Genomic DNA, 144179 nt, shown 5'->3' on the forward strand with positions numbered 1-144179 from the left:
AATAATATCCAGGCTGTATCACAACCGGCCGTGATTGGGAGTCCCATAGGGCGGCGCACAATTGGTCAAGCGCCATCCGGGTTTGGTCGGGGTAGGCCGTCATTGTAAATAAGATGTTGTTCTTAACTGACCTGCCTAGAAAAAGAAAAATATCTCATCATATTAAACAAATATTGAAGATAATAACCCTAATGATGATGATGATAATTACGATGATCATTAGAAAAATCAGAAATAAGAAAATAAACCACAAAATAAGTTGGAAAGTTACTAATTGTTATTAGTCTGACTGCTAAATCCACAACACAGTTTAATACTGTAACTAGGTTAAAACAGTAGAGCCACTAGAGAGGTAGGTAGAGATATGTGGGAGGACTGACACTACTAAGATTTCTATATCAAATCATTTGCTATGACATAACCCAAAGCTCAAATCATATAAAATACTAAAAGTAAGCGTTGTAAAAGTGTTGAAAACAAAACTTTAAAATAATATATTATGATGAAATGATACATGTTTTTGGCCTTGTTAAGTGTGGTTGATGTGCTGATCCTGGACAGATCAGAATCATAAGTCTTTTAAGTAAAGCTTTTCTCTCCGTTTTTTTGGTTTCAGTTTTTGGTATTTCGGTTTTGGAGATTTTGGCATGTTTGTCATTTTTGTCTTTGTGTGTTTTTCCCCTGTAGGTTTTTTAAAAATGTGGTTTTCTTTCCATCCATCTGCTGAAGCTTGTTGAAAGTCTTTTCTTTCCTTCTTTTCCTGTCCTTGCCACCCATCTCTCTCTCAGTCTTAGTTCAGTTCTCATCCCTGCCCTCTTTTTCATCAGGTTTTTCAGCTCATTTGTTCTTTTCCAGAGAAAGGAGTAAATGAACATTAGCATTCACTGTGTTCCACAATGCCACCTCTCCAACTGTATAGATATATATATTTTTTGGTTTAAATCTCCACCGTTCTCCTGTTCTCTCCTCCTCTCCATTCTTTCTCGCTCTCTTCTTCCTCTTTCAATCTGTGTATTTTTTTTTGGCTTTGAAAGACTCCGGGAGAGTGAGAGGAGGCGACAAATGGAGGGAGAGAGAGATGGCTTTGGTTGAAAGGTGAGGTGTTTCTGTAAAGCTCCACTAAAACTCCTCCTCCTCCTTCTGATAGGATCCTTTGGGTTGTGTCGTCGTCACTCGGCCATGGCCCCGCCAAGCGGCGGCGGTGAGGCTTCGCTGAACGAGCCGAAGGAGGCGGGGCTGGAGCAGGGAGAGGCGGAGCAGGAGTCGACGTCCATGCCACTGGCGCCGGGGGGTGGAGAGGCTCCCCTGGGACCGCCGACCAAACCCACGCCGGCTTGGTGGGACGCCATAGGCAGGAGGGTGTGGCGGTTGAGGAATAGGGAGGGGCGAACCCCCGCCCCGCCCAGGATCATCTGACCTCCGGCCTCAAGACTGGAAATGGGCAGCTGCCCACCACTGGCAGCCAGAGCTGAACCATGATAGAGTTACAGGGGACGGGGTGAGAGAGGCAGGTGGAAGGATTGGTGGGGGAAGAGAAAGGTAGAGGAGAAAGAATAAGTGAATACACCTACCAGAGATACATCGGCATCGATTTGGGTGACACTGTAACTGATGACATGGTGAGATGAAGGATGGTGATGATGAAGGTGAGACATTGCAACAGATGAGAGAACGTGGTATGAGTAGAGCAAGGAGAGCTTAGCCAGTCAGAGCTTACAGTAAAACGCCTGGCACATACACACAGACACACACGACACTCCCATGATCTACTTGGTGGTGATATGGATGGAATGGGATGGTGTGAAGACATGCAATTTCAACTGATCTGAATTCGCATGTTGAAATGATGGCAAATGGAGGGACATCCTCTTTTCTGACTTGAGATCTGCACGCTTAACTCAAAATTGGATCCTATTGACACCAAGTCACGATTTACGCCAGGCAGTGTTGCGCGTGCTTATCAGAAGTCAGAATACAGTCCATAATCTGGATACACACCGATTTTGTCAGACAAACACACCTTGCATTGTGGCCAGGTGATTGCTGCTGACGAGAGCCTGGTTCATCCCTGTGCTTACTCCCATCATTGTGTTCCTGGAATATGTATGGATCCATATTCCCCCATGTGCACATACACACACATTCACACATGCAGAGATAGAGAAAAGGACCAAGAGGGTTAAGTGAAAGCTCATTAATCAAACACCCTCAGGTTTTTCTATTAAGGATACACAACATGTTTTCAATTCATGCATTGGCCTGGGTCTGACTCTGGGTTGACAAATATTAATGTTTCTTCATATGTGTGAGAACTTTCAGATTTGCTGCTAAACAGGTGGGGTGACATGACATTCCCCATGTAGCCCCATACCACAAATTCCCAGCAAGTCAGTAAATATCACCTCATCCAGTCTCAAAGTTGACTTTATTGGCTGCGGACACAGTTTAGCAGATATTGAGGATTCAGTGTTAGGAGTCAGTGTTCTATTGAGCAGTAGTCGTTGAGTGTGCAAGAGACAGAGAGGATAGAGTATAATTATATAATTAGGGGACACTAACCCAGCGAATATGAAAGTGTGTTTGTTGAGTATGAGGGATTGTTCAGTGTTAGATTGAGTAAGTGTAGAGTAGTAGATAGAGAGAGAGAGAGAGAGAGACAGACAAACAAGACACTCACCCAGCGTTCAGGCTGTGGGTACTGAGGGTGGAAGGAGCGGGGCTGGCTGTGCTGTGTGGAGGCGGAGTCCTAGAGGAGGGGGTGGAGCTGGTGGCTGCAGAGCCACAGTGGGTCAGAGGGCAGGTCACCGAGGGTAATGGACTGGTCACTGAGAAAGAGAGCGCGAACCATCAGTGGTAATATGAATGGTATACAGTACATTTGGTTACATTGCTAGGTTTTCCCAATGTCCATGGTACTGGGCATCTGCACTCGTCTCTATGTCTTAATCCACTAAAGGGAATTTAGACCTCTGGCACTTATGGCCTAGCTTCACAAAAACACAAATGTATCCAAAAATCTATTTCCTCACCTGTTGTGCTGAGGCTGGTGGCAGCCTGGTGCAGCCCCTGACTGGACACCTGGAGGGAGAGGAACAGAAAGAAAGAAAGAAAGAAAGAAAGAAAGAAAGAAAGAAAGAAAGAAAGAAAGAAAGAAAGAAAGAAAGAAAGAAAAGGAGCGGTGGATAGGCCGTGAGGAGGAGAGAGAGAAGAAACATGCTCTCATGGTGTAACTGTGATGACGTGTGGGTTGGTCTGTAACATTTGGCACCTCATACAACAGTGTAGTCATTTGCACGGTGCTGAGAGTGGAGCAGTGCCTTATGGGTTAGGCCACAGGGTCACACATGGGGTCATGCAGAGGGAGGGGGGCAAGTCCATAGATCCAGAGAGTCAAAGATCTATTCCTCTCATGATGCCTGACTTGTATTTAGACAGTTTGTTTCCAAACTAAGGAACAGGGAGGCAAAGGACCAAAGGCAAGCCAATGAGAGGCATGGTGGGGAGAGTGGGGATGGGGTGAGTGCGGGGTCATACCATGTGCGGGCTGTAGCAGGGGGTTTTGTGCGTCATGGATGGGGGCTGGCTGGGCAGGGGAGGGGTGGCACTGCAAGGGTTGATGCGCTTCTCTTTCTGGCGCCGGTTGCAGAACCAGACCCGAATCACCTCCTTCTCCATGTTGAGCTGCTGGCCCATCAGGAGAATCTCCTCTGAGTTAGGCTTCTGGTTCTGGAGGGAACACAGTCAAAAATCATGGTCAATCATGTTGTCACAAGCCACAAACATTTTATATCGCATAAAGCTGACATGTTGTCAATGTTACATTCAACAGTTTCAGCAATATTTAGAAAATACCAAGCAAGGGTAAATATTTATTTACGTTAAATGAAATGTTAATCAAAAAGTGAAATAAACTGTTGTGAACAGAGTCATTGTTTTATGTACTCCACTGTGAGTGCAGGGTAGGGAGTAGAATGTCATTTGAGTGTGTTCCTTAGGAGTCTGTTGTGGGACGTATCTCTTTCTCACCAAGATGAAATTGCGCTCTAAGGCCACGCGGACGTTGGTCTCGATGCTGGTGCGTTTCTTCCTGCGACGCCCCGGCATGCCCTCAAACCCCATCATGGGGGAGGAGAGAGAGTTCGGGCTGGGAAGCATGCTGTCTATCGCCATGGTCTCCGCATCGTTTAGCCACTTCTCAAGCAGAGGCTTGAGCTTGCACATGTTCTTAAAGCTCAGGTTTAGGGCCTCGAAGCGAGAGATGGTGGTCTGGCTGAAGTCATTCCCATACAGTTTCCCCATCGCCATGCCTACGTCACCCTGAGGGAAGAGAGAATTTGTGTTAAACAGTCATCTTCATTCTGGCCTCTAGCTCCTCCTGCCCCCCCTCACTGCAAACACACATACACACTCTGACCCACGCACACACACACCAACACACACTCTGACCCATATGTAGTCTAGCTTGATCAAATTGCTCATGGTTCTCTTGCCCTTTTATCACAACACACGCACACACCCACGCACGCATACAAACGTACCTGTGTGAAGCCCAGTTTGATGCGTCTCTGTTTGAAGGTGCGGGCGAACTGCTCCAGCTCCTCCAGGTCACTGGGCTCCTCGCCGTGAGGGCCAGAGGTCACTGAGGTCATGGGGGCTGCCGAGGCCCCGGAAGTCACCCCGCCGTCCCCGCTCTTGTCCCTCTGTAAAGATGAGAGGCCATCACCATGGCGACGCTACAGTACGGGAGACATAAACCCATATCATTCCTGCGGAATGGCGAGGGGTGGCTGGCACACTGACATTAGCAATGTTTAAACTGTGGATCAATTCAAACACACTCTGGGTTACGGGTTTGGTGTTTGATTAGATCAGCGTTTGGATCAATGCACCAGCACTGATTCCACAGAGCTCTTTGTTTTCTGCTTGTAGAGGCAGATCCCTACCCTACTTACAAGTATGTAGTACAGTATGTTATAAAGTCCAGTCTCAACACACACACACACATATGTGGTGTGGTGGTTTTCAATAATACTATACCTGTGCTTGCAGTCCCAGCCTGGGTGGAATAGTTAGAAGACTCCCCTGGCTTTGCTGATGTTGAGGTAGCGGAATTAAATTAGGTGTCGAGAGCAAACCTAAGGAACACAACGGAGAAGCCGTTAACACTATTAAAGTATTGTAATTCAATGAACACTACTTTATTGTTTTTTAACTGTATTGTTACAACTTTATTCTAACTTGTTTTAGAACTAAGCAGTTAGATCAGAACACCAAGCTATACATGATGTTTTGTGCCAAGAGGAAGTGACAGTGTTGATGATGGTGGTTCCCACTTACTTAGTAGGTCCCACTTACCCTGCTGCCCCTGTTGTCCCTGGGCCTGAGGCAGGAGGAACTGAGGAGACTGCAGGTGGTGGCCGGGCATCAGGACTAACTGCTGCAGCTGCAACAGCTGCTGGATATCCTACAGGAGGAAGCGAGAGAGAGAAAAGGGTCAACGAGTCATGTATGATTTCTGAACAGAGCAACATACACACAATACAATGCAAAGAAATTAGCAAAGAACCCAAATGTGCACAGCCCCAACCTTCAAAGTAACAACACCTAAGAGTATATAGAGAAACACTTCTGACAGAGAAGTGTTGGTTAGTGAGTTAGATTGGCTTAAAGCTGGTCATATCTGATTCGTGACTGGCCGCTCCTACCTGGGCGGTGAGCTGGATAGGCTGAGAGAGGGTGAGCTGGGGCGGGGCTTGCTCCTGTTTGGTCAGCTGTTGTTGCTGCTGCTGCTGATTGGCTTGGGCGGCTGCGTGAGCGGCATGAGCAGCATGAGCCGCGTTGGACTGCTGCACCGCAGCGGCCAGGAGCTGAGCCTGGGCCTGCTGAAGCAACAGCTGCTGCTGCGCAGGCAAGAGGGCAGCCAGCTGAGGAAGAGGCGGGAAGAAGAGGTGGTGGAGGAGAGGGTAGGGTTTGCCCAAAGAGAGGAGGGGAAAAAGCAGAAGAGATAGAGAAAAAGAATAGTGTCACCCAGCGTTTGAGCAGGCAGTAAGAGGCAGAAGGGATGAATTCCATTTTAATTCAGTCAATTCAGGAATGAGGAAGATTGGAATTTGAATTTCCATTTACTTTCTTAATTGACAGAATTGAATGAAAATGGAATTCACTCCAACCTTGGTGAGATGCAAGCAAGAGCATGAGCAAAGCAGAAAATGCTTACTGTCCATCACCCTAACCGCCTACACATTACATCTGTGCCAGTGCTTACCCCTGCCAGCTGACTCCCTGCCAACATGAGTTGTGTGTGAGGGTGAGGCGTCTGCTGCGGGGAAGGAGGCGGCACATGGGTGGAGATCATCTCAGGTACTGCCTCACTTTTACTCTGCAGGGTGAATAATATCAAAACATTGAATAAGGTTAAAGCTCAAAAGAATAATCATAAAAATGTTTTTGGGGATCTGGTACACAAGCCTCATTTTAGTTGCCAAAATGGGTCCCTTAAATAGACAGAAATACGGTCCAGAAATAACCTGATTGGAGCAAAAACATATATTTAGCCTAAATCTAAGGATTTGGGTGGTTTCATGAGATAAAACATGTATCTATATATGAACCACACAGCTAATATTCAAGCTCAAATTTGACCTATACAGTGCATTCAGAAAGTATTCAGGCCCCTAGAGTTTTTCCACATTTTGTTACGTTACAGCCTTATTCTAAAATTGATCAATCTACACACAATACCCCATAATGACAAAGCAAAAACAGTTTTTTAGAAATGGTTGCAAATGTATTAAAATAAAAAAAACTAAACATTTTACATTTACATAAGTATTCAGACCTTTTACTCAGTACTTTGATGAAGCACCTTTGGCAGCGATTACAGCCTCGAGTCTTGGGTATTGTCACGCCCTGAGCCCTCAGAGTTCTCTGTGGTGTTTTAGGTCAGGGTGTGATTAGGGGGGTTTTCTAGTATTTGTATGTTTGTTTTTGCGTATGGTTCCCAATGATTACCGTTGTCTCTAATTGGGGATCATACTTAAGTTGTCCTTTGTTCCCACCTGTTTTGTGGGATATTGTTTTGTGTGTGTGCATGTTGCACCACAAGGGGCAGTCGGCTGAGCAGCGGAGAGTGCCAGAGCCCGTCTGGGAGTCGGTGGAGGAGTTTAATGAGGGATCCCGGAGAGAGGTGTTGGCGAGGAGTATGCTGCAGCGCAGGCATGCTGAAGAGCGTGTCATCAGTCCGGTGCCATCTGTGCCGGCAACACGCACCAGGCCTCCAATGCGCCTTCCCAGCCCGGTACGTCCTGTGCCGGCTCCCCGCACTCGCCCTGAAGTGCGTCATCAGTCCGGTGAAACCTGTGCCGGCTCCACGCACTAGGCCTTCAGTGCGCCTCCCAGCCCGGTACGCCCTGTGCCGGCTCCACGCACTCGACCTGAGGAGTGTGTCATCAGTTCAGGCACGGTGTCCAGTACCGCTCCTAGGCTGAAGCCTTCCTCTGCGCCTATGCCCAGTCCAGGCACGGTGTCCAGTCCCGCTCCATGGCAGGAGCCTTCCTCTGCACCGATGTCACGCCCTGACCATAGAGAGCCCTCTGGGTTCTATATGGTGTTTTAGGTCAGGGCGTGATTAGGGGAGTTTTCTAGTATTTGTATTTGTACGTTTGTTTTTGTGTATGGTTCCCAGCTGATTATCGTTGTCTCTAATTGGGGATCATACTTAAGTTGTCCTTTGTTCCCACCTGTTTTGTGGGATATTGTTTTGTGTGTGTGCATGTTGCACCACGGCTTTTACGTTCGTTGTTTGAAGTTTAACTTTGTATTAAATATGTGGAACTCAACTCACGCTGTGCCTTGGTCCGCTCATTTCGACGATCGTGACAGGTATGACGCTACAAGCTTGGTACACCTGTATTTGGGGAGTTTCTCCCATTCTTCTCTGCAGATCCTCTCAAGCTCTGTCGGGTTGGATAGGTAGTGTTGCTGCACAGCTATTTTCAGGTCTCTCCAGAGGTGTTCAATCGGGTTCCAGTCCGGGCTCTGGCTGGGCCACTCAATTGATTGTGGCCTGTGAACTGTTGTCCCACTCCTGATTAAATGTTGTCCCACTCCTTTTCAATGGCTGTGCGAAGTTGCTGGATATTGGTGGGTACTTGAACACGTCAATCCAGAGTATTCCAAACATGCTCAATGGATGACATGTCTGGTGAGTATGCAGGCCGTGGAAGAACTGGGACATTTTCAGCTTCCAGGAATAGTGTACAGATCCTTGCGACATAGGGCCGTGCATTATCATGCTGAAACATTAGGTGATGGCGGTGGATGAATGACACGACAATGGGCTCAGGATCTCGTCACGGTATCTCTGTGCATTCAAATTGCCATCGATAAAATGCAATTTTGCTCAGTGTCCGTAGCTTATGCCTGCACATACCATAACCCCACCGCCACAATGGGGCACTCTGTTCATTGACATCAGCAAACCACTCGCCCACACGACGCCATACACGTGGTCTGCGGTTGTGAGGCCGGTTGGATGTATTGCCAAGTTCTCTAAAACAAGGTTGGAGGTGGCTTATGGAAGAGAAATGAAGATCAAATTTCCTGGCAACAGCTCTGGTGGCCATTCCTGCAATCAGCATTGCAATTCCACTCTCCCTCAACACTTGAGACATCTGTGGCATTGTGTTGTGTGACAAAACTGCACATTTTAGAGTGGACTTTTATTGTCCCCAGCACAAGGTGCACCTCTGTAATGAGGCTGCTTAACCAGCTTCTTGATAATGCACACCTGTCAGGTGGATGGATTATCTTGGCAAAGAAAAATGCTCACTAAAATTAACACCCGCCAAATGCGGGTAGATTTAGGTATTAGCGGGTAAGAATGGCTATTTCACCAGCCACGTTGGCAGGTGGTACATTTTCAGGGCTCTAGAGTGCGCGCATTACATTTGAATTTGTGAATACAAAATATAGTCAAAAGTCAAGTATTAGAATATGTGCAAAGCTGTTTTCAAAGTATTTCTGCTGTTTTGTTCCATATCTGCTAATCGCACAAAGAAATACAAATCCTAGATCCCACCTTGCGCAGCAACAGCTTTGCGCACTGTGAGTGAAGCGCTGATAGATACAAGGAGCTTGCACAAGCATAATAGTTGGTATAATTTACTCAAGTCAGCAAAGTCCTCCGGTTTCTTGGCTTAATACATTGTTTTGTTCACAAGCTTGGCTGTTTTCAAATGTTAGTTTGAATCTTCTGCTTCAACTGATAGCGAAGAGAAGCGTTCTATTACTAGTCACATCCCAAATCTTACCACGGTAACCTCCCTCCCTTAAATGGGCAGTTGAATTTTTTTAATCATCTGATATTTGGGGTAAAAGACACAGGTCACAAACATTATTTTTTTTTAGCAAAATACCACATTACTTCTTAATAATACATTTCTTGTTTTAGAAACATTACAAAGCATGGTCATCAGTTTTTTTAATGTAATTATAGCAAAAATATATTCGGGCTGGTAAAAAATCTGAGGGCCTGGCAGGTTTTTTTCCATCTACATGACACAGTGGCAGTGAATTTTAGGCCCTGATGTTGCATTTATATTTTTGTTTAGTGGATATGTGACTCGTTTCAGGAAACTAGGCGTAGGTCCCGCTTCATTACTTCACAGGAGAGGCATTTGAACATAAACATGAATTTGTTTGTTAAAAAAAGAAATCCCTTCTGGAACATGTGAACTTTTATTTGCCTTAACAAATGTGTATGTCATCTGGAAATACAAATAAAATTATTAAATGATGAGCCGAATTAGTTTAGCCACAGAAAAAGTCAGGAATCTTCCCGCTAGCCATGATTGGCTGAGACAATGGATGGGCTGAACATGTCAAGAGACGAGTTCGGATTGGTCTGCCATGTAGCATGCTTCGGTCTATAACATGAGCTGCTTAGTATGTGTAGGTAATCCTTTCTAACGCAGATTTTTTTTAAAGATATCACAAAGAACTGCAAAAGTGTTGCTAATGGACCGAGTTTTGAAATCAGTGGAATGTCCGGTGGAAGCAGAGTATGATAGCTAACGAGATGGAGAAAATTCTGGCGTTTGATTGCAAATATGCAGGCGGAGTCTCAAAGGTGGGGTTACAAGTTTATCAACTTACAAAGCATAATTACTAGGGATGCACGATATATCGGCAAGCATATCAGAATCAATATGTCTAGTTTAGTTTAACGCCAATGTTAAAAACCGATGTCAAAGTTACAGCGCATACCTATATAACTTATATAACGTAATAACGGCAAATAAAATTGTGCTACACATGCAACAGCATTCCTAACCTAGCCCACACAATGTCTGCTGTGTGGATCGAGCAGCCAACAAGTCATTTGAAAGAGTAAGAACATTTCAGCGAGACAACTCAAAGACGAAATCCATTAAAGCCAAGATAATGGAATTCGTTGCCCTTGACAATCAACCGTACTCTGTCGTGGGTAATGTTGGCTTCGCCGACTGGTCGAGCACCGGTACACACTACCAAGTGCGCTATTTTTCAGATGTTGCCCACCGGAGTTACACAGTAATAGTGTCACTGCTATTAGCTTCACGACATACATACTATGGAACGCCGTTCAGGTATTTGCGTGTCAAAAAAGATACAGTAGCACTGTCATAACTGTACAAAACAATGTCTTTACAATACTGAGTTGGTAATAAAGCATCATTTGTTCGACAGTAACTTCTGGGATAGCTAGCTTTAGCTTGGTACCTAGCTAGCACAAATACAACCAGCCTGCAAACAATGACCAGTAGAAACTGCAGTCATTTTCATTATTCTTAGCAACTGCAGTCATTTTCATTATTCTTAGCAATGATTTAAGAATCCTTGTGAGTAAGTGTAAGCTAGGTTAACCACTTGTTGTTCACCTACTGAAATGAACTTCAGTTCATGAAAATAAATAGCTTGCCAGCTATTTAACCCTGTTGCCCAAAGCTAAAGATATTAGCAGCCAGATAGCGTCATCTGTCTAGTGACGCTCGACCGGACCGGTTTATGTGTTGTGAAGCTAGCCACAATAAGGTTTAGGCACAATAGTGGAATTTGCGGTTTGCCTTCAAAATAAGCATATGTGATTGACAGTGATCCAAAAGAATATAAATAGTAGAATTATGCCATACTTTTATTTTGAAGGCTACCCGCAAAGTCCACTATTGTGGCTAATCCTTATTGTGGCCAGCTTCACGTAGATGGGTCCGACAACCATTAATCAAATAAGAACGGTCTTATAAATTTGGGTTATTTTAGATGAGGATACCTAGCTATCTAGTGTTATTTGACATGTATCTTTTTTGACACGCAAAGACCCAAACGGCATTCTACAGAAATCCTGGTTGAGAATGAAACGACTGAACAAATGAACAACAAAACGGCACAGCAAGTAAGTGAAAGAAATAGGTTTTAATTATGTTTGACTGGTAATGGGGACATACGTAAATGCCAACAAAATAACTTGTTGGTCAGTGTGATGTGTGTGTGTAACCTTGATTTACAGTAACTAGGCAAGTCAGTTAAGAACAAATTCTATTTACAATGACGGCCCGGACGACGCTGGGCCAATTGTGCGCCGCCCTATGGGACTCCCAATCACGGCCGGATGTGATACAGCCTGGATTAGAACCAGGGACTGTAGTGACGCCTCTTGCACTGAGATGCAGTGCCTTTAGACCGCTGCATTCATGTGGTGTGTTAGCTATTTAATTGTACTATAATTCTTAAAAGGCTGCACATTTTTTATATCGGTTATTTTTGGCAAGGAAAATGTTGGATATCACATCACTAATAATTACTTTCCCATTGTTCCTCAACTGTAGTGTATGATATACCATTGTCTAGCTCTTGAGTCTCTACTTTTATCCAATGTAAAAAACATAATTTCAAATTTTGATACATAAGACCGAATCAAGCCAGTGGGTCACATAAACAGTGCCTTCGGAAAGTATTAAGACCCCTTGACTTTTTCCACATTTTGTTAGGTTGCCTTATTGTAAAATATATATTTTTTTAGCAAAAACAGTTCAATTTAATTTTTTTGCTGATTTCTTCAAAATAAAAAACAGAAATATCACATTTACATTAGTATTCAAACCCTTTACTCAGTACTTTCTTGAAGCACCTTTGGCAGCGTTTATAGCCTTGAGTCTTCTTGGGTATGACACTACAAGCTTGGCACACCTGTATTTGGGGAGTTTCTCCCATTCTTCTCTGCAGATCCTCTCAAGTGCTGTCACATTGGATTGGGAGCGTTGCTGCAAATCTATTTTCAGGTTTCTCCAGAGATGTTCGATCGGGTTCAAGTACGGGCTCTGGCTGGGCCACTCAAGGATATTCAGAGACTTGTCCTGAAGCCACTCCTGCGTTGTCTTGGCTGTGTGCTTACGGACATTGTCCTGTTGGAAGGTGAACCTTCGCCCCCAGTCTGAGGTCCTGAGTGTTCTGATGCAGGTTTTCATCAAGGATCTCTCTGTACTTTGCTCAGTTCATCTTCCCCTCAATCCTGACTAGTCTCCCAGTCCCTGCCACTGAAAAACATCCCCACAGCATGATGCCGTCACCACCATGCTTCACCGTAGGGATGGTGCCAGGTTTCCTCTAGACGTGACACTTGGAATTCGGCCAAAGAGTTCAATCTTGGTTTCATCAGACCAGAGAATCTTGTTTATCACGGTCTGAGAGTCTTTAGGTGCCTTTTGGTAAACTCCAAGCGGGCTGAAATGTGCCTTTTACTGAGGGGCGGCAGGTATCCTAGTGGTTAGAGCATTGGGCCAGTAACCAAAAGGTGCTGGATCGAATCCCCAAGCTGACAAGGTAAAAATCTGTTGTTCTGCCCCTGAACAAGGCAGTTAAACCAAATTTCCCCAGTAGGCTTCTTCTTAACCTCTAATGACTCCCCATCCCGCATGAGAGAGCGTAAACTGACACTAATTAGCATAACGCAACGGACATAAATATTACTAGAAAATATTCCTATTCATGAAAATCACAAGTGAAATATATTGAGACACAGCTTAGCCTTTTCTTAATCACCCTGTCATCTCAGATTTTCAAAATATGCTTTACAGCCAAAGCTAGACAAGCATTTGTGTAAGTTTATCGATAGCCTAGCATAGCATTTTGTCCAGCTAGCAGCAGGTAACTTGGTCACGGAAATCAGAAAAGCAATCAAATTAAATAGTTTACCTTTGATGAGCTTCGGATGTTTTCACTCCCGAGACTCCCAGTTAGATAGCCAATGTTCCTTTTTTCCAAAAATATTATTTTTGTAGGCGAAATAGCTCTGTTTGTTCTTCACGTTTGGCTGAGAAATCGCCCGGAAATTGCAGTCACGAAAACGCCGAAAAATATTCCAAATTAGCTCCATAATATCGACAGAAACATGGCAAACGTTGTTTATAATCAATCCTCAAGGTGTTTTTCAAATATCTATTCGATAATATATCCACCGGGACAATTGTTTTTTCAGTAGGACCGATTGGAATAATGGCTACCTCTGTATTTTACCCGACATAAATGCGTAAAACTACGTCACAATGCTGTAGACACCTTGGGAAATACGGAGAAAAAGTAATCTGGTTGATAGCCCATTCACTGCTCAATAGGGACGCATTGGAACGCAGCGCTTTCAAAACATGAGGCACTTCCGGATTGGATTTTTCTCAGGCTTTCGCCTGCAATATCAGTTCTGTTATACTCACAGACAATATTGTTTACAGTTTTGGAAACTTTAGAGTGTTTTCTATCCTAAGCTGTTAATTATATGCATATTCTAGCATCTTGTCCTGACAAAATATCCTGTTTACTACGGGAACGTTATTTTTCCAAAAATGAAAATACTGCCCCCTGTCACAAAAGGTTTTAACTGACTTGCCTAGTTAAATAAAGGTTAAAACAAAAGGCCTGATTGGTGGAGTGCTACAGAGATGGTTGTTGTTCAGGAAGGTTCTCCTATTGTTGTGTTTATATTTTTGTTCAGTATTTATAAATTTGATCAGCATTTTAGCCCTAATGGCACAACACACAGTACAAAATATATTACCATGCATAAAATGTTGAGCTCTTTTGTCTAAATAATTTTAGAATATTCCAAGTTAGCTGAGGATTTCTGACCTGTCCTATCCATCCATCTGCCCATCACTCTTTTTTTCCTCGATCTCCCTCAATTTCTATACATCAATGTCCATAGTCTGTCTTTCTGAAGAGAAAGGAAAAGCTAATTTCCCCCCCTCTTCTGCAGCATGTCTTTATAAAGTGGGCTGTGCAAACACACACACACCGTCTCTCTCGCATGTGAGTGCACTAATTCACTCACCTTGATGCTGCTCAAGGTAGGAGAAAGACTGAAGGGACTCGTTTTCATTGGCTGAACCTGTGATGAGACGAATGGCAACAATATAATCCATTCAGACACAGAACTTTAAATCTATTCAACTGCAAAGCCATAAACACAGGTGCCATTCCAGATTGACAGAATATCAATTGAATCCATGTGTTTCCTAATCATTTTCACATTAATTCAAACCTATCCAAAAAAAGTACAGCAGTAGGACCTCAGGACAAATTTGGGAATCGAGGTGGTTCTGAACACTGAAATGTCTATAACACTTTGAAATTCACCTTAAAACAGCATCAAACCTTTATACAAAATTATGATTGCGTATGTTTAAAAAAATTATTTAGACAGATACTGTACATATCTGGTATGTTTTTACCAAATCTAAGCAACATTTATGTTTGTCTGTAGCCTAAGATGAGTTTTTTTGCATTTATGTCCCGGTTTAATATTGCCCGTTGGGTTGACTGGTTAGTCCTTAACTTTTTGGATCTTTGAGGTTCTACTATATGCACAGATAATCTTATTACAACCTTAGAGCTAACGACAGCAATAAATAAAAACACGAATAACAATAAATCAACAACAAACGTAATTTTACAATTAATTCAATTGAAATGACATACCTGATCATTGGCATCAGGACTGTTCTTCTCAGAGTCTGTAAGATAAAATAAAAAAAGAGGGTGAGAAAGAGAGAGGAGAAAAGTATAAGATGGAATTCTAATAACCCCGTCATGATCGACTGTAAATATCTCGGGCTGCAGCAAAACCTTAAACAGGTTACTTCAAATTGCAATTACTAACATTCCGCAGCCCAAGCTGTCTAGTTAAAACACATAGGTGTGTGACAACATGACTCTGAGCAGTGACTTATATGGTGGTATAGTGTCACGTGCATAAGTCATACAAACAAGTCTGACAAAAACATTCTCACTTTCTGTTTGGAAAATGTGAGAAACGTGACCAAAGAAGATTTCAGGTCTCTTATTGTGGATGTGTTGTGTCATAGAGCGGCAGGTAGCCTAGCAGTTAAGCGCGTTGGGCCAGTATCTGAAAGGTCGCTGGTTTGAATCCCTAACTGCGTGAAACATCTGTCAATGTGCCCTTGAGCAAGGCACTTAACCTTAATTGCTGCTGTAAGTCGCTCTGGATAAGAGCGCCTGCTAAATGACTAAAATGTAAATACATCCAAAAACAACACACCAGATTAGCCCACTCTCCCCAATCAATACGACAACATAAACAGATGTGGACACACACATCATCCTTTCATTCAAACATGAAACAGGCCTAATGATGGCACATGACGATAACTGATATCAAAGCAACACATAATGCAGTCTCAAAATGGTTACCTGTGCTCTCCCCTGGAAAGTCTGCCCCAGGCTTCTCATCCTCTGCTGGTTTTGACATCCTGATATCTGCAGGGGAGAGAAGGAAGCAGGTTAAATATAACATGTTTCCAACTGACAAACATCCCCATCCCGCCCAGCGTATATGGAGGGATGAGGATGAGAGATTCACAGGGAGAAAAGCTCCCTCACCCTTTCTTCCCCTGCCCTCCAACTCCAATCCTCCTTGGCTCGCACAGTGGCTTCCCCGCTTATGAGTGTCACAGGGACATGTTCAATGTTATGCCGTAACGCATGCTATGTACACAAGGATTGAGAGAGAGGCCACACACTATATTTCCATCAGGCTGGCTTAATGAACGCAAGTGAAATGGTTATGAAACCTGGCGGTACAGATCATGTCTTTTCAAATCTCCCCACCATAAATCCAACTAATCTATTTGTAATAAAGTCAGCGTTGGTAAAGGAATGTGATTTTCTGGAGGGGAAATTGCAGCATGAACAACGCTGTCATGTTTTTACAGAATCGTTGATAAAATAATTAACGTAAAACATAAATGTGAAAGTGGTATTCAAGATTTCCAAATACATTACACACTGTATAAATACATGCACAATACAAATTATAATAATACATATTTCACATAATTGGAGACTAACTCATTTTATATAGGGTAAGTCTATATTTTTGGGAACCTGTGTCAAATTTAATTGCAAAGGCCTAGACAAATGATTTACAACAGGTAATTTTTCTACAATAGATTAGAAGTTCAAATGCAAATGAATTTATTTCTGCACACACGTTTTTGACAGAAATGTATTATGCTCCAAATATAGCCTTTTTTAAATCAAAACTATTTTTCATAATCCGTCTTGAATAGTAATAAAAAACGGTTAATTAAGACACAAATAACGATGTATGATGGAGCGCATGCCATTTAACAAGCTAATAGGCTAAGCTATTTACATGCATGTCTTACAAAATCGTATAACAGTCTACAGTTGTTTTAATTGCAGTGTATTACCTGCAAAAATTACATTTCAAATAATAATACATTTTAGGCCTTGTGAACCTGAAATGAACGTCGTGTCATGAAAAACAACTCCGACATTTTCCATTCGTTGTGTTTACCTCTAAATATTCACATTTGAATGTATACACGTTTAGCCTAGCTGTTACGAAAGCCTAAAAACGTCACATTTTCAAACAATGATATCAGTTACCTGGGTTATCGACATTCGTGAGAAAATACAAATATCTATCGAAAGCTTTGGTTTTGGCGGTGTCCTTCCTACTATCAAGCTATGGTTGCATATTTGCGCGTGACTAATTGTGCATACCTGCAGATTTCCTCAAGAGCAATGATTATTTTCGCGCCATTTATTTTGGCCAATCAATTTGCCTAAATCGTTTGCGAAAGGATCAAGTGAACGCACGGTTTTATTACATTAGTGACCAACAAAATCTACTTGAAGACGAGATCAAATAGACTGTCTACAGTAATAAGTCTCTATGCACATAAGCGAAACTTTTGAGGATCTTCCACCCACCCTTTCAGCCTCTATAGGTCTACGGTTTCTATGAGCTATTCTTGGATGCCTAAATTCTTCCACCCTCAATACTGACATCACGGTGAGTCACTGGTTTAGCTTTGTTACAATTATAAATGGCTCTAATTATAGACTAATAGGCCTATAATTATATGCAGCAAATGTTGAGCCTGCTGCTCTGAGGGAAAACAACCAAACTGCAAAGAATTTCACATTTTCCAATAGCCTATCCTAAAACTGACGTCTGGTTCCTCTCCATTGATAACGTGAAAGACACGCAATTTATGGCAGGTGGGCAAATTGAGCCTGCTCTGAGATTTTTTTACTGACAACAACCAAAATCAATAAAATCCAGTAGCCTAGTTATCTTTGTTATTCCTCCCCTATGTGTAGGCAGGCATTTGGCCTACTGTATATGACTGCGTGTTAACAGCTCATTCACATTTTCAGGAAAGTGATGATAATCTTCGGGCAACCAAAACATAGTCCTAACTTGTGTCTTTCTGACCTTAATGTCAGTCCCTGCCTCTGTCCTGTGATTCATTTTTATGGAATAGCCTACTACTTTACACACTTGACTTTCCATCACTAGTCTTCATATTGCATTGCCTCCATCCCCAGAAAGAGAGGCGGTGTTATAGAGTAACACAAAGACATGCAAATACACACTGCCTAACAATGGTTATACACTAGAAGTAGCGGTAAAATGTTACCCTGGTAACTTGTACATGAGCCTATACTTTACGCGCACACACACACACACAGAGACGTTGGTCTTCTTCAGGAGAGATGACCTGACATTTCATTACAACTATCACGGACAGACCTCGTTTTGATGTACACTAATTAGCAACATTTGAATAGATAAACATTTACCCTAGCTGTTATAAAAACCTACAAACTTCACATTTTCAAACATTGACATAATTCAAGAGTTACCTGGGTTATCGACATTCATGAGAAAATACAAATATATATCGGAAGATTTGGTTTTGGCGGTGTCCTTCCTACTATCAAGTTCTGGTTGCATATTTGCGCGTGTCTAATTGTGCATACCTGCAGATTTCCTCAAGAGCAATGATTACCAATTACCAACAAAACCTACTTGAAGACAAGGTCAAATAGGTTGTCTACCGTAATAAGCCTCTGTGCTTATGAGCGAAACTCTGAGCATCTTACACCCAGCATCCATAGGCTTACCATTTCAGTTAGCTATTTTTGGATGCCTAAATTCTTCCACCTTCAACACTGACACCATGGTGAGTCACTGGTTTAAATTTGTTACAATTCGAATGGCTCTAATTATCCTTTAATTATATGCCGCGAAAGTTGAGCCTGCTGCTCTGAGTGAAAACAACCAAACTGCAAAGAATTCTAATCCCCCCATTGTTAACGTGAAAGGCAGGCAATTTTTGGGCCAATTATGGCAGGTGGGCAAATTAAGCCTGCTCTGAATTTTTTGTACTGACAACAACCAAAATCAATAAAAGTCAGTAGCCTAGTTATCTTTGTTATTCCTCCCCTATGTGTAGGCAGGCATTAGGCCTACTGTATATGACTGCGTTTTAACAGCTCATTCACATTTTCAGGAAAGTGATGATAATCTTCGGACAACCAAAACATAGTCCTAGCTTGTGTCTTTCTGACCTTAATGTCAGTCCCTGCCTCTGTCCTGTGATTCATTTTTATGGAATAGCCTACTACTTTACACACTTGACTTTCCATCACTAGTCTTCACATTGCATCACCTCCATCCCCAGAAAGAGAGGCGGTGTTATAGAGTAACACAAAGACATGCAAATACACACTGCCTAACAATGGTTATACACTAGAAGTAGCGGTAAAATGTTACCATGGTAGCCTGTACGTGAGCCTATACTTTACGCGCGCAAGCGCACACACACACACACACACACACACACACGTTGGTCCTTCTCGGGAGAGATGGCCTGACATTCCATTATGACCGGCAAAGCTCGTTTTGATGTTCACTAATTAGCAGTGCTTGTTACTGACGGCAACGCTAATTAACCCCCAAAGCCTCCACCCCATGAGAGACCATTAACCAGTAATTGGTACAAGACGAAGAGTGGAGTTCTTACCTGCGAATCAGACATTGTTCACCATAGCCACCATCTTAAGGGAAGAAAGTCTTTCTTCAGTACTGACCTTACTGCTTTTTTTCTATTTTTTGCCTTTCCTCTCTTTTTATTGTCTTTCTTTCCACATTCACCCTTTCACGCAAGGCCTAAAATGTAGTATATATGAAAATAGCTATTGCTGAGCCTGAACAGTACAATTAGAGCAATAATAAATCATAAATGTTAATATTAGGCCTCTTATGGTTCAGGGTTGAGCTCTGTTCTACATGCTAATATGTGAGTTTAAAGAGATGGTGATGATGAACACCACCTTATCACCTCACTCTTAATCCTTCCTCCTCCCACTACGACTCTTTCACCGTCCCCCTCTACACCCCCATCCTCCTCCCGCCACATCCTGTAAACATATGTAGTGCATGAGCGAAGGAAAAAAACACTAGAAAGAGGGGGATATTGGTATAAATAAGAGTGGGAGGAGTGGAGTGTGTGTGTGTGTGTGGGGGGGGGGGGGGCAATTTTATGACCGTTTTTTTTCAATCTCTTCGGCATATTTTTCTGATTGTAAGTGGTACATTTTTAAAACCCTAATTACAAAACACTGAACTGATAGCACTTGTAATACCCCTATCATATGTTCAGAACCATTGATCCTACATTCATTTGGGTTTAAGACCTCTTTCAGCCTGAGTCATTCATGCATAATACAAGTTTTTTTCTGTGAAATACAAATTGCTCATAGGCTCACCATTTAGTAATTTTAAATAGCATTTAATCCAATAGCAAAAAATACAATATACAACTCTCCTTTTTGAAGTGCTGAATGTAAAGAATAGTAGATGGTTAATATAATTTACATACAGTATTTGACTATAACTTGACATGCACCATTTTTTATCATTTGTATCCATTGGCAGGTTGTGAACATGTTGAGAAATATGCCAGTCTTACAGTTTCCTTATCCATTCAGAGACTTGTCCTGAAGCCACTCCTGCGTTGTCTTTGGCTATGTGCTTAGGATCATTGTCTTTTTGGAAGGTGAACCTTCGCCCCCAGTCTGAGGTCCTGAGCGCTCTGGTGCAGGTTTTCATCAAGGATCTCTCTGTACTTTGCTCCGTATGTTGGACAAAACATTTATTTATAATTTCATTTTTTGCAGATTTATTAAAAATACAAAACAGAAATATCACATTTACAGTGCCTTGCGAAAGTATTCGGCCCCCTTGAACTTTGCGACCTTTTGCCACATTTCAGGCTTCAAACATAAAGATATAAAACGGTATTTTTTTGTGAAGAATCAACAACAAGTGGGACACAATCATGAAGTGGAACGACATTTATTGGATATTTCAAACTTTTTTAACAAATCAAAAACTGAAAAATTGGGCGTGCAAAATTATTCAGCCCCCTTAAGTTAATACTTTGTAGCGCCACCTTTTGCTGTGATTACAGCTGTAAGTCGCTTGGGGTATGTCTATCAGTTTTGCACATCGAGAGACTGAAATTTTTTCCCATTCCTCCTTGCAAAACAGCTCGAGCTCAGTGAGGTTGGATGGAGAGCATTTGTGAACAGCAGTTTTCAGTTCTTTCCACAGATTCTCGATTGGATTCAGGTCTGGACTTTGACTTGGCCATTCTAACACCTGGATATGTTTATTTTTGAACCATTCCATTGTAGATTTTGCTTTATGTTTTGGATCATTGTCTTGTTGGAAGACAAATCTCCGTCCCAGTCTCAGGTCTTTTGCAGACTCCATCAGGTTTTCTTCCAGAATGGTCCTGTATTTGGCTCCATCCATCTTCCCATCAATTTTAACCATCTTCCCTGTCCCTGCTGAAGAAAAGCAGGCCCAAACCATGATGCTGCCACCACCATGTTTGACAGTGGGGATGGTGTGTTCAGCTGTGTTGCTTTTACGCCAAACATAACGTTTTGCATTGTTGCCAAAAAGTTCAATTTTGGTTTCATCTGACCAGAGCACCTTCTTCCAAATGTTTAGTGTGTCTCCCAGGTGGCTTGTGGCAAACTTTAAACGACACTTTTTATGGATATCTTTAAGAAATGGCTTTCTTCTTGCCACTCTTCCATAAAGGCCAGATTTGCGACTGATTGTCTCCCACCTCAGCTGTAGATCTCTGCAGTTCATCCAGAGTGATCATGGGCCTCTTGGCTGCATCTCTGATCAGTCTTCTCCTTGTATGAGCTGAAAGTTTAGAGGGACGGCCAGGTCTTGGTAGATTTGCAGTGGTCTGATACTCCTTCCATTTCAATATTATCGCTTGCACAGTGCTCCTTGGGATGTTTAAAGCTTGGGAAATCTTTTTGTATCCAAATCCGGCTTTAAACTTCTTCACAACAGTATCTCGGACCTGCCTGGTGTGTTCCTTGTTCTTCATGATGCTCTCTGCGCTTTTAACGGACCTCTGAGACTATCACAGTGCAGGTGCATTTATACGGAGACTTGATTACACACAGGTGGATTGTATTTATCATCATTAGTCATTTAGGTCAACATTGGATCATTCAGAGATCCTCACTGAACTTCTGGAGAGAGTTTGCTGCACTGAAAGTAAAGGGGCTGAATAATTTTGCACGCCCAATTCTTCAGTTTTTGATTTGTTAAAAAAGTTTGAAATATCCAATAAATGTCGTTCCACTTCATGATTGTGTCCCACTTGTTGTTGATTCTTCACAAAAAAATACAGTTTTATATCTTTATGTTTGAAGCCTGAAATGTGGCAAAAGGTCGCCAAGTTCAAGGGGGCCGAATACTTTCGCAAGGCACTGTACTTTAGTATTTACATTAGTTACTCAGTATTTTGTTGAAGCACCTTTGGCTGCGATTACAGCCTTGAGTCTTCTTGGGTATGACGCTACAAGCTTGGCACACCTGTATTTGGGGAGTTTCTCCCATTCTTCTCTGCAGATCCTCTCAAGTGTTGTCACGTTGGGGAGCGTTGCTAATTTCAGGTCTCTCCAGAGATGTTCGATCGGGTTCGAGTGGCTGGGCCACTCAAAGACATTCAGAGACTTGTCCTGAAGCCACTCCTGCGTTGTCTTTGGCTGTGTGCTTAGGATCATTGTCCTTTTGGAAGGTGAACCTTCACCCCCAGTCTGAGGTCCTGAGCGCTCTGGTGCAGGTTTTCATCAAGGATCTCTCTGTACTTTGCTCCGTTCATCTTTCCCTCAATCCTGACTAGTCTTCCAGTCCCTGCCACTGAAAAACATCCCCACAGCATTATGCTGCCACCACCATGCTTCACCATAGGGATGGTGACAGGCTTCCTCCAGACGTGACGCTTGGCATCCAGGCCAAAGAGTTCTTGTTTCTCATGGTCTGAGAGACTTTAGGAGCAAACTCCAAGCGGGCTGTCATGTGCCTTTTACTGAGGAGTGGCTTCCGTCTGGCCACTCTACCATAAACGCCTGATTGGTGGAGTGCTGCAGAGATGGTTGTCCTTCTGGAAGGTTATTCTATCTCCATAAAGGAACTCTGCAGCTCTGTCAGAGTGACCATCGGGTTCTTTGTCATCTCCCTGACCAAGGCCCTTCTCCCCCGATTGCTCGGTTTGGCTGGGTGGCCAGCTCTAGGAAGAGTTTTGGTGGTTCCAAACTTCTTCCATTTAAGAATGATAGATGCCACTGTGTTCTTGGGGACCCTCAATGCTGCAGACATTTTTTGACACCCTTCCCCAGATGTGTGCCTCGACACAATCCTGTCTCTGAGCTCTACGGGCAATTCCTTCGACCTCATGGCTTGGTTTTTGCTCTGACATTTACTGTCAACTGTGGGACCTTAGACAGGTGGGTGCCTTTCCAAGTCATGTCCAATCAATTGAATTTACCCCAGGTGGACTCCGTCAAGTTGTAGAAACATCTCAATGATGATCAATAGAAACAGGATACACCTGAGCTCAATTTAGAGTCTTATAGTAAAGGGTCATTATACTTGTGTAAATAATGTATTTCTGTTTTTTATTTTGAATACATTTGCAAATATTTCTAAAAACCTGTTTTCGCTTTGTCGTTATTGGGTATTGTGTGTAGATTGATGAGGGAAAACATGTATTTAATCCATTTTAGAATAAGGCTGTAACGTATCAAAATGTGGAAAAAGTCAAGGGGTCTGAATACTTTCCAAATGCACTGTATATATGATTTGGTTTTACCTTCCAACATAAATTGATGTCAAATTGATAGTGTTCAGCAGTTCTGGACTCCGAATGAAGGTGTGGGTTCCTATCCCACTTCTGACACATGTTTGTGGCTACTGAGTGGCGCAGCGGTCTAAGGCACTGCATCTCAGTGCTAGAGGTGTCACTACAGACCCTGGTTCGATTCCAGGCTGTATCACAACCGGCCGTGATTGGGAGTCCCACAGGGCGGCACACAATTGGCCCAGCATCATCCAGGTTAGGGTTTGGCCCGGGGTAGGCGGTCATTGTAAATAAGAATTTGTTCTTAACTGACTTGCCTGGTTAAATAAAAGTTAAATAAAATAACAAAATGACCAAACTATATACACTACCTGTCAAAAGTTTTAGAACACCTACTCATTCAAGGGTTTTTCTTTATTTGTACTATTTTCTACATTGTAGAATAATAGTGAAGACATCAAAACTATGAAATAACACATATGGAATCATGTAGTAACCAAAAAAGTGTTAAACAAATCAAAATGTATTTTATATTTGAGATTCTTCAAATAGCCACCCTTTGCCTTGATGACAGCATTCCACACTCTTCGCATTCTCTCAACCAGCTTCATGAGGTAGTCACATGGAATGCAGGTGTGCCTTCTTAAAAGTTAATTTGTGGAATTTCTTTCCTTAATGCATTTGAGCCAATCAGTTGTGTTGTGACAAGTTAGGGGGGTATACAGAAGATAGCCCTATTTGGTCAAATACCAAGTCCATATTATGGCAAGAACAGCTCAAATAACCATGGAGAAACGACAGTCCATCATTACTTTAAGACATGAAGGTCAGTCAGTACGGAAAAGTTCAAGAACTTTGATAGTTTCTTCAAGTGCAGTCGCAAAAACCATCAAGCACTATGATGAAATTGGCTCTCATGAGGACCGCCACAGGAATGGAAGACCCAGAGTCACCTCTGCTGCAGAGGATAAGTTCATTAAAGTTACCAGCCTCAGAAATTGCAGCCCAAATAAATGCTTCACGGAGTTCAAGTAACAGACACATCTCAACATCAATTGTTCAGAGGAGACTGTGTGAATCAGGCCTTCATGGTCGAATTGTGGCAAAGAAACCACTGCTAAAGGACACCAATAAGAAGAAGAGACTTGCTTGGGCCAAGAAACACGTGCAATGGACGTTAGACCGGTGGAAATCTGTCCTTTGGTCTGGAGTCCAAATTGGAGATTTTTGGTTCCAACCACCGTGTCTTTGTGAGACTCGGTGTGGGTGATCGGATGATCTCCGCATGTGTATTTCCCGCCGGAAAGCATGGAGGAAGAGGTGTTATGGGGTGAGGGTGCTTTGCTGGTGACACTGTCTGAATTCAAGGCACACTTAACCAACATGGTTACCACATCATTCAGCAGAGATGCACCATCCCATCTGGTTTGGGCTTAGTGGGACAATCATTTGTTTTTCAACAGAACAATGACCCAACATACCTCCAGGCTATGTAAGGGCTATTTTACCAAGAAGGAGAGTGATGGAATGCTGCGTCAGATGACCTGGCCTCCACAATCCCCACCTCAACCAAATTGAGATGGTTTGGGATCAGTCAGACCGCAGAGTGAAGGAAAAGCAGCCAACAAGTGCTAAGCATATGTGGGAACTCCTTCAAGACTGTTGGAAAAACATTGCAGATGAAGCTGGTTGAGATAATGCCGAGAGTGTGCACAGCTGTCATCAAGGCAAAGTGTGGCTATTTGAAGAATCTCAAATATATTTTGATTTGTTTAACACTTGTGCTATGTGTTATTTCATTGTCTTGATGTCTTCACTATTATTCTAAAATGTTGAAAATAGTAAAAAATAAAGAAAAACCCTTGAATGAGTAGGTGTTCTAAAACTTTTGACCTGTGGTGTACGTTAACTAGCACAACATACTTTTGCTTCAGTAGTTATGAGTTTTGAGCAGTATGATAGTTACTTGTATTGTAAACTAATTACAATAAAATCCAAAGTAAAGTGAATTTTGCATTTTGAAAAGCAGATACCTTTATTGAATATGTATACAAATTCAAAGAGTGATTTGGTGCAGTGAACAAGTTACTTTGTGAATTTGTTTCTTGTACTGTTTCTAGTCAATTGAAAATGTACTTCGAGTTTTGAAACATGAGACATTTTGATGATCTGTTTAGATTTTTGTGCTTAGAGTTGTGAAAAAGTACCACATACTTGTACAAATTGCAGCAAAGTAATTGAAAAAAATGGGTATTAGGGTCAGTATCAAGTTCAATGTCTGAGAAGGTGGAGGAGGAAGAAAGGAGAGGTGGTTTCGGAACGTACAGAGTGGGAGAAAGAACATGACAGGCTGGGCAGAAGAAGAGAAAACAGCAAGCCCAAAGACGAAAAGGAAAGAACGAGTGAACGACTGAAAGTGTCGCAGTTGGAAAGTGCTTGGGTGGCTGATGGAAACTACTGGTCATATGAGGAGAAATATCCTTCCGCTCACATTCACTCAGCCCATGCGGCTCTTCTTTTCCAATTTCTTACTCTCACTTCTTCACAGTCGCCTATGTAGGCAGATACAGTACTTTCTTATCATTACATATTGTGTGTAATAAAAATTTCGACCAGAAATTCCGTTTCGTTTGAGAATCAGTTGGATCAGATTAACAGGTAGAGGAAATTGCAGTAGCTAAATACCACCACATGGTGGCAGCACTAACCTGCTGATTCTGAGGGAGGTCACTGACTGCTGTAGGACACATCATATCACACTGTATTTTCTCATAACAGCAGCACATAAACGCTCACAATTCAACTACCTTAGATTATGTTTTATTACATAGACAGTATTGCCTGCTTCTGGCCTGGTAAGAGCTCGGACAGTCTGTAACTCTTTGAAAATCACAAAACCACCAAAACACTGCTCAAAGTGTATGCTGTCAAGTATATGGTTCAAGTCCATTGCATCTCCACAATATGTATTTAAAAAGAGGAGATGGAAATACTGGAAGATGAAAGTTATAAAACTGCTTTAACACACACACACACACTCACACAATCACCTCATCCACACAATACATGAAAATAGTCATGTAAAAAGTGTTTTTAACAGTCATACTGTTACCCCCCACTTCCCCCATCATCACCCCTCTGACCAGGGGTCCAATTTCCCCCTAGCCCATCCCAACCCCCCCAGCCCATCCCTATATACCTCGGCCAGCAGGCTGCGAGGGCCCCCAGTCTATCAGTGCTAATGGGAGTTGGGGGCCTCTCGGCAGATGATGTATCTGTCTTTGGGCGGCGCGGGACGCTGACTGGGGCCGAGAAGGGGGTTGGGAGGGATGCTCAGGGTCACTGACAGGGAATTAGGAGGAGAGGGGGAGTGGATAGGAGGGAGGATGGCTGAAGGGGTCTTGCTCCCCCTCGTTCACGCCTGTCTGGGGACCGTGACAGACGACGTGTTTGTTGTGTGTGGAGGGGGCAGTGTGAGGGGGTTCAGGGGGGCCTTTTTGGGGAGAGCGGAGGGTCCAGGCAGGCGTGTGGATGTCAAGAGGTCAGCCACATGGCCCCGACCAACAGCAAACAACCTATTCACCCCGCACCTCCTGCCTCATTCTGACCTGGCCCCAACCCCGCCATCTCTCGTTCTCTCTCGCGCACGCGCACACACACACACACACACACACACACACAGAGGAGTCATCTGGGGACCCTGTGGTCTATGGGGCTCACTTGTGCTCTGCCCCCACAGGATCCAATGTTACTGCTGACTGCTATTCCCCATGTATGCGCTATCATTGTCCTGAGGACCAACATATAGGATCTGTGTTCTAAGAATCCCAACAGTCAGAGAGATAGGTAAATCAGTGTAAAGGCTTGCTGAATTGCATCTGAGCAGGCCCACTGAGGAGATGGAGAAGAAGACGTGACCTTTTGCATGCGACCGACCGCACGGTCTTTCACGTTGAGTTGATCGTAAGCGGAGTTGTTAGGAGTCGATGACCACACGCGCACACATTCAGCAATTTCTACCACTGCTTTTCACAACTTCAGATGTAGACTGTTCTGGATGTTTTATATAAAAGAAAATACAAAAGTTACACATTTCTGTAAATAGATTAATCTCTGGAAAAATATATATGAAAAAACAGTGCATTTCTGAGGATATACTACTTGACAAGGATTGATGCAGCGTTAGGCCACTTCTTTGTAGACTTAATAAGATTCATCGGAAAAGCTTGGATTGTAAAGCAACATTGAAAGCTGCTCATCTATCACTTTTCCCTCTCTCATTCTGCACCTATCACTGCTCTCCTCTACTCCGCTCTCTCTTTCATTATCTCTCTATCCGTCTATCTTTCCCTATACCGCGTAACTTATCTCCTTTCCTATTTGTCCCCGGTTCACAGAGCTACATGGTGCAGCAGCACTGGTCAGCAGCGTTGGTCATGACATCACTGGTCAGCAGCGTTGCTCATGACATCACTGGTCAGCAGCATTGGTCATGACATCACTGGTCAGCAGCATTGGTCATGACATCACTGGTCAGCAGCGTTGGTCATGACATCACTGGTCAGCAGCGTTGCTGGTGACATCACTGGTCAGCAGCGTTGGTCGTGACATCACTGGTCAGCAGCGTTGGTCGTGACATCACTGGACAGCTCTGTGCTCCAACAGGACACATAGGCACGTTGCCAGGCAACAGCAGTGAAAGATCACTGTGTATGGCCTGTGTGTGTATGTGCCTGTGTGTGTGTGTAGAAGTGTGTGTTTCGGTGCGTGTTAATCATTAAGTATAAGTATGTTTTTCAATCCATTAGCCCAACTCATTGATAAGCTTGAATAGGAAGAAAACACAACTCTGAATGACGCAAAGGTTGTTTAGACATTCTGAAACTATTGCAAGGTGTCTTCACATATTTGGATGGCTTTGAAAAAAATCCTTAAGGACTGTGTCTTTCTTTTGCTTGTCTCTTACAGCAATGTTGAGTTTCTTTCAGAGTCTTTCAGTGGCTCTCAAGAGTGAGTGTGTGCAGGTAGGCAATTATTTGTGCAGATGTATGTGTCGTGTGTGTGTGTGTGTGTGTGTGTGTGTGTGTGTGTGTGTGTGTGTGCGAATGCATCTCTCTGGAGTGTTTATTATATCCGATACAGTACCTCTTTCTCGCACCACATATTTCTAGCCCGATCGATCCCTCTGACTCCCAACAAGACAATAATCGCACCTCCCTCCCTCACTCCGTCTCCAACATTATTACTGACCTCCCCAGGGAGCGGGACGGAGGGATGAAGATAAACAAAGAAATGGAAGGAGAGGGGGGAGGAGAAGGGGAAATAGCCTCTGCGTGTTACTTTCCTCCCTTCATCCTTTCCTCCGTTGGGGTGGACGCCTGGACGCAAAAAGATGGAGGAAGAGGTGGAGAGAGGGAGGGAGGAAAGCTGGTGTTAAGACAGTGGCAGAGAGAATGGAAAGAGGGATGACCAGAGTATTAGAGGGAGAGGGGGGGGGGAGATGGAGAAAGAGGAGGAGAGAGAGAGTGTAGGAGACTTGGGATAAAGGGATCAATTCACAAAGATGGAGGGAAAGGACAGTAGTGGCAGTAGTGTATTGGGCTTTTCCAATAAAAGGAGGACTGACAGAAGGAAGAGGGGGTGACAATGAGGGTAACAAAGACACAGTGCCTCTTCAGAATAGAGAGGGAACAGATAGGACTCAAGAGAATGAAATGACAAGACAGACAGGCCGACGGTCATACAGTCCAGAGAGAGAGAGAGAGAGGGAGAAAAAGAGATGTGGATGTGGCCAAAATGAAAGTGTAAAGGCTTTAGATATAATAATGTCGAGCGACACTCTTGTCTTGCACAACAAGGGGCGATAAACGTAGAAATAGAAGGACTTAAATGAATAGAATAGATTCTATTTCTATGGACATAAACAGGGCTAAACTGCTGTGAATATCCATCAGCATCAAAAGTGTGATGAAAGCGCAGACAGACAGTCATTCGACATGACAGCGCCTCCTAACCAACAAAACAATGTGATCTACGGTATGGGTTATGGTCTGCGTTAGATTGCTCGGTTTATAGGGGTATCGATTGTCCTAGACATAAATTGGCTCTGAATTAAAGAGAAAGGTTATTTGACCTCTTTATTATTTGACCTCTTCCAGTCTTTCTCTCTGTCCTGTTAAATTCTCTCTCGCTCTCTCTCTCTCTCTCTCAGGCCATCACCTCCCTTCAAACCTCTCACCCCCCCTCCCTCTTTCCCTTCAACCTTCCATTTTTTTCAGCGTTTCAGCTTTCCTTTGGACCCACACTTGTTCAGTTCAGTCTTCTGCTCTATCAATCTCTTTAAAATCACAGTGATGAATTATTGAGTCTATTTATTCAAACACCATTAATTATATAACACGTGATGTAAGTGGGCATGAAGAGCTGTGGAAAAACTGAGGGGAAAAGAAGGGTCTGAAAGAGAGAGCGAAAGAAAGAAGAAGGTGGTGGTTTGGGGTTGGGGATGGAGGGGGGATGTGGGGGGGGGTTAGGAAATTGGTCTGGCTAGCGGAACAGCTTTTCACCCCCCCCTTCTCCCTTCCTTCCCCATTCTGCTTTGTATTCTGCGGAGATGACAGGGAGAAAGCTTTATTGCTCTGAGTTTGTATCGATCGGGGCCCCTCACAGGGGTTGCAGCGACCCGCGGGCTTCGGAGGCACTTTCACAACGTCCACTGCCTCCACTCTGCACCCTCCTCCTCTTCCCCGCTCCCCCCTTTCTTTCCCTCACCCCTATCTCCTCGCTCTCTGGCTCGGTTCGCTGGGGGATTCAAATTTGCATCTCCCTGTTTTCAGAGGTTAAGAGGCAGACCGCCCAGCTTTTTATTTACCTAACCGCACTCCAAACACAATGCCCGAGTCACACACATAAATCCCAGAGGCCAGAGAATATAAATGTGAATGAAAACATGAGCATAAGTGTCCATATATTCACCCCCACTGGTCTTCCATATTCCTTCCTCCTTTGTCATTCCCTCCCCTCATATTTTTGTTATTCTAGCAATTGCCAGTAAAAATGACCCTCAGCAAAAGCACAATATATATATATATATATATATATATATATATATATATATATATATATATATATATATATATATATATATATATATATTTTATGTAGAAAAGTCTGTTCCAACACTGAATGAATATATTTTTTTACAAGTATGAAACAGATGCATTTATTTATTATGAAAGCTGCTGGATTCGGCCCAGAAATCCCTGAGTTTGAAGCGTGACCGCTCACGGTAGGACTAGGGATAAGAGGGGCCGATTCAGAATTTGGGGGATAACAGGGGAATCAAACGGGCGTACAACAAATTCCACGGCGAGTGCGATTGGACGAACGGTTCTCTTGCAACATCGCAGTGTGTCGCCCTTGGGCCTGTGATCCGCACCCACAATTCCCCCGAGGCAGACTCCAGCCCGAGTTACGCAGGCTACAGACAGAAGACTGCCTCGTCTTATAACACTGTCTCGTCGTTCAGTTAACAAACTCCATTTTGGGTTGGCGGGATGGCTGATTCCGAGGGCCATAGTTTCTTTTGTATTTGCGAATGTTGCTGGCCACAGCCCCCCCACCCCCCACCCCCCCAGTCAAAAGTGTCTCTTCTCTCTCTATTTTTACCTTCCCTCCATCGGCGGACCCTCTGACCATCTCACCACCACTTATTTCACTCACCAAATGGCACACACAACGGTCCTTCTCCTCTCTCAGATGGTGAACGTTGTGTTGCCATGCCCGCACTGTATGGTCGTCAAGCACGGCAATTGTCGCCAAGGACAAAAAAAACAACAGGTTTGAATGAGCGTGCGTGTGTGTTGGCAAGGATTGGAGTTGACCGAAAGTCCTATGGAAAATACATTCCTGTTGTTTGTCCTGCTCTGTTCCCTTTGGTAAAATGCTCAAACTGGCCAATTGTTTAGAGAGCAGGCTTGTATACTTCTTAAGTTCTGACTACATTCATAATCACACGAGTGTCTCAGACAAATAAAATCTGTTTGAATGATCAAACATAATACAAATTGATTAAATGATTTATGCAGATTCAGGTTTTTACAGAGTAACCTAAAAAAAAGCAGGATGTAGGAGCTTAATTTGATCCCCCTTGTTGCAGGAGAACTTTCCTGCAATGCAGGACATATAAAACATGTCGTGTATTTGAGGTTTAAAAAGCCTTCTGAAGTTTGAAAAATTCCACACTGAAATTTCAGACTTGATTTTCCCTTACAAAAAAAAAAAATGGATCAACCCCTACAAAAATGTCCCTTAATTATAATCCACATAATAATTAACATTTCCTGTTGCTGCAGGATTATATTCCTGCAGTAGAGAACTGGCTCAAATTAAAATCCTACATCTGTAATGACTAGCACAATAGGAGATGATGTTGGAACAATCTAGCTATCTATCAATCAGATGATCTAAACAATTACTACATATAGCTTGAAACAAAACAACAAATATTTTATAAGCATTATTATCAAGGCTTCAACACTTACCAGATGTAAACCATTATACCTGCAGGGTAAGTAAGGTACTGTAGGATAAGGTAAATCAAGTGTTCCCGTGGTTTTTCAAGCAAATCCATGTTTGTATTGTCATCCCTTCAGCTCATATCCCTGGAAATCCATTTTGTGAGGAACAGAAATTGTCAAAGTGGAACATAACTGTGTAAGAACATAGCAACTGCCCATTGGAGCAATCATACAATCATACAATTACTGATTGTACTGGTCAAAAATGTTTCCTTATATACTGGTAGTCTGTGTAATGCAGCAGCAATTGTGTGTGTAATTGTGTGTGTGTGTGTTCGTTTTTTGAATTAGTTGAAACTGCAGGGGAGACTATAACAATGATAACCTCGATGGGAAAAAGGAAAAATGATTCCATATATAGGACGGAGGATTGAACTTGTTACAAAACAACAGGGGCCACATACAATACAGGAGTATAGAGGTTTCGAGAGATCTGTGTGTGTGTGTGTGTCCTGTTCATGTGCCGCGGCTCTAGGCATGCTGGTAGGCTACATACTGGACCAGCACAGTGTCATGTTCATCTATGGGCAGTTAAACACAGCTGCAACGAGGCCCGAGTGGCTGGAGAGCCCTTCTTATCCCCGGCTGACCGCCATTTCACACCACTGACCAGTATAAATTGGATCAGGGCTCGTTCACATTGCAGGCGGCAAAACAAGAGAAACAAAATGGCCGCAATGTCTCTTCACTGTGTCTCTCTGTTTCACTCAAGTTGTTGAACGGAGTGAGAAGAAGCACAGATCATAACAGCTAGGGGACAGAGAACAGGATGTGCTTTAATTCAAGGGGCGAAGGACTATGGGAAAAATCTTAACGCATATACTGCATTTGTATTGTTTACAGGAGGTACAACCTGTAAAAATACATGCACTGTAAAAAATATTTGTACTGTAAAAAATACATATACTGTAAAACAATATATGTACTGTAAAATACATGTACTGTAAAAAATACATGTAAAAATACATTGAACTCTATAATGGTCCTTGAGGTAGTTATTTTTCTATTCATGCTTTTGTTGTAGTTTCATATGACATTTCTATAGACCTACTCTTGCTAAATATGCTGAAATGGTTGGCCTTGCGCATACATTTGTAAAATTTTCACTTTGCACGTCGTATGTTGTTTGCTCTAGTTCCTCTATGTTCTGTATACGTTGGCCTTGCATACAATGCCTTAATGTATGTCTGGAATGTTCATAGCCTTTCACCTTCTATTCATATGCCCGTTGCATGCTATTCACGCTCTCCATTCCAGAGTGTTGTATGTGGTGTGCCGGATCACATTGCAGCTCAGTGTGAAGTCTAGTTCTTTTGAGATGATTTCAGGGGCTTTGCGTATAGACCATGTCATTAAAGAGTGGCCTTGCCCGTATGAGGCTACCTAGGTAATAATTCTATTGCATGATCGAGCCCATGCTGTCAATGTATTAAGTGCATTTAGTTGGACTTATTGAAGTGTTTCCCAATCACAGTATCGGTTTTGTGTTTGTCAAGTTAGCAAAGAGCACATCAAGTCTATCATTTTGTGCAACTTTTTTTATGATCATAAAAGTGAACTTTGACCATCAAACTCGAATATAAATAGGACCGTTTCTGGACAATGTTGATTATTCAAGGTAAAAAAAAAAAAATAGGTGAATAAAACTAGAACACTTTCAGTGAATATGTGTGTACCTGACAGGCAAAAGTTGATTGGAGTGCACAATGTTGAGTGAAGCCCAACAGAAGTCTCAAAACACATGTTAATCACAGCAGAGTCCATTGGCACTTAGTAAAGTCACTTAACTGCCTAAACAGTCACGTAGCCTATTAACATGTACCAGGCTTGATGTACGTGCAAGAGTGAGGTATGATGGGGCCTGGGCCTAGCTGATATGAAGTGTGTGTGTGTGTGTGTGTGTACAAGTGTATGTTTGTACTCACAAACGCCACGTGTTCGCCGTGTTTACATTCGTAGACGGGGCACGAGGGGTGATATCTCACGCCGATCGATGAACGAGGGAGCAGGGGTGAAGGAGGGAGGGGGAGAAAAATCGGTAAGGAAAGCAGGTTATCTCCTGTCATTAATGGAGGGATTCCCGGGCGAGGGGAGTGGGGTGGGGTGCGAAGGGGAAAGACCTGGATTCATTGAGAAAAAACACAGACTGTTTGGCATCGGGAGAAAGCAGACAATTATCTGTATTGATTAAAGCCAGCCAGCCAGCACACTGAAGACGGAAAACTATGACTCGATCAATAGAGATAGAGAGAGGGAGGGAGAGAGAGAGAGGGAATGAGGGGGAGAGAGACAGGGCAGGGGAGTTGTAAACGGGAGGTTGAGAGTTTGAAAACAATTTGAAGTGCAACAGTTGTGGCGGCAGAGGTAGAACAATTAGAAATGGGAGCGAAAGAGGGGAGGGCCTGGGGGAAGCAGAGTGTCAGAGTTCATCAAACTGGCCTACTTCCACTCCTCGACTTTGTTGATGCTAAATATCTCAGACTACGAGACCCATCCCAGCACAGCGAATCAGAGAGCAGTGAACTTAACACATTGAGGTATTTTTCTCGGGTAGTAAGAGAAAAAAGAACATGGCAAAGGCCCAGGGTGAGGGGTCAAGCTGATCCCTTAAGACATGGGTAGTTACACATGTAGCGTGATGTACTACAGTACCCATAATGCTCTGACAACATATCCGGTTTTACCTTAGAAAAGATTAAGCTAAAATAATGGTGTCCCACCTGCTCAGAAGTAGGATCTTCTTACCAGTATGCAGTCACTGCCTACTGAGGACCCTAGAAACGAACCAAAAGGCAAAACTATCACAATAAAATACATATAAATAAACACATTGACAACGGAGTATGTGACCAAAATTAATCCTCTGCACACAAAATATTTAGCCCTCAGAAAGTAGTTCCTTTGAGCTGAGTTGATGTTCTATGGTTATATGAGATGGACTGCTGTAAGTGGGAAAGGAGGCTGAGCACCAAAGCGGAGGGATACGGGTAGGGAGGGATGAAGGGAAGGAGGAAGAAAGCAGTAGCAGCTACAGGTGTATCGTTAGGCATGCCTAACATCACAAGTCCCCTCCCCTGGCCCTGGGGAATGAGCACCTTGGAAACGGTCGCTAAGGGAACAGACGGGCCTAAGAGCAAGTTGTGAGTGTGTGTGTATGTGTGAGAGAGAGTGGGAGGGTTTGCTTTTGGAGGTGTTATCGAGGATGAAACTAAAAGACATAGACACCTCATAAGTGTATGGGGTGTGTGATGTGTTTGTGTGTACCCATAAACAATATGTTAACACGCAACATAACTACTATATGTTAACACGCAACATAACTACTATATGTTAACACGCAACATAACTACTATATGTTAACACGCAACATAACTACTATATGTTAACACGCAACATAACTACTATATGTTAACACGCAACATAACTACTATATGTTAACACGCAACATAACTACTATATGTTAACACGCAACATAACTACTATATGTTAACACGCAACATAACTACTATATGTTAACACGCAACATAACTACTATATGTTAACACGCAACATAACTACTATATGTTAACACGCAACATAACTACTATATGTTAACACGCAACATAACTACTATATGTTAACACGCAACATAACTACTATATGTTAACACGCAACATAACTACTATATGTTAACACGCAACATAACTACTATATGTTAACACGCAACATAACTACTATATGTTAACACGCAACATAACTACTATATGTTAACACGCAACATAACTACTATATGTTAACACGCAACATAACTACTATATGTTAACACGCAACATAACTACTATATGTTAACACGCAACATAACTACTATATGTTAACACGCAACATAACTACTATATGTTAACACGCAACATAACTACTATATGTTAACACGCAACATAACTACTATATGTTAACACGCAACATAACTACTATATGTTAACACGCAACATAACTACTATATGTTAACACGCAACATAACTACTATATGTTAACACGCAACATAACTACTATATGTTAACACGCAACATAACTACTATATGTTAACACGCAACATAACTACTATATGTTAACACGCAACATAACTACTATATGTTAACACGCAACATAACTACTATATGTTAACACGCAACATAACTACTATATGTTAACACGCAACATAACTACTATATGTTAACACAAACAATAACTACTATATGTTAACACAAACAGTAACTACTATATGTTAACACAAACAATAACTACTATATGTTAACACGCAACATAACTACTATATGTTAACACGCAACATAACTACTATATGTTAACACGCAACATAACTACTATATGTTAACACGCAACATAACTACTATATGTTAACACGCAACATAACTACTATATGTTAACACAAACAATAACTACTATATGTTAACACAAACAATAACTACTATATGTTAACACAAACAATAACTACTATATGTTAACACAAACAATAACTACTATATGTTAACACAAACAATAACTACTATATGATAACACAAACAATAACTACTATATGTTAACACGCAACATAACTACTATATGTTAACACGCAACATAACTACTATATGTTAACACGCAACATAACTACTATATGTTAACACGCAACATAACTACTATATGTTAACACGCAACATAACTACTATATGTTAACACGCAACATAACTACTATATGTTAACACGCAACATAACTACTATATGTTAACACAAACAATAACTACTATATGTTAACACAAACAATAACTACTATATGATAACACAAACAATAACTACTATATGTTAACACGCAACATAACTACTATATGTTAACACAAACAGTAACTACTATATGTTAACACGCAACATAACTACTATATGTTAACACGCAACATAACTACTATATGTTAACACGCAACATAACTACTATATGTTAACACGCAACATAACTACTATATGTTAACACGCAACATAACTACTATATGTTAACACGCAACATAACTACTATATGTTAACACAAACAATAACTACTATATGTTAACACGCAACATAACTACTATATGTTAAACTAACAATAACTACTATATGTTAACACGCAACATAACTACTATATGTTAACACAAACAATAACTACGATATGTTAACACGCAACATAACTACTATATGTTAACACGCAACATAACAACTATATTTTAACACGCACAATAACTACCATATGCTAACAAGCAACGTAACTACTATATATGTACACGCACAATAACTACAATATGTTTAAAAAAACAGTAACTACTATATGTTAACAGAAACAATAACTAATCTATGTTAATGCAAACAATAACTAATATATGTTACCACAAAACAATAACTAGTATGTTAATGCAAACAATAACTAATATATGTTACCACAAAACAATAACTAGTATGTTAATGCAAACAATAACTACAATATGTTAAAACAAACAATAACTACTATATTTTAACACATACAATAACTACAATATGTTAAAACAAACTATAACTACTATATGTTAACAGAAACAATAACTACTATATGTTAACAGAAACAATAACTAATCTATGGTAATGCAAACAATAACTACTATATGTTACCACAAAACAATAACTAGTATGTTAATGCAAACAATAACTACTATATTTTAACACATACAATAACTACAATATGTTAAAACAAACTATAACTACTATATGTTAACACGCACAATAACTACTATATGTTAACACGCACAATAACTACTATATGTTAACACGCACAATAACTACTATATGTTAACACGCACTATAACTACAATATATTACCAAGCAACGTAACTACTATATGTTAACACGCACAATAACTACTATATGTTAACACAAACAATAACTACGATATGTTAACATGCACAATAACTACAATATGTTAACGCAAACAATAACTACTATATGTTAATGCGAACAAAAGCTACTATATGTTAACAAAAACAATAACTAGTATATGTTAATGCAAACAACTACTATATGCTAATGCGAACAATAACTACTATATGTTAATGCAAACAATAACTACATTATGTTACCACAAACAATAACTACCATATGCCAACAAGCAACGTAACTACTATATATTTACAAGCACAATAACAACTATATTTTAACACGCACAATAACTACCATATGTTAAAACAAACAGTAACTACTATATGTTAAAACAAACAGTAACTACTATATGTTAACACGCAACATAACTACTATATGTTAAAACAAACAGTAACTACTATATGTTAACACGCAACATAACTACTATATGTTAAAACAAACAGTAACTACTATATGTTAACACGCAACATAACTACTATATGTTAAAACAAACAGTAACTACTATATGTTAACACGCAACATAACTACTATATGTTAAAACAAACAGTAACTACTATATGTTAACACGCAACATAACTACTATATGTAAATGCAAACAATAACTACTATATGTTAACGCAAACAATAACTACTATATGTTAACACAAACAATAAATACTATATGTTAATGCAAACAATAACTACTATATGTTAACGCAAACAATAACTACTATATGTTACCACAAACAATAACTAGTATATGTTACCACAAACAATAAATACTATATGTTAATGCAAACAATAACTACTATATGTTAACGCAAACAATAACTACTATATGTTACCACAAACAATAACTAGTATATGTTAACACAAACAATAACTACTATATGTTACCACAAACAATAACTAGTATGTTAATGCAAACAATAACTACTATATGTTAACGCAAACAATAACTACTATATGTTACCACAAACAATAACTAGTATATGTTAATGCAAACAATAGCTACTATATGGTAACACAAACAATAACTACTATATGTTACCACAAACAATAACTAGTATATGTTAACACAAACAATAACTACGATATGTTACCACAAACAATAACTAGTATGTTAATGCAAACAATAACTACTATATGTTACCACAAACAATAACTAGTATATGTTAATGCAAACAATAGCTACTATATGTTAACACAAACAATAACTACTATATGTTACCACAAACAATAACTACTATATGTTACCACAAACAATAACTAGTATATGTTACCACAAACAATAACTAGTATATGTTACCACAAACAATAACTACTATATGTTACCACAAACAATAACTACTATATGTTAACACTCACAATAACTACTATATGTTACCACAAACAATAACTAGTATATGTTAATGCAAACAATAGCTACTATATGTTAACACAAACAATAACTACTATATGTTACCACAAACAATAACTAGTATATGTTAACACAAACAATAACTACTATATGTTACCACAAACAATAACTAGTATGTTAATGCAAACAATAACTACTATATGTTAACACAAACAATAACTACTATATGTTACCACAAACAATAACTAGAATATGTTAACACAAACAATAACTACTATATGTTACCACAAACAATAACTAGTATGTTAATGCAAACAATAACTACTTTTTGTTACCACAAACAATAACTAGTATATGTTAATGCAAACAATAGCTACTATATGTTAACACAAACAATAACTACTATATGTTACCACAAACAATAACTACTATATGTTACCACAAACAATAACTAGTATATGTTACCACAAACAATAACTACTATATGTTACCACAAACAATAACTACTATATGTTAACACTCACAATAACTACTATATGTTACCACAAACAATAACTAGTATATGTTAATGCAAACAATAGCTACTATATGTTAACACAAACAATAACTACTATATGTTACCACAAACAATAACTACTATACGTTACCACAAACAATAACTACTATATGTTAACACAAACAATAACTACTATATGTTACCACAAACAATAACTAGTATATGTTAACACAAACAATAACTACTATATGTTACCACAAACAATAACTACTATATGTTAACAAACAATAACTACAATATGTTACCACAAACAATAACTAGTATATGTTAATGCAAACAATAGCTACTATATGTTAACACAAACAATAACTACTATATGTTAACACAAACAATAACTACTATATGTTAACACAAACAATAACTACTATATGTTAACACAAACAATAACTACTATATGTTACCACAAACAATAACTACTATATGTTACCACAAACAATAACTAGTATATGTTACCACAAACAATAGCTACTATATGTTACCACAAACAATAACTAGTATATGTTACCACAAACAATAGCTACTATATGTTACCACAAACAATAACTAGTATATGTTAATGCAAACAATAGCTACTATATGTTAACACAAACAATAACTACTATGTGTTACCACAAACAATAACTAGTATATGTTAATACAAACAATAGATACTATATGTTAACACAAACAATAACTACTATATGTTACGAAAAACCATAACTAGTATGTTAATGCAAACAATAACTACTATATGTTAATGCAAACAATAACTACTATATGTTAATGCAAACAATAACTACAACATGTTAACACAAACAATAACTACTATATGTTAATGCAAAAAATAACTACTATATATTACCACAAACAAGAACTAGTATATGTTAATACAAACAATAGATACTATATGTTACCACAAACAATAACTACTATATGTTAATGCAAACAATAACTACTATATGTTAACACAAACAATAACTACTATATGTTACCACAAACAATAACTAATATATGTTACCACAAACAATAACTACTATATGTTAATGCAAACAATAACTACTATATGTTAATGCAAACAATAACTACAATATGTTAATAATAAAATAACTACTATATGTTAATGCAAACAATATCTAATATATATGTTTCCACAAACTAAAACTACTATATGTTACCACAAACAATAACTAGTATATGTTAATGCAAACAAATACTACTATATGTTAATGCAAACAATAACTACATTATGTTACCACAAACAATAACTACCATATGCCAACAAGCAACGTAACTACTATATATTTACAAGCACAATAACAACTATATTTTAACACGCACAATAACTACCATATGTTAAAACAAACAGTAACTACTATATGTTAAAACAAACAGTAACTACTATATGTTAACACGCAACATAACTGCTATATGTTAAAACAAACAGTAACTACTATATGTTAACACGCAACATAACTACTATATGTTAACACGCAACATAACTACTATATGTTAAAACAAACAGTAACTACTATATGTTAACACGCAACATAACTACTATATGTTAAAACAAACAGTAACTACTATATGTTAACACGCAACATAACTACTATATGTTAAAACAAACAGTAACTACTATATGTTAACACGCAACATAACTACTATATGTTAAAACAAACAGTAACTACTATATGTTAACACGCAACATAACTACTATATGTTAAAACAAACAGTAACTACTATATGTTAACACGCAACATAACTACTATATGTTAATGCAAACAATAACTACTATATGTTAACGCAAACAATAACTACTATATGTTAACACAAACAATAAATACTATATGTTAATGAAAACAATAACTACTATATGTTAACGCAAACAATAACTACTATATGTTACCACAAACAATAACTAGTATATGTTAACACAAACAATAACTACTATATGTTACCACAAACAATAACTAGTATGTTAATGCAAACAATAACTACTATATGTTAACGCAAACAATAACTACTATATGTTACCACAAACAATAACTAGTATATGTTAATGCAAACAATAGCTACTATATGGTAACACAAACAATAACTACTATATGTTACCACAAACAATAACTAGTATATGTTAACACAAACAATAACTACGATATGTTACCACAAACAATAACTAGTATGTTAATGCAAACAATAACTACTATATGTTACCACAAACAATAACTAGTATATGTTAATGCAAACAATAGCTACTATATGTTAACACAAACAATAACTACTATATGTTACCACAAACAATAACTACTATATGTTACCACAAACAATAACTAGTATATGTTACCACAAACAATAACTAGTATATGTTACCACAAACAATAACTACTATATGTTACCACAAACAATAACTACTATATGTTAACACTCACAATAACTACTATATGTTACCACAAACAATAACTAGTATATGTTAATGCAAACAATAGCTACTATATGTTAACACAAACAATAACTACTATATGTTACCACAAACAATAACTAGTATATGTTAACACAAACAATAACTACTATATGTTACCACAAACAATAACTAGTATGTTAATGCAAACAATAACTACTATATGTTAACACAAACAATAACTACTATATGTTACCACAAACAATAACTAGAATATGTTAACACAAACAATAACTACTATATGTTACCACAAACAATAACTAGTATGTTAATGCAAACAATAACTACTTTTTGTTACCACAAACAATAACTAGTATATGTTAATGCAAAAAATAGCTACTATATGTTAACACAAACAATAACTACTATATGTTACCACAAACAATAACTACTATATGTTACCACAAACAATAACTACTATATGTTAACACTCACAATAACTACTATATGTTACCACAAACAATAACTAGTATATGTTAATGCAAACAATAGCTACTATATGTTAACACAAACAATAACTAGTATATGTTAACACAAACAATAACTACTATATGTTACCACAAACAATAACTAGTATATGTTAACACAAACAATAACTACTATATGTTACCACAAACAATAACTACTATATGTTAACAAACAATAACTACAATATGTTACCACAAACAATAACTACTATATGTTAATGCAAACAATAGCTACTATATGTTAACACAAACAATAACTACTATATGTTAACACAAACAATAACTACTATATGTTAACACAAACAATAACTACTATATGTTAACACAAACAATAACTACTATATGTTACCACAAACAATAACTACTATACGTTACCACAAACAATAACTACTATATGTTAACACAAACAATAACTACTATATGTTACCACAAACAATAACTAGTATATGTTAACACAAACAATAACTACTATATGTTACCACAAACAATAACTACTATATGTTAACAAACAATAACTACAATATGTTACCACAAACAATAACTACTATATGTTAATGCAAACAATAGCTACTATATGTTAACACAAACAATAACTACTATATGTTAACACAAACAATAACTACTATATGTTAACACAAACAATAACTACTATATGTTAACACAAACAATAACTACTATATGTTACCACAAACAATAACTACTATATGTTACCACAAACAATAACTAGTATATGTTACCACAAACAATAGCTACTATATGTTACCACAAACAATAACTAGTATATGTTACCACAAACAATAGCTACTATATGTTACCACAAACAATAACTAGTATATGTTAATGCAAACAATAGCTACTATATGTTAACACAAACAATAACTACTATGTGTTACCACAAACAATAACTAGTATATGTTAATACAAACAATAGATACTATATGTTAACACATACAATAACTACTATATGTTACGAAAAACCATAACTAGTATGTTAATGCAAACAATAACTACTATATGTTAATGCAAACAATAACTACTATATGTTAATGCAAACAATAACTACAACATGTTAATAAAAAAATAACTACTATATGTTAACACAAACAATAACTACTATATGTTACCACAAACAATAACTACTATATGTTAACACAAACAATAACTACTATATGTTAACACAAACAATAACTACTATATGTTACCACAAACAATAACTACTATATGTTAATGCAAACAATAACTACAATATGTTACCACAAACAATAACTACTATATGTTAATGCAAACAATAACTACAATATGTTAATAATAAAATAACTACTATATGTTAATGCAAACAATAACTAATATATATGTTTCCACAAACTAAAACTACTATATGTTACCACAAACAATAACTACTATATGTTAATGAAAACAATAACTACAACATGTTAATAAAAAAATAACTACAACATGTTAATAAAAAAATAACTACTATATGTTACCACAAACAATAACAACTATATGTTACCACAAACAATAACTAGTATATGTTAACACTCACAATAACTACTATATGTTAATGCAAACAATAACTACTATATGTTAATGCAAACAATAACTACAATATGTTAATAATAAAATAACTACTATATGTTAATGCAAACAATATCTAATATATATGTTTCCACAAACTAAAACTACTATATGTTACCACAAACAATAACTACTATATGTTAATGCAAACAACTACTATATGTTAATGCAAAAATAACTACTATATGTTAATGCAAACAATAACTAATATATGTTTCCACAAACTAAAACTACTATATGTTAATGCAAACAATAACTAATATATGTTTCCACAAACTAAAACTACTATATGTTACCACAAACAATAACTACTATATGTTACCACAAACAATAACTACTATATGTTACCACAAACAATAACTACTATATGTTACCACAAACAATAACTACTATATGTTAATGCAAAAAATAACTACTATATGTTCCCACAAACAATAACTACTATATGTTAATGCAAACAATAACTACTATATGTTAACACAATCTATAACTATTATATGTTAACACAAACAATAACTACAATATGTAAAAACAAAAAATAACTACTATACACGCAACATAACTACTATATGTAAACACAAACTATAACTACTATATGTAAACACGCACCATAACTACTATATGTTAAACTAACAATAACTACTATATATTTACGTGCATCATAACTACTATATGTTAACATGCACAATAACTACTATATGCTAACACTCACAACAACTACTATAATTTCACACAAACAATAACTACTACATGTTAACATGCACAATAACTACTATATGTTAACATGCACAATAACTACTATATGCTAACACTCACAACAACTACTAAATGTTAACACAAACAATAACTACTATATGTTGACAAAAACAATAACTACTATATTTTAACACGCACAAAAACTACTATATGGAAACACTCACAACAACTACTATATGTTACCACAAACTATAACTACTATATATTAACATGTACAACAGAGGGTGATTGACCGTCATCTGGAAATTCTTCCATTTTCTAATAATTGCATCAACAGTTGTTGCCTTCTCACCAAGCTGCTTGCCTATTGTCCTGTAGCCCATCCCAGCCTTGTGCAGGTCTACAATTTTATCCCTGATGTCCTTACACAGCGTTCTGGTCTTGGTCATTGTGGAGAAGTTGGAGTCTGTTTGATTGGGTGTGTGGACAGGTGTCTTTCATACAGGTGACGAGTTCAAACAGGTGCAGTTAATGTGCGTTTTACCATATACACTTCAACTGTGAGAGACGGAATCTAAAACAAAAATCCAGAAAATCACATTGTTTGATTTTTAAGTAATTAATTTGCATTTTATTGCATGACATAAGTATTTGTTCACCTACCAACCAGTAAGAATTCCGGCTCTCACAGACCTGTTAGTTTTTCTTTAAGAAGCACTCCTGTTCTCCACTCATTACCTGTATTAACTACTGTATGTTAACTAGCACAATAACTACTATATGTAAACACAAAAAATTACTACTATATGTTAACACAAAGAATAACTACTATATGTTAACACAAACAATAACTACTATATGTTAACACGCAACATAACTCCTATATGTTAACATGCACAATTACTACTAGATGTTAACATGCACAATAACTGCTATATGTTAACACAAACAATAACTATTGTATGTTAACACAAACAATACATACTATATGTTAACATGTAACATAACTACTAAATGTTAACAGAAACAAAAACTACTATATGTTAAAACAAACAATACATACTATATGTTAACATGTAACATAACTACTAAATGTTAAAACACAATAACTACTATATGTTAACACGCACAATAACAACATTTATGTTACCACGCACAATAACTACTATGTGCTAACAATCACAATAACTACTATATGTTAACACAAACAATTGCTACTATATGTTAACACTCACAAAAACTACTAATGTAAACACGCACAGAAACAAATGTATATTAACACGCACCATAACTACTATATGTTAACACATACAATAACTACTATAAGTTAACATGCATAACATACAACATAGCTTCATTGTGTAAATCAGCTAGAAAGATGTGTCGGCATCAAGTAATTGTCTCTGGCCCCCTCCCAGTTAGGGGGAGTGATGAGCTCTACAGCAGTCTCACAACTCAATCGCTGGTTGAAAACTGTTTTCTGCCCCTCCCAAAATATAGAATTTGTAGATAATTGGCCCTCTTTCTGGGACTCACCCACAAACAGGACCAAGCCTGACCTGCTGAGGAGTGACGGACTCCATCCTAGCTGGAGGGGTGCTCTCATCTTATCTACCAACATAGACAGGGCTCTAACTCCTCTAGCTCCACAATGAAATAGGGTGCAGGCCAGGCAGCAGGCTGTTAGCCAGCCTGCCAGCATAGTGGAGTCTGCCACTAGCACAGTCAGTGTAGTCAGCTCAGCTATTCCCATTGAGACCGTGTCTGTGCCTCGACCTAGGTTGGGCAAAACTAAACATGGCGGTGTTCGCCTTAGCAATCTCACTAGGATAAAGACCTCCTCCATTCCTGTCATCATTGAAAGAGATCATGATACCTCACATCTCAAAATAGGGCTACTTAATGTTAGATCCCTTACTTCAAAGGCAATTATAGTCAATTAACTAATCACTGATCATAATCTTGATGTGATTGGCCTGACTGAAACATGGCTTAAGCCTGATGAATTTAATGTGTTAAATGAGGCCTCACCTCCTGGCTACACTAGTGACCATATCCCCCGTGCATCCCGCAAAGGCGGAGGTGTTGCTAACATTTACGATAGCAAATTTCAATTTACAAAAAAAAAATGACGTTTTCGTCTTTTGAGCTTCCAGTCATGAAATCTATGCAGCCTACTCAATCACTTTTTATAGCTACTGTTTGCAGGCCTCCTGGGCCATTTACAGCGTTCCTCATTGAGTTCCCTGAATTCCTATCGGACCTTGTAGTCATAGCAGATAATATTCTAATCTTTGGTGACTTCTATATTCTCATGGAAAAGTCCACAGACCCACTCCAAAAGGCTCCAATCGACTCAGTGGGTTTTGTCCAACATGTCTCTGGATCCACTCACTGCCACAGTCATACTCTGGACCTAGTTTTGTCCCACGGAATAAATGTTGTGGATCTTAATGTTTTTCCTCATAATCCTGGACTATCGGACCACCATTTTATTACGTTTGCAATTGCAACAAATAATCTGCTCAGACCCCAACCAAGGAACATCAAAGGTTGTCCTATAAATTCACAGACAACACAAAGATTCCTTGATGTCCTTCCAGATTCCCTCTGTCTACCCAAGGACGCCAGAGGACAAAAATCAGTTAACCACCTAACTGAGGAACTCAATTTAACCTTGCGCAATACCCTAGATGCAGTTGTACCCCTAAAAACAGTTCTCATAAGAAACTAGCTCCCTGGTACACAGAAAATACCCGAGCTCTGAAGCAAGCTTCCAGAAAATTGGAACGGAAATGGCGCCACACCAAACTGGAAGTCTTCTGACTAGCTTGGAAAGACAGTACCGTGCAGTACCAAAGAGCCCTTACTGCTGCTCGATCATCCTATTTTTCTAACTTAATTGAGGAAAATAAGAACAATCCGAAATTCCTTTTTGATACTGTCGCAAAGCTAACTAAAAAGCAGCATTCCCCAAGAGAGGATGGCTTTCACTTCAGCAGTGATAAATTCATGAACTTCTTTGAGGAAAAGATCATGATTATTAGAAAGCAAATTACGGACTCCTCTTTAAATCTGCGTATTCCTTCAAAGCTCAGTTGTCCTGAGTCTGCACAACTCTGCCAGGACCTAGGATCAAGGGAGACGCTCAAGTGTTTTAGTACTATATCACTTGACACAATGATGAAAATAATCATGGCCTCTAAACCTTCAAGCTGCATACTGGACCCTATTCCAACTAAACTACTGAAAGAGCTGCTTCCTGTGCTTGGCCCTCCTATGTTTAACATAATAAACGGCTCTCTATGTGTACCAAACTCACTAAAAGTGGCAGTAATAAAGCCTCTCTTGAAAAAGCCAAACCTTGACCCAGAAAATATAAAAAACTATCGGCCTATATCGAATCTTCCATTCCTCTCAAAATTTTTATTATTTATGTATACGAAATGCTTCAGTCTGGTTTTAGACCCCATCATAGCACTGAGACTGCACTTGTGAAGGTGGTAAATGACCTTTTAATGGCATCAGACCGAGGCTCTGCATCTGTCCTCGTGCTCCTAGACCTTAGTGCTGCTTTTGATACCATCGATCACCACATTCTTTTGGAGAGATTGGAAACCCAAATTGGTCTACACGGACAAGTTCTGGCCTGGTTTAGATCTTATCTGTCGGAAAGATATCAGTTTGTCTCTGTGAATGGTTTGTCCTCTGACAAATCAACTGTAAATTTCGGTGTTCCTCAAGGTTCCGTTTTAGGACCACTATTGTTTTCACAATATATTTTACCTCTTGGGGATGTCATCCGAAAACATAATGTTAACTTTCACTGCTATGCGGATGACACACAGCTGTACGTTTCAATGAAACATGGTGAAGCCCCAAAATTGCCCTCGCTAGAAGCATGTGTTTCAGACGAGGAAGTGGATGGCTGCAAACTTTCTACTTTTAAACTCGGAGAAAACAGAGATGCTTGTTCTAGGTCCCAAGAAACAAAGAGATCTTCTGTTGAATCTGACAATTAATCTTAATGGTTGTACAGTCGTCTCAAATAAAACTGTGAAGGACCTCGGCGTTACTCTGGACCCTGATCTCTCTTTTGAAGAACATATCAAGACCATTTCAAGCATAGCTTTTAACCATCTACGTAACATTGCAAAAATCAGACACTTTCTGTCCAAAAATGATGCAGAAAAATTAATCCATGCTTTTGTCACTTCTAGGTTAGACTACTGCAACGCTCTACTTTCCGGCTACCTGGATAAAGCACTAAATAAACTTCAGTTAGTGCTAAATACGGCTGCTAGAATCCTGACTAGAACCAAAAAATTGGATCATATTACTCCAGTGCTAGCCTCCCTACACTGGCTTCCTGTCAAGGCAAGGGCTGATTTCAAGGTTTTACTGCTAACCTACAACGCATTAGATAGGCTTGCTCCTACCTATCTCTCTGATTTGGTCCTGCCGTACATACCTACACGTACGCTACGGTCACAAGACGCAGGCCTCCTAATTGTCCCTAGAATTTCTAAGCAAACAGCTGGAGGCAGGGCTTTCTCCTATAGAGCTCCATTTTTATGGAATGGTCTGCCTACCCATGTAAGAGACGCAAACTCGGTCTCAACCTTTAAGTCTTTACTGAAGACTCATCTCTTCAGTGGGTCATATGGTTGAGTGTAGTCTGGCCCAGGAGTGGGAGGGTGAACGGAAAGGCTCTGAAGCAACGAACCACCCTTGCTGTCTCTGTCTGGCCGGTTCCCCTCTTTCCACTGGGATTCTCTGCCTCTAACCCTATTACAGGGGCTGAGTCACTGGCTTACTGGGGCTCTTTCATACCGTCCCTGGGAGGGGTGCGTCACTTGAGTGGGTTGAGTCACTGATGTGATCTTCCTGTCTGGGTTGGCACCCCCCCCTTGGGTTGTGCCGTGGCAGAGATCTTTGTGGGCTATACTCGGCCTTGTCTCAGGATGGTAAGTTGGTGGTTGAAGATATCCCTCTAGTGGTGTGGGGGCTGTGCTTTGGCAAAGTGGGTGGGGTTATATCCTTCCTGTTTGGCCTTGTCCGGGGGTGTCCTCGGATGGGGCCACCGTGTCTCCTGACCCCTCCTGTTTCAGCCTCCAGTATTTATGCTGCAGTAGTTTATGTGTCGGGGGGCTAGGGTCAGTTTGTTATATATGGAGTACTTCTCCTGTCCTATTCGGTGTCCTGTGTGAATTTAAGTGTGCTCTCTCTGATTCTCTCTTTCTCTCTTTCTCTCTCTCGGAGGACCTGAGCCCTAGGACCATGCCTCAGGACTACCTGACATGATGACTCCTTGCTGTCCCCAGTCCACCTGGCCGTGCTGCTGCTCCAGTTTCAACTGTTCTGCCTTATTATTATTGGACCATGCTGGTCATTTATGAACATTTGAACATCTTGGCCATGCTCTGTTATAATCTCCACCCGGCACAGCCAGAAGAGGACTGGCCACCCCACATAGCCTGGTTCCTCTCTAGGTTTCTTCCTAGGTTTTGACCTTTCTAGGGAGTTTTTCCTAGCCACCGTGCTTGCTGTTTGGGGTTTTAGGCTGGGTTTCTGTACAGCACTTTGAGATATCAGCTGATGTACGAAGGGCTACACAAAATAAATTTGATTTGATTTGATAATAACAACTATATGTTAACACAAACAATAACTACTACATATTAAAACGCACAATAACTACTATATATTACCACAAACAATAACTACTAGATGTTACTATGCACAATAACTACTATATGTTAACACAAACAATAAATATTATATGTTAACACAAACAATAACTATTATACGTTAACACGCATAATAACTACTATATGATAACACAAACAATACATACTATATGTTAACATGTAACATAACTACTAAATGTTAACATAAACAATAACTATTATATGTTAACACTCACAAAAACTACTATACGTTAACACGCATAATAACTACTATATGTTAACATGTAACATAACTACTATATGTTAACACACACAATAAGTACTATATGTTAACACTCACAAAAACTACTATATGTAAACACGCACAGAAACAAATGTATATTAACACGCACAATAACTACTATATGTTAACACAAACAAAAACTACTATGTGTTAACGTGCACAATAACTACTATATGTTAACATGCACAATAACTACTATATGTTAACACAAACAATAACTACTATATGTAAACACAAACAATAACTACTATATGTAAACACAAACAATAACTACTATATGTTAACATGCACAATAACTACTATATGCTAAAGCGCACAATAACAACTACATGTTAACACAAACAATAACTACTATATGTTAACACAAACAATAACTACTATACATTAAAATGCAATATAACTACTATATGTTAACACGCACAATATCTACTATATGGTAAAACGCACAATAACAACTACATGTTAACACGCACAATAACTACTGTACGTTAACACAATAGATAATGTCTATATGTTAACACTCACAATAACTACTGTACGTTAACACAATAGATAATGTCTATATGTTAACACTCACAATAACTACTATATGTTACCACAAACAATAACTACTATATGTTACCACAAACAATAACTACTATATGTTACCACAAACAATAACTACTATATGTTACCACAAACAATAACTACTATATGTTACCACAAACAATAACTACTATATGTTAAAACAAACAATGACTACTATATGTTAAAACTTCTTATGGCTGCAATCCCGTTAACGGCAGCGATATGACAACAGCCAGTGAAAGTGCAGGGCGCCATTTTAAAAACATCAAAAATCTCATTATTAAAATTCCTTAAACATACATGTATCTCATACCATTTTAAAGCTAATCTTGTTGTTAATCCCACCACAGTGTCCGATTTCAAGTATGCCTTACAGCAAAAGCACCACAAACGATTATGTTAGGTAGCCACAGAAAAACACAGCCATTTTTCCAGCCAAATATTTTCCAGCCAGAGTCACAAAAAACACAAATAGTGATCAAATGAATCACTAACCTTTGATCATCTTCATCAGATGACACTCATAGGACTTCATGTTACAATACATGTATGTTTTGTTTGATAAAGTTCATATTTATCAAAATATGAGTTTACATTGGCGCGTCACATTCACTAGTTCCAAAAACATCCAGTGATTTTGCATAGCCACATCATTCAACAGAAATACTCATCATAAATGTAGATGATAATACAAGTTATACACATTTACAATTATAGACATACCTCTCCTTAATGCAGCCGGTGTCAGATTTTTTTAAAAACTTTACGGAAAAAGAAAACCATGCAATAATCTGAGACAGCGCTCAGAAGTAAAAGTCACTATAGCCGCAATGATGGCGTCAACATAAACAAGAAATTACATGATAAATATTCCCTTACCTTCGATAATCTACATCAGAAAGCACTCCAGGAATCCCAGGTACACAATAAATGTTTGTTTTGTTCGAAAATGTCTGTTATTTATGTCCAAATACCTTCTTTTGATAGCGCGTTTGGTATACATATCCAAACGCTCATTCTGGTCAGCGTTACGTCGGACAAAAACTTTCAAAAAGTTATATTACAGGTCGAAGAAACATTATTTTTATATCCAAAATACCTCCATTTGTTGGTCACGTTATGTTAAGAAATCCACCGGAAATAGCAGTCACAACAATGGCAAAAAAAATAATCTAAATGATATCCATAATATCGACAGAAACATGGCAAACGTTTTTTATAATCAATCCTCAAGGTGTTTTTCAAATGTCTATTCGATAATATATCAACCGGGACAATTGGCTTTTCAGTAGGAGCGAGAGGAAAAATGACTACCTCTGTCTTTTACGCAAGAATCACTCTGAGAGCCCTCAGCTGGCCACTTACGTAATGTAGTCGTTTACGCTCATTCTTCAACATGAAGGCGTGAAACTACGTCAAAATGCTGTAGACACCTTAGGGAATACGTAGAAAAAAGGAATCTGGTTGATATCCTTTTCAATGGCCAATAGGGGTGCATAGGAACACAACGGTTTCAAAATAAGAGGCACTTCCTGATTGGTTTTTCCTCAGGGTTTCGCCTGCAATATCAGTTCTGTTATACTCACAGACAATATTTTGACAGTTTTGGAAACTTTAGAGTGTTTTCTATCCTAAGCTGTCAATTATATGCATATTCTACCATCTGGTCCTGAGAAAAAGGCGGTTTACTTTGGGAACGTTATTTTTCCAAAAATATAAATAGTGCCTATAGACCATACCTATTGTATGATAACATGCACAATAACTACCATATGCTTAACACAAACCATACCTATTGTATGTTAACATGCAAAATAACTACTATATGTTAACAAACACAATAAGTACTATATGTTAACAAGCACAATAACTACTATATGTTAACACACACAATAACTACTATATGTTAACACACACAATAACTAGTATATGTTAACACGCACAATAACTACAATATGTTAACACACACAATAACTACTGTATGTTAACACACACAATAAGTACAATATGTTAACACGCACAATAACTACTATATGTTACCACACACAATAACTACTATATGTTAACACACACAATAACTACTATATGTTACCACACACAATAAGTACAATATGTTAACACGCACAATAACTACTATATGTTACCACACACAATAACTACTATATGTTAACACGCACAATAACTACTATATGTTAACACACACAATAACTACTATATGTTACCACACACAATAAGTACAATATGTTAACACGCACAATAACTACTATATGTTAACACGCACAATAACTACAATATGTTAACACACACAATAACTACAATATGTTAACACGCACAATAACTACTATATGTTAACACACACAATAACTACAATATGTTAACACGCACAATAACTACTATATGTTAACACACACAATAACTACTATATGTTAACACACACAATAACTACAATATGTTAACACACACAATAACTACTATATGGTAACACGCACAATAACTACTTCATGTAAACACACAATAACTACTGCATGTTAACACTCACAATAACTACTGTATGTTAACACTCACTATAACTACTATATGTTAACACTCACTATAACTACTATATGTTAACATGCACAATAGCTACTATATGTTAACATGCACAATAACTACTACATGTTAACATGAACAATAACTACAATATGTTAACACGCACAATAACTACTACATGTTAACATGCTCAATAACTACTACATGTTAACATGCTCAATAACTACTACATGTTTACACAAACAATTGATCCTATATGTTAACACAAACAATAACTACTATATATTAACATGCAACAAACTACTACATGTTAACACGCAAAAAAACTACTATATGTTAGCGTGCAAAATAACTACTATATGGTAACACAAACAATAACTACTATATGGTAACACAAACAATAACTACTATATTATAAACAATAACTACTATATATTAACACGCAACATAACTACTATATATTAACACGCAACATAACTACTATATGTTAGCGTGCAAAATAACTACTATATGGTAACACAAACAATAACTACTATATTATAAACAATAACTACTATATATTAACACGCAACATAACTACTATATGTTAGCGTGCAAAATAACTACTGTATGGTAACACAAACAATAACTACTATATTATAAACAATAACTACTATATATTAACACGCAACATAACTACTATATGTTAGCGTGCAAAATAACTACTGTATGGTAACACAAACAATAACTACTATATTATAAACAATAACTACTATATATTAACACGCAACATAACTACTATATGTTAGCGTGCAAAATAACTACTATATGTCAACACAAACAATGACTACTATATGGAAACACTCACAATAACTACTATATGTTAACACAAACAATAACTACTATATGTTAACATGTACAATAACTACTATATGTTAACACAAACAACAACTACTATTTTTTTTTACCTTTATTTAACTAGGCAAGTCAGTTAAGAACAAATTCTTATTTTCAATGACGGCCTAGGAACAGTGGGTTAACTGCCTGTTCAGGGGCAAAACGACAGATATGTACCTTGTCAGCTCGGGGTTTTGAACTTGCAACCTTTCATTAGGCTACCCTGCCGCCCCATATATGTTAACATACACAACAACTACTATAGGTTAACAAAAACAATAACTACTATATGTTAACACGCACAATAAGTACTATATGTTAACACGCACAATAACTATGGTACGTTAACCCAAAAACTGCTTTATGGTAACACGCAAAATAACTATTATATGTTAAAACGCACAATAACTACGATATGGCAACACAAACAATAACAACTACATGTTACCATGCACAATAACTACTACATGTTAACTCGCAACATAACTACTATATGTTAACTCGCAACATAACTACTATATGTTAACACGCACAATAAGTACTATATGTTAACACGCACAATAACTACTACATGGTAACACTCACAATGACTATTATAAGTTAACACAAACAATAACTACCATATGTTAAAACGCACATTAAAACCTGTTTGGGATAGGGGGCAGCATTTTCACATTCGGATGTGAATGTGAAAAAGCGTGCCCAGAGTAAACTTCCTACTCCTCAGGCCCAGAAGCTAATATATGCATATTATTAGTAGTATTGGATAGTGAAGTTTCTAAAACTGTGTGAATGATGTATGTGAGTATAACAGAACTCATATGGCAGGCAAAAACCTGAGAAAAATCCAACCAGGAAGTGGGAAATCTGAGATTTGTAGTTTTTCAACTCATTGCCTATCGAATATACAGAGTCTATGGGGTCATATAGCACTTCCTAAGGCTTCCACTAGATGTCAACAGTCTTTAAAACCTTGTTTGAGGCTTCTACTGTGAGGTGGGGGCGAATGAGAGCTGATTCAAACAGAGGCCTGCAAGAGTGCCATGGGCTGATCACGTACTATATGTTAACAATAACTACAATATATTAAAACGCAACATACCTACTATATCTTAACTAACACAATAACTACTATATGTTAAAACGCAACATACCTACTATATCTTAACTAACACAATAACTACTATATGTTAAAACGCAACATACCTACTATATCTTAACTAACACAATAACTACTATATGTTAAAACGCAACATACCTACTATATCTTAACTAACACAATAACTACTATATGTTAAAACGCAACATACCTACTATATCTTAACTAACACAATAACTACTATATGTTAAAACGCAACATACCTACTATATCTTAACTAACACAATAACTACTATATGTTAAAACGCAACATACCTACTATATCTTAACTAACACAATAACTACTATATGTTAAAACGCAACATACCTACTATATCTTAACTTGCACAATAACTACTATATGTTAAAACGCACAATAACTACTACATGGTAACACTCACAATGACTATTATAAGTTAACTAACACAATAACTACTATATGTTAAAACGCAACATACCTACTATATCTTAACTAACACAATAACTACTATATGTTAAAACGCAACATACCTACTATATCTTAACTAACACAATAACTACTATATGTTAAAACGCAACATACCTACTATATCTTAACTAACACAATAACTACTATATGTTAAAACGCAACATACCTACTATATCTTAACTAACACAATAACTACTATATGTTAAAACGCAACATACCTACTATATCTTAACTTGCACAATAACTACTATATGTTAAAACGCAACATACCTACTATATCTTAACTTGCACAATAACTACTATATGTTAAAACGTAACATACCTACTATATCTTAACTTGCACAATAACTACTATATGTTAAAACGCAACATAACTCCTGTATGTTAACACTCACAATAAATACCATATGTTAGAACAAACAATAACTACTATATGTTAAAACAAACAATAACTACTATATGTTAAAACAAACAATAACTACTATATGTTAAAACGCAACATAACTCCTGTATGTTAACACTCACAATAAATACCATATGTTAGAACAAACAATAACTACTATATGTTAAAACAAAAAATAAGTACTATAAGTTAATACAAACAATGGCTACTATATGGTAAAACTCACAATAACTAATACATGTTAAAACGCACAATAACTACTTTATGTTAACACGCACAACTACTGGATGTTAACACAAACAATATCTACTGTATGTTAACACAAACAATATCTACTGTATGTTAACACAAACAATATCTACTGTATGTTAACACAAACAATATCTACTGTATGTTAACACAAACAATTTCTACTGGATGTTAACACAAACAATATCTACTGTATGTTAACACAAACAATATCTACTGTATGTTAACACAAACAATTTCTACTGGATGTTAACATGAACAATATCTACTGGATGTTAACATGAACAATTTCTACTGTATGTTAACATGAACAATAACTACTGTATGTTAACACAAACAATATCTACTGTATGTTAACACAAACAATTTCTACTGGATGTTAACACAAACAATATCTACTGTATGTTAACACAAACAATATCTACTGTATGTTAACACAAACAATTTCTACTGGATGTTAACATGAACAATATCTACTGGATGTTAACATGAACAATTTCTACTGTATGTTAACATGAACAATAACTACTGTATGTTAACACAAACAATTTCTACTGGATGTTAACACAAACAATATCTACTGTATGTTAACACAAACAATATCTACTGTATGTTAACACAAACAATTTCTACTGGATGTTAACACAAACAATATCTACTGTATGTTAACACAAACAATTTCTACTGGATGTTAACACAAACAATATCTACTGGATGTTAACACAAACCATATCTACTGTATGTTAACACAAACAATTTCTACTGTATGTTAACACAAACAATATCTACTGTATGTTAACACAAACAATAACAACTATATGTTAAAATGCACAAAAACTAGTACGTGTTAACACAAACAATAACTTTTATATGTTAACATACACAATAACTACTATATGTTAACATACACAATAACTAGTATATGTTAACACAAACAATAACTATTATATGTTAACACAAACAATAAATAGTATATGTTACCCCGAACAATAACTACTATATGTTAACACACACAATAACTACTCTTTTTTAACACAAACAATAACTACTATATGATAACAAACTATGTCTACTATATGTTGACACAAACAAGAACTACTATTTTTTAAAACACACAATAACTACTCTTTGTTAACACAAACAATAACTACTATATGTTAACACGCACAATAACTGCTATGTTAACACAAACAATAACTACTAAGTTAACACAAACAATAACACACACACACACACACACACACACACACACACACACACACACACACAGAGCACCATCCCCTGCAGTATAGTGCTAATGAGGCTGTGCTATTCCACCACCGTGGTTCTAATTTGGGGTTGTGTCACTGCGGGGTCCAGGGGAGTGCTGTTGCGCCTGAGACAAATGGACCTTCAATGGCTCTCACTGGCTCTCAAACTCTAGTTGGCTTTATTGATGCCTTGGCCCACTGCCAACCAGACACATTGCCACTTCAAATGGTTCCTCCCATCCACGACATCCATCTTGCACCTGCCTAGACTGGACGCCTACTTATTAGCCTACTTATCAATACGCAGACGGAGTCCGAGACTCTGACTCTGTGCACTTTGCGTTCTCGGGGAGCTAAGTGGACCATACTCTGGTACATAGAGAAATAACCAATGCTATTGGCATTATCTAGCCGTGGATACTGTTCTCCTAATATAGTGCCCACACAGTTATGCACCACATGTAAGCATGCAGGCACATGCATTCACACCGCATACATCCTATATGACATTTCACTCACTCCAACTCCCAAGTGCCCTAAAAACTCATATATGTCCAACCTTCACTCAAATATTCTTATACTATGATGTTCAAAAAGTCTCCACACACCAACTCTCTCTCAGTCATATTGAGTTAGCTGCCTCATCCATATTCTGACTGAATATCCAGCTCATTTCTTCAGCTGACGTTGGCATGTTTCTCCTGAGGACACACCTGAGTATGAAGAACACACCACCGTATTGGCAAAATATATATATAAATAATGATCAATATTGATCAAAATGGATAAATAATGTTACTGTAAGTTCATCATTGCAGCCTCATTCTAAAATGTATTTGATATCTATTAATGGGATAAAGAGTCAGAATGCTGTGAGATTCAATATAATTACGTAAAGATGTAACAATTTATTTTCCAGCTTTTCACTTGGCATAAAACCTTCTAACTGCGGCAAAATCCATTCCATTTGGAAAATATTACGCACAAGACATTCTAGTTACTAGTTGTCACTTTGATATTGCTTTGGCACCCAATTGGTGAGTGACTGAATTTAATAAACCCTTATCTATTCTCGTTGACCTGTTGAGGACATTTCAAATGCAAACGAATGTAAATGGGAAAGCACACGTGTGCAGAGACGATCCTTATGAAAAATACATTTTCAAAAAGCCAATCTTACCCAACATGCCAGAGGTGCAACCTGTTGCATTTCAATGTGGATCCATTATTTATGACGGTTTACGCCTCAAAACCACCGGCCCTAGCGCACACCTATCGCCATAGTAACCACCGGTCCTCATGCTATATATATATATATATATGTGTGTGTGTGTGTGTGTGTGTGTGTGCAGCGGAGATCTTCCCTCTAGCTCACCACTACCACCACTATAGAACGGCAAGGAGTGTTGTTTCAAAGCATTCCGACTGACAGGTATATGTATGCACATGTACAATCCTATATGGTCCTCTGTCAGGGCTGGACTTTTCTGGTGTATGTGGGGGTGCTGTTTGGTGTGTCCTGATGCTCAGACAATAGGGCCTGTTGTGCAGCCAACACCGTTGGTCAGACTTAATGAACCCTTGGTTCCCCTCCCCCACCACTGTCCAGCCCTATTTTTATCTTGGCCTGCAGTGGCTGTGTCACTGGTAATATTGACGACCCCCCCCCCCCCCTCCTCTCCTCCACTCCTCCCTCCCTCCCTGGCCCCGCAACCACTTTTGTCCACTGTTCACCTCATCCATAGTAGACAGTATTGATTTTCAGCACAGAAAATAAAAAGCCCATGAATTTTAATGCCTTCTGTCTGTCCCCCTTCATCCGACCCATCCCTCCTACCTCTCTCTTCTCTTTCTCTCATTCTTTCCTGGGGGAAGGATCAAGGAGAGGAGTGTTGGAGGGGGTCATTTCTCATTTCCTAGCCTGCTATCCTACCTACAGCCCCTCTTAAGTACAGTAGTGCTCATTACATGAGCGAGAGAGTGTGCAAGAGAAATGAGAGATATGATGTGTGAAATAAAACTCCTGTCGTTTGATTGAGTTTATTGGGTGCTGCCCCAAAATTCAATGAAAAACAAAACTGTTAAAAAACAATTGGGTTCATTAGTAAAGGAACGTTTTCTTGTAAGGTGTGAGGCGGTGTATCCTAATATAAACATATACAACAGCTTGTACAGCGCATTCGGAAAGTATTCAGACCCCTTGACTTTTTCCAAATTTTGTTACCTTACAGCCTTATTCTAAAATGTATTAAATACATTTTTTTCCCTCAACAATTTACACACAACACCCCATTAAAAACACAGTGAAAACAGGTTTTTGGCCATTTTTACAAATTCATAAAATAACAAAACAGAAATACCTTATCTACATAAGTATTCAGAGCCAATAATAGCTTGTTCATGTATTACGTCTGTCTTCCAGATTTACTACCACAACAATTGTCTGCCCAATCATTTGATAACGTACGGTATATCAATTAAAACTCATTTACAAATTATGCTAATAATGATGTACATGCATGTGAAAAACATAATTCATCATATTCAATAAATATAGAGTGATAAGATGGAAGTGTAAAGGAAAACTGCACATCATTTGACACGGACCCCCCCCCCCCCCCCCCCCCCCCCCCCCCCGGTACTGCTGCTCATTCTGTTCACCAGTTCCGGAGGTCTACGTCGTTGGCTTTCTAGGCTTCACTGAACGGGATCCATTATCATCAACCCCGGACTGTCTTGTCTGATTACACACACCTGGTTCCCATTTCCCCTGATTAGTATGTTATATATGTGCCCTCTGTTCTCGCTGTCTTTGCCGGCTATTGTTCCCATGTCTGTTGGTGGTGTGAGTCCCTATGCGTTGATGCAGCTGTTATGCGGTGGGCTTTATATATTGTGTTTTACGGGTATCGTCCCGCGTCGTTCAACAAAGTTTACACTCGCTCTTTTGTTTGGGTACAGCCCAGTGTTTTGTATACGTGTTTGTTTTGGATGTATTAAAAACCACTAGTGTGTATTCCTGCGCCTGTCTCCAAAATCCTTTATACCAGCGTAACATCATTAGTCTTAGTGAAAGCTACCTAGTCTATTACAGTCATTTCAGCACCCTGTCTCTCTGGTCATTTCAGCACCCTGTCTCTTTAGTAATTCCTGTACCCTGTCTCTCTAGTCATTTCAGCACCCTGTCTCTTTAGTAATTCCAGCACCCTGTCTCTCTGGTCATTTCAGCACCATGTCTCTCTAGTCATTTCAGTACCCTGTCTCTCTGGTCATTTCAGCACCCTGTCTCTTTAGTAATTCCAGCACCCTGTCTCTCTGGTCATTTCAGCACCATGTCTCTCTAGTCATTCCAGCACCCTGTCTCTCTGGTCATTTCAGCACCCTGTCTCTCTGGTCATTTCAGCACCCTGTTTCTCTAGTAATTTCAGCACCATGTCTCTCTAGTCATTTCAGCACCCTGTCTCTTTAGTAATTCCAGCACCCTGTCTCTCTGGTCATTTCAGCACCATGTCACTCTGGTCATTTCAGCACCCTGTCTCTCTGGTCATTTCAGCACCCTGTCTCTCTGGTCATTTCAGCACCCTGTCTCTCTGGTCATTTCAGCACCATGTCTCTCTGGTCATTTCAGCACCCTGTCTCTCTGGTCATTTCAGCACCCTGTCTCTCTGGTCATTTCAGCACCATGTCTCTCTGGTCATTTCAGCACCCTGTCTCTCTGGTCATTTCAGCACCCTGTCTCTTTAGTAATTCCAGCACCATGTGACTAGTAATTTCAGCACAATGTCTCTCTTGTCCTTTCAACACCCTCTCTCTAGTCATTTCAGCACCATGTGACTAGTAATTTCAGCACCATGTCTCTCTAGTCATTTCAGCACCCTGTCCTCTCTAGTCATTTCAGCACCCTGTCCTCTCTAGTCATTTCAGCACCCTGTCCTCTCTAGTCATTTCAGCACCCTGTCCTCTCTAGTCATTTCAGCACCCTGTCCTCTCTAGTCATTTCAGCACCCTGTCCTCTCTGGTCATTTCAGCACCCTGTCTCTCGTCAATTCCGCACCCAATACCTGGAGGTGAGACTGTGACCCCCAGGCGTTCCATGAACGCCTTCCATACCCTGAGGTGAACTGAGGGCCACGATCTGACACAATATTCTTTGGGATCCCATAGTGCCAGAAGACATGCGTGAAAAGAGCCTGCACGGTTTGCATGGCCGATTGAAGCCCAGGCAGAGGACGGAGGCGACAAGCTTTGGAAAATTGGTCCACAATGACGAGAAAGGTGGTGTTCCCCTGGGAGGTGGGAATGTCAGTGACAATGTCCACGAGAGGTTAGACCAGGGTCGTTGTGGAACCGGCAGGGGAAGGAGCTTTCCATAAAGGAGGTGTCTGCGTGACTGAGCACTGATGGAGCAGGAAGAGACGTAAACCTGGACGTCCCTAGCCAGGTGGGCCACCAGTACTTCTCTGTCAGGCAGGCGATGGTACAGCCTATCCCAGGATGGCCCAACACAGGAAAGGAGGCGGTCCAGCACACCTGTGGGCACGTAGGCGCAGTTCTCCGGGCACTGTACAGGTGCGGGTTCTGTACGCAGGGCCTGCCGTATGTCGGCGTCCACATCCCATACCACTGGCGTGATGATGCGGAACGGAGGGATGATGGGGTTCTTCTCTCCCTGCCTCTCCTCTGCGTCATAGAGGCGAGACAGGGCGTCCTTCTTCACATTCTTCGAGACTGGCCTATAGAAAATCGTGAATTGGAACCTGGCGAAGAATAGTGCTCAACTGGCCTGTCTCGGGTTTAGCCTCTTCGCTGCCCTGATGTACTCCAGGTTGCGGTGGTCCGTCCACACCAGGAAGGGTGCTTGGACCCCTCCAGCCAGTGCCTCTACACCTTCAGAGCCTTCTTGACTGCCAAGAGTTCCCGGTCCCCTATGTCGTAGTTCCTCTGGGCGGGGCTCAGCTGTTACCAAGCCATGACATAAAGAAAGATTTGACAGGTTACCTAAAGAGTATCATATTCTCCTATGTGATGAAATACAGGGTAAACTACGGGGAAATACAGGGTCTTTGTGCCTGAAATACAGTCGTATAGTGCCGGGGGCTCGTATGGTATTAGTGCTGCCGACCCTGGACTGTATATGCCCCCCAGCCGGCGGGGGTTTGATCCCTGCTTACGCCTTCTTTCTCTACTGCTCTCGCTCACCCCCTTTAAATAGTTTACAACGAACCATAAAAAAAAGAGTAAAAAATTTGAAAAAGGAGCACCACCTGGAGTTCACCTTAATAATCATTCAATTATGCTGCTCTGCGCTCCATTATGACCAGGAATACCATGAGCACAGTCATTTGCTAACACTCGGAGGTGCCACAAATTGCTTCCCACAATGCATTCAGACGGGCATCCTTGGGAGATGTGTGGCCGCAATTTCCACAAAGAACGCAGAATGTGAGTTTTACCCAATGGCCATTTTCATTCATTGCGATCATTTGGCTTTTTCTTCCAGTGTGGGTCCACAATAGAGACATTTTCTCATAGTGGTTTTACATTTGGTCCTCATGTTATGTTCAATGTCAATGAGAACCATAGAAGTACTAGCATTGGCAATGGAGTGTGTGCATTTGCAAAAACGTTAGTGTGTGTGGGTGCACATGAGTTGATATTTTTGTCATTTAGCAAATGCTCTTTACGCAGAGTGAGAGCATATATCTTCCAACGTCTTTATTTCTTCATACTGGTCCCGCGTGGGAATCAAATCCACAACCCTTGGTGTTGCAAGCGCCATGCTCTACCAACTGAGCCACACGGGACTGGAAAGCCTGCACGTGAAACACTAGCAAATGTAACAAAGAAAATACCAAACTAACGATCTGACTAAGAATTGTATCACAAAACAAGATTAGTGGATATCCAACTAATCTGGATCCCATCTGCTCATTCTCTATCTGCTCAGAAAGCCTTTCCAACATCCGTTCCACTTATATTGCACTTTGAGTTCATAACAAAAATGTAACATCATTTCTTCATTTCAAGCCCCTTTATAAAAAGATAACTTCTAACCCCAATGTCTAAATATCTTCATCGGTGTCTTTAATGTAAAGAGTAGACAGCTAATTCACTCAATGTCATGGCCAGCATAGCCCAGCTACTGCGAAGCTCCGGGCCTTGAACTTGAGACGTGACACAACAGATAGGCGGAGGAGAATAGAATGGGGGTTGATGGGACGGCTGCATATGAATTAGCAGAAGGAGGGAGAACAGAGGGAGGGGCAGTGAGGAGGGAAAAAGGTCAGAGGTCAGCCCACCGGACCCCCCCTGCACCCCTCACAGCGAAACAAAAGAGGGCAGAGGGGTTAGGGCCACAGACTTTGCTCCAAGAGGGGGGCTGGTAAACACACACACACACTTAGCCCATTTCATCTAAAAGCATACTCACGCCTCAGCTCACGTGATTGAGGCACGTAACATCTGAGGATACTAGCATTAATATTTTAGCATAGCTAAATTCAAACGCTAATATTTGTGCATATCTAGCAGGGTGAAATGGGGATTGAAGCCTATTTAGGGGACGTCTGTACGGACAACACACGTTATTTCTCCATTCAATATTTAGCATGTTTGGCACAATAAAATATGAATTCGTAAATAGATAGACAGACTCATTATGCATTATATTGAGACATCTTCGAATTGACCCGTTTAGTCTAGCACAGATTCACCCATCTATTAAAGGTCAACCGGGAGTAGGCAATAACTCGAAGCTAATTCCAGTGGAAATGTTAAGAATGCAAATGATCTGTTTAAAATCATCAGTGCCTGACCACGGTCTGTACTGCCTTAGGGCAGCGGCTAAATGTACCTTGCTCCGGCTAGCTAGCTACACAGAGGCGTAGGGATGGGGAACGACGACTGCAAAAAGCCATGCGCGGACTGAAGAAGATAGCGATAGGGCTAGTGAGTGAACATTGGGTCTACAACAGCAGTTCTGGTCTGTGTGCGACACTGTGATAGTTGGATTGGGCAGCAGCTAGCTAGCCTTTTAAACCCCCCCCCCCAGAAAAAGGAGAAGGGAGAGCTAGCCTAAATAACAGAATCTTCTTAGGAAATCCCCCTTAGGAATACCGGTATACTAGGACCCATTTTCTATAGAGAATTATGCCACGAGCGGACGGGAGATTTACCATATTCATACGGTGGAGTAGTGATGGGGGTTTCAGCTTTGCCTATCCTACTTCAGCACTATGCATGCATGCTTTCACTCCCAAATCCCTGAGGGGTGCAATTAGGGAGAAGGGAGAAGTAGCTCTCTATCTTCTTTCTGTAATGCAGGCTCCTCCTCATTCAATACACTCCTCCTAATAAAGGGTAGCTTCAACCAAGGCCACAGCCCAAATAGGCTACAACAATATGCTGTGAGGAGAAGAAAGGCTGGAAAGAGGCCTCTAAATACCTATTGTCACACTAGGGGCCTTCAAAATGATGTAGCCTTTAAAAAGTGTTGCTGCTGCTGCATTGGTGAGGCACACAGATTTATAACCATGTGTTTGATTGAAGCCCCCCGGAGAAAAGGCCAGAGGATGGTTTGTCTACTGTGTGTGTGTGTGTGTGTGTGTGTGTGTGTGTGTGTGTGTGTGTGTGTGTGTGTGTGTGTGTGTGTGTGTGTGTGTGTGTGTGTGTGTGTGAACATGCAAGTGTAAATGTGTGTGTGGATTAGGGCTCTCGGAGTATTACTACGAGAGTGAGGCTGGCTAAAAGATTCATATCCAATATGGAGAGGTTAAAGTGACGACTTCAACCCTCCCCATACTGTAAAGAGAGAATGACATTGAGCTGGGGGTAGGGGGAAAGAGGGGGGGGGGGGGGGGGGGGGAGAGGGAGCTAGGGGGAGAGGAGGTGGCGGTGTACTACAACAGATTCATTTCATTTCAGGACGGAGCACTCCTCTCCTGGAGCAAAACGAGAGGATGAAAAAGAACAGAGGGGGACTGTGATAAGGCGGCGGGCACGGAACAGAGGAAAGGACTTTTTCCTTCCGATAAGCAAATGTGTGTCCGTATTAAAGGCCCTATTTACCCTTTGTGAGCACACTCAGTAGACACTAAAACTCCTCAATGGCCTATTGTTATCTGATTGTTCATACACGAGCATGAGTTTGGTGTGTCTGTAGCATCGGTGTATCTGTACTCTTGTCTACAGCCTCCAGGTACTCTGGTCCAACCAAGTGTTAATACATTCCTGTGTATGTACAGACATACATACTGTATGTGTGAGTGGAAACATGTGAGTGTGCCGTGTATCTAAAGTGCATCTGCATTTGAGAATGGGAGGGGCTGGGGTGGGGTTGGATGGGGGGGTGGGGGATGTGAAAGCCCACAGCAGAAGAGTTTGAAGCGCCCGACCACTCCGATTTATTAAAAGCTGGACGCAGAGCCTCCGCTCCATTGTTGTCACGTTACTTCTGTCTGCTGCACGCATACATTTGTGGGTGCATGATATTACATTTTTCACTCAAACCCCTGGCAGTCACCCCTTGCACTCGCAACGGCAGGAGGGAGGAAGGACAGAGTGTCCCTGAGGTAAATAAGGGAACCCCCCCCCCCCCCCTTCCATCCGTTCATTATCATAACTCCCATCCGCTAAATTAAATTGGGGGGGGGGGCCTAAATCTCTCCCAAAACGGCCCTAACCAGTGGAGGGGAATGGGGGAGGGGGTGGCATTCAATCAAACAGGACCAAGTCCCTTTTAATTACCTAAAAGTATCAACCGCCGCAACAATCTGCCCGCCAAGGTACACACAAACACATGAACCGGCCACACAAACACATGAACCGGCCACACAAACACATGAACCAGCCACACAAACACATGAACCGGCCACACAAACACATGAACCGGCCACACAAACACATGAACGGGCCACACAAACACATGAACCGGCCACACAAACACATGAACCGGCCACACAAACACATGAACCGGCCACACAAACACATGAACCGGCCACACAAACACATGAACCGGCCACACAAACACATGAACGGGCCACACAAACACATGAACCGGCCACACAAACACATGAACCGGCCACACAAACACATGAACGGGCCACACAAACACATGAACCGGCCACACAAACACATGAACCGGCCACACAAACACATGAACGGGCCACACAAACACATGAACGGGCCACACAAACACATGAACGGGCCACACAAACACATGAACCGGCCACACAAACACATGAACCGGCCACACAAACACATGAACCGGCCACACAAACACATTGAACCGGCCACACAAACACATGAACCGGCCACACAAACACATGAACGGGCCACACAAACACATGAACCGGCCACACAAAGGATACGTTTCTGGGGTCTATTCAATCCAACTATACGGCTTGTTGTTGCCAACATGTGTGCTACACCACACACACACACACACACACACACACACACACACACACACACACACACACACACACACACACACACACACACACACACACACACACACACACACACACACACACACACACACACACACTGTGCATCCTTCTCTTTTCCTTTTAATCTCACCCTAACTAAAGTTGAATTCATCAGCAAGGTGCTTTAGCCCCGGCGCTATTCGCTTCCTAAAACAGAAAAAAGTCCCACATTCTTCCTCGTTATGATAAGCCCCCGGGAATCAAAAGAGCAGGCCCTTTTTTCCTTCAGGGCACTTTTCCCTCTTTTCATTCCAGGCCTCATTGAGAAGCACACAAGAGGGGATGGGATAACAGCCTGGCGTGTGTCACAAAGGGCCAAAGCACCGCCCTCCTCTCTCCCAGTGTTATGTTGCTGTACAGTGTGAAACCAAATTATTCTGTTTAATTAAGAGGTGGCTAACCCTGACCCCAGATCAGCCGCTAATCAGCAGAAAAGCCTGCAGGTTTTTTACTATGGCGTAGTCGGCGGGCTAGCTCGCTAGTCTATTCATCTCCAGTACTATTGCAGGGCCAAGGCAATGTATTGTGGGACGGAGAGGGGAGTGTAGAATGAGATGTGGGCACAAACATTACTTGCTCCCCCTACAACGTGCCTGCTTGTACGCTATTTGTTTGTTTGAGAAAAGGGGGCCTGTGACCAAGTGCATTCGATTAAGGGTTGAGAATGAGTTCCATTCCACGGGCGTACAGACACTGACCATTGAACACTGAGAGGTTTATGCATTGAAAAAGGAGGCCCTGCTGTGCTTGCCGATCCTTTGGGTAATGTGCGATGGACACTGGCACTCACACACTCTCAAAAGATTCCACACACGCACGCAAAGATGCACAAAGACACTTGCATGGAGACACACATAGACACACACAAAGATGTACAAGGACGTGCACACACCGGTACACAAATTCACTCAGGCTAGTCAAATATAGCATTGTGTCCTGAATAAGGCCAATTTGGCTCCTAATGGTCTTTGTGACCATCAAGGCTCTGAAGGGAAGCTGAGTGGAGGAGGGAGAGAGAGAAGAGAGACAGTGTTCACCTTTATTACTATATGTATCTAATGGCCTATGAATGTATCCATGGTAACATGGGCAGTAGGAGCCAAGCTAGGGAGCCGAAATCTACCTCCCGTATCTAGAGCAGTGTTACCCCCACCCTGGTCCTCCAGTATCCCCAACAGCACACATTTGTATTGTAACCCTGGACAAGCACACCTGATTCAACTTGTCAACTAACCATCAAGCCCTCAATAGGGTGTTTGTCCAGGGCTACAACGAAGATGTGTAATGATGGAGATACTCTAGGACCAGGGTCGGGAAACACTGATCTAGAGGTCCGTTTATATTTCTCATCTCTACAGCTAGTCTACATCAGTGGTCTGCAGTGAGTTCATTATCGTCAGACCTAAAAAAAAATAAAAAAAATAAAGTGTGTGTGTGACTGTGTGTTTAAGAGAGAGGCAGCTAGAGACAAATAGAGTGGGTCGGTGTTAGGGGCAGAGATGGGAGAGGTGGCTTAATGCAATAAAGCATGTTGTATTGACATCTCTGTTGTGTTTATTGATTCCCCATTATGTCCCTAACAAACCCTGGTGGACATATTGTCATTCGCAATCATGTTAGCACTGGGACTCGCTGAAGTTCCGCTTAAATCCGATCTATACACACACACACACACACACACACACACACACACACACACACACACACACACACACACACACACACAGTGAGTAGTCACTGAAGCCTGATCAATAGCAGAGCAAGGTTAAAAAAAAACGGTGAATTCTTACTGGTTCAGATAAAACACAACTCTATAATTTCCCTCAATGTGAGGTTATCAAGTACACAACCTGTCCGTCCTCTCTCGCAGACCCGAGCTGTCACACACACACAAATACTAACCAGTTAATGCAGGCCTCCAAGCCTTCACCCATCCACCCCCCTCTCTCCCCTCGCCAAGCCCAGGTGCACAGCCTCCTCCTGGACAGAGAGAGGTGAGGAGTTGGGGTGTGGGCTGGAGGCAGTTCTATAGCAGCATGGAGGTAACAGTGTGTGGTGGAGTGGTCAGATAGCTGGAGCAGAAATGTGCCTGTTAGATATTATGCCTCTGCAACTGTGAACTCTTCAAATAAACTCTACCCACTGGGCGCACACTGGTTTAACCAACGTTGTTTCCACGTCATTTCGATGAAAATTTGCCTGGACAGTCAAAACATGGAGTTTACTCGATGACTGCAAGAATCACCACAGCTGCAAACATTCACAGTTTCTCACCAGACAGACAGACTCACTCTGAATTTGATGGCTTTTCATGGGCAAAAAGAACTCTGGAACTTTTAAAGCTAAATAAAACAGCATTTTGTTTTCTTTGTTCTGGCTTCGACCAACGTCAAAGCCTAAGGGACTAACGGGGTAATGGCAGGTCAAGTACCTGAGAAACGAGACGTTTGGTAGACTTATTTCTGCCAAAACCATCTATTGCAATTAGACTTCGGTAACATTTCCCTCATCTTTCTATGGATATAATAACATATGCTATTACTATTAATATGGTATTACTATGTTATTACTTCACATACTTCACATATACCTCTGATACTATAATTCAGCTTCTTCTAAACTTGGAAACTGACCCTTAAACCAATTCCAAATGCATTTCAAACCAAATCTGAATTCCAAATCTGAACTCCAAATCTGAACTCCAAATCTGAGCCAATCTCATTTTGCCTAATGCGGTGTTTTCTGACTGGACATGCAAATCCGAACAAAAACACCACGATAATTACAAACTGCCGTCGAAATGGTGTCCGGAAAAACCCTTTTATGGGGTTAGTGGGTTTGCCATAAATACAGCATTCAACGCAACCCATAAGCTCTTAGCTTAGATACACTTGGTAGCCCAATCTCTCTCCCTCTTTCTCCAGTTATTTCACTCCTTAACACCCCCACTTTGGCATCTCTCTCTCTCTCCCTAAGCATGCTGGGATTGAACCCCCAGCACCCCCCTCTCTCTCCATCATCTGATCCTTAGATCAGAAGGCCAGGCAACACGACCGAGAGCCAGAGAGAGCGAGAGAGAGATTGAGAGAGAGCGAGAGAGAGAGCGAGAGAGAGATTGAGAGAGAGCGAGAGAGTGTGTGAGAGAGAGAGCGAGAGAGAGAGAGAGAGAGTGTGTGAGAGAGAGAGCGAGAGCGAGAGAAAGAGAGAGAGAGAGAGAGAGAGAGATGCTCTTTACTAGCTGACCGACCATCTTTGTGTTATGTTTTTACCCATTTCCTCATGGGACTTGGAGGAATGAAAGAAGACAGAAGAAAAAGAGGGGGTATATTCACTTTTCTAGCCCTCATGTTTTAGATGAGTATTGACTTATACCCTTCTATTCAAGTATGCATATGGGAGTATGTTCACTTTATATGCTACTCACACCTCTATACTGGAATAAGCTATGAAACGTGTTACCCAGGGATGTGTGGGTCAACCTTGAACATTAGGGGTAAATACGTGGGTAAACCCATAAGCGGATACAATTATTATCTAGCATCATCAGTGGATAACCCCTTTTCACAAAATAAAAAGATGCAAACTCCCCTCAACTGCATCACTAATGTCACCATTTGTTTTATTCAATTTTAAACATCTTCCAAAATGTGTCCATTATTATTCCCTCCTAACCTATACCTTTTCCTTTCATTTAATAATGACCTATAATGGTTGTCCCCCTCTTCCCACCCCTCTCGGTCACAGCAAAAGCAATGGACATACAGGGCACCTGTCAAGCCATCCTCCACCACCAGCACTCATTAAAAATGTCAACCGTTTTTCTCCTGGTGACATGTAGTTAAGGAGATAGCCTGCATGATCATCACAACCCGGGAGAAGTGCATATAATCGGTCCCATCTGTCATTTGAAATTTCCACTTGGATGGAGACGGGGACAGCATCACCTTCCCGCCCCCCTTCCCTCGCTCTCGTCATTAGATAGAACCACCACCACCAAAAAGTGTCAAAGATGCTTCAAGACAAGATAGTTATTATACTCCACAGGTTGTTGCAACAACAAAACAGTCAACAACAACAAAACAATCCTAATTGTATTAATTGATAACATATATTGACTAGGACTATCAACTTCACGCAGAATATGAGAATTGAAGTAGAATGGCCTGTAATTCGTTCAATCTTTTCCACTCCCAGCCTTGTCGCAAGATTTCTCACCATCTGTCCCGCTTTTTTTCCGCGGGCCTGGGATCGATCTCCGCCAGATCGATAAATTAACATGAATAATCCCTTAACCGTCCAAGAGACGAAAACGGGAGAGACGGGTGCATAGACAGAGGCAGACGGAGTGGAGAAGACAGATGGGGATGGAAGTGGGGAGAGAAAATGGTCTTGGAACAGCGTGGGACACCTCACATAGGCAACTGTTTAAAGGATGTAAATAATGAACCACATTTCCTTGAAATTTTTTGGGGAATAATATGTTTTTTTGCACTTTGGATTTTTATACAAACATTCTAACGTCTTTTTTGTGGGGGAGTGCGGGTGATTCGACTCGGAGAGAATAAACAATTCAAGCCAAATGTTCTCATCCTTGTTGATTATTCAAGAGGTGATCTAAAGGACTTGCTAGTTCAGTGGACAGGTATTTCCTGACTCAGTTTTTTTCATGCATGTGGAATGTAGAGGAGCATGGCCAATGAAACAGCTATAGCGGGATAAGCAAAGGTCTTACCGGAGCTGGAGCGTAGAGCCAGCGGTGACTTGAGACGCCAGGCGCTGAAGTCGGAAGCAGTTCTCTGAAAGACGAACGGCACCGGCAAGGGAACAAACATGATCCGCTGTCGTCTTGGTTTTTATTTGCAGTTTTCTTCGAATTGCGCTTGTCTTCTGTTCTTCTTTGCTTTTCTTGGTATGCTTTCCAGGTAGACGTTTCAAAATATGTTTAGCGGTACGAATATTTGGTTGAGTTGGTATCTAGCCTAGGCTACATTCACATTTTTGGTTTTGTGCCTCTGTCATATCGATGTGGATGTATGGTCCCTTCATAGATCTGACAACGGTCATCACTTGAGAATAACACACAGACGGACAGTCGGGACACCAGGCCAGCTATATGTAAAATAGGCTTCTGTTGATAGTCATTGACAGAATACGTAGTGTGACTCTCTAACGCTGGTATTTTCTCATTGGTAAAAGTTCGGTCTGTATGTAGCTACAAAACATCCTAGATATCAACTGTATCGAATTTTATTTTCTTATATTCTTGAAGGTATTTCCATATGTTTTGCTTATCAAGACAGGTGTGCGGCCTCCTTTTCCTCGATCGGCTTTGCTTTGGTTTAAGCTTCTAAATAAATATCTCTCCAGTTTTACTTTCATTAAAAAACTATTTTTTTTACTTACTGTTATAGCAGGTGTATTGTCGGAATAGAAAGGCTTAACAACTGTTCAGTGTGAAGTTGTTATTTGGGGTTCTTTATATTTGGTTATTAGCAGTCTTGCTATCGGTCAGCTCACGAATACATGCACACAAAGCAGCATTATGATAAAATATAGCCTACAATTAAATTATTTGATACATTTAAATAATTAAATAATAAGTAAGGCTACACAGGGACCCCCATCTGGCTTTTGCTCCTCCCCCTCTCTCTTTCACAGGTCGGTAATTAAAACGCAATCAATCGATAAATAAAACATAAATACATAAACCTGCTTCTTCTTTTTGTTTACTAAACGAAAGCTGAACGAAAAACAAACACGGTACCCGTTATGCGGTATATTTTCTTTGGCTCTGTCCCGCCATCCGTCTGTGTGTCTGTCTCTATGTTCCCGTTATTTGGGAACCCCAGTTCGTTCGGTCCGACTCTCTCCAGTCTGAAAGCGCTCTGACACCGCTGCTCGCTACATTGAGGCGAGAGAGCACCCACCGTACAGCCTACACTCCCCCACCCCTCTTTCTCTCCCCCTCTCTCTTCTCCTCCCCCCGCTCCCTTCTACCCCTGCTCTCTCCCTTTTCTTAGTAACCCCATATACGACTTCTTATTCTCTGTATTGATCTCTTGATTACACTTCATCATAAGGACGGCGATAATCGTGGTGGTCACCTAATCGATTAGGTTACACAATAGACACGTATACTGAGTTGGTCTTTGATATATTTTTCAGCAGGTGATTTTTTTTCTCTCTCGCACTTCTCATACATGTACGTATGCTATATCTACGCAATGCAAGGTTACGGTCAGCATTGCCAGCATAGCAACACCGTGTTATGGTATGAGTAATTGAACTAGAGATATAGAGATGCTAAATTGGGGGGGGGGGGGGGGGGGGGGGGTGGCTGCATGTGTTTTGGTCAGTTTAATGGTGAACTTCTACAGCTGTAGCCCAGCGTGTACATCCGAGGATAGGCATCCATTCCCACAGCCACACCCCCTCCCATCCCTCCGCCGATACATTGTATGCTGTCATTTATAAAACCACAATCTGTGCCGCGCACTTACACTCAAGATTATTGCCGACATAGATTTTTTTAAATAGAAAAATCTATACGCTAAACATCGCAGTCAATACGGGAAAATCGAAAGCGCTGAGCCTGATCTCTCTTTCCCCCGCTCTCTCTCTCTCTCTCTCTCTCCCTCCCTCTCCCTCGCAGTGCTTCTGTGGTGGGAGCTGTTGTTAATGAGTTATCGATCAATTATGGGCCTATATCATAAAAAGCCTGAGGAATTGCCAATGCTAATAACCAAACTGGAGGGTGAAAAAGTCATAAAATGTATATCACCTCGGTTGTGGATAAAGCGTAATTACTATTTCCTAGTTTTATATATATCGTTATCAAGCCTAAGAATGGAGACGGGGATCTGTTCTGGACGTGCTTTTGATTTCATCTCCGCATAGACACCACAATGGTGCGGTGAGGTTTATTGTCCCCGTTCTCCCCCGTTTACGCCCCTCTCCATTTGACAGATGACATCCGCATGTCCAACGAACGAGGGAGAGGGAGAAAAAAAGAAGCGACTAGTTGTCCTTCACGAACCCCCCTTGCAGAGAGGGCACGCGCTGAGAACCCCGGTCCCCCAACCAAACTCCTTCCAGACAAAAGCAATTATTTCGGTAGAATATAGTATGTTTTGTGCGTCTGCGTAAGGAAGGAGTGCGGATTTGAAGGAGAGGAGAGGAACATTTTGGTAGACCTATCAAGGGATTCCTTTAATTTTCTGAAATGTTATAACCATTGTTTAACATGCATGTGGTTTGCCACCATCTTAGTCTCCTGGCCATAATCACCAATGAAACAATGGCCAAACATAGGCTACACAAACATTACCAAGGCAAACATTGGCGCACATAATACAGGACTAAGAAACTGGACGAAGATCGAATCATACTACACCGGCTCCGACGCTCGTCGGATGTGGCAAGGCTTGCAAACTATTACAGATTACAAAGGGAAGCACAGCCAGGAACTGCCCAGTTGAACAAGCCAACCAGACGAGCTAAATAACTTCTATGATCACTTCGAGCCAAGTAACACTGAAACATGCATGAGAGCATCAGCTGTTCCGGACGACTGTGTGATCACGCACTCCATAGCCACAAGGCCGCAGGGCCAGACGGATTACCAGGACGTGTACTCTGAGCATGCACTGACCAACTGGCAAGTGTCTTCACTGACATTTTCAACCTCTCCCTGTTTGAGTCTGTAATACCAACATGTTTCAAGCAGACCACCATAGTCCCTGTGCCCAAGAACACTAAGGTAACCTGCCTAAATGACCACCAACCCGTAGCACTCCCGTCTGTAGCCATGAAATGCTTTGAAAGGCTGGTCATGGTTCACATCAACACCATTATCCCAGAAACCCAAGACCTACTCCAATTTGCATACAGCCCCAAAAGATCCACAGATTATGCAATCTCTATGGACTAAAGGAACACCTATGTGAGAATGCTATTCATTGACTACAGCTGAGCGTTCAACACCATAGTGCCCTCAAAGCGCATCACTAAGCTAAGGACCCTGGGACTAAACACCTCCCTCTGCAACTGGATCCTGGACTTCCTGACGGGCCGCCCGCAGGTGGTAAGGGTAGGTAACAACACATCTGCCACACTGATCCTCAACACGGGGGCCCCCAGGGGTGCGTGAACAGTCCCAAACATGTGAACTCCCTCATGACTGCACGACCAAAGACAGCCTATAGGGAAGAGGTCGGAGAGCTGACCATGTGGTGCAAGGACAACAACCTCTCACTCAACATGATCAAGACAAAGGAGATGACTGTGGACTACAGGAAAAGGAGGACCGAGCACGCCCCCATTCTCATCGAAGGGGCTGTAGTGGAGCAGGATGAGAGCTTCAAGTTCCTTGGTGTCCACATCACTAAAAACTAACATGGTCCAAGCACCCCAAGACAGTCGTGAAGAGGGCACGACAAAACCTATTCCCCCTCAGGAGACTGAAAAGATTTGGCATGGGTCCTCAGATCCTCAAAATGTTTTTCAGCTGGTTGCATCACTGCCTGTTATGGCAACTGCTCGGGCTCCGACCGCAAGGCACTACAGAGGGTAGTGCGTACGGCCCAGTACATTACCGGGACCAAGCTTCCTGCCATCCAGGACCTCTATACCAGGCAGTGTCAGAGGAAGTCCCTAAAAATTGTCAAAGACTCCAGCCACCCCAGTCATAGTCTGTCCTCTCTGCTACCGAATGGCAAGCGGTACTGGAGCGCCAAGTCTAGGTCCAAGAGGCTTCTAAACAGCTTTTACTCCCAAGTCATAAGACTCCTGAACATCTAATCAAATGGCTACCCAGACTATTTGCATTGCCTCCCCTTCTACGCTACTGTTATCTATGCATAGTCACTTTAATAACTCTACGTATTACCTCTATTACCTCGACACTGGTGCCCCCGCACATTGACTCTGTACTGGTACCCCCTGTATATAGCCCCGCTATTGTTATTTATTGCTGCTCTTTAATGATTTGTTATTCTTAACTCTTACTTTTTCTATTTTTTAGGTGTGTTCTTAAAACGGCATTGTTGATGAAGGGCTTGTAAGTAAGCATTTCACTGTAAGGTCTAAACCTGTTGTATTCTGCACATGTGACAAATACAATTTGATTTGATTTGATAACAGAGAACATCCCCCACACACAGGCCTGAACAGACTGGTCTCAGACTAGACATAACATAGTTAACTTGAAACCGAAACACTCAAATGAGTATGATATGTCATGTTTGGAATGGTTACATAAGATAGGTTACTTTAGGAAAAAAACTAAAGAAGGGTGGATTGGTGGGCATATAACACGAAGTCTAGCAATCCAAAGGTTGCGTTTTTGAATCTCCTTGGACAACTTTAGCATTTTAGCTAATTGGCAACTACCTAGCATGTTAGCTAACCCTTCCCCTAAGCAGTGTTTCCCCAAACTCAGTCCTCGGGACCCCAAGTGGGGAATGTTTAGTTTTTTGCCCTAGTACTACACAGCTGATTCAAATAATCAACTAATCATCAAGCTTTGATGATTTGAATCAGCTATGTAGTGCTAGGGCAAAAAACAAAACGTGCACCTCGTTGGGTCCCGAGAACCGAGTTTGGGAAACCGTGGCCTAACCCTTCCCCTAACCCAAACCTTAAACCTTTAACCTAACTCCAAACCTTAACCCGAACATTAGCATTAGCCACCTAACTAGCATTAGCCACAAGAAATTGGAATTTGTAACATATCATACATTTAGAAAATTTGTAACATATTGTACATTTGACATATTCGTAAACATATTGTACAAAATGCAATTCGTACAGTACCTTCAGAAAGTATTCACACATCTTGACTTTTTCCACATTCACAGCCTGAATTTAAAATGGATGACATTGAGATGTATCACTGGCATACACAACACCCCATGATGTCAACGTGGAATTATGTTTTTATTTTTTATTTTTTAATATAAAAATGAAATGCTCAAACATCTTGAATCAATAAATATTCAACCCCTTTTTTTTAGTAAGTCTAAATAAGTCCAAGGGTAGAAATGTGCTTAACAAGTCACATAATAAGTTGCATGGAATCTCTCTGTATGCAATAATAGTGTTTAACATGATTTTTGAATTTTTAACTAGCTCATCTCTGTACCCAACACATAAAAATATCTGTAAGGTCCCTCAGTCGAGCAGTGAAATTCAAACACAGATTCGACCATGAAGACCAGGTAAGTTTTCCAATGCCTCGCAAAAAAGATCACCTACTGGTAAAAAAAAAAGCATACATTGAATATCCCTTTGAACATGATGAAGTTGTTAATTATACTTTGGATAGTGTATCAATACACCCAATCACTACAAAGATACAGGCGTCCTTCCTAACTCAGTTGCCGGAGAGGAAGGACACCGCTCGGGGATTTCACCATGAGGCCAATAGCGACTTCAAAACAGTTACAGAGTTGAATGGATGTGACGGGATGAATCTGAGGATAGATCAACAACATTGTAGTTACTCCACAACACTAACCTAAATGACATATTGAAAAGAAAGAAGCCAGTACAGATTATTTTTTTTTCTTCTTCAAAACGTGCCTCCTGTTTGCAATAAGGTACCAACGTAAAACTGCAAACAAAATTGGCAAAGAAATTAACTTTATGTCCAGAATACAAAACGTTATGTTTAGGGCAAATCCAAAACAACACATCACTGAGTACCAACCTTATCATTTTTAAGCATGGTGGTGGCAGCATCATGTTTTGATCATGCTAGGGAGTTTTTTTGTAGATAAAAAGAAACGTGATAGAGTTAAGCACACAAAAAAATCCTAGAGGGAAACCTGGTTTAGTCTACTTTCCAACGGACACTGGGAGACAATTCACCTTTCAGCAAGACAATAATCTAAAACAAAGGCCAAAAAGAGTTGCTTACCAAGACAACATTGAATGTTCCTGAGTGGCATAGTTACAATTTTGACTTAAATCGGCTTGAAAATCTATAACAAGACTTGAAAATGGCTGTCTAGCAATGATCTACAACCAACTTGAGAGATCATGAAGAATTTTAAGAAGAAGAATGTGCAAATATTTTACAATCCAGTTGTTCAAAGCTGTAATCGCTGCCAAAGGTGATTCTAGCAAGTATTGACTCAGGGGTGTGCAAAATTATGTAAATGAGATATTTCTGTATTTCATGCAATTTGTAAACATTTCTAAAAACATGTTTTCACTTTGTCATTATGGGGTAGACAAAAGTCAATTTAATCCATTTAGAATGTAACACAACAAAATGCGGAATAAGTCAAGGGGTATGAATCATTTCTGAAGGCACTGTATTGTACATATTGCCATTCGTAACATATCATACAAATTGTCATTTGTAACATGTCATACGAAATGGATGATGGATTAATACACAATACAATACATACCATATGAAACGTAACACACAATCCTGTCTACTGACGGTCTATCAATATCATACAAACTAAAGCAGGTTGAACTAGACACACACACACACACAGGCTACAGCAGAGTAGTAGACCACAGTATGTTGCCTGCCTTCAGCCTTCTCTTTCACACTCCCGGAGTCGGCTAGCTGGCCCAGGCTCAGTAAACGCTGGTTGCTCACAGGGGAAACCGTCTGCTTTTGTGCCAGATAATTTTCACATCATTGAAGAAAGAACTTGGGAAATGCAGACAATGCATGCTATTGTATAAGGTGAGTGAACATATAGGCATGTGTAGCCTATCATCATAATCATCATCTTCATCACCACCATGTGACTCTTCTTCTCCATAATCTATTTATTTGAAATCATATCAAGATGATATATGACACTGAATCCCAATATGCAATGATAAGTATTCTGGTTTAAATTATTAAAAAAATATATGTTTATTATAGGCGGCAGGTAGCCTAGCAGTTAGAGCGTTGGGCCAGTAACTGAAAGGTTGCTGGTTCGAATTCCAAGGCTCTGTCAATGTGCCTTTGAGCAAGGCACTCCCCCCTAATTGCTCCTGTAAGTCGCTCTGGATAAGAGCGTCTGCTAAATGACTAAAATGAAAAAAATATATACAAATCTGTGAATTAATATTTTGGCACATAGAAAAACTTGCTACTCTTTTTGCAGTTATTTTATATGCGTTAATTGTATATTTGTTAGTCTTGTGAGAATGTAATGACGATGTGTGTGTGTGTGTGTGTGTGGGTGTGTGTGTGTGTGTGTGTGCGCGCGCAAGGGAAGCCAAGCTTCCCCAAGAAAGAAAGAAAAACACTCCAATAATTTATCTTTCATCTCTCTGTGTTTTCATAGTTTTCCATCAATTTGCAAGAGGCTAAATGTATTTCACTGGAGAAAGCATCCAAGCGAGCGAAACAGAGCCCCTCTGTATGTGTAGGCCATCTATCAGATGCTGTCTGGTCATAAATATGTTGACGTTGTAGCCCGCCCGTAGCATTGAACGCAAGGGAAGCCATCGAGCATTTGGCATAATAGCCCATCAGTATTGAGCTGAGCGAGACTGAGTGAGTTCAACTGTGAATGGTCCTGGCGCACCAAAAAAACAGTGTCAAGGGAAGCCAGTTTGGATTTGGCTTCACTCCTATCACATTGCATCAAGAGAAATAGATAATTGACAGAAACAACTTGAATTGTTGCATCTCGTTGTGTTGTTGTCCTCCGGTGGCTAGCTAGCTAAAATAGTCCCTTTCCTAAATAAGCCATGGATGGAGACAGGGATTTGGACTTGTGGTTTTACTTAATTCTCTGTACTGCCAATGATTATAACGGGGATTCTGATCCAACCATTAATTCCTACATTGTTGTGCACCTTGCCTGAGAGGATGGAAGTTCAATACGTATCTAGATGTAGTAGGCTAGTGTTAACTAGCTAACGTTCCCCATTAATGGAAGTTAGGCTAGCGAGTAAACATTTTAGCCAGGTAACCTAAGACAACAAAAAATAAAAGTGTGTACTGTATGACAGAGATAGACCATTTAGTCAACATGAAATCGATGAGGATGGCGTTGACGTTTCTCTACAAGTAGGGTGAGTCAACATGTTTTTTCTACTTGCACACACACACACCCACACATCATATTTAGCATCATATTTAGCCTACATTGATTGGACAAAATTGTATTAGATTAAGCATGAGGTGATTTGACGATGTTGAAGTTGAAATGGTGTTGGAATAGTGGAAGCAGCTCCTGTTGACTTTGCGACTTGCGGTAAGTCTCTGTGGTTCTAAATCAATAGTTGTTTAGTAGTCCGAAAATGTGGGAAACGTTAACTTACTTGACCGTGCTGTAGGTCATGTTTGTTACAGGCAACATGCTTTGTGGACTTCACCGGACAGATGTTGCTCTCCGGTTTTGTGACAAAACAAAGGTGTGGTTGAATTTATTCTGCCACTGTGTCTTCTTATTGTCTCGGCCTTTAGACCTATATATCACGGTCACGTGACATATGAACTAACAGGTTATAGAGAAAACAACACAATTATCACAGCATATAGGTTGCAATATGGCTTTTTTTGTGGGGCTTGGCTTCCCCAGTGATTTGGCCCACACACTGCTCATGCCTGTGTGTGAGAGAGAGAGTTCATTATTAAATGGCAATGTCATGTTGACAAACGAGTTGGCCGAATTAAATTCTCTCTCATCAATAACAAGGCGCCCCCAATCAATACCAGCTTACAATTATATCACCACATCGTTCGCTACTCTAACAAGCCCCTAACACAGAGAAACAGAGCTCTATTGTCCCTGACTCACACACACACGCACAGTTTCTAAGTAAAACAATTCAATTATACATCTCAAGCTCTCGTCATTTCCTTCTTATCTGTCCTTTTTGACATTTTATCTACCAGGATCTCGCTCCCTCGCTGTCTCTCTCTCTCGCTCCCTCTCTCTCACTCTCTCCGTCTCGCTGTCCTTGCAGCTTTGACTAAATGATCAATGCTGACACGTTGTCAATAGCCCATCCGGCCCCTGCCATAGTCACCCTACGCGTCCGTTATTATACCTACACCGGCGGGAAGACAAAATAAACATGGCCGTAAAACGTTAGCAGTCAATACGGGACAAGTAGCATGACCATCGCCGCAGCAACGCCATGAGCACACCAGCACCCATACTGACAGGTTGCAAGCTCAGCTGATGCAATGGAATACATGGCAAAGTCATAGTAAGGATGTGTGTCAAATGTGGGCTTTGGCTCGGCCTTCCTTTCACACATAGCCTGCTGTTCTTGTCCTTAATTTAAACTGTCCAACTTAACTGTCCAAGTAATTTCATACATATTCTGAGCACATCCGTATTTCACAGTCACACACACATTCTTATTCTTATTGAGCCTGTTTTCTCTCACGCTTCCCTCCACCCCAGTCTACATTTCACACATATTCCGCATCCTTTTTCATCCCTGTGTTGGGGTGTAATGGATTGAAGACATGCAAAAGGGACTTTTTGTGGCCACACCTGGTGGAGCCTTTATGCTGCCGGAGCCTATGCCGAGTCCTGTGAGCCGGGGGTCCAAATAGCTTAGTGCTAACAGAGCATCACGGCTCCATCTAATGCAATGACATGCAGACTGGCCTGCACAGGGAGTAGATCCCCCCCCCCCCCCCCTCGATCACAGCCATTGTGGAGGGCGGTTTGAGAGCCTTAGCTACTCTCAGGGCATAAGAGACACTATTGCTCAATCTGGTCTGAGACTGTAGCTATGGGCGGAAGTGTGTGTGTGGTATTTTCCTCTGAAATCTTTCTCTCATATCCACTCTTAACATGAATCTCCTTTAAACACAGACAAGTTATTTTCATTCTACTGTATGTAATCGGGTCACCTACTCTCTCTAACCTCTCTCCTCTATCACTTGCACTCCCTCTGTTTCACTCTCTCTCTCTCTCTCTGTCACTCTCTCTCTCATTCACTCTCATTCACTCTGTGCTGTGGCCATGTGCACTGAGACTGTGTGTGTGGGTAGATTTAGAACCAGGATCAATAAGAAATGTAGGAATCAATGCACTTAGCACTGGGAAATCAATGAGCCCTAATCGGGATGCCAGTGGCACAAGTCAAAACAATTAAGAGAGAAGAAAAATGTTTAACAACCTCTCTCTTGCTTACACAGAGAGAGGGGGGAGAGAGATAAGATGAGAGTACTGTTGGGAATCTGTTAGAGTGAAAGGAGAGAGGAAGGAGAGGAAGGACATGTTGAGTGAGGAATGAAGGAGGGGGAATAGAGAGATGGAGAGAAGAACAGAAGAGAAATGGAGAGAAGAACAGAATAGAGAGAAGAACAGAATAGAGAGATGGAGAGAAGAACAGAATAGAGAGATGGAGAGAATAACAGAATAAAGAGATGGAGAGAATAACAGAATAAAGAGATGGAGAGAATAACAGAATAGAGAGATGGAGAGAATAACAGAATAGAGGTGGAGAGAATAACGGAATAGAGAGGTGGAGAGAAGAACAGAATAGAGAGATGGAGAGAAGAACAGAATAGAGAGATGGAGAGAAGAACAGAATAGAGAGGTGGTGAGAAGAACAGAATAGAGAGGTGGTGAGAAGAACAGAATAGAGAGGTGGTGAGAAGAACAGAATAGAGAGGTGGTGAGAAGAACAGAATAGAGAGGTGGTGAGAAGAACAGAATAGAGAGATGGAGAGAAGAACAGAATAGAGAGGTGGTGAGAAGAACAGAATAGAGAGGTGGTGAGAAGAACAGAATAGAGAGGTGGTGAGAAGAACAGAATAGAGAGATGGAGAAGAACAGAATAGAGAGGTGGTGGGAAAAACAGAATAGAGAGGTGGTGGGAAGAACATAATAGAGAGATGGTGGGAAGAACAGAATGGAGAGGTGGTGGGAAGAACAGAATGGAGAGATGGTGAGAAGAACAGAATAGAGAGGTGGTGAGAAGAACAGAATAGAGAGGTGGAGAGAAGAACAGAATAGAGAGGTGGAGAGAAGAACAGAATAGAGAGGTGGTGAGAAGAACAGATTGGAGAAATGGTGAGAAGAACAGATTGGAGAGATGGTGGGAAGAACAGAATGGAGAGGTGGTGGGAAGAACAGATTGGAGAAATGGTGAGAAGAACAGAATAGAGAGGTGGTGAGAAGAACAGAATAGAGAGGTGGTGAGAAGAACAGAATAGAGAGGTGGAGAGAAGAACAGAATAGAGAGGTGGTGAGAAGAACAGAATCGAGAGGTGGTGAGAAGAACAGATTGGAGAAATGGTGAGAAGAACAGAATAGAGAGGTGGTGAGAAGAACAGTATAGAGAGGCGGTGAGAAGAACAGAATAGAGAGGTGGTGAGAAGAACAGAAGAGAGGTGGTGAGAAGAACAGAAGAGAGGTGGTGAGAAGAACAGAATATAGAGGTGGTGAGAAGAACAGTATAGAGAGGTGGTGAGAAGAACAGAATAGAGAGATGGAGAGAAGAACAGAATAGAGAGATGGAGAGAAGAACAGAATAGAGAGATGGTGAAAAGAACAGAATAGAGAGGTGGTGAAAAGAACAGAAGAGAGGTGGAGAAAAGAACAGAAGAGAGGTGGAGAGAAGAACAGAATAGAGAGGTGGAGAGAAGAACAGAATAGAGAGGTGGTGAGAAGAACAGAATGGAGACGTGGTGAGAAGAACAGAATGGAGAGATGGTGAGAAGAACAGAATGGAGAGATGGTGAGAAGAACAGAAGAGAGGTGGAGAGAAGAACAGAATAGAGAGGTAGTGAGAAGAACAGAATAGAGAGGTGGTGAGAAGAACAGAATAGAGAGATGGTGAGAAGAACAGAATGGAGAGATGGTGAGAAGAACAGAAGAGAGGTGGAGAGAAGAACAGAATAGAGAGGTGGTGAGAAGAACAGAATAGAGAGATGGAGAGAAGAACAGAATAGAGAGATGGTGAAAAGAACAGAAGAGTGGTGGAGAGAAGAGAAGAACAGAAGAGAGATGGTGAAAAGAACAGAAGAGAGGTGGAGAGAAGAACAGAATAGAGAGGTGGTGAGAAGAACAGAATGGAGAGATGGTGAGAAGAACAGAAGAGAGGTGGAGAGAAGAACAGAATAGAGAGGTAGTGAGAAGAACAGAATAGAGAGGTGGTGAGAAGAACAGAATAGAGAGATGGTGAGAAGAACAGAATAGAGAGGTTGTGAGAAGAACAGTATAGAGAGGTGGTGAGAAGAACAGAATGGAGAGGTGGTGAGAAGAACAGAATAGAGAGGTAGTGAGAAGAATAGAATAGAGAGGTGGTGAGAAGAACAGAATAGAGAGGTGGTGAGAAGAACAGAATAGAGAGATGGAGAGAAGAACAGAATAGAGAGGTAGTGAGAAGAACAGAATAGAGAGATGGAGAGAAGAACAGAAGAGAGTTGGAGAGAAGAACAGAATAGAGAGATGGAGAGAAGAACAGAATAGAGAGGTGGTGAGAAGAACAGAATAGAGAGATGGAGAGAAGAACAGAAGAGAGGTGGAGAGAAGAACAGAATAGAGAGGTAGTGAGAAGAACAGAATAGAGAGATGGTGAAAAGAACAGAAGAGATGTGGAGAGAATAACAGAATAGAGAGGTGGTGAGAAGAACAGAATAGAGAGATGGTGAAAAGAACAGAAGAGATGTGGAGAGAAGAACAGAATAGAGAGGTGGTGAGAAGAACAGAAGAGAGGTGGAGAGAAGAACAGAATAGAGGTGGTGAGAAGAACAGAATGGAGAGGTGGTGGGAAGAACAGATTGGAGAATGGTGAGAAGAACAGAAGAGAGATGGTGAGAAGAACAGAATAGAGAGGTTGTGAGAAGAATAGAATAGAGAGGTGGTGAGAAGAACAGAATAGAGAGGTGGTGAGAAGAACAGAAGTATCCATATGAGAGAAACGAGGACATTGTCCATTAAAGAGACGTCTTTTAAGGACTGAGAGATTCAATTTACTCGAGATGTTTCACAACATGTAGCAGTCGTTGGGCTCTCAAATGAAAACAAAAAAAAACGCTGTACCGCTGCTCAAGGGGATCTTCAGAGAAAACAAAAACAAAATGGTGGTCGTTCACTCCTTTAATTAACGGTCACTGTGTGAATAAAGTGGCGTCTGCCTGCTGAGTGTTGCTTGGTCAGCATGGCCAGTTGGCTCAACGGTCCATCAGATGGCCAAATGAAGGGTCACTCATCCATGTGTGACCATGTGAGTCCACCTGTCAATCAACACGTCCAACTAATACATCATCAGTTATTACACCCCAAACGCTATGACCAACCAATAGGGTTCCGGCTTTCCGCCATAGTATCTACTAGTATCCAATCAGGAAAGTAGAGAGAGGTGCCGCGGGGTGGGTGAGAGGGGGGCGTGCAGGGTTTATTTGGGGTCAATCAATAGTTACACCCCCTCGCCGAACCCCAGCTTTCCCTGGCATTACTTGTGGTGCAAAAATCAATGGTGAGGCCAATAACTCCTCACTTGTTGGTGGATTAGTGAACTGACAACTAATCAGGGAGTTATTGAATCTGACACTGGGGCTATTAACCTATCGATATGACACTCGCCCCCATACACACACACACACACTTGCATAATCATGTCCATACCCTGATACCTAGCTGAACCCATAGGTATTTTAATCAGATCCACACACAGAGAGAAAGAGGAAAAGAGAAAGTGAGAAAAGAAGACAGAGACAGAGACACAGGCAGAGACACAGAGAGAGACACAGAGAGAGACAGAGACACAGACAGAGACAGAGACACAGAGACACAGAGAGAGACACAGCCAGAGACAGAGACACAGACAGAGACACAGAGAGAGACACAGACAGAGACAGAGACAGAGACACAGACAGAGACACAGACAGAGACACAGACAGAGACACAGACAGAGACAGAGACACAGAGAGAGACACAGAGAGAGACAGAGACACAGACAGAGACACAGAGAGAGACACAGAGAGAGACAGAGACACAGACAGAGACAGAGACACAGAGACACAGAGAGAGACACAGCCAGAGACAGAGACACAGACAGAGACACAGAGAGAGACAGAGACAGAGACAGAGACACAGAGAGAGACACAGAGAGAGACACAGAGAGAGACACAGAGAGAGACAGAGAGAGAGACAGAGAGAGACAGAGAGAGACAGAGAAAGACCGAATAAAGGCCTAAATACAAACACAAACACATGAGCAAAAGGTTCAATAACAACTATAGAAATAATTTCATGAAAACACTGCACCGTGTGCAGACTAAACAGTCTATTTCGGATTTTTTTTAAAAGAGTAATACGAATGACATAAATTGAGTTCAGCCTGTTTAGAATGTATTCACTTAGTTAAATTATTTTTTTTACTTGTTATATGGAATCCTGATATTGACAACTAACCGCCAATGGCCAGGACATATCCAGCCAGTTCAATAATATTAACTTAGTTAAACCTTTTATAATGTTTATAATATGGATGTCAATTACATTTTCAACAGATTCAAAATAGTTGTTATTTAGTCAAGATCATTAGGAGATGAATAAAACATTATATGGGATTATTAAGTCTTAAGGCGCACTATAATAACCGCATCATAGCGTATTACACCTGTATTATTTGAATACAATTTACAAAAATGTATATTGCTTGTTATACATTGGTATATTCATGTCTATTAATGCATGTATAATAGACAAACATAGGGGCACATCATTTTCGGCTATAAAAAAACGGAAGAGGGCCAGCGTCCAGTTCCTCTCCACTGTCAGCATTCCACTGTAGAAATAAATGCACTCAGCATCGAACACCCTGTTCAGAGAGAAAATGGGGTGCAATTGCTTCTACCTCAGACTGGTAGTCTCAGAACATTATGTTTGTACGTCGGATTAAGAGACATCCACTCACAGGATTTAATGGCCCTGCTGAGGCACCGTAGCATCTTCATTTGTTTTTGGACGAGGATGTTAATTAGAACGCAAGCAGGTATTTTAAGAGTGTTGGTGAGAGGCAGTACACCAGCCGGGTATAGGGAACGGTATACAATACAAATGTTTAGATTTATGGTGCTTATTCTGTTATTTTCTTTTCTCCTTTGATAGGGCGAGATACTTTCCAAGTAAATCCATTGACAAGGGGCTTTAAAATAACATGACTTAGCGTGTTCGAGCATCGCTTGACAAAAGCTATGGGAATTCTGTTCGACAATAGGAAAGCACAGGGGAGGGATAAAGTGTGTGTGTGTGTGTGTGTGTGTGTGTGTGTGTGTGTGTGTGTGTGTGTGTGTGTGTATGTGTGTGTGTGTGTGTGTGCGACCATGAACCAGCGCGTACAAACGTGTTCTAGCAACCGCAAAAACGGCGAGAGAGAACAACAACAGCGCGAGAGAGAAATGGAAGGAAATTGACATTTGTCAGAGAAAGAGAGATTTTTTTTAAAAGCAGAGATGACGAGGTGCTGTGAGGAATGGGGAGAGGCATGTACAGGACATGCTGAGAGTGTTGGGCAGTGATAAGAGAGAGAGCCAGAGTCCAGCCCAGAGAGGAATCAAGGGAGGTTACGGAATTACAGGCACAAAGAAGGGAGACTGGGGGTCCTACACATTTGGGATTAAGGAACATATGCAGGGGAGTAGGAAGGGATTTGAGTCAAAATTTAGGTAGAAAAAGAGAGAGGGGTGTTTTGGGAGGGAGAGGGGGGGGAAGGGGATATCGAGACAAGTGCTTCGTGAGGCGTATTTCCACCCTCCTTTCATCATTGGCTCGCCCCTCCAAAACCGCCCCCCCCTTTACCTTTCTATTTGAACCCCTGGGCTGGTGAGATTGGTGGGGACGTTAAGAGAGAGAGGCAGGCGCTCGCTGGCGCCATCCATTTGACGGTGGTCTCTCACTGCACTGCAGTCCCCGTGCCAAGAGAATCAGCCCCCCCAAAATATCCTGGTTGTGTCAACTCTTTTGACAGACAAACGAGTCTGGGCCTTCTGTGTCGACAATGGAAAACCTCTACATCCAGTGGTGTGACTGGGAGGGGACTCCCCACTAGTATACTACAGAGATGTGGGTGTGTCAAAGGGGGTCTAGAGGGCACGTGTTCGACTCAACATGTGTCTCGCTCAATCTTAACAGTTTTTCAGTAAAGGGAGTAATTGTGAATTTACATTTTTTTTTAAGTGTTTTGAAAGGATAATATAACAACAGTGAGCAACCAATAGAATTGTGAGTTTAGCAAAATTGTGAGTTTTTACACTATTCAATTATCGCCACAGAATCAAAACTCCTAATCTGACGACCAGCAACTGTAGCAGTCTGAAAAGTGTCTGTGTGTGTATGTGAGTGTGTTTTACTGCAGAGTGAACATGTGTCATAAAGATGGAATTCATGTGTTAAAGCAGTAGGGGATGAGGGGGTGTGGGGTGTGAGGAGGGTCAGGGATGAGCGGTGTGGGGTGTGAGGAGGGTCAGGGCCTGAGGGGTGTGAGGAGAGTCAGGGGCTGAGGAATGAGGGGTGTGGGGTGTGAGGAGGGTCAGGGACTGAGGGATGTGGGGTGTGAGGTGGGTCAGGAGCTGAGGGATGAGGGGAGTGAGGAGGGTCAGGGGCTGAGGGATGAGGGGTGTGGGTGTGAGGAGGGTCAGGGACTGTGGGATGGGGGTGTGAGGTGTGTCAGGGGCTGCGGGATGTGGGGTGTGTGAGGAAGGTCAGGGCCTGAGGGATGAGGAGTGTGTGGAGTGAGGAGGGTCAGGGGCTGAGGAGTGTGTGGAGTGAGAAGGGTCAGGGGCTGAGGAGTGTGTGGAGTGAGGAGGGTCAGGGGCTGAGGGATGAGGAGTATGTGGAGTGACGAGGGTCAGGGGCTGAGGGATGAGGAGTATGTGGAGTGAGAAGGGTCATGGGCTGAGGGATGAGGAGTGTGTGGAGTGAGGAGGGTCAGGGGCTGAGGGATGAGGAGTGTGTGGAGTGAGGAGGGTCAGGGGCTGAGGGATGAGGAGTGTGTGGAGTGAGGAGGGTCAGGGGCTGAGGGATGAGGAGTGTGTGGAGTGAGGAGGGTCAGGGGCTGAGGGATGAGGAGTGTGTGGAGTGGGGAGGGTCAGGGGCTGAGGAGTGTGTGGAGTGAGGAGGGTCAGGGGCTGAGGGGTGAGGAGTGTGTGGAGTGAGGAGGGTCAGGGGCTGAGGAGTGTGGGGAATGAGAAGGGTCAGGGGCTGAGGGATGAGGAGTATGTGGAGTGAGGATAGTCAGGGGCTGAGGGATGAGGAGTATGTGGAGTGAGGAGGGTCAGGGGCTGAGGGATGAGGAGTGTGTGGAGTGAGGAGGGTCAGGGGCTGAGGGATGAGGAGTGTGTGGAGTGAGGAGGGTCAGGGGCTGAGGGATGAGGAGTGTGTGGAGTGGGGAGGGTCAGGGGCTGAGGAGTGTGTGGAGTGAGGAGGGTCAGGGGCTGAGGGGTGAGGAGTGTGTGAAGTGAGGAGGGTCAGGGGCTGAGGAGTGTGGGGAATGAGAAGGGTCAGGGGCTGAGGGATGAGGAGTATGTGGAGTGAGGATAGTCAGGGGCTGAGGGATGAGGAGTATGTGGAGTGAGGAGGGTCAGGGGCTGAGGGATGAGGAGTGTGTGGAGTGAGGAGGGTCAGGGGCTGAGGGATGAAGAGTGTGTGGAGTGTGAAAAGGTACAAAAATGTACTGTAAGTCATTCTTGATAAGAGCGTCTGCTAAATGATTCAAATGTTCAAAAAAGGAGTGTGAGAAGGGTCAGGGGCTGAGAGAGCGGGTGTATGGGGTGCGAGGAGGATCAGGGGTTGAGGGAGTAGGCCGGGGTACACCAGTCAAGGTCAAGTGTTAATTCGCCACACAGAAAGGGATCGAGGGATGTAGTATGGAGAGGACTGAATGAGGGAGGGAGAGGAAGTGGTGACCACCACCCCAGTGGCTGAGCTACAGGAGCAGTCCAGGGGGAGCAAGTTAGATATTCACCCCTTTCCTCCTCCCTCTCTCTCCCTCTCTACTCCACATCCCCTGCCAGCAGCAGCTTGACCACAGGGGTCAGCCTCAGTCGAATGAGGTCAGCTGTCTGGGATGAAATTGAACCTTGACACCCCCCCCCCCCCCCCCCCAATGAACCCTGCAGACAGTGGTGGCTATGGGTTTGAGATAGTGTGTGTGTACAAGATACTACATTATTTATTCACCACTTTGTATAGATGGGGCTACTTGTTAAAATCGATGTTTAACACAATATTGACTTTCCATTTCTCATTCGGAATTATTTCCTCACTGTGGATTATCAGCGGCAGCCATTTTCTTTGGTCAGAAGTCATATCTGGTGCTTCACTATTTCCCTCTGGTTACTAATACTAATAGTCATGACATAGGGACATTGACTACTCAATGTGGCTTACTCTCTCACGTCCAGTCCACTGGTGGTCTGACAACCAATGCCCATGTCAAAATATTTCCATCGGGTTATTAACATTTATCTGACTTTGCTCTTGATAGTGTTTCCACGATTCAACGAGTAACACTAGCGACTGTAGAATCATTGAGTATATGGATGCTGCCGAGAATTAAGGCTATATGCAGCTGTTTATTAGGGAGTTTATACGCATAATAACTCCTTTTTAAACGTAATAACTCCCTTATTAAACAAAATCACTCCCGTATTAAACATAATAACTCCCTTATTAAACAAAATGACTCCGTATTAAACATAATAACTCCCTTATTAAACACAATCACTCCCTTATTAAACATAATCTTTCCCGTATTAAACATGATAACTCCCGTATTAAACATAGCAACTCCCGTATCAAACATAACTCCTTGCGTATATGAGAAATAGAATTATGAAATGGTATAAAATAAATGTCAAAGATTCAAATTCTGCAGAGTTCATGTATAAAAGCAAAACACATTTACCTTGTAGGCGAACATATACTTTTGGGAAAAGCTGCCCATTTGCTGACTATTCCAGTATGATATTCCTTTACTGAAGAGCAATAGCTTTCCCCAAATATTTTATTTACGTGTAAAATAAACTTGAACAAGGTCAATATTTATAGTCGTTAGTGGTGCCGATAGTAATTATATTTGTATTTACTAAGGATCCGCAACAGCTAATCTTCCTGGGGTCCAGCAACATTAAGGCAGTTATAAACATTTTCAAATATTACATGATGTGTTCCCTCAGGCCACGACTCAACTACCATATATCTACAATACAAAATCCATACAAAAATGTATAGTGTCCACATAGCACAAAGCGTCGTTATAGCACAATGGGGACGCGATAGAGGCTGCCTGCCTACGTTGCAGTTGCGGTCTGTCGTCAATCGCGAGAGTGACCACCTGCCCTTTGACACCGGGTCCCTCTAATGGGCTGGGTCTGGCTGCGGTAGGTGACAGACGCTCTCCCAACATGTATGAAGCAGGCAATACTCATAAAAACACCCTCTTTCGGGAATAACAACACGTCTACCATGACAAGTTAGATATTTAGTGGGTTCCTGCAAGCTTAAAGATTCTTGTCAATCTAGAAAAATAGTTTCAGAAATTATTTACCGGTTTGGTTTTGATGTTTTCTTGTGTAAATGTCGGCCCATTATTTTTGCAGTTCTATTGCAGTGCGAAGGCTACTTGAAGTACTTCAAGGCTACTTCAAGATACGAAAATGTGGTTCACAGCTTGTATAAAGGGCACACACGTTATTTTCATGCATGTTAAAGCTATAAATGAAATGTCCGTAACGCATTAATATGATCATTCAAATAACAGTATTATATTATTATTTAATTATTATATGTATATTATGATGATTATTAATATGGTGATTGTTATTATTATATATATTACTAATTGGTTTATATGCATTTGACACAGTTGTGGATTGGAAAATCATATATTTCCAGCAGAATGATGAAACAGTCTGTCATTTCATTCCGACCGTTACAACACTGAAGAAGAAGACAACAGTAACGACCATACCTACACAGAATATTAATACACATAATTCAGAGGCAATATTAATATGCAAATAATTAGCAATGTAAACAAAATTCGAAAATGCTTTTTGACGGTAATTTCCAACTAAATCCAATGAGGTTTGACCTTTTCCCCACATGTAACCGTGTCAAAATGAATGTTAAAACATGAAGCAACTAACTACATGTGTTGCTTTGTAAAAAGAGAAGCATGCTCATTCTCTTTCTATATCCGTCTAACTGAGTCATGAAGGACATTCTCGTTCATAGGCATGAGCCAAACTCTTGACCAATGAAGCCGCATTTCCAAGTGCATGACAAGTTTATTCAAATCGTCTATTCATTGATCAGAACGAATAAACGATGACAAATAGCCTGTTGCCTACAGCTACACTGCATTGCATTTTAATTCAATATTATTTGGAATGAATATTCAATTTACTGGAATAAAAAAAAGAATCGGAGATAATAAAATAGAGCCCACTTCATACAATGAATAATTGTTTAAATAAAACCGCATTGCCTTTATACTTGGCTATAGAGAACTTTAATAATGAATTCATAGGGCTACTAAGATGAATTGCATGTGAGCATATGCACACTTCGGTAGCCTACAATATGAATATGAATATTAACATAATTTGGCATATCTACTTCAGACATTTTAAATGCAGAAACATTGAAATGTGTTTATCAAATATGAATTTAGCAGCCGAAATACATGAAGCAGGCTAACTTCCAATAGGGTCGGTTAAAAAAACGCTCACATTGGGTTTATTTGTATTTCTATAACTGATATCCAACCAAGTGTACTTACGTCAGCTTTTTCAAATTTCTATAGAATAGCGGCGCAAACTCGTCACTGACTATGGATGAAACCGGATAAAACAGATCGAAGCAAAGGATGTAAATTGGGTCCACAGTTAATTAATCTACAACCATGTAGCTTTTACACGAGTTAAAAGTTAATACTAATAATGGTAACTCTTTACTTTATTAAAGCCTGAAGGTATAATGCTTTATGTATGGGCCTTTAAAATAAAAAATGTTTGGCATGTAGTATTAATAACAATAATAATAACAATAATTAGAATAATAGAAACAAAAACAGCCTGAAGAATTTGTGAATTAGTGACTTCAATCTTTGCATTGTTTTTTGCGAGTAAAATGAAAAGTGCAAATGTGTTTCTGGCTATGTTAACCCTGCAACATTTACCCCGTTTCTAATTAGGGGTGAAATCCAATTGCCCTTGTGGGGCACACCCTTGGCCGATAGGATTTCCATTTTATTATCCGCCTATAGCTTCTGCTTGAAATGAAATGATTCTGAAATGTGTGGTGACCACAAGCCACTACTGTGTGTTCTACCTGTGTTAGAACACACAGTAGTGGCTTGTGGTCACTGCACATTTCAGATGATATGTGTTAGTCTCTCTGACATCACAGCTGTCGTGATAATATGTAAGTCCTACGACAATGTAATGACTGTGCATGTGATCGTGTGCGTGTGTGTGTGAGAGACATAGAAAGAATATAATGGCGTTCACATTGCCAACAAATGAACACGAAACAATTGACATTAAATAATACCATGAACAAGTTTAATTAGGTTTCAATCAACTGCCAAGTGTCATACAACAGAGACACAGGATTCCCATGTTCCTCCCATTGTGCTTCACTTAGCCGAGAGAACGTACAGTAGACGCGCGGGTGAGAAGGATATAGGAGCTTTGAACTGCATGCGGACAGACGAGCCAAGTGAGTCGCTTCCTCTCCTCTGTCTTTGTCAATGTATAAATGGCTGCGGCTGTTTTAAAGGGACAATTCCCTCCTCTTAATTGATTTCTCATAATTAACTCAGTGTGTTCATTGATTTTCCCATGACAGCGTATCGGCCTTGGATATCCGCGAACACACCGGTCCGCTCGTTGAGCCTTATTATTTTCATGTTTACCGAAGTCATCTGGAGTGCTCCCGAATAAATATTGTCCACATTCGATAACAATTACGTCTCAATGGCAGTAAATAATCCAATTTCCGGGACAAAGGCACCTCGACCGTCAGTGCGACTTTGAGGCATCATTAAATAGCTTCTCTCTACCAGTAAAACCGCATCTATTTCAATCGAATACATTTCGATTATGTGGGTAGCCTTCCTCGTGAAATGTCAAGCTTTACAAAACCTTGTTGATGTAGGGAGGAATGTGCTCTCTCCATGGTGGCGTGGATCACCTGCAGGTCAGAACCAGTGTCCAAATGAGTGGCCTACAGCGGCAGTTTACCCCCAACATTATGGCTGACTGACCATCTTCTGTACGTTGCCATAGGTCACAAGTCAGCTCAGAGTGGCAGAATTGTAACATGAGGATAAATATATAGTTAGAAAGGCATACACATTGAGCTAAATAGCGGTAACTCATTTATATCTCATGGTCTTCTGTCATATTGTCGGTCTTCTTTGCAATATTGATGGATAGCAGTTGATGAAAATGATGACATTATCAAGCATTTTCTGTGTTATAGGAATGTAATGTTCTAGTAACTGAACCTTGTACGTGTAGCCTATTTCATACGGTCTAAAATATGTTTTCTAACTACATGCTCCTATTGATAGATCTTTCAATTTTCAGAGGTCTCTGTATTCAACTGGACGCCCCTGAAAGTCTATAACATCGAATCCATAACAAATACAGGAGAGCATTCTGTTCTTTTTCATTCACCATAGTTTGCTATGTGGTAGCTAACCTTCATCTTATAATATATAACCTGAATCCTTGTAAAGTACACACAGAAACTGAGCTGTGTGTATACATGGATTGATACAACCACCACATAGGTCTACAAAGACAAAACAAACAGTATTTGGAATACCTCTTCATGAAAATGTTAAAATGCACAATCTTACAAATAGGTTAAAAAGAGTAAAAAGCTAAGTTATTAAGAAGTTTTTCCAATACAACGGTGTAAAATATGAGCTCCACTTTGGGAGGGAGTATATATAGCTAGTAACTTCACTTTTAGTTTTTAGATAGCCAGATTGCAATTCAATGTTGGTGGGAGGGATACATCTAGAACCCCTACACACACACGGGCCACCCTCCTCTCCCAGCTAACAGCATGGCGAATCAGTGATTGGTCTAGCCTTTTGCACTGTCAAAGGAGAGGGAGAGAGTGTGTAAGAGAGTTAGAGTGAGGGAGGATGTTTGGGGCCTCTCTTGTAAGGAAGGAAGGAGGGGGGGCTGTCTCATGAATTAAACGCTTTAAGGTGTTCTATCCGAGGCACGTGCATGAGGCCCCTTGTGAATAAAAGGGCCTCTGTCCATCTGGCTTTTTCAGAGAGAGAAAGAGAGAGAGAAAGCAGGTGAGAGAGGAAAGTGGTGAAACTAATACATAAGACAGCAGTGCAAAAGTGTGGAAGGGGTTTGAGAGAGAGAGAAGCAGCCTTGAGGGAAAAGCAGATGTAGGAAAGTTGAGTTTTGCTGTGTGTGTGAGGGGGGCACAGCCACTGAGGCAGTTTCATTGAACAGCCACAGTTTAAGATCCGGTGGGTTAAAAGGGACCACCAGATACATAAGTAGCCTTCAAAAAAACATTATATACATGTACTTCAGCTACATTTTCTACAGCTCTTGTACTCCATCTCGCCCTCGTCCTCCCTCTCGCTCTTACTCGGCATCTTGGCTGTTTCCATGACGACTGAGTTGCCGGCTCTGCAGAGAGAAAGGGGGAAAGGGGGCACGTGTGTGTGTGTGTGTGTGGACAGAGGGAGATTAAAGCCGGGGCAGCAGGTGATGGTCATCAGCTCATGACCCAACCATTACGTGGGCCTAAGCTTTAAAGTAAGGTTTCATTCAACAATAACCATGCATTGTTCTTTGATAATGAAAGTTCAAAACTAGAATATAATGTGAATGTCAATACAGTACTTTGTATTTATTTACTTTGAATTCATTTAACCAGATAAGCAAATTATTACAGCATTGAATGAGACAGTACCAATTGAATATATGACATTCACACATTGTTTATTTTTCATTTCAGAAATTCAACGTCAAAAAGATGGGGTAGGCCCACTGAAAACGGAGTATGAAGCCTGTGATAGGAAATAGCCTAGGTAGGTTAAAATATAGCCAAATGCATATTTTATAGATTGTTAATTTCTGCCATGTCCAGGTTCACGAGAGAAACTATATGAAAAACAGACGTTTCAGCTCAGTAGATAACCTTCCCTAGGATACACCTGTGATCTTCTCGAACCCCAGAACCAAATTCTTGTGTGAAGGCTAGCCTCAGGCGCTACACGTTTCGTCGCTCGGGACGAGAGCATTGCTCTCCTGCATTGCTCTCCAGAGCAGAGCACCACTGAAAGGAGTGATAACTAGGGTAGTGTTGAGTTGGAGCAACTGAAGTTGAGGAAGCAACTGAAGATGCAGACCCAGTGGCGAGTGCGAGACTGAGGAGACCTGTCTGTCCTGAGTTTTGATGCAGAGTGTTTGCTGGATAAGGTCATGTTAGGGAATATACGTTATCCTGTGAGAGCTTTTGTTCCTAACCCACTACAGTGTTTCAGGTGCCAAGTTTATGGTCATGTTGCAGCAGTATGTAGGAGAGAGATTCTGAGGTGTGCAGGAAGGCATGGGGGGAAAAAGTGTGTAGCTTTATTTCAGTTGTGGGTGTGGTAAGAGACAGTGTCGCTCAACCCGAACGGACTGATGGGCCACGGTTAGGAGTCGTGAGCTCTCCTCCACAACACCTGGAGATGCTGGGGATCAGAAATGTCCTGTGCGAGTGAGAGATTGAAGTTTCCGCGGTAAGAACAGTGCAGAAAGTTCTCAAGGCACAAAGCGAGACCCAGATGCAGACACAGGAAGCAGATGGTTGGAGTCTTACAATGTTTATTAATCCAAAGGGGTAGGCAAGAGAATGGTCGTGGACAAGCAAAAAGGTCAAAACCAGATCAGAGTCTAGGAGGTACAGAGTGGCAGACACCCTCGTAGTCAAGGCAGGCAGAATGGTCACGCAGGCAGAATGGTCAGGCAGGCAGAATGGTCAGGCAGGCAGAATGGTCAGGCAGGCAGAATGGTCAGGCAGGCGGGTACAAAATCCAGAAACAGGCAAGAGTCAAACCGGGAGGACTAGAAAAAGGAAAATGCAAATAGCAGGAGAACAGGAAAACCGCTGGTTGACTTGGAAACATACAAGACGAACTTGCATAGAGAGACAGGAAACGCAGGGATAAATACACTGGGGGAAATCAGCAACACCTGGAGGGTGTGTAGACAATCACAAAGATAGGTGAAACAGATCAGGGCGTGACAGAAAGTGTCATATGCTGAGGCAGTTAGGAAAGTAGAGGATGGTGGGCTAAGTGTGAGGGAGCCTGAGAGGGTCCCTGTGATTAGTAGACCAGTACAGAGTGACCCGAACAGTTTGTGCGTTAGTAAGGTTGGCTTCTTGGCGTTCATTAACGAGGTCATTAATTGTACTGCACAGATGGAAAGGAAATCCCTGGAGATTGAATTGGTAGCAGCAGCAGCAAAGTTTTTGGATGAACTACAGGGGGGTTTAAGGAGTGGTTCCAGACTCCCAGGCCGATGACCAATGACCTGGTTTAGGATCTCTTAGGGCCAAAGTAGTGGGAAGGGGTGGTGGGGTGTGTTGGGGATAGTGTAGGGTTAGATGGTGGTATATATACAGTGTGTAGTGTTAGATGGTAGTATATATACAGTGTGTAGGGTTTGATGGTAGTATATATACAGTGTGTAGGGTTTGATGGTGGTATATATACAGTGTGTAGGGTTAGATGGTGGTATATATACAATGTGTAGGGTTAGATGGTGGTATATATACAGTGTGTAGTGTTAGATGGTAGTATATATACAGTATGTAGTGTTAGATGGTGGTATATATACAGTATGTAGTGTTAGATGGTGGTATATATACAGTATGTAGTGTTAGATGGTGGTATATATACAGTATGTAGTGTTAGATGGTGGTATATATACAGTATGTAGTGTTAGATGGTGGTATATATACAGTATGTAGTGTTAGATGGTGGTATATATACAGTATGTAGTGTTAGATGGTGGTATATATACAGTATGTAGTGTTAGATGGTGGTATATATACAGTATGTAGTGTTAGATGGTGGTATATATACAGTATGTAGTGTTAGATGGTGGTATATATACAGTATGTAGTGTTAGATGGTGGTATATATACAGTATGTAGTGTTAGATGGTGGTATATATACAGTATGTAGTGTTAGATGGTGGTATATATACAGTATGTAGTGTTAGATGGTGGTATATATACAGTATGTAGTGTTAGATGGTGGTATATATACAGTATGTAGTGTTAGATGGTGGTATATACAGTATGTAGTGTTAGATGGTGGTATATATACAGTATGTAGTGTTAGATGGTGGTATATATACAGTATGTAGTGTTAGATGGTGGTATATATACAGTATGTAGTGTTAGATGGTGGTATATATACAGTATGTAGTGTTAGATGGTGGTATATATACAGTATGTAGTGTTAGATGATGGTATATATACAGTATGTAGTGTTAGATGGTGGTATATATACAGTATGTAGTGTTAGATGGTGGTATATATACAGTATGTAGTGTTAGATGGTGGTATATATACAGTATGTAGTGTTAGATGGTGGTATATACAGTATGTAGTGTTAGATGGTGGTATATATACAGTATGTAGTGTTAGATGGTGGTATATATACAGTATGTAGTGTTAGATGGTGGTATATATACAGTATGTAGTGTTAGATGGTGGTATATATACAGTATGTAGTGTTAGATGGTGGTATATATACAGTATGTAGTGTTAGATGGTGGTATATATACAGTATGTAGTGTTAGATGATGGTATATATACAGTATGTAGTGTTAGATGGTGGTATATATACAGTATGTAGTGTTAGATGGTGGTATATATACAGTATGTAGTGTTAGATGGTGGTATATATACAGTATGTAGTGTTAGATGGTGGTATATATACAGTATGTAGTGTTAGATGGTGGTATATATACAGTATGTAGTGTTAGATGGTGGTATATATACAGTATGTAGTGTTAGATGGTGGTATATATACAGTATGTAGTGTTAGATGGTGGTATATATACAGTATGTAGTGTTAGATGGTGGTATATATACAGTATGTAGTGTTAGATGGTGGTGCAATTACCTTTTTTCCCCTTTTTTGTGAACAAATGTGCATTGCATTTTCCAAACAGTGAAAGGCAGCAATACGCAACAAAGCGTCCAGTCGGAACGGGAAACCAGCAGAAGACTACTACACCTGTGATAGCCTGATTAGGAGCATACCTACAGACAGAAATACGGAACACAATTTGAAATGGAGACAGGAAATTATTTTAGGCTGGGCTACCATCACAACTGAGAGAAAAGTCAAATATATCTGAATTGGTCTGTGGTGTCAATTGAGGGGGAAACTAAGCTTTTGGTAGAACAGATTGCCTGCGATTGCCGAGGTGGGAAAAAGTAAAATTGTTTGGTAATTAATTTGGCAAACTGTCATGAACAATTGTCTAACAACACAAAGAAAGTTAAATCTGTGGCAATGTTACCTTTCTTCTCGTTTTTTGAATGAAGAAACTTTGGCCCGACGAACCAACGTCCAGCAGTCAGACACCTTGCAAAAGTTGCTCAAGAGACACTCCGCGCGCTCGAGACATTTAAATATACATCCTATCACCATATCTGGAGCAATCAGCCAGGTATTGGTCGTGTTCCCCTGCTCAGACTTTGTATGCCTCAACCAATGGTTGCGTGCCATGTCATTGACTGTGCCATCGGACACCTGATTGCTATAACATATTATGTGGCTAGATGATATGTAAAATACTTATCCAGGCGATGTAAGATCTGGCATGCGTAAGCAACGCCTTGTCAGAGGAACATGCCCAATATCTGCATTGATAACAATGGGTGGGTTCCTCTGCCCAGGCATGGCAGATGCCTGCCAGATCTTCCAACGCCTAGATAGGTTTTTGACATATCAGCTAACCTTATCATATGCTTTAGTAATCTGTCAGTTGATGACACAGTCGATGACGTGGCATGCATCCATTGGTTGATGCATTCAACGTCTGAGCAGGGGAACGCGACCAATGAATGAATTATGACTATTGTTGGGTAGGCTGTACAACTTAAATACGTTTATTATCAAAAATATACAACTTGATTTGTTGCTTTCAAGGCTCAAATTACCTTGGTTTTGAACGGTTAATCTTATTTAGTTTCTATCTTTATTTGTGGAGAAGCGATTAGAATGTACTTCGTATACGATTCAGGTTGGTATTTAAAAATGTAGGGTCTGATAGTAAGTCTATCAGAGGAACACCTTGTATAATTTCTCGGTAATAAAACAATATTTGTGCAATGATTTAAATAGCGACTATGCAGCTCTTATAGCCTACATTTGGAATGAACAGCCGTTCGTTTCCTACTATATAACTCGCTACTTTCACTTGTTACGATGTAGTTCCATCAATGACTCCTCTGTTATTACCCTGGAAAAATGAATCATGTAAAGCGCTGCCTTTTTGGGGGAGGACTGAGAATGAACAGGTGATGTTCAAGGTTCTTACTCGGAGTCTCAAAGCAAGAGGAGGTTTGGGATTAGGACTGTCAGTGCCCTCTTCTGGCTGCAGACCCTCTCTGCAATCTGACTGGACGAATCTAACTGCGTCGATGCTTGGCATCGTGATCTTTAGGATGCTGGAGAAACTGGGCACTTTTCACGACTTGTTACCTGTTCTTGTTTTTTAAATGAATAAGGTCCTAGTTATGAACTGCTATGGTTTGGGGTTTAATTGTATGACGACAGATGGATTGTCATTTACCCTCACGCATGGAATTAATTATCTTTCTTTATCGTCCTATTTCGTAGGTTCACTTACCCCATACGGCTGGCAACATTAGTGAGCGCTTTCATTTATCCCCTCCGTTAAAAGTCTACAAAAAACACCCTTCAATCTTAGATGTCATTCGAGAAAATGTAGCTGTCCAGGGTTCTGTCTGTTGCATTTGACATTACTTTATTTTTTAACCATTTTAGGATGGAATACGTTTTCAGAGAATTTATCTCCACGCGTGTTGGTATCTGTACAATGCTAAAACCTAAACTCTGCTGTGTCTAAGCAAATTATACCTTATGTATGTATATGATCAAAGCTTTAGAGAAATAGCTTTTTTTTACATTCATTTTTTCCATCCTCAGGGTCATTATTGAGGGCACATAATTGTGCAGCTATGGATAGTCGTGTGTTTCACCCTGTTATCCATGTTGGCTTGTTCCCCCAGCATCCCCTATTCCTTTTATACCTACTGTCCAAATGAGGGGTTCCACCTTGTGCCATTTAATGTCCTTTCGTACTCATAAGACAAACCACAATCCTGATTTTGTAAACCTACAAAATATTTGTACACACCCTTATTACGTATCAGGATTAAACCACTTTGAGTATCCACATCTGATCTGTGTCTCTTGTCTCTTTCACATCCCCGAACAGTTACCCTTACTTGGATCCCATTTTGCAGTGGTTGCGCTGTGCTGTGCTCTCTATAGAACGGAGCGGGACCATCCTTTTAGAAATAGAAGAAGTCACAGTGAAGACGGTGAACTTTCACATTTGTGTCTGAAAATGGTCCTCATACACTGATGAGAGCTCTTCAGCCAAAATCCACAGCGACGAGAAGTGAGAGTGAGAGTCCCTTATACTTCATTAACAGCACCATAACATCGAAAGTGACGGGGGGGGGGGGGGTTCAGTCTTTGTGCATGCAAATGAGATTGTAATACTACATTGTGAAAATAAAAACTGATATTTGTATACTGTTCCGATGCTTGCTCTCAAAGCTTTTACTGTAAATCACGTGTGGCCATTGCAACTTCCTGTTGCTGCAGTTAAATGTTCCAGCTGTAGCTAACTGGCTCAAATTAAGATCCCACATCTGTATGCGTCAGACTACTTTGAACTATGTAATCAGACATATCCATATCCTGTTTATATTTTCCTGTGTTTGTGTTTGTGTGTGTGTGTGTGTGTGTGTGTGTGTGTGTGTGTGTGTGTATGTGTGTGTGTGTGTGTGAGTGTGTGTGTGTGTGTGTGTGTGTGTGCCTACACTGTAATATGTACATGACGGTGTCACACCCTGTATCCACACATTCATTACCAACACTGCAATATTGCAGGAGCTCTCCCCAACCCCAACCTCCCTTACCCATTAACTAACACACAAACAGATTTGGCCGACCCACTGACCCCTCCCCCACCACCTGACCCCGGCGACCTAGGAGCCATGGCAACACTGTGACCCATCCTCCTGTTGCCAAGGAAACAACCTTGGAGCATGTCTGACCATACCCTCCCTTTTCCCCCCCTCAATGACGCGCCGAGGCGAGCGATCGATATTCTATCACACAGAACAGTGAAGCGGGAGAGAGGGGGGGCACGTTGTGGGGAGATTACAGGGGGGACGGCTGCCAAAGAGAGCCCCTGTGTGTGTGTTTGTGTGTGTGTGTGCGCATCATAATGAGCTGACATATTTGTGCTGTGCTGAGGGGTAGCTAGCTTCAAGGCATGTTTTGTTATTCTATGACGCAGATGCTACTGTTTGCGTTTGTGAATTGTGTTTTACTGTTATGAGGGACGGGGAGAGATAGTGTAAGCTCGATAATTAAAGATATGTATTGCGTTTCGAAGGCTCACAAAGGCCCCTGGCCCCAGGAGCTGCTACAGTAACTTATGTGCTGTAACAATCAAGGGTTTTATGTGCCCATTTGGGCAAAACTGGTTTCTAGTAATTGATGGACAATGGAGAGAGATGAGGCAGTCAGTCTCATGAGAGAGAAGGTCTAGAAAGCTGTCTCCAGTGCAAACGGGTTGACCTATATCCCCAGGATAGTGTGTGTGTGTGTGTGTGTGTGTGTGTGCGCGCAATGGGCAAGCCATCATTGGCTTCCTCAGCCCTGTAATTGTATTCATGAAATACAAACTCTCCCTCTCCCACTCTCTCTCTCACACACACACACACACACACACACACACACACACACACACACACACACACACACACACACACACACACACACGTTCAGAAGCCCATTACTAAAGCAAGCACACACCCACACCCATCTCTGTAAACCTATGCGATACAGTTGAAACCTTTAGAAATGAATCCCCCTAACACTGCCCCTCAAGGCGGATGTCAAATATAATGTTCAAGTGAACATTCATGTAATACATCTCAATAACAATAGGTCATTCATTAAGATTCAAGAATACTAATACATGTTTGGATCAAATCATTTGTGGGCTCTACAATAACAAGGGACCGTCGTATACCCTTTCAAATAAAGGGATGAAGTATGACTGTTTTTATGATCCTTGTGAGTGGAAGGTACTATTGAATATACTAGAATCAAACTCTTGATCTATGGTTCCTTAAGTATTCATCTCCCATAGTATATTGCAAAGTGTGTCGTTTGAAATGCCTTTTTTTTCAGGAATTTCATATATTTATAGGCTATATCTATTGACTTAATCTTCACAAATATTCAGGACTCATATCTTCATAAATATCTATTATATGTACTGTGCAGTGGTGTAAAGTACTTAAGTAAAACCTTTTTGGGGGTATCTGTACGTTACTATTTATATTTTGGACAACTTTTACTTCACTACAATCCTAAGAAAATAATGTACTTTTTATTCCAGACATTTTCCGTTACACCCAAAAGTACTCGATACATTTTGAATGCTTAGCAGGACATTATAAAATTGTCCATTCACGCACTTAAAGAGAACACCTCTGGTCATCCCGACTGCCTCTGATCTGGTGGGCTCACTGAACACACATTCTTAGTTTGTAAATGATGTCTGAGTGTTGAGTGTGCCCCTGGATATCCGTAAATAAATAAACAAGAGGGTGCCGTCTGGTTTGCTTCATTATAAGCCATTTTAAATGATTTGACATTTACTTTTGATACTTAAGTATATTTGAGCAATTACATATACATTACAGTTTTCCACAACTGTTTACACACGTTTGCTGAATCTTTGGCCCATTTTCCCAAAACACAAACGCAAAACTGTAAATCTCTAACAAAAGCAAACACTGCATTCAAAACTGTTTTCTCTATCTAAAATGGGGTTTTTTTTTGCATCAAAATGACACACTCAGGTCAAATGATTAGATCTGTCTACCAACCAACAACACACGGATGTGCTCAACTCAAAACACTATGAATATCGCACCAGAAGGTTTATGCCTTTTGCCTTTTCAGTGTTACACTGTAGTTACACTGTTGTAAAAGATTGTTACAGTAATGTATACCTACGCAAATATACAGTTGAAGTCGGAAGTTTCCATACACCTTAGCCAAATACATTTAAAATCAGTTTTTCACAATTCCTGACATTTAATACGAGTAAAAAATCCCAGTTAGGATCACCACTTTATTTTAAGAATGGGAAATGTCAGAATAGTAGTAGAGAGAATGATTTATTTCAGCTTTTATTTCTTTCATCACATTCCCAGTGGGTCAGAGGTTTACATACCCTGTATTAGTATTTGGTAGCATTGCCTTTAAATCGTTTCAGGTAGCCTTTCACAAGCTTCCCACAATAAGTTGGGTGAATGTTGGCCCATTCCTCCTGACAGAGCTGGTGTAACTGAGTCAGGTTTTTAGGCCTCCATGCTTTTTCAGTTCTGCCAACATGTTTTCTATAGGATTGAGGTCAGGGCTGTGATAGCCACTCCAATACCTTGACTTTGTTGTCCTTAAGCCATTTTGCCACAACTTTGGAAGTATGCTTGGTCCATTTGGAAGACCCATTTGCAACCAAGCTTTAACTTCCTGACTGATGTCTGGAGATGTTGCTTCAATATTTCCACATATTTTCCCTCCTCATGATGCCATCCATTTTGTGAAGTGCACCAGTCCCTCCTGCAGAAAAGCATCCCCCACAACATGATGCTGCCACCCCGGTGCGTCACGATTGGGTTGGTGTTCCTCGGCTTGCAAGCTTCCCCCTTTTTCCTCCAACGATGGTCATTATGGTCAAACAGGTTCTATTTTTATTTCATCAGACCAGAGGACGTTTCTCCAAAAAGTATGATCTTTGTCCCCATGTGCAGTTGCAAACCGTAGTCTGTTTTTTTTATGGCGGTTTTGGAGCAGTGGCTTCTTCCTTGCTGAGCGGCCTTTCAGGTTATGTCGATATAGGACTCATTTTTACTTTTGTACCTGTTTCCTTCAGCATCTGTATTTTTGAACACTTGTGTTTTGTATTAAACACTTGCCGTACCCAAAAGGACAAACGTTCAGTAAGATAAAGGATTTTCTGTACAAAATGTAAAAATGAAAGTGGCTCATTCTTTCAAAACTCTAAAGACAAAAACACATGCAAAATGTAAGAAAGACACAAGGCTGCGTCCTACAGCCTATTGTGGTCTGGTCACAGCACCTCATCTACATCACAAGCAATGTTCTTCCTGGCTAAACAGCGGGAAAACAATCTTTTGGAGTGACGGATCAAGCCGTCGAAAGCCCCCACATCAACTTCATCTCATGCATCCTCCATTGCCTGAAGAAGAAGCATGTGTGTGAGGGGATGGCGGTCATACACCTTCCATCGCCATGCTGAAAAAAACGATTCAATTGGGTTTAGGAATGGGGAATATGGTGGGAGGTATAGAACAATACATTGCGGGTGGTTGATGACCCAGTTGCGGACCAGAGCAGCCCGTTGGAAACTCACGTTGTCCCAGATGACAACATACCTGGTTCGCTCTGGTCCACCCCTCTGCTCGGCTGGAATGAGGATACCATGTAGTGTGTCCAGGATTGTGATGAGAAGGGCGGTGTTGTTGGGACCAAGGTTGGCATGGTGATGGAGGACGCCTTGCTGGCTAACGGCTGCACATGGTGATATTCCCTCCACGCCGTCCAGGGACATTCACAATGGCACGGTGGCCAATAATGTTCTGTCCCCGTCCCCTTCTTTTGGCTAGGTAGAAGCCAGCCTCATCAATGTAAATATAAACGTGCTGAATTGCAGCCGCTTCCAGCTCCAAGACTCTCCGAAACAGACAATGAGTGACAGACCTAGAGCAGTCAATATGGTGAGGCACAATACACTGGATTACAGTATTGTAATGTGTATATACAGTGCTGATATGATAATACATTCACAGTAGAGTACTTACTTGCACATATTCATGGCGCTGTTCCTTAACCCTCTCCGAGTTTCGCCGAAAAACACGGTCCAATGTAGACAAGCCCACCTGGTGAATGTTATTGAACATGATGTTGTCTGCAATTATGTGGTTCTGGATTTTTCTCATGGTCTAATGGTATTGTTTGCCACCACCATGTTCACAAAGGAGGTCTCCTGTTCTGGTGTGAACAGCCGGTGTCTTCCACCATGGCCTGGCCGTCTCTCAGTTCTGCAGAAGATCCACAAATATGATATTATTGGTACAGTAAACTAAAATAATCTATTTTCTTTCAACATGAAATTATATTACTGTAACATTGGCCAACAATCACGGAGTAACACAGGCCTATTGATATGTCGGACTGCAGTATTCTACAATATACACACAGTGGCAAGAAAAAGTATGTGAACCCTTTGGAAATACCTGGATTTCTGCATAAATTGGTCAACAAATGTGATCTGATCTTCATCTAAGTCACAACAATAGACAAACGTAGTGTACTTAAACTAATAACACACAAATTATTGTATTTTTGTTGTCTTATATTGAATAAATAATTTAAACGTTCACAGTGTAGGTTGGAAGAAGTATGTGAACCCCTAGGCTAATGACTTCTCCAAAAGCTAATTGGAGTCAGGAGTCAGCTAACCCTCAATGAGACGAGATTGGAGATGTTGGTTAGAGCTGCTCTGCCCTATAAAAAACCTCACAAAATTTGAGTTTGCTATTCACAAGAAGCATTGCCTGATGTGAGCCATGCCTCGAACAAAAGAGATCTCAGCAGACCTAAGATTAAGAATTGTTGACTTGCATAAAGCTGAAAAGGGTTACACAAGTATCTCTAAAAACCTTGATGTTCATCAGTCCACGGTAAGACAAATTGTCTATGAATGGAGAAAGGTCAGCACTGTTGCTACTCTCCCTAGGAGTGGCTGTCCTGCAAAGATGACTGCAAGACCTCAGCACAGAATGCTCAATGAGGTTAAGAAGAATCCTAGAGTGTCAGTTAAAGACTTTGACACATGCTAACATCTCTGTTGACGGGTCTACTATACGTACAACTCTAAACAAGAATGGTGTTCATGGGAGGACACCACGGAAAAAGCCACTGCTGTCCAAAATAAACATTGCTGCACGTCTGAAGTCTGCGAAAGTGCACCTGGATGTTCCACAGCGCTACTGGCAAAATATCCTGTGGACAGATGAAACTACAGTTGAGTTGTTTGGAAGGAAAACACAACAGCATGTGTGGGGAAAAAAGGCACAGCACACCAACATCAGGCAATCTGTCTGCCAATTGAAGATTGAATTTTTTTCCAACTGCTTACACAAGTTTTCAAAACTGTCTCCTTTTTTTCAAAACTCTACACACAATTCCCAAAACTGCACACACAAAATGCTAAATGCCTCACATCTCCTTCAAAATGTAACACTGCATTCAAAATGCCATAAACACATGTCAGAATGAAGCATTTGCGTCAAATGGCAAACACTGCTTTCATAATAGTACATTTCTGGATATACCATGTAAACACTGTTGTTCTAAATCTAAAGCTCTTTGGTCTTTCATAGGCTTATATCTACATTTCAATACAATGTTCTACGGTGAAAGTAATCTGCTGAGAGGGGTAACAAGTACACTGTAAACACCAATGCAATGTAGAAAGAGAAAATATTTATTAGGCCAAACATTACTGTTGTATAAAGTAGCATACAACAAAACCATAAACATATGTAAACCAAAAGTATATTCTTTAGAATACAGTAAAGAACACAATTGTGTGTGTGGGGTCCCGGGGGGGCAGTCCAGGAATTGGTGGGGGGGGGGGGGGGGCAGTCAACAGTGCTAAACTACGCTTCATCTCTTCTCCGGCCTGAGTCTGGCCACGATACTTCGTCCACATCACAAGATAGGTTTTCGAGGGAAGAATCTCCTAGCATGGCGTATCCAACCTTGGACAGAGGCAACCTCTATGTCCCCATATAGACCATATTTATAATTGCAGTCTCTTGTACATCTGTAAACAAGCATCCTCGTCCTCCATGATGCCTTTCCACTCTGTACAGAATTCAAACACAGTATGTGTTCAGCATAGGAACTGTGAACAATGTACAAAAAAATGTAGTACAGCATGATAACCAACCTCATTCATTCAATGCAGTGCAGTAAATGGATGGCTTAGAGTTACAAATGTTTATGCAATTCTATGCAGTCATATGTATTTTACAGTACATTACTGTAATGCTAAAAAAGTCATTAGATACAGTGCCTTGCGAAAGTATTCGGCCCCCTTGAACTTTGCGACCTTTTGCCACATTTCATGCTTCAAACATAAAGATATAAAACTGTATTTTTTTGTGAAGAATCAACAACAAGTGGGACACAATCATGAAGTGGAACGACATTTATTGGATATATTTCAAACTTTTTTAACAAATCAAAAACTGAAAAATTGGGCGTGCAAAATTATTCAGCCCCTTTACTTTCAGTGCAGCAAACTCTCTCCAGAAGTTCAGTGAGGATCTCTGAATGATCAAATGTTGACCTAAATGACTAATGATGATAAATACAATCCACCTGTGTGTAATCAAGTCTCCGTATAAATGCACCTGCACTGTGATAGTCTCAGAGGTCCGTTAAAAGCGCAGAGAGCATCATGAAGAACAAGGAACACACCAGGCAGGTCCGAGATACTGTTGTGAAGAAGTTTAAAGACGGATTTGGATACAAAAAGATTTCCCAAGCTTTAAACATCCCAAGGAGCACTGTGCAAGCGATAATATTGAAATGGAAGGAGTATCAGACCACTGCAAATCTACCAAGACCTGGCCGTCCCTCTAAACTTTCAGCTCATACAAGGAGAAGACTGATCAGAGATGCAGCCAAGAGGCCCATGATCACTCTGGATGAACTGCAGAGATCTACAGCTGAGGTGGGAGACTCTGTCTATAGGACAACAATCAGTCGTATATTGCACAAATCTGGCCTTTATGGAAGAGTGGCAAGAAGAAAGCCATTTCTTAAAGATATCCATAAAAAGTGTTGTTTAAAGTTTGCCACAAGCCACCTGGGAGACACACCAAACATGTGGAAGAAGGTGCTCTGGTCAGATGAAACCAAAATTGAACTTTTTGGCAACAATGCAAAACGTTATGTTTGGCGTAAAAGCAACACAGCTCATCACACTGAACATCACACTCCCCACTGTCAAACATGGTGGTGGCAGCACCATGGTTTGGGCCTGCTTTTCTTCAGCAGGGACAGGGAAGATGGTTAAAATTGATGGGAAGATGGATGGAGCCAAATACAGGACCATTCTGGAAGAAAACCTGATGGAGTCTGCAAAAGACCTGAGACTGGGACGGAGATTTGTCTTCCAACAAGACAATGATCCAAAACATAAAGCAAAATCTACAATGGAATGGTTCAAAAATAAACATATCCAGGTGTTAGAATGGCCAAGTCAAAGTCCAGACCTGAATCCAATCGAGAATCTGTGGAAAGAACTGAAAACTGCTGTTCACAAATGCTCTCCATCCAACCTCACTGAGCTCGAGCTGTTTTGCAAGGAGGAATGGGAAAAAATGTCAGTCTCTCGATGTGCAAAACTGATAGAGACATACCCCAAGCGACTTACAGCTGTAATCGCAGCAAAAGGTGGCGCTACAAAGTATTAACTTAAGGGGGCTGAATAATTTTGCACGCCCAATTTTTCAGTTTTTGATTTGTTAAAAAAGTTTGAAATATCCAATAAATGTCGTTCCACTTCATGATTGTGTCCCACTTGTTGTTGATTCTTCACAAAAAAATACAGTTTTATATCTTTATGTTTGAAGCCTGAAATGTGGCAAAAGGTCGCAAAGTTCAAGGGGGCCGAATAATTTCGCAAGGCACTGTAGTTGCATACCTCTTCTCATTTCTGAAGGTTCGAATTATGGACGCCACTGTAAATCGACTCAAATTGGGCTGGACTCTCAGTCCAGCCTCTCTCATGGTCAAACCGTGGTTGATCACATGATCAACAAATTTTGCCCTAATCTCATTAGAGATGCCTCTCCTTCCTTCTCTTCTTTGCCCTCGTCCTCTTCCTTTCCCTCCTACTCCTCTTGCTCTCTGTCCATTGTTGGCATCCATTGTACAAAACAGGTAATCTGACCTTTGACCTATTTATAGGCCTATACTACAGTAAAGCAGTGATTGGTTAGTGATCAGTTAAGCTATTAGTGTTTGCACATGTGAGGAGTGTGTGTGTGACCTGGTGAATAAGTGTAGCATTTTGATTGGTTGTGTTTGGAAAAGGAAAGCAAGTCACTTCCTGTTAGATTTTTGTGTTTTAGGTTGAGAATTGCGTGTAGTATTTTGAAAAAAGTGTTTTATGCAATTGACATCTGAGTCAAAGGCTGAGAAATAGCTTATGGTTTTTCACATTTGGTGTGTAGTTTTGCACTTTGAGTGAGAGGTTTCAAAAATCGTGTGACATGAAAAGATTTTGTGTGTAAGCAGTTGGAAAAAACTGTAATATAAGTTGGGTAATGCAACAGGACAACGACCCAAAACACAGAAGTTAATCAACAACAGAATGGCTTCAACAGAAGAAAATACACCTTCTGGAATGGCCCAGTCAGAGTCCTGATCTCAACCCGATTGAGATGCAGTGGCATGACCACAAGAGAGCAGTTCACACCAGACATCCTAATAATATTGCTGAACTGAAACAGTTTTGTGAAGAGGAATGGTCCGAAATTCCTCCTGACCGTTGTGCAGGTCTGATCCACAACCACAGAAAACGTTTGGTTTGCTGCCAAAGGAGGGTCAACCAGTTATTCAATCCAAGGGTTCACAAACTTTTCCCACCCTGCACTGTGAATGTTTACATGGCGTGTTCAATAAAGACATGAAAATATATAATTGTTTGTGTGTTATTAGTTTAGGCAGACTGTTTGTCTATTGTGACCTCAATGAAGATCAGATCAAATTTTATGACCAATTAATGCAGAAATCCAGGTATTTCCAAAGGGTTCCCATAGCTTTTCTTGCCACTGTACATAAAGAACATAGTGTAGATGGTAGGTAACTACCGGTTGTCATTTCTGAATGGAGGATAGATGCAACCGTGTAGCGGCTCAGGTTGGGCTGAACTCTCTGCCCAGCCTCCCTCAAACTCAATCCATGGTTGAGCACATGGTCAACCAATGTGGCCCTGATCTCATCTGAGATAAGTGGGTGTTGCCAATTGGTGTATAGAGCTTGGCTGTAATTATTTTTGTTTCCATGAGTTTACAGTAACATATTGTATCGATTACTGTAATTCTACTTTTCTGTGTTTGTTTGTTGTAAAAACCTGCAATGGCAAAAAAATAAGGTGCATATATTTTTTTCTGAAGCCTCTTCTATTTTTGCGTTCATTAAAATGTGAGTAGATGTACTGCACTGGAACAATCTCACAGAAGCCTGTATGAGAACATCAAAAAAGTATACAAAGTACTAAAGACAGCAGTGTTTTGTATAAAGTACATCAGTGTGTTGTTGCCCCTTAGAGTCATTCAAATGGTTCATGTGCGTATCATTTTGTTGCAAAAATGCTATTTAGAAAAAGGATTGTTAGGTTTTGATTGCAGAGTTTCGTTCTGACATAGAAGTGAGATGTTCATCTCCAAGGGTTGTGTCTTATTTGGCTTGTGTGTAGAGTTTTGACACAATGAGCCAAATTCCGCAACAAGTGTGTGAGCAATCGCAACAACAAAAAAACTGTAAGGTATCTTTGTTTTTACTCAAGTATGACAATTGGGTACTTTTACTACCAGTGTATATGTTAGTTTTTTTAGGACTTATATGGCTTCCATATTACTAGCTACAGTGCAGCTGGATCTAAATGGGAGGAAAAAGAAAACAATGGATGTACAGCAATGTGAGAGCCTGGTGGTGTACAGAGAGGATGTGCGCGTCTGTTACGGCTCTCGTCGGAATGAGTGGACCAAAGCGCAGCGTGGAAAGTGTTGATTCCCAATCAGAGACAACGATAGGGAACCACACTCGGCCAAAAACAAAGAAACAGATAACATAGAATGCCCACCCCAAATCACACCCTGACCTAACCAAATAGGTAAATAAAATGGCTCTCTAAGGTCAGGGCGTGACAGTACCCCCCCCCCCCCCCCCCAAAGGTGCGGACTCCCGGCCGCAAACCTGAACCTATAGGGGAGGGTCCGGGTGGGCATCTACCCTCGGTGGCGGCTCCGGTTTGGGACGTAGCCCCACTCCCTCTGCTGATCCCTCCACTTCTGTGGAACCGGACCGTGGATCGTCACCGGGGACTCCGGACCGTGAATCGTCGCCGGAGGCTCCAAACTGGGAACCATCGCCGGAGGCCCCGGAATGCGGATCGTCGCCGGAGGGCCCCGGACTAGGGACCGTCGCCGGAGGCCCCGGACTGGGGACCGTCGCCGGAGGCTCCGGACTCACCCACACTGCCGGCCTGGTGCGTGGAGCAAGCACAGGACTCACCAGGCTGGGGAGACACACTGGAGGCCTGGTCCGTGGAGGAGGCACAGGACTCACCGGGCTGGGGAGACACACTGGAGGCCTGGTTCGTGGAGCAGGCACAACCCGTCCTGGCTGGATACCCACTTCAATCCAGCAAGTGCGGGGCACCAGCACAGGATGCACTGGGCTGTGAAAGCACACTGGAGGTCTGGAGCTTAGAGCTAGCACTCTGCCGTAACTCCTGATCTCTCCGCTCCTCTCCATCAGCCTCCGCCTGTTTCCATGCCAGGCTTTTGTCGCCTGCCATGATCTCCTCCCATGTCCGCGATGTCCTAAACTCCCTTCTCTCCCGTGCCCAGGATCCCTTCTCCTCCTGGCCACGCTGCTTGTTCCTTTTGTGGTGGGTAGTTCTGTTACGGCTCTCGTCGGAATGAGTGGACCAAAGCGCAGCGTGGAAAGTGTTCATGATTTTATTGATCAAAGAAACTCGAACAAAGTAACAAAACGAAAGCGAACAGTTCTGTCAGGTAACAGAGACTAAACAGAAAATAACTACCCACAAAACACAGCTGGGGAAAAGGCTGCCTAAGTATGATTCCCAATCAGAGACCACGATAGACAGCTGCCTCCGATTGGGAACCACACTCGGCCAAAAACAAAGAAACAGATAACATAGAATGCCCACCCCAAATCACACCCTGACCTAACCAAATAGAGAAATAAAACGTCTCTCTAAGCTCAGGGCGTGACAGCGTCATCATTATCGCCCGTATGTATTCCACTGAGGTGGTGAATGAATACAGATGTAATGTTACTTTACCTTGAATACCTTTTTTTTTTTTAAACAAGTATTATTATTTTCCCAACCATGATGAGTGAGTAGGTAGAGCAGAATAATTGTGTGCGGTGTGAAAATAAGTGTAGTAAGAAGTGATGATCATCTCACTATCGGCGCGCCCAACACACCTCATGGCAGACAACCCTTCAATCCCGCTGGTATGTAACTCGAGACATTCTGTCTGGCTTAAAAGTGGGATCAGGAGTGTTGATAGTGTGAAAGATGTATTTACAGTATTGTCTTTCTCTGCCAAACCCCACACACAAAACTGAGGCCAAACTGGGAAAAAAAAGAGAGATCCTTATATTTTATTTCATTTCTTGCTGCTGTTTCGCATGTAAGGTACAGTGTCTTATTCCATTGCTCACTTATTTAAATAATGACATGGGAGAGAAATCTCTTTTTCTTAGGATACAGAAAGATTGTTGTATTTTATTAGCAGGGATGAGTTGGGGGGGGAGAGTTTACAAGGACAGGGGGAAGTCGCACAGGGACAGACAGACAAGCAGTTCCCAGACCCACTCCTAACATTAAAAAACACACCGTAGTGTTACGGACAATTGTTTAGAAAACAACAACAACATTGGCAGAAAAACAGGAGGAGGAGGGAGGGGAACAGGTGGAGGAGGGAGGGGAACACGAGCAGGAAGGAGGGGGATTTTATTTTTTTACCTCTGTAGAGGCCGTGGGAGATTATTCCACGTTTACTGGTGTCAGCGGTGGGATCTTTCTGTTATACCCATTGGGTCAGGGAGTGGTGGGAGTGGCTTGAAGGGCATGTTAAGTAGAAGATTGGTGGAGGGAGGGAGCGTGTCGAGAGGATGGCGGGGTGGAACAGGTGACAAAGACGCCACACCGCTCGCCGGGGGAATCTAGATGCAGCTGCCATTTTGTTGTCGATAGAGGAGAGCGATACCGGTATTTTGTACATGACAGTGTATTAGCACATTTAGAAACAGTGTCATAACAGTGTAGTAAACATTCGAAGAGTATTGGCAGTGTTGACTATGCTGTAGTCTTTTGGCAGAAAAAAAAGGCAGAGACGAAGAGGGGCGCAGGGATCTGGCGTGATCGTCCTGTTCCTCTCCTTCTCGGTGGTTGGTCCTCTTGTCCTCAAGGCGATGTTGGATGAAAATACGGGATGAGGAATGGATGAGTTTTCAGATGCGGTTTCTTGTATGGTTTGTATGTGATTAGAGGGACGGGTGGAGGTAGGGAGGAGGAAAACGAGGGGGAGGTAAGGGGATGAGAAGTAAAGAATGGTTTGATAATTTAATAGTATGTCTCCTTTTCCACCCAGCCTAAAGAGAAAGGACGGAGAAAACGAAGGGAATAGAGAGAAAGAGAGAGACAAATTATTAACAAAACAGCAAACATTTGCATCAGAGGTAGTGGTGGAAAAAGTATCCAATTTTCATACTTGAATAAAAGTAAATATACCATAATAGAAAATGACTAAAAGTGAAAGTCTCTCAAAATACTACCCTAAAAGTATTTGGTTTTAAATCTACATAAGTACCAAAAGTAAATATAATTGCTAAAATATACTTAAGTATCAAAAGTGAAGTATAAAAGGGTTAATCATTTAAAATTCCTTATATTAAGCAAACCTGACAGCAGCATTTTCTTGTTTTTACATTGTTTTTGTAGCATGATGTACAACAGTACCCACAATGCTCTGTGAAAGATACCCAGTTCTATCATAGTAAATGTTATTATGGGTACTGTAATACGTCATACCCAAGTCTATGGTGAGTACAGTAAGTGTGTTTGTGAGAGACTCGTACCTCCGGGGTTTCGGCGCAGGATGAGTTTTCGGATCTCATCGTAAACAAAGATGAGGAAACTGTACGGGAATGCACAAAACCACCAGCTGGGCCTGAGACAGAGAAAGAGAGAAAAAGACGGATGGAGAGAAAAAATAAGAAAAAGCCAGAGGGCCATTCAGCTGAGTGAATAACTCTCCTTAAAAGAGGAAATCATTTCCCCATAGAATGGATTGAAATAGTCTCCAGTCCACACAGTGGTCCTTTACTGTCAAGTAACTGTCATATAAACGTCCCTCAGTAGAGGGTGCTGTTGCTCTGTGTGAATTAGAACAGAGAGGCTGGAGTACTCACTTGAGGGGGTACATCCTGAGAGCCACGTCCATGCCTGGGGTGTAGGACAGGAAAGCAGCCAGAGCTGTCTCCTCAAACAGCCCAAAGATCAGGATCTTATTCCTGTAAACAAACAAATAATGAATCTCAACATTTATCCTAGCTATGAGAGAGACATAAAGTAGAGGGGCTTCCATAACCTTACAAAATCTGAATAGAGACAAGAAGAGGTCTGCTTTTGAATCATGCCAAACGTCTGTGTCATTAGAGGACAGGTGCAAAGATAAAGGGTTCTGACCTCATGCCCTGCTGGAAGACAGAGTTGCGCCTGGTCTTGCAGATGATGACATCAGCCCACTGTACCACCACAATACTGACGAAGAAGGCTGTGTGACAGGTGTACTCCACTATCTTCCTCTGTTCATAGGTCTGGCGTGCGAGGGAGAGGAAATCACAAGGAGGGAGGGTTAAAGAGCGAACTAAGTGGAGTAGAGGTAACTAAGTGGAACGTTGTGGTGATGACTAAGTGGAAAGTTGTGATGACTAAGTGGAACGTTGTGGTGATGACTAAGCGGAAAGCTGTGGTGATGACTCAGAGAGCAATTCATTTAATGAGACTAATGAGGACTGGATGAAAGAAAATAAGATGACAGAGGGGTAAAAAAAAGTCAGAGTGAGTAAAGACGAGAGAAAGAAAAAGAGTTAAAAATATATATATTAAAAAAAAAGAGAGAGAAAGGAGGGTCGTGTACCCATTGCTGTCCGTAGCTGTCCTCTAGGTCGTTGTTGGAGCGGTCGTCCCAGTTTAGCCTGATGCCCACCAATAAAGAGGGAAGGAAACCATTCTCTGCCAGGATCACAAAGTAGGAGAAGAACCCTCCCAGAGCCTGGATCATCCCTACAGAGACAGAGAGAGGAAGATGTCTTCGCTTTATTTACTCTGCCTATAGAACTAGAATTAGAATTAGGCCGGGAGTCAATCCCACCGCAGACTAACGACCTGAACACAGGGATAGACTTTTAAAAACCCACCAATCTGTCCGTAGGCGATACTGATCAGCCTCTCGTTCACCAGTTTGTCCCTGGCTGGGTTTCTGGGCTGTCTCTTCATAATGTCACTCTCTGCTGCCTCGTAGGCCAGGGAGATCGCTGGCACCTGTAGGCATACAGTAGGGTTAGGAGAAGACGGTGGATGTCAATACACATTACAATAGACTGACTCTCTTTGTGGTGCAAAGGACAACAGACCAAAGCACACACTTGGATGAGACAACTGACCTCAAATTACGTACATACCCCAACCAGAAGCCATGGATTACAGGCAACATTCGCACTGAGCTAAAGGGTAGAGCTGCCGCTTTCAAGGAGCAGGACTCTAACCCGGAAATCCCGCTATGCCCTCAGACGAACCATCAAACAGGCAAAGCGGGACGAACATCGAATCGTACTACACCGGCTCCAAAGCACGTCGGATGTGGCAGGGCTCGCAAACTATTACAGATCACAAAGGGAAGCACAGCCAAGAGCTGCCCAGTGACACGAGACTACCAGACGACCTAAATAACCGCAAGGCACAAGAGAGGGTAGTGCGTACGGCCCAGTACATCACCGGGGCCAAGCTTCCTGCCATCCACGACCTCTATACCAGGCAGTGTCAGAGGAAGGACCCTAAAAATGGTCAAAGACTCCAGCCACCCCAGTCATAGTCTGTCCTCTCTGCTACCGAATGGCAAGCGGTACCGGAGCACCAAGTCTAGGTCCAAGAGGCTTCTAAACAGCTTTAACCCCACAGCCATAAGACTCCTGAACATCTAATCAAATGGCTACCCAGACTATTTGCATTGCCCCCCCCCCCCCCCCCCCCTTCTACGCTGCTGCTACTCTCTGTTACTATCTATGCATAGTCACTTTAATAACTCTACATATTACCTCAATTACCTCGACACCGGTGTCTCCACACATTGACTCTGTACCGGTACCCCCTGTATATAGCCTCCACATTGACTCAGTACTGGTACCCCCTGTATATAGCCTCCACATTGACTCTGTACCGGTACCCCCTGTATATAGCCTCCACATTGACTCTGTACTGGTACACCCTGTATATAGCCTCCACATTGACTCTGTACTGGTACACCCTGTATATAGCCTCCACATTGACTCTGTACTGGTACCCCCTGTATATAGCCTCCACATTGACTCTGTACTGGTACCCCCTGTATATAGCCTCCACATTGACTCTGATCTGGTACCCCCTGTATATAGCCTCCACATTGACTCTGTACTGGTACCCCCTGTATATAGCCTCCACATTGACTCTGTAACGGTACCCCCTGTATATAGCCTCCACATTGACTCTGTACCGGTACCCCCTGTATATAGCCTCCACATTGACTCTGTACCGGTACCACCTGTATATAGCCTCCACATTGACTCTGTACCGGTACCCCCTGTATATAGCCTCCACATTGACTCTGTACTGGTACCCCCTGTATATAGCCTCCACATTGACTCTGTTCTGGTACCTCCTGTATATAGCCTCCACATTGACTCTGCACTGGTACCCCCTGTATATAGCCTCCACATTGACTCTGTACCGGTACCTCCTGTATATAGCCTCCACATTGACTCTGTACCGTAATACCCTGTATATAGCCTCCACATTGACTCTGTACCGTAATACCCTGTATATAGCCTCCACATTGACTCTGTACCGTAATACCCTGTATATAGCCTCCACATTGACTCTGTACCGGTACCCCCTGTATATAGCCTCCACATTGACTCTGTACCGTAATACCCTGTATATAGCCTCCACATTGACTCTGTACCGTAATACCCTGTATATAACCTCCACATTGACTCTGTACCGTAATACCCTGTATATAGCCTCCACATTGACTCTGTACCGTAATACCCTGTATAAAGCCCCGCTATTGTTGTTTACCGCGGCTCTTTAACTAATTATTTGTTATTCTGATCTCTTACTTTTTGGGGGGTACTTTCTTAAAACTGCATAGTTGGTAAGTAAGCATTTCACTACTTCACCTGTTGTATTCAGGGGCATGTGATGAATGCAAGTTGATTTGATTTGAAATTGTATAAATTGAACAAACTACAATTTGCCTGAGTGTGTGTGTATGTATGTGCCATGCATGTGTGGGTGTGTGTGTGTGTCACCATGTCAGTTCCCAGGTCGATGCAGAGGATGGTGATGGTCCCTAGGGGCAGTGGGATGTTGACCAGGATGAAGAAGAGGAAGGGGGTGATCTCAGGGATGTTACTGGTCAGGGTGTAGGCAATGGACTTCTTCAGGTTGTCAAAGATCAGACGTCCTGGAGGGTCACAAGAGGAAAAGCTTGTATAGGCTAGCCCAGGACGACATCATTAGACGTCTTATTTTCATACAACAAGGCTCATCATGCAGATAAGGTTACCTTTCCAAACAGCAGCTTTCCTTTTGTCTCTAAATATGCCATTACCTCTCTTGTCTGGTCTCCTTCTCTACTCTCGCTGACCTTTCTTACTCTCTTCCTCCTACCTGTCGTTCACACCACCCCCGTTCTCTCCTTCAGTTTCATCCTGCATACAGATGTGGGATTTTAATTTGAGCCAGTTTGCTACAGCAGGAAAATAATCCTGCAGCAACAGGAAATGTGAATTATTGTGTGGATTATAATTAATGGGCATCTTTGTAGGGGTTGGTACATTTCTCGTAAGGGAAAATCAAGTCTGGCATTTCAACGTGGAAATTACAAACTTCAGAAGCCTTAAAAAAAAAAAATCTAGAATAAATTTCAATTTTTCATTTCTTGCGCTGCAGAAAAGTTCTCCTGCAACAGTGTGATCAAATTAAGATCCTGCATCTGTATACGTCTTTCCCTCCTACCTTTCTCCTCCCTGCTTCTTTCCCTCATTTTCCCTCCCTCCTTCCCTTCTTTCCTCACTCCTTCCCTCCCTCCCTCCCCCTCTCCCTCTGTCCCTCACCCTCTTCCACTCCGGTGACAATGGAGGCAAAGTTGTCGTCCAGCAGGATCATGTCAGCGGCTTGTTTGGACACGTCTGAGCCGGAGATCCCCATGGCGACGCCGATGTCAGCCTTCTTCAGGGCGGGAGAGTCGTTCACACCATCACCAGTCACAGCCACGATGGCACCCTGAAAGACAGGTTAGTGAAAATTGTTAAAAGCCTCCTAGAAAAAGACTTCAAATTCTACCTACTACTGTATGAGAATCTGTCGTGGAGAATCTGTTTCTTCAGATTTCTACACTTCAAAGTCCTTTCATGTCAAGGAAGCCAGACGTGTCTGGTTGTGTGTGTGTGTGTGTGCACATTGCATGACTGTCTCTGTGTGTATGTGTGTATGTGTGTGTGTGTGTGTGTGTGCACATTGCATGACTGTCTCTGTGTGCGTGTGTGTGCGTGTGTGCGCGTGCGTGTGTGTGTGTGCGTGCGCCCCTCACCTGTCTCTGGCAGCCCTCCACGATGATGAGTTTCTGCTGGGGGGAGGTCCTGGCGAACACAATCTCAGTGTGGTTCCTCAGGATGTCATCCATCTGGTCCTGAGACAAATCCTTCAGGTCGGTCCCGTGGATCACACACGCCTTGGCATCCCTGGAACGCACACACACACACACAGGAAAACACTGCGTCCAACAACAACATTGACGAATACGCTGATTCGGTGAGCGAGTTCATTAGAAAGTACATTGAAGATGTTGTTCCCATAGCAACGATTAAAACATTCCAAAACCAGAAACCGTGGATTGATGGCAGCATTCGCGTGAAAATGAAAGCGCGAACTACTGCTTTTAACCAGGGCAAGGTGACCGGAAACATGACCGAATACAAACAGTGTAGCTATTCCCTCCGCAAGGCAATCAAACAAGCTAAGCGTCAGTATAGAGACAAAGTAGAGTCGCAAAACGACTACCGCCCCGTAGCACTCACTTCCGTCATCATGAAGTGCTTTGAGAGACTAGTCAAGGACCATATCACCTCCACCCTACCTGACACCCTAGACCCACTCCAATTTGCTTACCGCCCAAATAGGTCCACAGACGATGCAATCTCAACCACACTGCACACTGCCCTAACCCATCTGGACAAGAGGAATACCTATGTGAGAATGCTGTTCATCGACTAAAGCTCAGCATTTAACACCATAGTACCCTCCAAACTCGTCATCAAGCTCGAGACCCTGGGTCTCGACCCCGCCCTGTGCAACTGGGTACTGGACTTCCTGACGGGCCGGCCCCAGGTGGTGAGGGTAGGTAACAACATCTCCACCCCGCTGATCCTCAACACTGGGGCCCCACAAGGGTGCGTTCTGAGCCCTCTCCTGTACTCCCTGTTCACCCACGACTGCGTGGCCATGCACGCCTCCAACTCAATCATCAAGTTTGCGGACGACACTACAGTGGTAGGCTTGATTACCAACAACGACGAGACGGCCTACAGGGAGGAGGTGAGGGCCCTCGGAGTGTGGTGTCAGGAAAATAACCTCACACTCAACGTCAACAAAACTAAGGAGATGATTGTGGACTTCAGGAAACAGCAGAGGGAACACCCCCCTATCCACATCGATGGGACAGTAGTGGAGAGGGTAGTAAGTTTTAAGTTCCTCGGCGTACACATCACAGACAAACTGAATTGGTCCACCCACACAGACAGCATCGTGGAGAAGGCGCAGCAGCGCCTCTTCAACCTCAGGAGGCTGAAGAAATTTGGCTTGTCATCAAAAGCACTCACAAACTTCTACAGATGCACAATCGAGAGCATCCTGTCGGGCTGTATCACCGCCTGGTACGGCAACTGCTCCCCCCACAACTGTAAGGCTCTCCAGAGGGTAGTGAGGTCTGCACAACGCATCACCGGGGGCAAACTACCTGCACTCCAGGACACCTACACCACCCGATGTCACAGGAAGGCCATAAAGATCATCAAGGACAACAACCACCCGAGCCACTGCCTGTTCACCCCGCTATAATCCAGAAGGCGAGGTCAGTACAGGTGCATCAAATCAGGGACCGAGAGACTGAAAAACAGCTTCTATCTCATGGCCATCAGACTGTTAAACAGCCACCACTAACATTGAGTGGCTGCTGCCAACACACTGACTCAACTCCCGCCACTTTAATAATGGGAATTGATGGAAATTGATGTAAAATATATCACTAGCCACTTTAAACAATGCTACTTCATATAATGTTTACATACCCTACATTACTCATCTCATATGTATATGTATATACTGTACTCTATATCATCTACTGCATCTTTATGTAATACATGTATCACTACCCACTTTAAACTATGCCACTTTGTTTACATACCCTACATTACTCATCTCATACGTATATACTGTACTCGATGCCATCTACTGCATCTTGCCTATGCCGTTCTGTACCATCACTCATTCATATATCTTTATGTACATATTATTTATCCCTTTACACTTGTGTGTATAAGGTAGTTGTGGAATTGTTAGGTTAGATTACTCGTTGGTTATTACTACATTGTCAGAACTAGAAGCACAAGCATTCCGCTACACTCGCATTAACATCTGCTAACCATGTGTATGTGACAAATAAATTTGATTTGATTTGAGTGAGAGTACAGTTGGTATCACTGAGACAGACACACACAGAACTGCAGAAGGTTTGTAGTTCATACGCTTATGCCAGTAATTGGGTGCGACTGGCTGACTATCTGACTGACTGAGTGCTTGGTAAAGTACACTGAGCGTACAAAACATTAGGAACACCTTCCTAATATTGAGTGGCACCCCCTTTTGCCCTCCGAACAGCCTCAATTTATCTGGACAAGGTGTTGAAAGCGTTCCACAGGGATGCTGGCCCATGTTGACTCCAACGCTTCCCACAGTTGTGTCAAGTTGTCTGGAAGTCCTTTGGGTGGTGGGCCATTCTTGATACACACGGGAAAGTGTTGAGTGTGAAAAACCCAGCAGCGTTGCAGTTCTTGACACAAACCGGAGTGCCTGGCACCGACTACCATACCCCGTTAACAGTCACTGAAATCTTCTGTCTTGCCCGTGAACGGCACACATGCACAATCCAGGACTCAATTGTCACAGGGCTTAAAAATCCTTCTTAAACCTGTCTCCTCCCCTTCATCTACACTGATTGAAGTGGATTTAACAAGTAGCATCAATAAGGGAGCACAGCTTTCACCTGGATTCACCTGTTAGTCTATGTCATGGAAAGAGCAGGTGTTCCTAATGTGGTGTCCACTCACTGTATATATGTGTGAAAGCAAGATAGATAAAGTATGCTCATACACACACACACACACACACACACACACACACACACACACACACACACACTCCTTACCTGGGATTGACCTGGCTGACAGGGATATTGAGGCGAGAGGCGATGTCCTCCACGGTCTCGTTGCCCTCGGAGATGATGCCCACGCCCTTGGCGATAGCCTTGGCTGTGATTGGATGATCGCCGGTCACCATGATGACTTTGATGCCAGCGGAGCGACATTTTCCCACGGCGTCGGGCACGGCGGCACGGGGAGGGTCAATCATGGACATGAGGCCCACGAAGCACAGGCTCTCTGTGGTGAAGTTGACGTCGTCACAGTCGAAGGCAAAGCCCTTGGGGTACTGGTCCTCGGGCATTAGCAGGTGGCAGAAGCCTGGGGAGGGACAGTATTAGAATTGGTATTATTGTCAGTATTTGTGTATGCATTCTGAAAGGCCTCTTTAGGTTCCCATTTCTTACCCTCTTCCCTCTTCTCATCCCTCCCTCCCCCTCTCTTACCCGAGTACTCTCCCTCCTAGTCCTCCCGGCTCCGTGCAAGCGCCCTGGGACTTCCTACACCTCTCTCCCACCCTCTTGTTGACCCAGGACTCCCTGCCTCATCCCTCCTCTGTCCTCTCTCCCTCCTGTCTCACCGAGTACTCTTTCCCCCAGTCCTCCCAGCTCCATGTAGGCGTTCTGGAAGGCCTCCTTCATCTCCTCGTCCATGGGCTGCTCCTTGCCCTGGATCAAGATGGAGGAGCAGCGGTCCAGGATCCTCTCTGGCGCTCCCTTCATCACCAGCAGGTAGCGGTTGTCGTTCTCGTCCTCCGTCTCATGCACAGAGAGCTGGGGGGGAGGGGCAAGGGGTGGAGCACAATCACACACTTGTTGTTCAACCTCTTATACAAAGTCCTTACACAAACTGTTAATATAAGGATTTCAAAAAAACGTGTTTTCCCTGACCCGAGCTTCGACCCTAACCCGGACCCAGGTACGATCAGGGTCGGACCCACATCTAGACCTAGAGCCGTGTGTATCCAGCTGATTCAGGGTCGCTTTTGCCTTTTATAACACAGCGAATGAGATCACACGGATAGGTGTAACCTGATCCTAGATCAGCACTCCTACTCTGAGACAATTTGATACATGCAGCCACCAGGGATCCAGGGTGCGCACTTGCTCTCCATATTGGTCCCTCACCTGGTACTTGTTGGTGGAGTTGAAGGGGATCTCGGCCACCTTCTTGTTCTTCTCCCTCATCTGCCTGACGCTGCCGCAGGACAGCTCGATACATTTCAGCAGCGCGGACTCGGAGGCGTCGCCCGCCACGTCCCTCTTCAGGATGGGCAGCTGGTCCTGAGCCGCTTTGAACTGTGCCCGGTTACACAGGGCCGCCACGCGCGCCAGCCCCAACCACGTCTCTGAGCTCTTGTCGAAAGAGGCGCCTGGGGAGAAGAGAGGGAGGAAGAGTTGTTAGTGGCAGACACATGGTTGTTGCATTCCTGTGCTCACAGGCAGCCCTGAAGCCTTCATCAAGGCCTGCATGAATACACGTACTACCATCAAAGAACATGCAAATCCTTTGATACAAGATGTTACAAACAACATCAGGCCAATCTTTGATGGCCTAGTTATTCCCTAACACAGTGGTCTGAAACTTCTGACTCGGGTGCCACATCAGGCCTGCAAACCACATTTTGCTGGTTTGCAAAATTGTATCTCATTCCAGCGACTACAAGACTATCTAAATCACCTAAACTGGTGCCACCATATGAATAACTGTGATCACAATAAGATGTATTGACTTTGATGTTATATAGTAAAGAACATAAACAACGAGTTCAGTGAACTTAAACCCATCTCTCCTACCAGACTGGTCCTCAGTGGTGTCGGCCTCGTGGATCTGGTTGTCAAACCACATGTGGGCCACGGTCATCCTGTTCTGGGTCAGGGTGCCAGTCTTATCAGAGCAGATGGTGGAGGTGGAGCCCAGGGTCTCCACAGCCTCAAGGTTCTTCACCAGGCAGTTCTTACGAGCCATACGCTTAGCGGTCAGGGTCAGACACACCTGAGAGAGAGAAGAAGAAGAAGAGAGACAGAGAAAGGAGAGAGAAAAGAGAGAGACAAGAGAGAGAGAGAAATGAGAGAGAAAAGAGAGAGAGAGAAATGAGAGAGAAAAGAGAGAGACAGAGAAAGGAGAAAAGAGAGAGAGAGAAATGAGAGAAAAGAGAGAGAGAAAGGAGAGAGAAAAGAGAGAGAGAAATGAGAGAGAAAAGAGAGAGAGAGAAATGAGAGAGAAAAGAGACAGAGAAAGGAGAGAGAAAAGAGAGAGAGAGAAATGAGAGAGAAAAGAGAGACAGAGAAAGGAAAGAGAAAAGAGAGAGAGAGAAAGCAACAGAGATTGCGAAAAGAAGACAGGGTTGGAAGAAAGTAACAAATAGATTAGTACCGAATCATGAAAGTGAAAACATGGGGTGCACAACTCCAGGTGCAGACGCCCTAGACCCTCAAACCAATCAACGACTGACTTGCATCTGCAGAGAAAAAACCCATGACCAACCAATACAAGATAACTACACACTTACCCTTGAGACCTGGAGTTGTACAAACCCCCGTCATTCCACACCCCCCGCTCCCCATTACAGTAAAATGCACTAGAGCCAAACAAATACTACAGTATATTTCACAGCCCAGAAGGGAAATGCAGAAGGATAGAAAGAAAGAGAAGGAAAGCCAAGCACAGAGTAAAAAGCAGTGAAAGGCAGGCGCAGAGTGTTTCATGCGACTTTCAAAATGGCAAAACGTATCATGGGCCATACAGGCTACTAGCCAAGCAGCGAGAGTGGCAACAGCCCAGCATTTACATGAACACGAGCCTAGCATTTATCAGTCTCTCTTAACAGTTGTCATAGAAGACAACTGACCGGGGGGAGTCACTGACACTGAATGACGCAGGTGTAGAGTGAGCCTGAAAAAGAGACACAGACACAAAGAGGGAAGAAGAGAGAAGAAGAGAGAGAGATACAGGTACACAGAAATCAAAGGGCTGTGGAGAGAGAAGGGAGAGAGAAGAGAGAAGAGAGAGAGAGAAGAGAGAGAGAGAAAAGAGAGAGAAGAGAGAGAGAATAGAGAAGAGAGAGAGAGAAGAGAGGGAGAAGAGAGAAGAGAGAGAGAAGAGAGAAGAGAGAGAGAGAAGAGAGAGGGAGAAAAGAGAGAGAGAAGAGAGAGAGAGAAGAGAGAGAGAGAAGAGAGAAGAGAGAGAAGAGAGAGAGAAGAGAGAGAAAAGAGAGAGAGAGAGAAGAGAGAGAGAGAAGAGAGAGAAGAGAGATACACCACCACAACCATCAAAGAAGACACAAGCGCCTCTATTATTACAGACAGACGGATAACCACGCAGCGATACTGGAACACATGGAAATATTAGCGCAGAGATATAACACACAGAGTAAGAGACAGACAGACAGACACAGAGGTACAGCACAAGACACCGACACAGAGGAAAAAGAAGAACACAGACAAACACACAGTCCACTCTTCACTACCCCCCCCCAACTTCCCCTCGCAACCCCGTCCACCACACCACACAACACGACACTAAAATCCACCAAAATATCCCCTCACAGTGACAGTAGCCAGCAGGCCCTCGGGCACGTTGGCCACGATGATGCCGATGAGGAAGATGACGGCCTCCAGCCAGGTGTAGCCCAGGCAGACGGCCAGGATGAAGAAGGTGATGCCCAGGAACACGGCCACGCCTGTGATCAGGTGGATGAAGTGCTCGATCTCCTTGGCGATGGGGGTCTTGCCCGACTCCAGGCCGGAGGTGAGGGTGGCGATACGGCCCATGACGGTACGGTCGCCGGTGCACACCACGATGCCACGCGCCGTGCCTGGTGACGGTGGGGAGAAGAGACGGACGTTAGATGACTTTACTTGCATGTTATATTGGTGTATTGTCAAAGATTTGGAATACCACTTGTGGTGCCATGTGTAAAATGTTGAGTTACCCCCATTCAGCGAAAAGCACTTTGAGGAAAAACTCAAAGAGCAAATCAAATGTTTTTAATACTCATTTTTTTGTATCACTCCCTCATAGTAAATGTCCCGAAAGTAATCATTCAAAAAAATTATAATACTGAACTGCTGAAGTGTTCTTTACTGAAATGCCACGTAAGTATTTCTTATCGCCACCAATGCAGGTGCCATACACTGTTCTGACCACATGGGGGCGGCATATACCATTCTATGAAATAAATCCTAGTTCTTTAGTATATTTGGGGCCTACAGGTAACCAGTGCCTGGCCTTAGCTTCATCAGACAACTAAGGCCTAGAGTCAATCAGATCAGCGTTAACCTGCCGTAACCGACAATTGCATTCCATATCATCGTTTTTTTTGTTTAGGCAATGTTGGAGGTGTAACTGCGTTGGAGCTGTCAAATCGGTGAGCGGCTGCTCTCGCGGTCATCGTCACGAAGCCACAGCCATCCCACTCGCTTTTAGAAGTTTCCAAAGAGAAAGTGTAGGCTCTATAAAAAAACAATGACACTCAAATTGAGAAAAATCAGTCAACAAAACAAAGAAGTATTTATACGAGCCGAAACGAGGTGTGGATTACGTTGCTCCAACGCAGTTACGCCTCCGACGTCGCCTTAAAACAAAAACAAATATACGCTATGCAGTTGTCGCTTACCGCAGGTCAAAGCTGAACTGGCTGAATCTTCGCCATTCCTCCTCTATTGACACTTCCATTAGACCACTGAGCCATAAGTGGACGCTAAGCTAATATTGACACCAGATGGAGTGTTCTCAAAGACGAAGCGCTGTGGGCAGATGGGAAGGGAAAGGGGGCAGCCGGGGAATTCAAAGAAGAAGGGAGGAAGGGAGAGGTGAAAGAAAGAAGGAGAGCGAGACAGAGTGTGCGTGGGCGCTGGGTTGGGTGCTTGTTAAAATGGTGGGTGCCTTGTTGCTATGGCAGCCAGCATTTTCCACCTTAAAACCTGCTCAGAGGTGGATAAAGAGAAGAAGAAAGAGGAAACAGAAAGAAAACACAGGAATGGAAAGACGACATGCAGAGTGATGGGGCAATGATGGTTAAGACGACAACAATGATGATGATGAGGATGATGATGATGGCGATGAGAAGAAGGAAATGGGCCAAGAGGAAGAGGGGGATGGGGACAATGCAGTTGCCAAGGCGACCGTACCTTCAACACAGTTGGTGGAGAAGAAAGCGACATTGCGGGTCTCCAGGGGGTTGTCATGGGTACAGTCAGGTGACCTGCTCTGGGGTTCTGATTCACCAGTCAGGGAGGAGTTATCCACCTATAGGAGAAGGACAAAATCCAGGGAACTTGATTACAATTTTAAAAAGCTTGTATGTAAAATGTGTAGTGTGTGTGTGTGTGTGTGTGTGTGTGTGTGTGTGTGTGTGTGTGTGTGTGTGTGTGTGTGTGTGTGTGTGTGTGATCCATTTGTATTGATCAGTTTGTATTAATATCCTCGTGGGTACAGGAAATCCTCAAAAGTCCCCACAAGGATAAGTAAACAAGGAACATTCTCCAAAGGTTATTTTAAGCTTAGGGGTTAGAATTAGGGTTAGGTTTTTTAAATAGGATTTTTTTTATGGAAATCACTTTTTTTGGTGTGTGTGTGTGTGTGTGTGTGTGTGTGTAGGTTTACCTTGCAGCCGTGAGCAGAGACGATCCTGAGGTCGGCGGGGATCCTATCTCCACCCTTCACCTCCACCAGGTCTCCAGCCACCACCTCCTCAGCGTTGATCTGCATCTTCTCGCCCTCGCGGATCACCAGCGCTTGCTGTGGACAGAGGAAACCCCAATGGTGAAGTAGAAACCATAAACCAACCATTAAGTGACTATGCATACAGGTGTAACACTGGGGTAACAGTAAAACCAACTACACGCTATCACTGACCTATCAGAGACTGAACATTTGAGCCGATGTCTGAGTAGCTATTAACTCACCACTGAATGACTATATGCATCATGTTCACTTACAAAGACTAGAATAGAATAGACTAACCACTGGTTACAGTGGCCAAAACCATGTCGGCTAAGTGTGTTTTGAGGGGGAACATATGGATTAGGGTTAAAGGTTATTTTGAGTCACTGCCACAACTACCCCACCCATTGTCATCTAGAAAAACAGTTTGGATTATTCATTTGTAAAACACATATGATTGAGACTAATAGGATTGGAATGAGTATTACAGACACCGAGTCCTACGGTCAGGGATCATCAACTAGATTCAGGGCCGTTTTTTTCTCTCGAGAGGATGGTCTGGGGGCCGGGAACATGATTATAAATCATTTGTACACTGCAAATTGAACGCAAGGTGCCCAAACAGTTGTAACATTTGACTAATACATGATCATCTCAAACCTTGCTTACATTTGTATAGGATCACACATATCTCTACACTATGTGTGGGAATACTTTGGAAAACATTTCCAGAATTAAAATCACTTGGAGTCTTTTATGTCACGATTTTGTTAAACAAATATATATTTTTGGGGTCAGAAAACTTGGGGGGGCAAATAAAATCAACTGCTGGCCAAATTCAGCTTGCTGGCCGCCAGTTGAGGAACCCTGCTCTAACCGGTTGGGAACGTAGGGAGACAATAGGATAGGGTGGTAAAGGTCTAAGAAGAGGTTTGTTTACCTGGGGCACCATGTTCTTGAAGGACTCCATGATTTTGGAGCTCTTTGCCTCCTGGAAGTAGGAGAAACAGCCGGTGATGATGACGACAGCCGAGAGAACGATACCCAGGTACAACTGGGGAGAGAGAACGCAGCAAACAATGTTAAAAAAGAAAAACAGTATTGGAACATTTGATACAAACGTTCTTTACAACTATTATGTCCTTCTACTAATGTTTATCAGATAACATTTTCCCAGGACATTTTAAAAGCATTCGTGGGATGTTGTCATGCTAAAGTGATCTGAAAACCAAACTGGGACTCCGTTGGAACGTTGCCTAACGTTGCAGGAACGTTACCTAACGTTGCAGGAACGTTCACTGTTTGCTGGGGTAAAATATAACTTCATTGTTTGATCATGTTAATATGGTGGCGAGCTTTTTAATTCGTTTAGGTTTGGTTGAACTATATGGCTGGATCTAAAATGCCACATGCCATGCAGGGTTGGGGTCAATTCAGAATTGAATTGAGAATGGCTGATCAATTCCAATTCAGTTCTTGAATTTTAATTGAAATACTACACAGGATGCAGAATAATTTGAATTTGACTTTGAATTAATGGAACATACATAGGATAGGAAATAAATCATTGATAAATTCAATGAAATTCGTGGAAATTCAAATGCCTCATTTAGTATTACCCGGGTACAACTGGAGACAGAGAGCAAGGAGAGAGAGAAATATTGTTTAACCATTTATCATTTTAGATGGTGCCTATACTTCACATTCATTTAGGGTTGGTTGAACCATTTAGCTGGATCTAAGGAACACATGGGACTCTGACTCATCTCAACACTAGACACTAGACACTTCCTTGTTCACCAAGTCATAGAGTTTCCAAAATATTTTAGTGCCAAGTAAGAATCAGCCACAACCTCCCAAGTTGAATCCTAATGCTACGTTTTGGAAACACTACATTAAGCTGAACACAAAAGGCCATCTATAACCTTGCATCCATTTGTCCCCTGCCAAGTGATAATGGTGGCCCTTTTGTGGGGGGGGTCTGTCACTCACATTGTCTCCTGCGGGCTCGTCCTCGGTGGCGGCCTGGATGGCGTAGGCCAGGAAACAGAGGATGGCGCCGGTCCACAGCAGGATGGAGAAGCCACCGAACAGCTGGCGACAGAACTTGACCCACTCGGGGGTGGTGGGGGGAGGCGTGAGGGCGTTGGGGCCGTCTCGAGCCAGGTACTCAGCGGCCTTGGCATTGGTCAGACCCTGAAGAGGGGGTGAGAGAGGAGGGAAAGGGATTGGCTGATATTTTTGTGTGACAACTGATATTACCATTAATGTTCTAACATGTTTCGTTTTAAAAGCCCCAACACAGGTTTTTGGGGAAAGTCTTGAGGTGATGAACTTACCTGGACTATGTCGGTAGAGTACTTCTGGCATACCTCCTCGATGGACATCTTGTGTTCCGTCTAAAAGAGAAAAGTTGAAAACATTGAATAAATCTCTAGTTTTAACTACATTCTTGCAAATATATATTGTGAATAACGCTGGAGACAGGTTGGGACGAGGAGAGGGACGGAACCTATACTGTTACACCTCATAACAGAGTAAATCTTCTTCAAACAGGATTAGTTTAAATTGGAAGTGCCTCTCGCCAGAGACTACTATTCGTACCAACAACAAAAAAAACTATTTCCTTTGCTTGACACCCATGAGGTGAATTTACTGCCAACAATAAAATAGATTTTCAGGAATACAGGCTGTCAAAATCCATTGTCCAAACATCTGAGAAGTCATTTATTAACAACTTTGTCGCTGTCCCAAACAAAATACATAAAGACTGCCCACTGGGAACACACTGGTTGAATCAACGTAGTTTCCACGTCATTTCAATGAAATGACGTTGAACCAACGAGGAATAGACGTTGAATTGACGTCTGTGCCCAGTGGGTGCTCTTTAGGATAGTGTTTCTCAAACTGTTATTATACCAGTGTCCGGCAAGCTTTGGTCCTTTCTCATTCGGCTAAAACTAGCACCCTAGATGAATCTAAATAGGGTTCAGCAAGCCATCTGAGGGACCAGTTAGCAACATCCCAGGGACCAGTGCCAGTCGCAGGACACACTGCTCTAGGCCCACGGTGCACTGACAGGAAACAGGAAGTAGGAATGATGCACCACATACCAAGGGAACTTCCTTCTTCAATTCCTCCATGTCCTTGGTCTTCTTGTCTGCCTTGGAGTCCGCCTTCTTGGGGGACTCCTTCTCATCCTTCTCCGTCGTGGTGGCCACACGGTAGCTGTCTGACCGTCCGTACTGCAAGACAAACAAAGAGAGTCCTCAGAACACAGATCCCTGACTCGTCCATATTTTACATAGAAAAAGGCTAGGCTAATACACGGTGTGGGTCAGCTAATCCTAAAAGCACCATGTTAGGCTGTGAATGCCTCAATGCTGCCGTAGTAACTTTGAGTATGGCAGTGAAGTGGGCTTCCTGGTGCCAGCTGGTATCCTACATGCACCACAAGCCAAAGCCACAATTACATAGGAATTCATGCACTCAGATAACCCACAATATCACTGTTAGCTACTTGAGTGTAGGCCACAATCAAACAAGCAGACAGAGATTGAAGTGCAAGGCTGCCGTAATTATACGATTGGGCAAAGCTCCCTAAATATTTTCCACTCTAGCTTTGTATATTTCACATGAAAAGGATCAAAGTATAACAGCCAGGAGGATGTGTGTATAACATGGTCCAGAATGGAAGGTTTTGTCTAATCAGGACCAATGGGTTATGGTTTAAAACTCGGCGACTTTACTAGGCGTCTCCTATAGGTAGTGAAACTATCCAAATGTTTATGTTTCCCAACATTAAAATGAATTCCTGTCATTGAGACAAGGTATGGGCCAAGGAGTGACCAAGTGTATTCCCGGTAAACACCCATTTCTGGGATTTTCTTGTCAGATCGGTCTTGGTATCTCAACGGGAAAGGCTGCATTCGTGCCAGGTAGACCCCGCCCGTTGTCTTTCGCGGTAAATCTTTTTTTTGTTAACCTGATTTGAAGGCTTTTTCTTTTAAATATTGAAGTTTGAAGTGGGAACTTTGTAAATGCGTATGCACCTGCTTCGTTTCCCTTAAGACTGCCTCAAGCTCCCTATTTAACTGTAAGTGATGAGTTAATGATTTCCTACCCAATGAAAAGGCACCCAAACATGCTTTCTTCCTCTACCATTCCCTCCCTCAATTCCTCCCTCCACACCCACCCTCTATTTTACTGTGTCTTTCTCTCATTTCATCTCTCTCTCTCTCTCTCTCTCTCCCAAACTCTCTTCACATCCCTTCCTCTTTCTCTCCTCCGTGGACAATGCGAGCCTTGTGAGAGTACAGTGCCACAGTGGCAGCAGTGAGCGGGACCTCACATGGTCGTTTCTATGGAAAGCGCATGACAGTGGCCCTGTGGCTCCAGGGGGCCATGGTGATCAGGGAGACTACGGACCACAGCAAGTCCTGAGAACGTCCTGAGAGGAGATTTGGTCAATGATAGACCTACTAAACTATGTGCCTTATATGTGCGTGTATGTGTTTACATGCCTCTTGTACACTACATGACCAAAAGTTGTTGTTATGGATGGGTTTGAAAATGTCACAGTGTACAATGACCACCAAGACAGATAGAACATGGAATAATACCATACAAAATGATTTAAACAAGCAGTTACACTCTTCAAAGAAACACACATACATTATGTCTTTGTACAGTGTATTTGGAAAGTATTCAGACCCCTTGACTTTTCCCACATTTTGTTACATTACAGCCTTATTCTAAAATTGATTCAATTGTTTTTTTCCCTCATCAATCTACACACAATACCCCAGACTGACAAAGCAAAATGAGTTGTTTTTTAAAAATGTTTGCAAATGTATAAAATAGTTTTTAAATGGTGGGCCTCCCGAGTCGAACAGATTTCTAAGGCAGTGCTAGAGGCGTCACTACAGACCCGGGTTCGATCCCGGGCTGTATCACAATCGGCCGTGATTGGGAGTCTCACAGGGCGGCGCACAATTGGCCCAGCATTGTCCGGGTTAGGGGAGGGTTTGGCCGGGGTCTTTACTTGACTCATCTCACTCTAGCGACTCCTTGTGGCGGGCCGGGCGCCTAGCAGGCTGACCTCGGTCGTCAGTTGAACGGTGTTTCCTCCGACACATCGGTGCAACTGGCTTCCAGGTTAAGCGGGTGGGTGTTATAGGAAGCGCGGTTTGGCGGGTCATGTTTTCGGAGGACGCATGACTCGACCTTCGCCCCCCGAGCCCCGGGTTTGGCGGGTCATGTTTTCGGAGGACGCATGACTCGACCTTCGCCCCCCGAGCCGGTTGGGGAGTTGGACCACATCATGGCTTTCCAAATGCACTGTATGTGCCTATCAGTGCCATATGGTCCTAATACATACAAGTGGCAATGTATCGTCTCAACTTTAGGGTCTCTATTCAATCGCAGTAAGACAGTAAAACACACTATGAGCGGGGCTTTGGGTTTCGTCCCTGATACATTCACATTGTATCCATCTTGTGCAGTCCACAAGGTAACCACGTTTCATGGCTGAATTACAGTCTGCATCGCTTGATCAAAGACTAGACATTGCCACTCAGGGGAGAGATTCAAAAGCTTGCAGATATGGATATATAACCTGTCCTATGAGACGACTCCAAATCATTGTATCAGAGCTAAATCCCGCAGCTTGACATTTTACAAGATATGCATCACAGGAGCCTTTGGTGGTTCATCTTCCTACTACATCTGCTTCTGTTTCCCAGAATCTAACACACACAAACCAGGAAGTACCCCAGGAGTCCTCCACAGCTGATAATCCACTTAAATCCCGTTGCTCTCAAATTAGTTTTGAAAAGGCAGAGGGGAGGGGGTGAGAAGGGACATTTGGGAGGGGTCTTATCTGTAGGTTTAATCCAGACTTTTGTTTGCTATGGCAACGGTTTGTGTTTGTTTTCTATTTTGGTAAAGTAGCACATCTCATGGTTTGCTGTTAAACCACCAACATCCTGTTATTCTGCGCTCTTGTTTCTGTTAGAATCCACTTGCCATGACTGATAATCATTAAGATGATATAGCGACCGAGATACTAGGCCATATTGCGTGTGAGGTGTTGTTGTGAAGTATGGCTGTTATTGTAATGGTAGGTGTAAGAGTGTGTGTATGTGTACCTTTACTTATTTGTATATGAAGTATACAGTGTGTGTGTATGTCTACCTTTACTTATTTGTATATGAAGTATTTAGTGTGTGTATGTGTACCTTTACTTCTTTGTATATAAAGTATACAGTGTGTGTGTGTATGTCTACCTTTACTTATTCGTATATAAAGTATACAGTGTGTGTGTATGTGTACCTTTACTTATTCGTATATGAAGTATTTAGTGTGTGTGTATGTGATTCAGTATGATGTTGGGTCGTTGTGAAGCTCTATGTGTGAGCGTGTCCCCGTGTGTGTTTGCGTGCGTGAGTGATGTGATTGTAAGCCATCTGTCATAAAGGAGGGATAGTGTGAAAATCTGGAGCAGGAGGTGGGATTACCACTGTTTACTAGAGTATAGGACAAACCCACTGAACAATATAGTAATCCTTACTCTCTTTTATTCCCCCTCTCTCTCTCTCTCTCTCTCGTCTTCTATCATTCTATCGGTGTTCTACCACTCTCTCTCTTAATCGCGTTCACCTTCGACTCTATTTTCTCTCTCCCCTATCTTCTATCACTTGCACGTATTCACTCATTCCCTTGCTCACGAAGAGCTGAATGGTTCTGAAAGGAGTGCATGATTCAAGGGAAACTTTGAGCTGTGTGAACCTTTCTCATGTTGGGATTCATCTCAAAGCCACATACCGTTTGTGGCAGCGGTGGGATTTGAACACAGGTTTCAGACTGGAACCTATATCCAGCACTACAAGCCCAGTCACTGAGTCATTTTACTAACCCATTCACACACATCCATTTTTACCCAGTCATTCTGTGCGTTCATAACATACGCACCAATACAGACAATTGATTATACAGCCATCCACTCATGATATTGAATGCTTCCTCGCTCAATTCTATTGGCTATTCCCTCTCTGCTCCCAGCCCACTACACACACACACGTGTAGCCTACACATCCATTCACAGTCAAGGCTGATGCCCAAGAGTCTTTCCAATCAGGCACACACTAGCCCGACGTGTTCATTAGAAGGACCCCTGCTCAGCACTAACCACTGCCTGCACTTTTGTACAGGCTCGACCTGAGGAATTTCTAAGAAGAAATTCTCAGTGTATGAGTGCTGATATAGGATCAGTTTTAGATCATGATGAATGAGATTACATTGAAAGGTGGGACCTGATTCTAGATCAGAACTCCTTGTCTCAGACACTATGATTTTGGGCTGAGCATAATGCCTTATCCCAATGCACCAGCAGTAGCCTATGGTACTTGTAGCCGACAGGTTTGCAGATTAAAGCTGTTGAATCTTTAATTTCCTACACAACAAATGGTAATATCCAAGAACCATAGAAATATAGTTAACTTTACCTTTAGCCAAATTGAATTTCAGAATGTATGCCACAGGCTAGAAAATGGGCCACGGGGTTGCAGAAGCTGTGTTTAACCAAGTGTTGATACCCAAGAAAGAGGAAGTACAGTTTCCGTACCAGTGCAGACCTGCTCTAGAATATTTGCTTTGCCACAGACTACATCCTGTAGACCACAGACCTCTCTTCCACAGAGAACCAGATCATCACTACACGCCGATCAGTGGATCGACCTAGAAATCACTGACGCACACTGACCGGAGACCCGCCCCCCCCACCCCCTCCATCATCCATCCATCCCTACATTGCCCCCTCCCCAGAAGCCCACCCATCTGTCTTCTCTCTTTTCTCCTGTGATCGGTTCATCCAGTGTGGGGGGGGTAGGGGCTTCCGTCAAATGACATACATTGATGTAAGTACATCGTTTACTTGATCGTGTTCGGCATGTGATTGCGTTAAGCGTATGACGTTTGACGTTTGAGCGCCCTCGCTGTTTGACTGTGCTTTAAGACGGGGCTGCATATGGGTTGAATGGCATTTCACTTCACTCATTCACTTCTACTGATCCCTAAAGACACCTCATATCTCTAAAGCCCACTGGTCACACACACTGTTTGACCAAAATGGCTACTATTGACTGAATGAGCTTGACAGACCCGGCCACAAATGAGCCAGGTTTCCTGGCAACAGCCAATCCCTGGACTGTTAAGAAATATTAATCTAACTGACCACCTTTTAACTCATGCATCACCGAGCTGTTCTATTTACCCTGATGGAAAAACAGTAAAAGCCCGTCTTCACACCTCTGACAGGAAGTGATGTCATGTTCGCCAAACTTGGAAATCAATGACGGCCTTTCACTACTAGGACATGGTTTATTGGATGTCCCTGATCCCTGACGTACATTAGAGCAGTATGGATCACACACACACACACACACACACACACACACACACACACACACACACACACACACACACACACACACACACACACACACACACACACACACACACACACACACACACACACACAGCTGTTGGAAACCAGACATGCAGGAAACAAGAGGTCCCATCAACGCAGATGAGATGTCAGGACTGCATTATTCAACGGCCCATAATCACCCTCTTTACTGGCACTGGTGACTCATACATACAAGGAGTTCCCCCCCGTCACCAACGCCTTGACACAACGCTGCATTTGAAAGCAACTTTGAATGCAATCTCATCACTTTTTTTGTGTGTGTGTGTGGGGGGGGGGGGGGGGGGGGGGGGATCTAGAATCTCAGAATCTAACTGAATCTAACTGTAGAATGACTTACAATTCTGTATTGAGATTTTTACACAGAAAGTGCGGTTACACAGAAAGTGTTACTTTGATGTCCATAAAACTTAAATGTTGGACTCTAGTACATGCTAACGTTTAACCAACATAGATTCACCTGATGCATAATGGTTGTACAACTGAAACTGATTTATTGGATTGACAATTGGGGCATGGGTGTTGCTCAACCAATCACAACAGAGGAGGGGCGGGGAGGAGAATGCAAATGAGAGCTATATCATGGACACACTACGACACTTGCTGTACTCATCAAAGTGGAGACCATGTGGCTTATCGGCTGTCCTCAGGTTATTCAGATTCCAGACTAGTTCAATAAATCAGACATTGATAGAGAGGAGACAAACCAATACAGGTCCTATAACTTAGCAGATGCTGTCAAGAAACGTTACACATTACATACAGCGCATTCAGAAAGTATTCAGACCCCTTGACTTTTTCCACATTTTGTTGCCTTACAGCCTTATTCTAAAATCAATCAATCACCAATCTACACACAATACATTATGACATTTGCAAATGTATCAAAAATGTAAAAACAGAAATACCTTATTTACATAACTATTCAAACCCTTTGCCATGAGACTCGAATGTGAGCTCAGGAACATCCTGTTTCCATTCATCATTGGAGTCCACCTGTGGTAAATACAATTGATTGGACATGATTTGGAAAGTCACACACCTGTCTATATAAGGTCCCACAGTTGACAGTCCATGTCAGAGCAAAAACCAAGCCATGAGGTCGAAGGAATTGTCCATAGAGCTCAGAGATAGGATTATGTGGATGCACAGATCTGGGGAAGGGTACAAAAACATTTCTGCAGCATTGAAGGTCCCCAAGAACACAGTGGCCTCCATTATTCTTAAATGGAAGAAGTTTGGAACCACCAAGACTCTTCCTAAAGCTGGCCGCCTTGCCAAACTGAGCAATCAGGGTAGAAGGGCCTTGGTCTGGGACGTGACCAAGAACCAGATGGTCACTCTGAAAGAGCTCCAGAGTTCCTCTGTGGAGATGGGAGAACCTTCCAGAAGGATAACCATCTCTGCAGCACTCCACCAATCAGACCTTATGGTAGTGGCCAGACGAAAGCCACTCCTCAGTAAAATGCACATAACAGCCTGCTTGGAGTTTGCCAAAAGGCACCTAAAGGACTCTCAGACCAAGAGAACCTAGATTCTCTGGTGTGATGAAACCAAGATTGAACTTATTGGCCAAAATGCCCAGCGTTATATCTGGAGGAAACCTGGCACCATCCCTATGGTGAAGCAAGGTGGTGGCAGCATCATGCTGTGGGGATTTTTTTCAGTTTCAGAGACTGGAAGACCCGTCAGGATCGAGGGAAAGATGAACGGAGGCAAAGTACAGAGAGATTCTTGATAAAAACCTGTTCCAGAGCACGCAGGGCCTCAGACTGGGGCGGAGGTTCACCTTCCATCAGGACAACGACCCTAAGCACACAGCCAAGACAACGCAGGAGTGGCTTCGGGACAAGTCTCTGAATTTCCTTGAGTGGCCCAGCCAGAGCCTGGACTTGAATCCTATCGAACATCTCTGGAGAGTCCTGAAAATAGCCGTGCAGAGAAGCTCCCCTTCGAACCTGACAGAGCTTGAGAGGATCTGCAGAGAAGAATGGGAGAAACTCCCCAAATACAGGTGTGCCAAGCTTGTAGTGTCATACCCAAGAAGACCCGAGGCTGTAATCGCTGCCAAAGGTGCTTCAACAAAGTACTGAATAAAGAGTCTGAATACTTATGTACATGTGATATGAGTTTTAAATGTTTTATCAATTTGAAAAACAAATCTTAAAAACAGTTTTTGCTTTGTCATTAGGGGGTATTGTGTGTAGATTGATGAGGGGAAAAAGTGATTTAACCTGTTTTAGAATAAGGCTGTAACATAAGAAAATTTGGCAGAGTCGAGGGGTCTGAATACTTTCTGAATGCTCTGTAAAGGGCAGGCTATATGCAGTAGTCACGGCAGATTACTGTATACATATAGCAGAACTGCTCCCCCTCAATGTACATCTTCTGTCTCACACATACATGCAGTACATACATACATACATACAGTACATGCACTTAAACACAAACACATTCCATCATCCACAGCAGTCTCCCAATGAAGCCCTGGGATTGGTTATTCATCCACAGCCAAGGACATTAATGGCAGCCATGGAGGAAATAAAACAGAAGACATAATCTAGCCGTCACTCTTCTTCTCAGCCATCAATCATAACAATGGCTGACCAAGACCCTTCTACATTACAGCCTAATTCTAAAATGGATACAATAGTTTTTTCCCTCATCAATCTTTTTTATTATTATATATATATATTTTTTACACCTTTTTCACCCCAGTTTCATGGTATCCAATTGGTAGTTACAGTCTTGTCTCATCGCTGCAACTCCCGCACGGACTTGGGATAGGCGAAAGTTGAGAGCCGTCCGTCACCCGAAACACAACCCAACCAAGCAGCACTTCTTCTTGACACAATGCCCACTTAACCCGGAAGCCAGCCGCACCAATGTGTCGGACGAAACACCGTACACCTGGCGACCGTGTCAGCGTGCACTGCGCCCGGCCCGCCTCAGGAGCCGCTAGTGCGCGATGGGACAATGACATCCCTGCCGGCCAAACCCTCCGCTAACCCGGACGATGCTAGGCCAACTGTGCGCCGTCCCATGAGTCTCCTGGTCACGGCCGGCTGTGACAGAGCCTGGACATGAACCCAGAATCTCTAGTGGCACAGCTAGCACTGCAATATTCCATACATTTTCCATGACACCCAAAAGTACTCGTTACATTTTGATTGCTTGGCAGGACACGAAAATTGTCCAATTTCATACAGCTATCAAAAGAACATCCCTGGTCATTCTGGCGGACTCACTAAACACACATGCTTCATTTGTAAATGATGAGGGTTGGAGTGTGCCCCTGGCTATACATACATAAAAAATGGTACTGTCTGGTTTGCTTAATATAAGGAATTTTAAATGCTTGTCACGGCTGATCGGTTTCACCTGTCTTCGTGCTTGTCTCCACCCCCTCCAGGTGTCGCCCATTTTCCCCTATGTATTTATACCTGTGTTCTCTGTTTGTCTGTTGCCAGTTCATTTTGTTTCGTCAAGTCTACCAGCGTCTTTCCCTCTGTTCCTGTCTCTTGATTGTCCGTTTCCCCCTGTTTTTCCCTTTTCTGCCCGCCCTGATCCTGCTGTCCTGTACCTTTGCCCCACTACTCTGGATTATCGACCCCTGTCTGCCTTGACCTGTCATTTGCCTGCCCCTGTTGCTGTAATAAACATTGTTACTTCGACACAGTCTGCATTCGGGTCTTACCTGAAACGTGATAATGCTTTTTACATTTACTTTTGATACTTAAGTATATTTTAGCAATTACATTTAATTTTGGTACTTAAGTATATTTAAAACCAAATACTTTTTGGACTTTTACTCAAGCAGTATTTTCCTGGCCTACTTTAACTCAAGTCATTTTATTTTAAGGAATCTTTACTTTGACACAAGTATGACAATTGGATACTTTCCCCACCACTGCTCACCACAGAGACTTCCCTGCTATCTTTCCTCCCTCCCACATTCTCCATCTCCGTCAGTACCCTCCCTCATTCTATGGGGTATCGTCTCAAATCAGTGTCTCCGGCAGGAACCACTCCACCACAAGGCCTAATTCAATGGTTGACCTAGTCCCATATTTTGTCCCTGGGCAGCCTCGATTGATTGATTTGAATGGCCTTGGTGTCAACTATAACAATTTATAAACCTGACCACCCCGTTTTTATTCCCCCATGGCGGTATGTCAACGAATCCTAGCCTTAGTCCGCTCACTCTGGCCAGACTCCCTGTTTGAAGTGTGAAAATGATTGAGTTGCACGCGGTCCCCCTCTCCGGGCTATCCGACGGGAATTACGACCATGACAGCGTGACACCATTTCAAGTAGACTGATGATAGCCTTAATACTCATCCCGTGAGATCAACTGTCGCCCCAAATTAGGTCCAACTAAAGGAGTAAGGCCTGTGTATTTCATTGGCCAATGCTATTCAGGATCCTTTGGATATGCCTAGCGTAAACCCTAACCCTAACTTTAACCCTTACCACAATCTTAACCCTAACCATTTCAAATTTCAATGGGGTAGGGACATCCAAAGGATCTTGGATAGCACGGAACATATTTCATCGCAAACCATGAAATCATTGGTTTAAGGCAGGATATACCACGATGGATTGGAACATTTTGTATTTTTGCCATAACTAATCAATAGGATTTTGGCAGTCTGTGTCAGACAGAAATTAAATGAGCAGTGGCGACCCGTCATTGGGGCAGGGAATTTTTGGGGGCTTGCCTGTATTTCATGTTATTTTGGCATTAACACATATCACATATCTGTTTGCAAATAATGTTTAAAAAATATATATATATATATCATTGAGTTAATAAAGCCGCATACAAACATGGTTTCTTTTATGTTTTCTTGAGTAAGGCAGCTCCAAAATGCAGGTGTTTCAGCCTAGCTCAGTGCGCCACACTCCTAGCGTGGTGGTGGGGCAAGGCAGCAGAAAATACGGAGCGTGGCGCCATTATTGCCTCAGTGTTCTGTCACTCAAGGGGACACTACGTCACCGCCAAGTCTAAGGGTAGAGCTCGAAAATTCAAGCCCCTTGGGTGCTGCCATAGAGTTACATTAGAAATGCCCATCCAAAAAGGCTCAATTTCATTGACCACAGATGAAATTACGTCAAATCACGTTATATCTACAGAAGCTTTGGACTGGCATCATACTTTCAAAATCTTAGCTAGCAGTCATCATCATGAATCAAGTTGACAATCTACTGGCAAATCCTTTTTAATCCTCGTCATATGAAGAGAAATAAGGAAGATAAATTACAGATAAAACGTATCGGTGCTCATCAGCCATTGGACATAAACATTACACAACAAGTTGGAAATTGCAACTTCAACAATGAGTGGTTTGGAAGGAATCAGTGGAGTGTGGTCCCAAGTCTTAGATTAAGGGTCTCTTTTCCTAGTTTAAAATTATAAACATCAACATTGGCCATGCTGTAAATGAAGCATGATTTATGCCGCGCTCAAAACCCCTGTTAACTTGGAACTGCAAAATATGACTTTAGTGAGTTCAAAACAACTGGGAACTCTGGAAAAACAATCTACGACTGGGAAAATACGTTTTGAACTTTCATCCAACTCAGAATTGTAAATTGGGAACCCTCTTTCTAGAGCTATTACCTGAAGATCACTGACGTCATCATGATTCAACTTTTTTTTCTCTCGAGTTCCCAGTTGTCTTGAAAGCACCTTAAATCCAGAGAAATGTCAGACTTTGATGACAAAGTTTGATGATAAAATTTGCCCACAAAGGACCATGTGGCTTCATCACAAGGTGAGTCCAAAAATGTATTGTATGCTGCTGCATAAATTATGTAACATGCTAGGGAGATACAGTTGAAGTTGGAAGTTTACATACATACATGTAAACTTCTGACCCATTGGAATTGTGAATTACAAGTGAAATAATCTGTCTGTAAACAATTGTTGGAAAAATTACTTGTGTCATGCACAAAGTAGATGTCCTAACCAACTTGCCAAAACTATAGTTTGTTAATTAACAAGAAATTTGTGGAGTGGTTAAAAAACGGGTTTTAATGACTCCAACCTAAGTGTATGTAAACTTCCGACTTCAACTG

General features: G+C 41.9%; 2 protein-coding genes across 2 annotated transcripts in view; both read right to left on the reverse strand.

Annotated features, from left to right (window-relative positions):
* Positions 1-1169: 1169 nt before the first annotated feature.
* On the reverse strand, positions 1170-72825 carry LOC139372619 (POU domain, class 2, transcription factor 2-like). The gene is made up of 15 exons (XM_071112389.1): positions 72726-72825; positions 15739-15804; positions 15007-15041; positions 14360-14416; positions 6266-6379; positions 5706-5924; positions 5356-5464; positions 5038-5135; positions 4539-4733; positions 4027-4317; positions 3535-3726; positions 3030-3078; positions 2678-2825; positions 2021-2094; positions 1170-1468 (listed from the first exon to the last, which is right to left on the reverse strand). The coding sequence occupies exons 1-15, from the start codon at positions 72823-72825 to the stop codon at positions 1170-1172; spliced, it is 2046 nt and encodes a 681-aa protein (XP_070968490.1).
* Positions 72826-114785: 41960 nt separating this feature from the next.
* Positions 114786-144179, reverse strand: part of LOC139373438 (sodium/potassium-transporting ATPase subunit alpha-3-like) — a 31702-nt gene continuing 2308 nt past the window's right edge. The window contains exons 3-22 of the mRNA XM_071113927.1: positions 132727-132858; positions 131953-132012; positions 131606-131809; positions 130554-130667; positions 129554-129688; positions 129079-129196; positions 127495-127763; positions 125743-125941; positions 125074-125318; positions 124527-124719; positions 123955-124267; positions 121063-121213; positions 120587-120755; positions 119780-119934; positions 117632-117755; positions 117352-117497; positions 116898-117028; positions 116621-116722; positions 116288-116379; positions 114786-115801 (exon numbers count right to left, since the gene is read on the reverse strand). Of these exons, the coding sequence (XP_070970028.1) occupies positions 115773-115801; positions 116288-116379; positions 116621-116722; positions 116898-117028; positions 117352-117497; positions 117632-117755; positions 119780-119934; positions 120587-120755; positions 121063-121213; positions 123955-124267; positions 124527-124719; positions 125074-125318; positions 125743-125941; positions 127495-127763; positions 129079-129196; positions 129554-129688; positions 130554-130667; positions 131606-131809; positions 131953-132012; positions 132727-132858 (3081 nt within the window). The 3' untranslated portion in view covers positions 114786-115772. The remainder of the gene's footprint in view (positions 115802-116287; positions 116380-116620; positions 116723-116897; positions 117029-117351; positions 117498-117631; positions 117756-119779; positions 119935-120586; positions 120756-121062; positions 121214-123954; positions 124268-124526; positions 124720-125073; positions 125319-125742; positions 125942-127494; positions 127764-129078; positions 129197-129553; positions 129689-130553; positions 130668-131605; positions 131810-131952; positions 132013-132726; positions 132859-144179) is intronic.

Source organism: Oncorhynchus clarkii, chromosome 18 (genome assembly GCF_045791955.1).
Source record: "Oncorhynchus clarkii lewisi isolate Uvic-CL-2024 chromosome 18, UVic_Ocla_1.0, whole genome shotgun sequence".
NCBI classification, from domain to species: domain Eukaryota; kingdom Metazoa; phylum Chordata; class Actinopteri; order Salmoniformes; family Salmonidae; genus Oncorhynchus; species Oncorhynchus clarkii.

Coding starts and splice junctions, on each gene's coding strand:
- LOC139372619 (XM_071112389.1), bottom strand. CDS start 72,825: ATGTTTGTTCCCTTGCCGGTGCCGTTCGTCTTTCAGAGAACTGCTTCC. Junction 14,417..15,006: donor GTCCTGATGCCAATGATCAG/GTATGTCATTTC, acceptor GTCTCATCACAG/GTTCAGCCAATGAAAACGAG. Junction 4,318..4,538: donor TCAAACTGGGCTTCACACAG/GTACGTTTGTAT, acceptor CTCTTCCCTCAG/GGTGACGTAGGCATGGCGAT.